At 37.4% G+C, this 144,179-nt stretch overlaps 1 protein-coding gene and 1 non-coding gene across 2 annotated transcripts; both read right to left on the reverse strand.

Moving 5' to 3' along the window:
* Nucleotides 1-4,225: 4,225 nt before the first annotated feature.
* On the reverse strand, nt 4,226-44,941 carry GC (GC vitamin D binding protein). The gene is made up of 12 exons (XM_036254901.1): nt 44,854-44,941; nt 30,034-30,103; nt 28,803-28,935; nt 26,071-26,282; nt 24,773-24,905; nt 24,101-24,195; nt 19,790-19,919; nt 18,487-18,689; nt 17,149-17,278; nt 16,964-17,061; nt 14,458-14,590; nt 4,226-4,267 (listed from the first exon to the last, which is right to left on the reverse strand). The coding sequence occupies exons 1-12, from the start codon at nt 44,939-44,941 to the stop codon at nt 4,226-4,228; spliced, it is 1,467 nt and encodes a 488-aa protein (XP_036110794.1).
* Nucleotides 44,942-103,093: 58,152 nt separating this feature from the next.
* Nucleotides 103,094-103,216, reverse strand: LOC118622592. The gene has a single exon (XR_004958091.1). It is a non-coding gene; the product is annotated as a small nucleolar RNA SNORA40 (small nucleolar RNA).
* Nucleotides 103,217-144,179: the final 40,963 nt, after the last annotated feature.

Consider the following 144,179-nt stretch of genomic DNA (forward strand, 5'->3'; position numbering starts at 1 on the left):
AAAATGTCTAATTGACTATCTAACCTCACAACTTAAAAAACTAGAAAGCAAACAAAAAGAAAACCCCAGAGCAAGTAGAAGGGAAAAACTAGTAAAGATCAGAGCAGAAATAAACAACATAGAGACCAAAAAAACAATTCAAAAGATCAATGAAACAAAGAGCTGGTTCTTTGAAAAGATAAACAAGATTGATGGACCCTTACAGGACTCACCAAGAAATAAAGAGAGAGGACCCAAATAAACAAAATCAGAAATGAAAGAGAAGAAATAACAACTGATACCACAGAAATACACAGGATTGTTAACAAATACTATGAACAAATACAATGACATATTGGCCAATCTAAGCAAAATGGAAAATTTTCTAGAAACACATAGTCTCCCAAACCTGAACCGGTAAGAGATAGAAAACTTGAACAGACCAATAACAACAAGGAAATTGAAGATATAATTAAGACTCTCCCAACAAACAAAAGCCCAAGCCTGGATGGCTTCACGGGGGAGTTTTACCAATTCTTCAAAGAAGAACTAATATCCATTATCCTCAAATTATTCCAAGAAATTCAAGAATAAGGAAGACTTCCAAACTTGCTTTATGAGGTCAGCATAAATCTAATTCCAAAACCAGATAAAGACACTATAAAGAAAGACAACCACAGGCCAATATCCCTGATGAACATAGATGCCAAAATCATCAACAAAGTATTAGCAAATCGGATCCAGCAACACATTTAAAAAATTATTCACTATGACCAAGTGGGATTCATAGAGGGATGCAAGGCTGGTTCAAAACTCACAAATCAATAAATGTGATATACCACATAAACAAAATAACAGATAAAACCATATGATCTTATCAATAGACGCTGAAAAAGCATTCGACAAAATCCAGCACCCATTTCTGATAAAAACGCTCAGCAATGTGGGAATAAAGGGATCATATTTCAATATAATAAAGGCCATATATGAAAAACCTACAGCCAACATCATACTCAATGGGCAAAAACTAAAAACATTTCCCTTAAGAACAGGAACAAGACAAGGATGCCCACTTTCACCACTCTAATTTAACACAGTACTGAAAGTCTTAGCCACAGAAATTAGACATTAAGAAAAAATAAAAGATGTCCAAATTGGAAAAGAGGAAGTGAAACTGTCATTTGAAGATAACATGATATTGTACATAGAAAATTCTAAAGACTCCATAAAGAATCTACTAGATTTAATAAACAAATTTGGCAAGGTAGCAGGATACAAAATTAACATCAAGAAATCGATGACATTCTTAGACACCAATAATTAATTCACGGAAAGAGAAACTAAAAAAAAAAAAAAATCCCATTTACCATTGTGGCAAAAAATTAAGATACTTAGGAATAAACTTAACCAAAGAAGTAAAGGACCTATTTGCAGAAAACTGCAGGACATTGGAAAAAGAAATAGAGGAAGATATGAAGAAGTGGAAGCACATACCTTGTTTATGGATTGGAAGAATTAACATTGTTAAAATGTCCATACTACCCAAAGCAATCTATAAATTCAATACAATCCCCATAAAAATACCAATGACATACTTCACAGAACTAGAATAAATACTTCAAAAGTTTACATGGGACCATAAAAGACCCTGAATAGCCACAGCAATCTTGAAAAAGAAGAACAAAGTAGGAGAGAGCACAATACCGGATAACAGATCATACTACAAAGTCACTGTAATCAAAATAGCCTGGTACTGGCACAAGAACAGGCATATTGATCAATGGAACAGAACAGAAAACCCAGAAATGGACCCAAGACATTATGCTCAATTAATATTTGACAAAGGTGGCAAGAGCATAAAGTGGAGTAAAGACAGCCTCTTCAATAAATGGTGTTGGGAAAATTGGACAGCTACATGCAAAATTATGAAGCTAGACCACCAACCTACACCATACACAAGAATAAACTCAAAATGGATAGAAGACTTGAATGTGACGTGTGAATTCAAAAAATCCTAGAAGAAAATGTAGGCAGCAAAATTTTAGACATCATACACAGCAGAATTTTCAGTGATACAATGCCAAAGGCAAGAGAAACAAAGGAAAAAATGAACACATGGGACTACATAAAACTAAAAGTCTTCTGCACAGCAAAAGAAACAACATCAAAATGGAAAGAGAACCCACTGTATGGGAGAGCATAATTGCCAATGATATATCAGATAAGGGGTTAATTTCCAATATATATATAGAGTGCTCATACAACTCAGCAAAATGAAGACAAAGAACCTAATTAAAAAATGAGCAGAGGACCTAAATAGATACCTCTCTGAAAAGGACATACAAATGGCCAAGAGACGTATGAAAAAATGCTCAAAGTTACTAATCATCAGAAAGATGCAAATTAAAACAACAATGAGGTATCACCTCACACCTGTCAGAATGGCTGCCATCAACAAATCATCAAATAACAAGTGCTGGCGAGGGCCTGGAGAAAAGGGGACTCTTGTACACTGCTGGTGGGAATGCAGACTGGTGCAGCCACTATGGAAAACAATATGGTGTTTCCTCAAAAAATTAAAAATTGATCTGCCATTTGACCCAGTGATCCCACTTCTAGGAACATATCCTAAGAAGCCTGAAACACCGGTCAGAAAGAATATATGTACCCCTATGTTCATAGCAGCACTATTTACAATTGCTAAGATCTGGAGCAGCCCAAGTATCCAACAGTAGATGAGTGGATAAAAAAGCTGTGGTACATATACACAATGGAGTACTATGTAGCTGTAAGAAAGAAAGATCTCTTATCCTTTGAGATGACATGGAGGGAACTGGAGAGTATTATGCTAAGCGAAATAAGCCAGTTAGAGAAAGACAGATACCACATGATCTCTTTTATTTGTGGAATATAATGAACAAAATAAGCTGATGAATAAAACAGACCCGGAGACATAGAAAAAAGTAGGGTTCAGACTGACAGACCTCAGAGAAGAGGGGTTGGGGGGATAGATGAGATGAACCAAAGAACTACATGCTTGTACGTGTAACCAATGGACATAGACAACAATTTGGGGGCAGTAGGGGTGGGGGCAGGATGGGGAGGAGGGTGTCTATGGAGGGAAAAGGAGAAACATCTGTAACAAAAATAAATCGATAAAAATTGAAAAAAAAAAAAAAATGCTGCCTAAATATGGAGTGGATAATTTGTTGCTTTTGTTACTTCACGGTCTGATGAACTCTATGTTTGAGGTTAATTTCCCATTTTGAAATCTTTGTGGGAGGCAGGACTATACCTTCTATAGAAGTTGCAAGGAGTAGGCATTTCTCAGGTCCTGCAGCTTATATCTTGGGTGCCTGGCCTTGGCTTTGTTCATGAACTGCTCCCTACTGAGACTTAGAATCTTGAGGAGTGACCAGGGATGACTTTGGTTAATGTGACTCCAGTTATATTTGCTAAAACATATGTTTCATCTCTACATATAACTCTACATCTACCATTAGATGACCTCAAGTTTCTTGAGGCAATTAACTATAAATAATTATGTTTTCCTTGGCTTGTATTGGTTTCAGAGAGGCATTTATTCTGAAAATATGATCTTTCTTTCAAATATGTTGTTAGAACACCTTCATTTTCTCTGGGCAAAAAAAGTTCATAGAATATAATTTATAGTGTGTATACATGTATATATAATAGTTAATTAAATCGTGCTGAAATCAAGATGATTGTAGAACTATGACTCAATAAATTGCTCTTAGGAATCATTTTTAGCAAAACTTTATTAATGCCATACAATTTGCAGCTGGGAGCAAGAAGGTAGTCTCAGGAGCTTTTTTGTTTTGTTTTGTGTTTAGAAGTGAGCTATCTTAGGCTATTTATGGTGGAAGGCTGGCCAACTTTTCCTTAATAGTACCTAAGTCTGAAAAGCAATCAAGGTATTGAGCTTAGTGGGCTGAGAACTGTAAAGTGGATTCTTAAAGTTGTGAATCTTTTGGAGAGAGACAACAGAGATCTCGAAGAAAGCAGGGGCATGTGAGATACTGTCTAACTGCAGTATCTTCGTGAAACACAGAGCAATGCTGAAGGTCAACATTGTAACATAATCCTCAGAAGCATTTATGGTTTGCACTATATTTCAATTTATTTTGATAGCAATCATCATATTTATCATTGTACAAAGATATTGTAGCTGATAAAAATCAGGGAGTACCTAGCTGTCTCCCCAGGACCTCTGGTTTGGCCGAGGTTAGGTCTCAGATGGTATCTCCAGGATGGTTTCAACGCTAGTCTATGAAAATAATGGAAATAAATGTTAAAAAAAACAGAGCTAGTGGGCAACATTCATAACACTGCTCAACAGTCAAGTTATTTTATGTTTAAAGAAAAACCTGTCTACCATGACCATATATCTACCATGGCCCACCTAATGAGTCCAGAAACACCAATCAGAAAGAATATATCTACCCCTATGTTCATTGCAGTGTTATTTACATTAGTCAAGATTTGGAAGCAGCCTAAGTGTCCAATAGTAGATGAGTAAATAAAACAGCTGTGGTACATATATACAATGGAATACTACTCAGTCGTAAAAAGGAAGAAAATGTTACCCTTTGTGACAGTATGGAGAGACCTGGAGAGCATTATGCTAAGTGAAATAAGCCAGTCAGAGAAAGAAAAGTATCATATGATTTCGCTCATAAGTGGAATTTAATGAACTAACTGAACAAGCAAAATAGAGACAGGCTCATAGAAAGCAGGCAGACAGCTTTGGTGGAGGGGTGTCGGGGATGACCATGGAGGGGTTGAGCAAAAAAAAGAAAAAAAAAGAAAAGAACTCATGGACACCAGCAACAGTGTGGTGATTCCAGGGAGTGTGTGTGGGTGGAGGTGGAAGAGGGTATGGGGGGATAAATGGTGATAGAAAAAAATTACATTACATTTTGAAAAGTGTAGGAAATTCCCAAAACATGCACATAAAACCATCACTAATGCTTAGGTTCATTATATACTTAAAAAAAAAATGATGTGCATAACTTACTGCTTTATGAGAGTGAATACTCACTGTCAGAGCAAAAAAAGCAGTGACCAATGGCACATGAGCAGCCCCTCCCCCCTCCCAGTCATGGGATTGAGATAATATTCAGTGTGTATTTTAGTAAAACACAGAATGGGAGTTGTTATCAAATCATCTACTTTGTAATGAGGTACATGTATTTTCCCCTTGATTTTCCCCTTTTCTAAGACAGTAGAGCAGAGTTACATCATACTTCTATTTGCAGAGTGCAAGTAACTCCATCTTTCATTGTTCTCAATGAGTTTATGCTTCAGAGTGAGGTTTCACCCACAGTTTAAGCACCTGGCTGTGCTGAGTGTGATTCTGACATTTAAAGTATTTTCCATTCAACCTGGTTCTCCAGGGAAAGCCAACTTCTTTATTCATTGGCAACCGGGGGAACACTAATTGTTTCTAGAGCTGCAGGGGGAAAAAAAGATAACTGGCTTTGTGGGCCTTATTAAGAGATCGTGATTCTCTGTCCAGTGGGCCTGCAAATGTGGCCACAATCAATTTGGGGGCTTGAAAAAAATAAGAGGACCAGTAACTGTCAGGATGACGACTCAGGCTTATACTAAGACTTTAGCTAAGAATGAAATAGCATGAAGCTGTTGACTGGAAGATGGGAAGTGGAGGTGTCCGGGAACACGGGCAGCAGAGGCTTGGGCTTCTACAAGCGTGTGAGTCCCTGAGGAGGGGCCGGCTTTCATTGAAAAAAAATACCTGGCCAGCCAGGGTTGGTTTAGTAGTTGTAGAAGCCGAGGAGAAGCTTTTCTCCTAGAATTGGGTGAGGTTATAGAGTTCATACAAGCCACAGTTTTCTCCCGAGAGTGGGATGCATACAGAGGGCTTACAGTGGCAGAATGCAGCAAACGAACCTCCTTCTATATGTGGATTGTATTTTTTAGCTTCTGGTCTTTCTGACTAGTGGTCTGGAGAGAAATTCTGTGTCCAGAAAATTTTATGTAACTTTTTTTTTTTTTTAAAGAACTTATTGTGTATATTTGTCAAATAGAAACCTGGGCTTTAGCTTCCCTATAAATAGTTTTAGGAATTGCTTCACAAGAAACAACATGTGCCGTTTCTGCCACTGGGGAGCTCACCTGTTACAATAAGAGCAGAATCAAAGAAGCAGCAGCCACAGGGAGAACAACGTTGCTAGTATTACTGCTACTGTTTGCTAGGCATTTTGTATACATCACTTCAATCATTACAACAATGCTGACAGGCAGATATTTCCAAGCTTTAGGAAATTTAAATAACTTGCTCAAATTCACAAAGACAGACAGTTGGAGTGGGGATTCTAATCCAGATTGGGTAATTCCAAAAATGAGTTTCCTTGACCACCCCCGTTATACTGCCTCTCAGAGTGTTAATTTCCTTTTTGTACTGTTTCAGATCATTTGAATAGTTGAGAGTTGAAAACCTGAATATGAATGAATGATTTAATTTCATTAGTCAATAGTTTTTGCTTCTGTATCATTTTGGAGAAAGTTTCAGTAAATCAAAATAAAAATTTTACATCACTGAAAAGCCTCAGCCCATTTAAGATCTGAGATAAACCCAAGCCATTACTTTTATAATTTTTTTAAGTCTCAGAAGTAATATCTTTGCAATATCTTTTAAATGAATATGATTAAATCTGGAAAGGAAATATTTTTGTTGAAATATGCAAAGTTGAGGTCATTTTCAATGTAAGGTATGGAATTCTGTCTAAACTACTTTACACACTTAGTATCTCCAGATACTTTTAAATATCTGTAGGCATTTTTAAATGGGTCAAAATGTAATATCTGAAAGAAGCAAGTGATAATATTTCAATAGTATTGCTTTAATTTGAAGAACGCTTCTTCCTTCCTAAGAACACAACTGTGCTACTTTTAAGACATGATGGACTCTGTCTTTAAACACATATATATTTTTTTCTACTGAATGCATCAAAATCTCTGAAAAGATCTCCGTGAAGTCATTATCTTAGACGTGAGGTAATGATGGATATAGCACCAGGCTGCTGACCCAGATTCTAGTCCTAAGTGTGCCAGAAGTTGATGCCTGTGTAAGCTCCTTAACTTTTCCAGGTACTTCATATTCTCATCTGTATAATGAATTTGAATAGATAATAGTATTAATGGGAAGAAGACTTTCAAATGATTTATTCTATGATTTTTTAAATAAATTGTAGAGATGGGTTGTTTTTTTGTTTTTTGTTGTTGTTTTTTGCTGCCTTTAAAAACAATACTTACCTAAGTATAAACAATACTTACACATGCATCAGGACTACAGGTTATTTTTCATTTCAGCATCAATGCTGAAATGAAAAAAAGAGTTATTTAATTATTCATGAATCATTTTATTTGTAGACTACTAGATCATGAAGATAAACAAAATTGGAACCTTGATTAGAGAAAAGGATTCTTGTTAAAATGTGGTTTTATATTGAACTTTTTATTGGTCATCCTTCATAGTCATTTAGCTTTACTATCCTGCCCTTGAAAAATGTAGTGTTCTCTGAAAACCAGACAAGGAAAAAACAAGTGCTGATTATTGAGAGTACACAGAGTGTTAAGGGGCAACAGAGAGCTTCAGTGCCAGGCAAGGATTCCCAGAGGAGAGGTCTAAATTGAATCCTGAATCTGGGTGAAAGATAGCCAGGTTAGAGAATGAAGATGGGGCAAGCCAGGGTGAGTCTTCATGTGCAAAAGCCTTAGGGTTAGAGCAAGTTTAATGTATTGAAAACAGCAAGCAGTATGGGGGAACCCAAGCAGGAAGAATAAAGAGCAGTGCTCCTCAAGGCTGGAGAGGGAAACGAGGGTTCAAACTCTCTTGATTAAAAAAAAAAATTGGACCCCAATTTAGAAGCACTGTAGAGCAATTAGAGGAACATATGAACCATTTTGTGCTTTACAAAGGTTATTCTGACATCAGTATAGAGAAGGGATTGGGTGTGAGGCATTGTGGGAAACTGGAGATGAGTGACCAGTTGGGAGGATGCAATCCAGGTAAAAAAATTGCCTAAATGTGCTTGGCGGGTGTGGCTCAGTGGATTGAGCATCATCCCATGGACTGAGAGGTCCTGGTTTGATTCCTGGTCAGGGCACGTGCCCGGGTTACAGGCTTGATCCCCAGTGGGGGTAGTGCAGGAGGCAGCTCATGGCAGTTTCTCACATCGATGTTTCTCTCTCTCTCTTTCCTTTGTCTCTAAGAAATAAAAAACATTTAAAAAACGATTGCCTAAATTTAAGTATCAATGATGTAGAAGAGCTCAGAAGGAGGAGATTGAGAAATATTGAGGATTGATAGGATTTGGAATATGTTTGGATGTATATGAAAAAAGGAGAAATTAAGGATCACTATTTTTATCTTGGATAATGAATGAATGAATGGTAATGATAGTAATAAATTTAGGCAATGCCAGAGGAGGTTTTAAGGGGACTATTTGGGGCATATTGAGTTTGAATTTCTTGTGGAACAATAGAGTCATTAATTATTTGAATTAACAACTTGGTACTATGGGGAGAGATCCTGACTGGAGGTAGAGATCTGGAGATTAAAGGCATATTTGTGGATGAGAACAGTTGGGGGAAAAGTAATGTCATTTAAAGTGAAGAAGAACATGAAAAAAATCTCTGGAAAACATAGAAAGTTAGGTGTGGCTAGAAGACACACCTTATGACACAGAATAAAAAGCAAATAATCATAGAAGGATAAAAGATAGAAATGATAATGGAATCCAATGATACTACTGACCTGGTGTCCTTTTTGCTATTTTAAGAATAATTTTGGACTTTCAATCAATAGTTAATAGTTTTTGGATATGAATGTTTTGCTTTTGTTATTTGTTAAATTAGAGCCAAGGTCTGACAATGACATGGAGAATGACAGACTTGTGTGAAACAAATATCATTTTCCTAACATCATGTAGTCTCGTATGTCTCATTCAACCCTTCTGTAAAAGGGGAATTAAAATGCTACCTAATATTTAGAATTGTTTTAGATTATTCTATAAACACTTACATACAAGGCGGTCAATATTCTGCTTAACAAATAGCATTGACTTAATAAATGCTAGCTATGACACTGAGTATCACAAAATCTAGTTCTACCGAGAGAGAGAAACTCTAGTAGATATGCCAGTTTTCCTGAAATACGAGAGAGGAAGAGAGAGGGAGAGGTAGGAGGGGATGAGAGAGGAGAAGACAGTCAATCTCCTCTTTGCCCAGTGTCCACTTGGCTATTTACATTTGTCTCTATGTTGTCAAGATTTTAGTGATCAACTCCAGCATGTTAACAGTGGCTTTCTGAATACTTAGGGGCATCGCAGTTGATGCCCACTGGCATCCTTTGGGACATCTCAGTGGAAGAATCATGGTGATGACTTCTCAGAAGAGTGCACTGGGGATGCCCTGCCTGAATGATAGCGAGGAGGGAAAAAAATAATTCCAAGTCTAATTGTGCAGCAGTACATTTTCTGCAGTCAGTGGACCTCAGTGGCATAATAACGAGTGCCATGATGATGCCAACAGAAGATTACACTGGCTGCTCTGTTTCTTGGTTGTTTCAAGATCAGGGTGAGGGTAAGGCTAGATTATCACATAAGAAACACATGTATGGTTCACTTTGCCACTCCAAGTGACAATGCCAGGTCTAGAGTGGCAGATAGAGATAGATCCCTGGGTATGTCCTGGAGTGAATGGGCTTTACTTTTTTTTTTTTTAAATCTTCACCCAAGGATACTTTTTTCCATTTATTGTCAGATAGAGTGGGAGAAAGGGAGGGAGGAAGGAGAGGGGTGGGGAGAGAGAGAGAGGGAGAGAGAAACATCAACGTGAGAGAGACACATCCACTGGTTGCCTCCCACAAGACCCAGACCAGGGCCAGAGGCCGAAATGCAACTGAGGTACATGCCCTTGATCAGAATCAAACCAGCAACTCCTTGGTCCTTGGGCCAACCCTCTAACCGCTAAGCCAAACCAGCCAGGGCAATGGGCTTTACTTTTAAGGAAAAAATTTGTCAATCAAATATAGGACAAGGAGATTTAATGATAAATTATAATCTGAATGTTATAGGATAAGTGAGCCAAACCTTCATACTAAGGATTGAGAATTTTAAAGCAAATGCTGTTTTACCAGATTTTGCCCCAACATGAAGACAGGAAGCAGAGGTGATCTTGCCTACCTAGCTATCAGATCAATGGAGAAAGACAAGCAAACAAGGTTGATAGAAACACTGGAGGGTCTAATCTCTGGGTGCTCTAAGTAACCCAACATGCACAAGTGTCTCAACTCCATTCATCTCCCTCTTCTCTAGCAATTACTGAGATTGGCTACTCGGCCACACCACTGCCATTCATTTGCTGGTTAATCAAGCAAGAAAATAGAAAGTTAAAAAGTTGCCTTCTCATCATTGCAGTTGAAAATAGTTTTTAAATGGCAATATGTTATAATGAAAAATACACTGTGGCTGAGCGGTTGAGCATCGAGCCATGCACCAAGAGGTCGCCGGTTCAATTCCCGGTCAGAGCGCATGCCCAGGTTGTGAGCCCGATCCCCAGTGTGGGGCATGCAGGAGGTGGGCAATCGATGTTCTCTCTCATCGATATTTCTGTCTCTCTCTCCCTTTCCCTTCCTCTCTCTCTCTCAAATCAATAAAGGAAAAAAAAATAGAAAAAAAAATACACTGAAAGGCAACTCAAAGAAACAAAAGCGCAGGGCTTGGAGGAAGGAAGCATGCATTTTGTGCATAAAGCTGTTTGTCTTGTGTGATGTCAGAAAAGGAAACTGTATTTAGACAGAGATAACAAGGCCTGGGGAAGAGTCACAAAAGTGATATATTTGACAAAATGTAAAAAAAATACATTTAGAGTTTCCTCCCTTTTTACAATAACTGAATTAGTCCCTCAGAGCAACTTCTGCTGGTAAGACGATTTTGTTTTTCTGGGATAAGGCAACCTAAATTTACCTGTTACAGTATCAAAAGCAAACTGGCAGAAAAGGAAGGAACTGCTCAATTTAATTGTTTAATGCTAAATGTTTTAATGTCTATGATGACTAAAACATCCCAACACTCTAGCTTTCAGTTTTTGTTGTTGTTGTTAATCCTCATCTGAGGATATTTTTTCATTGATTTTTCTTTTTTCAGATAGAGTGGAAGGGAGAGAGGGAGAGAGACATCCATCCATGTGAGAGAGACACATGAAATGGTTGCCTCACACAGGACCAGACCAGGGCCAGGGATGAACCTACAACCCAGGAATATGCCTTGACCAGGTATCGAACCCTTTGGTCTGATGACTGATGCTCTAACTGCTGTGCCAAACTGACCAGGGCTCTTTCAGGATTTTTGTTTGTTTAGAAATTTGGTTAAAAATTTTTTTTTTTTAGCAAGATGGGGAGAGGAAGGAAGAGAAAGAGAGAAACATTGATGTGAGAGAGACATTTCACATCCCACACAACCCCAACCAGGGCTGGGGACAAACTGCAACAGGGGTACATGTCCTTAGCAGGAACCGAACCCAGGTCTCTCTGGACTGCAGGCCAACGTTCTAACTGCTGAGCCAAACCAGCCAGCGCATGGTTTGAATTTTAATAAAAGTTAAATATATATTTCTCAGCTGAATTTAAAGAAGGGGCATGTATTCTATTTTACTCATTTCATCTGGCATTCTGACTTTATAAATTGTTACAAACAAGATTAGCAATTAAGTTTGGAACTAGAGAATACATAGAGAAATTAGAAGAAAAATCACAATCTCTAAAAGTAGAAAGAAAAATAAGATGATGTAGCTCAATTTGTCAAACTGATTAAGACTGTTAGACACTGTTCAGTGAAAAACAAAACCAAACCTCACTGAAATATTAAGAGAACTGGTATGCAAAGCGCAAGCCTTTAAAAAATACTTTACACAGCCTAATTTTTAAAATATCACTTCAAGTATAAAAACGCTGCTGTTGAGAACAGGGAATACACTTTTTCTGAGTGATTAAGAAAACCAGAAATTATAAGGGAGAATATAATGGCTTATTTGTAGAATAATATTCTCATAAGTGAAGCTGTCTGCCAGTAAAATGGGCCACCTTTAGGAGAAAATTGAGTGTAAGTACTGAAATGGAGGCTGAATCATTTCTGGAAGGAATTCCTGAGTGAAAAATTATACTGGATGATCTTAATAGTCTTCTTCCCACAGTTAAACTTTTGTGATGTTAAAAATTAGGTTCCTGGATATTTTCAATGTGCTCTAAATAGAACAGTAAATAGAGAAAAAGAATTAAAAAATAATAGAACAATAAAGTAAAACCAGGCTTCACTGCTTTCACATTTTAATAAATGAATAAAAATTCATATGACTTCTTGGGGGGAAACATTCTTTAATGTATAGTGAAAGCTTCTAATTGGCATTAAATCATTAGCCTAAGTGGTATTTGCTTTTACATGACAGGTAAATTATTTTATGTGCAAAAAAATGAGTAAAAATGTATAAAAAATAAAAATGCTTCTTCTCTAATGCATGGCAAGCAATAATAAAACCCACTCAAAAACTCTCAGCCACCAGAGTAGGGGAAGGATGCAATTTAACATCATGACCTTCAGAAAGCAGTAGACAAAGGACACACTTTGATATGGCATCAAGTTGGTCTCCCCCTTGGATCTATACTCCAGAAATGGAATGGGTAAGACCACAGCATTCGTGGAATTGCCACCAATATCTCCAAGATAGCAGTATAGTGAAATAAAGTACTTATCTTTTGACTCTTCTAAACAATTGAATTGACTACTGGAGAGTTACAGGCCAAATGGATGATGTGAACAAATGGGCTGAATGTATATGGGAAAAGCTATCAAAGATGTCCCGGTGGAACAGGATAGAAACTGACTTGGTGGAGGAAATCCTAGGGTAAGACATGTAACAACATGTTAGAGACAGCACAGATCAGGTCTGCTAACCATGGATCCACACAGCCGGAACGGAGCTCACCTCCCTTCCTTCACATTCAGTCTACATAAAGATAGAATCCCAAGTGGAGCCTCACATTAGTTTTATAGGAAAAAAATAATTAGCTCAGATGAGGTGAAAGGGGTACAGTAATTCACCCACTATTAGAGAAAACAAAAGGTCTGGCTGGAACTTCACAGGGTAAAAAAGCAATGATCTGGCAACTATGCAACTACATTTAAAGGAGAAAGAGAAATGGAGAGAGGATATGGGGAGGAAGGAGACAGGAATGGGAGGTATTTAGGGGGCAAAAGGGGGTGGAAATCATATTTAGAGAAAGATGAACCCAAGAACTAACAAATTAGTAGTGGGGAGGGAAACTAAAATATATGCATTCAAATTTCTTTATCTTTCAGAGTTGGAAACCAATTGGTAGTATCTAAAAGAAAAACATGTAATAAAAAATGACTCCAACATTTTAATATTAATATAATTTTTTAATTTTTAGAAAATAACTTTTTTTTTTTTAATCCTTACCAGAGAATCTTTTTTCATTTATCTTCAGATAGAGCGTCAGGGAGAGAGGAAGAGTGGGAGGGAGGGGGAGAGGGAGAGGGAGACACAACGAATAGTTGCCTCCCGCACAATCCCGACCAGGGCTGCGGTATGAACCACGACTGAGGTATAAGCCTTTGGCTGGAATGAAGCTCCAACTCTTTGATTTGAGGGCCAATGCTCTAATGGCTGAGCCAAATGGCCAGGGCAAAAATAACTCTTACAGTAAAGAAATATTTGTGTGACCTTTAGAAATTAAGTTGCATTTCTTTTTCTGGTGTAACATTAAAACAAAATTAAAGGGTAAAGGGAATCAACTATATGGTGATGGAAGATGATTTGACTGAGTGGTGGGCATACAAAGCAATATACAGGGTCCCTCATGTACCATAGAAATGTACACTTGAAACCTATGTGATCTTATTAACCAGTGTCACCCCAATAAATTCAATTTAAAAATTAAATTAAATACTTTTTTCCCTAAAAGCATCTTTTTAAAATCAGTCTACCTACTGCTACCTATATACATACATATGCATATACATATATATGAAATAAAATTTGCTTGAACTATTTAACCACACTCTGTTAGATGTACTAATATTTCTACTGTCTTCTTCTTTTCTCTTCTTTCTTTTAAAAAGGTTGTGAATAGGTTATAACCTACAGTTTGAAAAACACTGCACTGTCTTTTGCTGCCTGTATTCACATTCTTTTTCTTTAAAAGTGTAACATTTCCTAAGTCTTGATTTGCTTTTAAATGAGCATAACATGAATATAGTCTTCCTTTTTTTAAACTTTCATTGTAAAGAAATCAAAGTTATCTTAGCACCAGGAAAAGACATAATGGCATTTCAATAACAAAAAGAAATGAGTGCATCTGAGTGCAGGAGTCTTTAAAATACTGTGGGGTGGTGATGGATGATGGAATCTTCTTACCTCGGAGTCACAGTAGAGGGGAGGGGAGTTGACGGAACAGCACTTGGAGGCGAAGTCGGAGCGCTTGTCCACCAGCTCCTCCAGCTCCGATTCCGGGGCGTCCGGCAGTGCCGCTCTCAGGCGCTCTGCCAGTCTGAAAGACGATTTTAAAGAAGTTTTATTATTTTATTTTTTATCTTTATTGTTGTAAGTATTATAGACACCCTCCCCCCATTGACACCCTCCCCCTGCTCCCATCCCCTCACCTCACTTCTCTGTGTCCATGGGTTATGCACATATGCATACACTGTCTTTGGTTTCTCTCCTGCCCCCCTCATCCCCCCTCCCTCCCTCAGGTTTGTCAGTCTGATCCCTACTTCAATGGCTCTGGATCTGTTTTGTTTGTCCGCTTATTTTGTTCATTATATTCCACAAATAAGTGAGATCATGTGGTATTTGTCTTTCTCTGATTGGCTTATTTTATTTATCATAATGCTCTCCAGGTCCCTCCATGTCATCTCAAAGGGTAAGAGATTTTCTTCCTACAGCTGCATAGTACTCCATTGTGTACATGTACCACAGCTTTTTTATCCACTCATCTACAGATGGACACTTGGGCTATTTTCTAAGACCATTTTTTGGTAAGGTTTTACTAGATGTATTCTATAAACATTTCTAGTGGAAAACATAGCCATTTCACATCTGATACAATAAACAATGAAAATAGAAATGCTTGCCCTTCTCAAGAAAATTATATATTTATCTGGGGAACTATTTTTAGTGACTTGATTTGAGGTTAGAATGTGAAATCTGCATCTCTTTTAAGATCATGAAAGTAAACACACAAATTGCTGCTGAATTTGAATTCCAGCCTTTCCCCTTTCATCTGCTTAATTATACCAACTTGGATAACTTCCTCCTCTAGTTTCTTTAACCTTTTATCATCTCTCTAGTTCTAAGTTTCAAGCGCCTTAAAGGATATTTCCCTATTAGAAATTCATGCCACTGCAATGCTTTTTTCCTCTCAGATTTTGTACAATTTTCCTCTGTTTGCCTACTCAACTCTGCTGGGAAATGCTGAAACAAGGTCAGAGACCTTTGGCTCTTGTTTTTAACTCCACTATTAACCAGCTCTCCATCTCATTGTCAAGGTGGTGCTAGGACTTGACTTCTCTCGATTCTTTCCCAGTTTGAACTGTCTTCGGTCTTGGTGACTCTCTACCCTCATGGTGGACAGCTCAGCCTGGTTTTATGACTTTCTCTAAAAATACTTGCCAGCCCAGTAATAGACAGTGGGAAATGGAAGAGACCCAAATTTATCTAGAGTTGGGGCTGGCAAGGTGGATGCTGGGAAGGGATAAGTGCGTCAGGGGGACTAGTTTGCTCCTAAAAGTATTATTGAAACGAGTCGGTTCCAGCTGGAAGGAGAGGCAAGTGAGACCAGAAGGCACGCAGAGGATGGGAGAGAAAAGCAGGGGGTGGGGTTTCAAATAATCAGACTGAACAGCCTCATTCTTCTCTAATTTTATAACCTTAAATGACAATTCTACTACTTGTTCATCTGCAATACAGATTATATAAATTATCAGTCAATTTCCCTAGGCAAACCTAGAGTTCAAAACTATTGAAAAAGGACTTAATCTTTCATTGTGTGTTTAACGTTGTTCTATGCTACCTTCATCCTATTCTATTAATTGTATAATTTTCTGGCAACTGTTAAACAATTTTGAACCTAAGGCTTTCACGGTTTTTCATTTTCTTTTACAACTTTGCTCAGGTTGATTCCATGGGGTCATTGAAGGAGGTGTCCAACTTTGGGAATTCTTTAGGAAGGTCTTTTGGTGGAGGTTTATTTGTGCTTACTTGAGGCCTGTGTTGTTCAAGATTATTTGAAATAGATCTAAGAAATCTACTTAATGAAACTGAGAATAACATGGTCTTCTCAACAGAGACATTTTACAGGAACCCAGTGAAGAGACTTTCATTATTATGGCTCCTTATTTTAACGTTAACACCCATTTGTAAAAATATGCCATCTCTTAATCGAGAAAAAGGACTATTGTACAGCATTATGGATGATCAGTTAACATTTGTATTTATAATTTATAGAACTTGCATATTTAATTGAAAGTTTATGTCCTCTTGTCAGCCAATATGCTCTTAAATTGTATAACATTTTCCAGCCATTTTATAGTTTCTTAATTACACATAGCAACATCTACCAATTAATTTAGGGCAAAAACATTGGTAAACTACAGACTAATTTTGTTTTCTTAATCAAGTCACTACAGATCTTGTAATTTATATATTTTTGGGCTGTGTTCTAACCTGATATACATAACTTTCTCCTCCCAGAAAATAACTGTTTCTTACGCAGATAATAGATTCTACTTTTTAAAACTCTTTTAATTGAACCTCCTCTTTTTACTGCTCATGTAGCCCATCTTGTCTTCAACTGTGCTTTCAAAGCACAATGGCAAGCGAATACTGACAACTTTGGAGGACAGAGCTGGAACTGGTCCCTTACTTTTTCTTGTACTCAGTAAATGTGTTTTCTGAATAATCTGCACATAGTTCATGTCCCTTGTCGATGAACGAAGAGAGCTCCTTCTTCAGTTGAGGGACCTGTAAGAAAATAATAATCACATACAACTATTTATCTTGACACTATTCTGGGAGGCGTTGTTGATGAAGCAACCTAGCGAATTGTACCTTCGCATGAAAACAGGCAGTAGGATCTTCAGAATCACAGCATTCTTTAAGGCTTTTCAGGGTTGGATCAAGTATTTTACTGAGAAATACTTCTGGAACATGGGTCCTCCTACTTAGTTCAAATATATACCTGGCATGAGAGGAAAAGAAGATAAGGTTCTTTAACATCCAGGGGTGCACTTGTGGATATGTGTCACGTTTTGAAATTTGATGTCTATAACAAAGGCAGAGCACCTGATTTCTGTATCTTAATTAAAAATAAAAGATTTTAGCTAAAACTGAATCCAGATGGAGAGGTTTAGGATTAAAAACAATATTCTCATTGAAATAGAAGTTATTAATGGATGATTTGAAATTATTGTGACTAGTTAATACTGAATTATATATAGATATGTACTTCTAATGCATACGTCCTTTGTGTAGCTATAACACAATTCTATATAAAGCATCAAGTAGGTACTTTATTTATTTATTTATTTACTTTTATCTCACTCGAGGACATTTTTTCATTTTTTGTTCGGGTAGAGTGGGAGGGAGAGAGAGGAACAGAGAGAGAGAGAGAGAGAGAGAGAGAGAGAGAGAGAGAGAGAGAGAGAAACATCGATGTGAAAGGGCCACATTGAGTGGCTGCCACCCGCACGACCAACCAGGGCCAGGGACAAACCACAACCGAGGTACGCGCCCTGAGCGGGAACCAAACCCGGGTCTCTCAGGACCGCAGTCTGATGCTCTAACCGCTGGGCCAAACCAGCCAGGGCTCAAGTAGGTACTTTAAATGGCTCTTCTGTGGAAATAGATTTGCATACATTTTTTGATTATCTTATCCTATTGTTATCTATGTATTTATAAAAACAGTGAGCATTTAGACAAATATGGTTTCAGAGCCGTCTAAATTCTGCTCTCTGATGTTGATAAATGATTTCCTAACCTGTAAATTCACCCTACTTGTGAAATTAATTTATGCCATGAATATGCATATAGTCGTCCCTCGCCAGTTCACGCTTCGACTTTCGCTATGCTATATTTGAAAAAAACCACGATAGAGTGAAGCCGTGAAAGTCAAAGCGCGAATTGGGAGGGACCACAGTGTATAAATAAAGAATCCTACTGCTCGGCAAATTAGTTATCGCAGTAGAGTCTGGAACTGATTAACCGCGATAAACAAGGGCCGACTGTATACTATTCATAGTGTATGCAATTCATGGTGTCTTTGTCTTAATTCTTTTCTTAGTGAAGCCAGGTAAGAGTTTACCATTTCTTCCCCATCTAGCTTCTTTGTCACTTCATGCTAGTGAATATCAGTACTGTCAAGAAACTAATCAGATCAGCTCTACTTACCTGTCCGTGGCTTTGGTGTTTCCTTTGCCACACACATCTTTACTTGTGGGCAGCTCAACTTCTGGCAGCCCTGGTGACTGAGCAGCTGGTGTGAAGTAAGCACACATAAAAATGTCCATGGGGGTTTTTTCTTGACAACAATCCTTAAACTTATCATTCTTTGTGGATAAGTTGTCACAGATTTTTACTGTGTGTTCAGGCAGCTACAAAAGCAATTGTGATTTTATGCATCGTTAGTTTTCTTGTAGGTCCACTTGAAAATAAGGAAGGTTTATATAGGCTTACTAGCCCTGGCATGGTGTATAAAAAAGTCAGTGGGAATGCTCCTAGAAAGTAAATTGGTATAAATTTTATACTGTCATTATGTACTAAAAGCCTTAAAATGTATACAATTTGACTTCTAATAATTTCTCCATATGAAGAGAAGATTTAGCTATAAGTCTCTTAAGGACAGCATTACTTAAAATACAAAAACTGAAACACCTAAAATCAATAATAGGGACTGGTTAAATAAAATAAGGTATATCTAGGAGATCAATGTAATTTAGATAGATAGATAGATAGATATAGATAGAGACATACTAGCCATTACAAGTCAGGTATAGAAAAACACCTATTAACACAGACATGTATTCTTAATGGAAAGAGACCAGGCAGCACAATATTATTGTTCCTAAAGAGGGCAACAGACATGGAGAGTGACATTTCTCTAAAGCAACTGTTCAAATTTGTACCTACTTGAAAGTATTGTGTAAATAAAAATGGTGGAAAAACTGAAAAGACCATCAAATTATGACAGGTATAATAAGGTCAATTATGATTTCTAATAGTATAATGGTTACAGATTGTGTAACTTTGTGGTGATGAAAATTATCTGTATCTGTACTGTCTAACACTAATGAGCATTTGAAATGGGGCTAGTGTAACTGAAGAACTGAAGTTTAGATTTTATTAGTTTAATTATAAACTTAAATTACCATGTATAGCCAGTGGATACTGTACTGGGCTCTGCAGGTGCACTAAATTCTTGGGAATCAGATAATCTTGTCTTTATGTGTGAACTTTGCTACTTACTAGTTGTGTGACTTTAAATATTGATGCTTGATAATATTCAGTTTCCTCATCTTTAAAGTAGAATTAAGGTATTTGTTTCATAGGGTACGTGTGAGGATCATTGAGATGATGCATGTAAAAAGCAGCTTAGATGAGTGCTTGCCACTTAGTGTGTGGCACAAGATGGTGACAGTGATGGTGATGATGATGATGGTGATGGTCATGATGCTGATGGTGGGGATTCCCTTACCTCCTTGGCCATGCAGTCTTCAGAGGTAGACTCACAGCACTTGGAGAGGATGGCAGTAACATCCTCAGCTAGTGGCAAAACATTCTCCAGATCAGCCGTAGGTGCTTTTTGGGCTAATTTTATTAGATGACTAAACAGTTAAAAAAGAATTTGTTATCTTACTCCAAATCACAGTTTCTTTGGTTTCATTATGAACACACACACTAGAGAAATAATATAGTTTCAACTCTTTTTCTGCAACAGCTGCATGGAGCACATCTGCTCTGCAAGGGATCCTATGTGTTGAAGCTACTACTCAACAGTCATTCCCAATGAGTCCTTCTAAATTTTCAGTATTGACATGCAGTTTCTCTTTTGACCAGATCTACATAGTTGAAGGATGCCTTTAAAATGGCAATAAAGCCCTGGTGGGGTGTCTCAGTTGGTTGGAACGGCTTCCTATATACCAAAAGTTTGTGGGTTCAATCCCAGTTGATTCGGGTGCATATGGGAAGCAATCAACTGATGTTCTCTTTCACATTGATGTTTCTCTCTCTTCCTTCCTCTGTCTCTAAAATCAATGAAAACATATCATATCCTTGGGTGAGGATTAAAAAAACCCCCAATAAAATGGCAATAAAAAAAGCACTAACTTCTCTTTATTCATAAGGCCAATGTGGTGTTTTGGGAGCCTCGAACAGTCTTCTTAAATGTTTTTATTAATTCACTGATAAACTACAGTACAAATAAAGTAAGTAATGAAGATCTTTAGCCCTAAACCAAAGAGTTAATACATGTTGATGTTTTGGCGTGAAACCCTTAAGTATTTTATAAGGTTTGCAGGATATTAAGTATTTTCTGAGGGACTATGCTATACTATTGATAAATTTATCCTTTCACTCAATGTATCAGGAATATGTTTTATATCATTAAACATTTTTTTTTCTTTATCGATTTTTAGAAAGAGAGGAAGGGAGAGGGAGAGCTAGAAAAATCGATGAGAGAGAACATTGATTGGCCGCCTCCTGCATGTCCTTCACTGGGGATCGGGCCCACAACCTGGGCATGTGCCCTCACCAGAAATTGAACCGGTGACCTCTTGGTGCATAGGTCAATGCTCAAGTACTGAGCCACACCAGCCTGGCTAAATAAACATTCTTTATGTGGTAAAGAGCACATGCCACTGAGTTTACCATCTTAATCGTTTTTAAGTGTACAGTTCAGTAATGTTAAGTAAGTTCACATTGTTATAACTTTTTGTGTCTTGTAAAACTGAAACTCTATATCCATTCAATACTGATTCCAGACCCCTTCCTTGGCAACCATGTTTTTACTTTCTGTTTTTATGATTTTGACTAATTTAGGTACTCCATATGACTAGAATCATATAGTATTTGTCCTTTTGTGACTGCTTATTTTGCTTCCCATAATGTCCTCAAGGTTTATCCATATTGTAGCATGTAACAGGATTTTTAAGGCAGCATAATATTCCACTATATGTATATACCACATTCTTTATCCATTCACCTGTCAATGGACAGGGGGTTGCTTTCATCTCTTGGCAGTGTGAATAATGCTGCAATGACTATGGATGTGCAATATCTCTTAAGAGTCTGCTTAGAATTGCTAGGAATATATACAGGGTGGGGAAAAAGTAGGTATATAGTTGTGAGTACACAAAACAGTTTATTCTGTATTATTATTTTTTAATTATTGTATTATTTTCCATATAAACAGCTGTAAACCTATTTTTGCCCCATCCTGTATGCAGAATTGGGATGCTGGATCATATGGTATTTCTATTAATTTTTTGAGAAAACTGTACTGTTTTCCATAATGATTATACCATTTTGCATTTCTACCAACAGTGCACAAGCATTTAAATGTCTCCACATTCTCAGAGACACTTGCTATTTTCTGTTCTTTTGGTAGTGACGATCCTAATGAGTATGAAGTGGCATTGTGACTTTGCTTTGTGTTCCTCCTATGATTAGTGATGTTGAGCATCTTACCATATGTTAGTTGGCCATTTTTTATATTTCCTTTGGAGAATTCTCTATTTGATTTTTTAAAATCAGGTTATTTGGTGTTTTTGTTGCTGAGTTGTAGCAGTTTCTTATGCATGCTGAATATTAAACCCTTATTAAATATATGATATGCAAATATTTTCTCCCATTCCATAGATTGCCTTTTTACTATGCTGATTGTTCTCATTAGTGCTAAGAAGTTTAAGTTTGATGTAATCTCATTGGTTTGTTATTGCTTTTGTTGTCTTTGCTTTGGAGTTAATTCCAAGAAATCATTGTCTAATCCAATGTCCTGAAGATTCCCCCTATGCTTTCTTCTAGGAGTTTTATAGTTTAGGGTCTTATGTTTAGGTTTTTAATCCATTTTAAATTGAGTTTAATATATGGTATAAGGTAAGGGTTCAACTTCATTTTTTGCAAGTAATATACCCAATTTTCCCAGCACTCTTTGAAGAGACTGTCCTTTTTTCATGTGTAGTCTTGATTCCCTTGTCAAAAATCATTTGTCTAAATATATAAAGGTTTGTTTCTGAGCTCTCCATTCTGTTCCATTGGTTTATATATCTTTTTATACTAGTACCACTGCATCTTGATTATTGTTTCTTTGTAGTATGTTTTGAAATCAGTATTAGGCCTCCAACTTTGTTTTACATTTTCAAGATTGTTTTGGCTATATTGAGTCCCTTGAGATTCCATTTTAATTTAGGATGTCTTTTTTTTTTTTTTTTTTTCTATTTCTGCCCGCTAAGAAAGTGCAGTTGGGATATTGATAGGAATTGTACTGAATCTGCAGATTGCTTTGGATAGTATAAACATTTTTAACAATATTAATTCTTCAAATCTCTGATCATGGAATGTCTTCCTATTTATTTTGTTTCTTCAATTTCTTTTAGTAACAAGTTATAATTTTCATCAATCCTTTCACATTATAACTACAACAACTGTTTGGCCTTCTCTTAGATGGATATATCATAACTGATTTAAGTATGCTCCCTAGTCTAGGGACGTTTAGAAAGTCTCTGTTTTTTTTTTTTTTTTTTTTTTTTCGCATAAAAGAAAAAGGGATAGCAATATTTGTAGCTAAATCTTTGTTCACATTCAATACTATTGTCTTCGGGTAATTTTCTAGACTTTAATGCAAGTATAAATTAATGATTCCGATAGATATATCTTATAGGTGCTTTTATATTATAAATTCCTATGATCTATTTGCCAATTACACTATTTTAATGCAAAGGAAAACTAAATTGAAGGTCTAGAGAAAATGCCATTTAGTATTTGAGTAGTCCTAATGGAAAATTATTTTTAAAGGACTAATGAAAGTAGTTTTTATTCCCACTGGGGAAGCTTAGAGTTTCAGGCCAACACAGAATAAAGTATTTTATTCCCAATGATGGAAAAACGTTTGTGGATTAGAGTAGAAGGAATAAAAGAGACTGTAAATGCTGCAAAGATAAGATAAAGATGGCAAATCTAGATGTTTGAGCAGATATGAGAGAAGCACAAACATAGAAAATGTCAAAATTAAAATATGGAGTTAATAGCAACTATACAAAAATCAAAGTGAAAGTTAAAAATAAAGTAGCTAAGTAATTAGCATAAATTCACAAAGCTTAAGAGATAACTTATTATATAGCACAAAGCTTCATATAACAAGTAAGAATCTAAGACATCTTATCCTAAGACAAAAATGGGCAAAGCAAAGAGTAGATGATAAAGAAAACTGTTTGTTTTTGCTTTTGTATTTGTGAGATATGCTAATATGAATGGTGAGGAAATAATTTCTAGTGGTCTCCCAGTTTTCCCTTATGAGTATATAAAAAATATTGATTAAGAACAAATCTTTTATTTCACAACATAACCTTGTTTCTTTTTAAAATGTTTTTAATCCTCACCCAAGGATATTTTTCCATTTATCTTCAGGTAGAATGGGGAGGAGGGGAGAGAGAGAGAGAGAGAGAAACATCGATGCGAGAGAGAGACATTGATTGGTTGCCTTCCGCATGACCCCAACCAGGGCAGGGATCTGAACCACAACCAAGGTACGTCCCCTTGACTGGAATTGAACCCAAACTCTTTGGTCTGAGGGCCGATGCTCAAACTGCTGAGCCAAACAGGTCAGGGCTATAACCTTGTTTCTTGTTCATATTCTGTGTAGAAAAAGGAACTGGGCATACTTTTGAGGATTATTGGATTGTAAGGCTAGAGTTTGTATCTCCTAACACAAACACTCTTAGAAAATCCTAATATTGTGGATAGATAGTGCAGAATTGAACAGCTAAACATACTGATGCTTAATATTTACCTGACCCTTGATTTCTCTTTCCCATAAGCGGCGTATTGTGAACAGATTCTATTTGACATAGTGGTGAGAAGCGATAAATGTTTAATCTGGAGTCTCTAGAAAATAAATGAGAGAATCTCATTAGGTGGTTAAGAGCCATTGAAAATAGTGTACAGGAGTGAAAAAAAGAGACTATGAATATCATGATCCTTTTTAAAAAAATTTATATTTTATGACTACAAAACTGAATTCTGACCAAAGAAACTTACTGATATTTCTTTCCCAGAGGTGATGGCATGTTTGTTTTTCCAATTAACAAAATGCAAAAGAGAACTGTTAGAAACTTTTACTGATTCCAGAATCGGAACTTCTACCATTTTATTTTATTTATATATTTTAATTTTTTTTCTTTATTGATTATAGAGAGAGAGAGTAAGGGACAGGGAGAGAGAGAGATTGAAACATGAATGAGAGAGAACATCGACTGGCCACCTCCTACATGCCCTGCACTGGGGATTTGGCTCACAACCTGGGCATGTGCCCTAATGAGGAATCAAACAGGAGACTTTCTAGTGCATGGGTTGATGCTTGACCACTGAGCCACACTGACCAGGCACTTCTACCACTTTATAAAAGAAACATCACTAATAGAGGAATAAAAAAGAACATAACTATGTAATAAATGACACCTACCTCTTTCAAGAAGCACACAGTGGGGCTTGATGAGGTACAGCAGGACCCTACCATGGAGAGATAACTCTTGGTATAACTGACTAAAAGTGGCAGAGGAGCTTGTCCATAATTAGTGGTATATTCATACATAAATCTGTGGGGGGAAGAGAACATTGGTCAAAACATTTGTGGGAAACAAACTCTTTTTTTCATAAGTATTTTCATGGAGAGGAGACATATGTTAAGTTATAGTTTTAATATCTAAAAAGCACTAAGAATTTATAGAACGGGTTATAATACCAGTCACTTTCAATCAATAGTTTCATTAAACAAAAATAGGTTCTTTCCTAAATTTCCATGTGGATTGCTTGTTCGTTTATTCAGTGTCTACAGGTGCATGGCCCATAATAGATGCTTATTAAAGTTAATTGGATGAATTAAAACAAAGGTAATTATGGATTTACCTTTCATTATGTATCTCTGTTTTCTATTCTAGACAACTGCCCTGTGTAGGTTTACATATTTATTGAAATCTTTTTTAACTTTTAGGAGCATAAGCCCCTGTGGACCTAAAAGTGACTCTGAAATCTTGGGCAAAATCCTCTCTGAAAATTTACAGGGATGGACAAGCCAACCAATTTTTATAAAATTGTGATCTTAATTTCATACTTTTAAAGCATATTTGAATGCCATTGCTTTTGAATTTATATACACACACATATATATTTTTTTTCTATTATAATCGATTTTCCACATTTTTGTTCATTTTTATGATTTTCCAATACTAATGTAAAGAACCTCTATATAATATGGCTTCTAATGAATGTCAAACAATGAGAGAGTGAAAGTAATATGTTCACTTATGTAGTGCAACATGCATCCTATTCACAACTGTTTCTTGGAATGTGAAAAAAAAAGCTGTTAATTTCTTCGAAAGCATAAGAAATAAAGTATTAAGAAAATGCATAGCAATGAAAGTATATCAGATGGCGTATGCAAAGGTCACTAGCTTTTGGGGAAATACTATCGCTGCTGTAAATATTTGGAAATCTGTCATGAAGACTGTGGATGCAAGTAATCCTGCTGCGAGTACTAGATAGGACCAACTGGGTGGGAGTTGAGGAAAGCTGATTTTTATTTTTGTCTGAGAAGAGCATTTACAATAGTTGACAGTGACAGAGATGGACTGTCTTGGATGAAAGTCAAGTTCTTGTTGTCCAGGTTGCTGTAGAAGAGATGTTTGTATAGAGTAGAGTTAGATGAGATACATTTCTGATATTTTATGCCTTGAAGTTCTACTTCTGATGAAAGCAACTTACTGGTTAGCAAATTCCTTGGGATCTTTCCTGAAGGCTTCACAGATTTCATCGTTACTTGGCTCTACGTAGGTAGGAAATTCTTGGGGCTGGTGCTTCAGGGTGGCCATACAGAGTTTCCTTTCCAGGCCCTCATGGGTACAGCACTCGGCAGTGCCTGGGTGTGCTGGGAACGGAGAGTCGCTTTCACAGGACTTACTCGACAGTGCTGACGTCTAGAAAGAGAGAAGGAAAACAAGCAGACTCATATCCAGGCTTGCTCCATTCAGTGTAACATCTTTAGCCTTCAATTTAAAAAGTCTCATTAATAACAAGCTGTCCATGCCAAAGGCTCCACGAGATGATTTGTCAACATGGCAAGTTGCATAATCATAGTTACAAGCAAGTACAGGGTCTTATTTATATTAGTAAATGACTTTCTTCAGAGTAGGAGAAAAATCGAACCTTCATTAATAAATGGACTGTGTTTTATTGCAGCCACTAAAAGCTTTATCCTCCAGTCCCGTGTTTCTTCACAGGGATATTAACATCTCTGAGGATAAGGGAGGTCATTTCAAATAGTTCTCGTATGATCTCCTACCTGATTTCTTGCTGCAAATACCCCATAGAGAATGCAGACCTCCCCCTGCCCTTCTCCCCTCCCTTTATTACAAAAGCAAACTCTTCATTGTTAACTGCATTAGTCTTCTACATTGATTTGCATTCTCTTACTCAGCTCGCTTTTGCATTGAAATCTCTCATGAAATATATAAAAATAAGAAATGCCTGGGCTGCACAACACAGAAATTTTGAACCAGTAGGTCAAAGATCAAACCTTAGGATCTGTTTTTTGCCCTGAGGCTTATTCTCTTGTGTAGCATGGGTTGAAAACCACTGGTACAACGTCATCTACTGCCTCAACACTGATACACTTACAGTCGGGCAGACTGGTACAACGTCATCTACTGCTTCAACACTGATACACTTACAGCCGGGCAGACTGGTACAACGTCATCTACTGCCTCAACACTGATACACTTACAGTCGGGCAGACTAAGCCCATGGTAAGAGGACCACCAAAGCAATTGTAGCCACAAAATGTTCTTTTTGGAGAGAATTAGGAATGAAAATGTAGAGCAGAAATAGTCATCATGGAAAAAATTATTTTGGGATTTACATGGGAAAAAGTACTTTGAAATTCTTACACTTATTTTACCTATTAGTCATCTTTTCAAGGGAAAACTTCAAAGGATGTTTCCTATCAGTGAAGGAAAACAATATGATGAATGAATTATATAAAAGTAAACATCTCCCATCCTCTCCCATATTGAACTTCTATTGGACTCTCAGAACTTAGGAAATCTTAGGAGCTCTCTTTTATCCTCTGTCTCTTTTCAGTGACTCTCTTCTTCTATTCCATTTCTCCCTCCGTCAACTTGCCTGTTGTTTTTTTTTTTTTATAACCCCCTTTCAAATAAAAAATTTAAAAAGAAAAAGCATCAACACATTTTTAAAAAAATGCTCTGAAGAAGCAGGGGAAACAGAAAGGCTGTGTGCAAACGATGTCAGTGCTAACTCTGTTCTTCTGATCTGTCTCTGCAATCCGTCAGCTTCTCTCTAATCAAGGCATGGGTAAGCATTATATAAAATAAAAGTGTGTTTTGTTATCCTGATCATGGTTGGTAGTTTGATGCTTGTTTATTTATTTATTTATTTTAATCCTCACCTGAGGATATTTTTCTATTTGTCTTCAGATTGAGTAGGAAAGAGGGAGAGAGAGAGAGAAACATCAATGGACCGGGGATGAAACGCAACCGAGGTACGTGCCCTTGGCTGGAATCAAACCCATGCTCATTGGTCCACGGGCGGACACTCTAACTGCTGAGCCAAACCGGCCAGGGCGATGCTTGTTTATTTTAAGGTGGTTCAGAAGGTCAGGTTGAAATGACGGTTGTTTATGAATTTAGTGATGGAAGAAATAAACTATAACATTCTTAGAAAGTAGATAAGGGCCAGATAAAACAATAACCGTAAGAATAATCGTTGTACACGTTATGGTCTAATGGTCTCTGGAGCGCTGTTTCTGCAGACTAGCTGCTGCAGGCTTGGACAGGGAGCCTTTGCCAGTGGAGGCCTTTATCAAGATGCATGTAAATGCCGTTTGCATCAGGCCTGGTGACTGCGTTAGCAAATTGTTAGAAACACATGTGGTTTCATCTTTGTTCAGCTACTGTCTGTATTTTGAACCCTGTCATTTCAGCATTTTAATTTCTGCATATATACTTTAGGGAAGAAAACCCCAAACTTTGTGGTTTATGTATATAGGGCAATTAATTTGAGGCCAACAGTAAATTGCTCTGGGTCAGTCACTACCAGGCTTGGCATGATAAAGGTATGTGTACTTTATTTTTTCTTCAGGTTGCAATACGTTCACTTTATTGATTGAAGTTTATCTTCATTGTTGAAGTATTACAGACGTCTTCCCATGCTTCCCCCCAGTGACCATAGACTTTTAAGATACACGGAATCTATCAGAATTGTTTCCTAAGTCAGTATATGCCTCAGTTTTCTCATTTGAACCTGTAGGACTAGTGGGCAAGGTTGCTTCAGTGTGCTAGAATAACCCAGGGCTCTAGGATAATAGGCTTCGTACTTCTCCCCAAACTGGAGTTGCTGACTAGGACTTCCCTAAGATGGCATAAAAGCTTCAAGCTTCTGTAGGCCACTGTAGACATGGCCAGGCCCCGGAAACCTACCCTGTTGTCATAGCAGTCAGGGTCGGCCCCTTCCGCACAGCAGGCTTCTGTCAGGGAGACAACCTCCTTCACAAGATGACTGATCTGTTCAAATGTTCCACTGGGAAATTTTCTGCTGTATAGGACCATTGATCTGAACGGACAAATAAAACCAGTACACTAATTAGAATTAATTTTGTGTCACATTTGCACATGTTAAAATATAAAATCTGTCCAGTTTGTTTTTGTTGTTGTTGTTAATCCTTACCTGGAGGATATCCCTCCACTAATTTTTAGAGTGGATGGGAGGGGGGGAGAGAGAGAGAGAGAGAGAGAGAGAGAGAGAGAGAGAGAGAAAGAAAGAGAGAGAGAAAGAGAAAGTGAGAGAGAGGAAGAGAGAAAGAAAGAAAGAGAGAGAGAAAGAAAGAGAAAGAAAGAAGAAAGAAAGAAAGAAAGAAAGAAAGAAAGAAAGGAAGGAAAGAAAGAAAGAAAGAAAGAAAGGAAGAAAGAAAGAAAGAAAGAAAGAGCAAGAAAGGAAGCAAGCAAGAAAGAAAGAGCAAGAAAGGAAGCAAGAAAGGAAGAAAGAAAGAAAGCGAGAGAAAGAAAGATTGGTGTGAGAGAGACACATCGATTGGTTGTCTCCCACACTACCCCAACGTGGGGCAGGGGATCAAACCTACAACCCAAGTACACACCCTTGACTGAGAATGGAACCTGGGTCCATGGACAGATGCTCTAACTGCTGAGCCAAACTGGCCGGGGCTGTCCAGTTTTTTTTTAAAGGAATAGTGCACGCATTTCTTGACGAATGAAGTTGCCTTTTAGTTTTTGTTTTAGGTAAATCGATCTTGTAGGGTAGAAGTTGGACTTGAGAGTTCTATCAGATGATACTCACGTTCTTTCGTTTCTCAGGCCTCCCCAGATGAACCTGTTCTGTACTTTATTGCCTTTGTTTGCCAGTCTAGCACGTACTGTTTTCATTTTTATTTACCTTAGAAAACTGCTTACTTATTCTCTTTTAACTCATTAAGAAACATACCAGTAACAAATTCTTTGACCATAGTAATGGTACTTCAACTGGAATCTTTGATGTTCTCCATTTGCCTGACTTCCTTGCCTATGTTGACCCTGGACTCCATCCTGTTTATCTTAGCAGAAATCAGGTCAGCCCTTTATACTGAATTTAAAGGACCTATGTGCAGTTTCATTCCAGGTCAAGTAACAAGAAGGTGAATGACTACTTCATACTTACAAAGATGCAAAGTCATCTTTTCCGAGATTGTTGATTTCCTTGCAGACTTTTTCCTTCTCATAATTTCGGCCTAAGAATGAAAAAACAGAAATTTTGTATATATTCTCTCTTTTTTTTTTTTTTTTTTGTACAGATAGAATGGGAGGTAGAGAGAGGAAGGGAGAGAGAAAGAGAAACATCGACGTGAAGGGACACATCGAGTGGCTGCCACCCGTACGACCAACCAGGGCCGGGGACAAACTGCAACCTAAGTACATGCCCTTAGCGGGAACCGAACCCGGGTCTCTCCGGACCGCAGGCCGACACTCTAACCGCTGAACCAAACTGGCCAGGGCTGTATATATTCTCTTTTAATGGATGTTGCATTAAATGCATATATATAAAGGGGTTCTTCACATGACTTATCTATGGTGAGACCAGCATTTTCTATATGCAATTCCATATTTTAGAGCCTTTCTAGTTGTTTTATAAAAATGTATCAGGCCCTGGCCGGTTTGGCTCAGCGGTTGGAGCATCGGCTTGCGGTCCAGAGAGACCCGGGTTTGGTTCCCACTACGGGTACGTACCTTGGTTGCAGTTTGTCCCCGGCCCTGGATGGGTCATGTGGGTGGCAACCACTCGACGTGTCCCTTTCACGTCAATGTTTCTCTCTCTCTCTTTCTCCCTCCCACTCTATCTGAACAAAATATCGAAAAATGTCCTCAGGTGAGGATAAAAAATAAAAAAGTAAAAAAAAAGTATCAGAATTGTATGGCATACTATAAATTTTGATGAACAGTAGGAAAAAAAGTGAACTAATACTGAAAAGAAATAAGTCAAATGATCTATGACAACTAGTGAGTCAGAACCTATTGATATGACAATCATTTTTTTTAGGTCCCATCTTTTTATTAATGCTAAAATGGGACATTTTGTCCCTTCCTTATTTATCTTGAATTCACCTAAGGCCTCAAAAGAAACAAGACCAAAAAACAAGTGGAGAGTACTTCTACATCCCAGAGTGAAGAGCTAGCCCCGCTAATGCAGGGCCTGAGAGGGAATGTGGGAGAGTATCTCTATCACCAACCTCCAGACTCTAAGGGAGGCTAGGAATTCAGCTGTGGAAAAAGATGAAAGTTAGGCAAAAAATAAATAAATAAATAAATAAATAAATAAATAAATAAATATATTTAAAGCTGGTGGTATGGTGGGTTTGGGTGAGTAGTAGGGAGTGCTTCTCCTCATTTCAAGTGTAGTCAAAGGGACTTCAAAGAAAACACTCAGGGACCTTGATAGGTGACCCTGGGGGTGTGGAGTTCAGTGGACAGGTGTCTGATTCAGACCAGAGAAAGCTAAAGGGTTAGGGGGCTGATTCGGTGGCCTGGGGCAACAAAGCAGAGGGCTGTGAGTGGGAAGCTGTGCTCTGGCTTGTGCACCTGATATAGATCAAACGGGAGCACACGGGCCTGGAGTGGTCTTAAATGCACCCCCACCAAAGGGCTACCTAGCGGGCGGTGGGCCTCCAACAGTGGGATGCCTCTGTGCAGAGGCAGGTGGTTTGAAAACCAGAGGGCCAAAGGGAAGTTTTAAAGTGCCAGCTGGATGTAAGAGGTCCCCAGGGACGATGAGAAAGAGATCTCCACCAACTCCAAAGAAGCCACAAAGACAATGTCAACGTTGGACATCTCCCATAAGCAGAGGAAACACCGCTAGGTCACTAAGCTGCCCACTGTGTTAGTTTTTCCTGCTGCTTACCTCTCCTGTATTTGAGGGGAAAAAAAAAAAAAAAACCAAAACAGCCCAAAGAATCAGAGGAAGGGGAAGAGGAGGGCAGCAGAGAAAAAGAGAGGAAGGTAGACCTGTCTCCCTTTCACACCATGGGCAACAGAACTGACACAGGCCTGATCTTGGGGAATAGCTTCACCTTTAAGCGAATTTACAAAATTTTGACTGTTGAGCATAAGAAGATATTCCCATGACTATTATGAGGTAGTTATTTTGAGGTTCAAGGGGACCAGAGGATCTTTTATTTGAGAGTGAGAAGAAAAATTGAAGAACCCATTCTTCAGTCTACTCAAGAGATTGGGAAGAGCTAGTTTGCTCAGGAGGAGATGAGCTTTCTATTGTTCGTGAGACCCACTTGTTCAACACGCCTTTTACATGCGCAGTGGGGTGGACACATGGAAGGTAGCCAGTGTTCTTCTTCCCCGATATCTCATTTATGCAAATAAGTCTAGAAAATTTTCCGACATTTTATGATGCTCTATCTTTCAAAAAAATGTAAAAAGTATACAAATGGCTCAGTTTCCATTCTGAGCTAAGTGGTTTTAACTTCTAGTGACTTATCATCCTGGCTTTAAATATTAGGAGATCCATCCCAGGCGATGACAATGGCTGTCAGTGCCCTTACTCCCCTAACAGTTACAGTTCTGTGGCTGCACATAGACGAGCGTAGAAATGTTTGTTTCATAGTGTGGAGTGAAGGATGGTGGTGGTTGGATACAGGCTAGAGAATTTTTTTTTCCTTCTTTTATAAAAGCTTCTCTGTCAGATTCGTTGGATTTACTGGTGACAACTCCCCGCAGAGGAAGCTGCTGTACCTTGTGTCTTTCAGATGGACACCTCAAAGTATACTGCTGAGATGAGACGAGGCAGAATTAAGGACAAAGACATTCCTAAGCAGCCCTTTGTAATAAGGGACCAACTCAAATACCATCCAACTCACGCAGAAGAGCCCCTATGTTGGAATTGCATGTTACCTTGGAAAGCAGGACAAACGCAGTAGGACTGATGAAGCTAACGGTCAGTGAGGAGCAAAAGTCACTTGCAGCCAAGCTCTGCTCTAGCTGAGAACCTGCAAATCTAGCACACTTCCTGGAATTTATTGACTAGTTCGCAAAGTTGGATATCGTCACAGTTTCAAAAGGTCAAAATAAGGCAGAAAATTTCCACTAATCATTAATGGTATTCTGTGGGACTGGGGGTTAGGGTACAGAGGGGAAGAATTTAAGGTAGAACTGTCCTCCCGTAATGAAGAGCTGTAACCTCAGGATGTCTACAGGGTGGGTTTCTGTTGCTCTGAAGGTAGAACCAGAAAAAGTGGCTGGCAGGAGATTTTGGTTCAATGGGAGAAATTGATGTCACCATGACTAAATGCTAACTGAAATGGTGAACAGCTTCTTGGAGAAGTGAGTTTGTTTTGTCAGTGGAAATATTCAAATGGAGCTTAAGTAACCATGTATATGAAAGATTTCCAACCTTAGTACAAGCTTGTATCCTCTTGATGTTTAAGATTACTTCTGAGGGGTTACAAAATGATCCCTTTTAGAAGTAGTAAGAAATTATATAGAAGCCTTTTGGCCCCCAAATCTTACTGTTTACAAAACAATAGCTCTCTCTCTTTATAATGCATAGGAGAAAACTGCAGAGATTGTTTCTGTTAATACTTTTTATTGTGACTACTCAATAACATCCAAAGGGAGAGCCTATATTCAAATGTCACCTCTGATGAACATTTTCGGAAATAATTTGTTTCTAGTCTTTCAGATTCAGATTTCTGACTACAGATAAGAGTAGTTTTTGTTCAGCGTGTTTCAGGAATGTGTGAGTACATGTGAATATGGTGTAAATGGCCACTACAGATTATCCCTTGTTAAAGAGCTTTAATGAAATCAACCACTTGTGTTTGCACCGAAGTCCATTAGAACCCACAGACGTTATGAAGTGCGTTAGCTAGACTGCAAAATTCTTAGGGAAACATGGAGAACTGGATTGATTACAGAAGACTTTTAAACCATATATTTTTTTTTTTGCTGGAACATTCAGCCTTGGGCATGACAGAAGCAAGGAGGAAGCCCAAAAGGGAGGCATTGAGAAATAAAATAAAAAGGGTGAAACTGCTCTTACAAGACCAGCCTGCAGAGGCCGCTGTCGCACCATGCATCTTCCAGGTGGACGAAGGGAAATAGGTTTCTGATTTTACAAATCGCCTTCATTCATTTATCCAAAGTGAATATACACAACTTAAGGCTAGGCAAATACGTTAATCATTTTATCATCTTCTGAAAAACAACAAATACATACTGAAGTTAATTTGCAGTGTGATTATTACAAACTGATTTCTGTATTGCTTAATAAATACATATTTTTTTCATTCCTGTTGAGTCTACTTTGATTCATATAATTAAATGACATACTCTGTTCTTTAAATGCCACATGGTTATAAAGAGGGCCGTCTGGACTTAGACATGGCCCCAGCAAATATTGGCATGATCTTTGTGACACTGGTGACATCTTTTTCACACAGTTACCTCTCAGCACTGTTTACAGATTATATTAACAGAAATTTTACTTTTTGCAACAGCATGTCTCTTTCTATCTGTATTGTGAAACTCTCTGGTAAGTTGTATCTAATTCTGGATTTAAAAAAATAAATTAGATTTGCTTAGGGAAAGTCTCTAGTGCTCCATGTAACTCACCTCTCAACACAGCTGACAATATACATTGATGCATGTGACGCACATGCCTAAAAGATTTCCTCTGTGCCGGGCACTGGCTTCAGTATTGAATATACAAACAGAGAGGAAAATAGACATATCCTTGCCCTCATGGAACTTCTGATCTGTTGGGGATAGATAATAAGATACTCACTATCCTGGTACAAACTTTACTTTAAAAAGGTATTTTGAATGCCTTAACTATTATTGTTTTAATCTGTCTCTAATACCAGCTTGCTCCCCTAGAGAAACTGTTTGTCCACCAGGAGCAGTGGATGGACCCTAAATAACACTGACTTGAATACATGCTTATGCAGAGAGCTAGGAATTGTCTTAGGTTGCTGTTTTACAATTTTGTTCTGAAGAATCATGGGGTTTCGGAGCTTGTTGGACATTTTTATATTTTTGCAGTTTCATTTCTTTGACCTTTTTATTTCTCTTATACACTGACAGGCTCATCTGTGCCAGAAAAACTCAGTATATTTGTTTTTACTTTTTGGGGAAAAGCTTTATTCTAAGAATGTGGTTTGCAGTGCTTATTCAGTCAGACTAGATATTGGTGATTTCAGAGTAATGGTTTTATTTGAAAAATTAAACATTTCTAGGCTGGTTTGGGAAGCTGACCTGATTATTGGAGCTAAAAAAAAAAGTGTAAATATCATTAGGGACACTGTCAATGAAGAAGTAGCAATCAAATGAACATTTATTCTATTTTCAGGTTTTTTTTTTCTTTTGGTTTCATCTCCATTGATGTTTTAAATCATTATATGAAGCATTAATCCAGTTTTCATATTGATGTTGATGTTTGCAGGCAGGTGTGCAATTTTCTGAGTTTGAATCAATGGGAAGAAATTCAATTCTTTTAATACTAAATCTAGAGAGCTACATAACATCTACAGATGAACTGCTCTAGAAGAAATTAAATGTACCTCTTAGTATGCCATCCGTGTAACAAATGGGGACTTTTTTTTTTCAGATTTTGAAAATTAAAAAACAGTAGAAGATATAGAATAAGTGAGTCAGTTGCCTAGAAACTACAGTTGCAATAGTGGCCTGATAGTCACTGAAATGAAAGTGTTTGGGTTCACCACGGCGGTAGCCCGTGTGGATGACACTCGAAGTCCCAGAGCGGGCATTCTTCCTCCACGCATCTCATTCCACCTCCCGCTCCTTTCATGAGTTGGGTACTTTGTCAACAATAACAAATTAAGTTTCCCTCTCCCACCTTTGAGATCGGTGAGGATGACGTCCCCTGCATCCTGACTTGGAAACTTAGAATGCATTGCAGGGCTTCGTTTTTAAAGCAATGTAAGAATAAATAATATCATGATAATAGTTCACATTTGAGTACCAACAATTAGGCAGGCGCCTAATATGTAAGTATTTTGCATATTAATCTCAATCACAAAAATCCTGTAAGACTTGTGGTTATCACAGTCCACTTCCAATATTAACTACATATTTCTGTGTATCACTTTAAGAACTCCATCTCTGTGTATAAATTGTTTATAGGGAAAATTGTGTTAACATCTAAATAATTGAACAACATTCACTTTTTGGATTTAAAAGTAAAACATTGATTGGCTGCCTCCTGTACGACCCCTACCGGGGATCGAACCTCCAACTTTTTGGTGCACGGAAAGATGCCCAAACACTGAGTCACACTGGCTTGGGCAGTAGTCTCTTTTTGAAAACAAACTTGCAAAGATTGATAAACCTTGCAAATAGAAAGGTAAGCACATTGACTGAAATTCTCAGTCCAGTGCTTTGGTCTTTGTGGAGACAGGGACATATAGTAATACTCACTAGGTATTTGCTAATAGATCTTAGAAAGGGGGCCAATACTAATTGTTTTCTTTAAGTAACATCAACTTATTTTCTATAAAAATTTCTTTAGTGCAAAGATCATATTTGTAGGTCATGTGTACCTGGCACAATTCTAGAACACATGAGTAATCAAAAAGCCAATTCATTAAGCATTTATTATGAAATCTGAAGAAATTAGTGGCAAAGTCATATTGTACACATTTGAACTGATATAAACAGGAAGTAGTGATGATTCTGCTTCATTGGTTAGTTATGCACTTTATCTCTCAGGGAGGGAGGGGGAAGAGAGAGAGAGAAATATTGATTTGTTGTTCCACTTATTTATGCATTCATTGGTTGATTCTTGTATGTGCCCTGACCAGGGATCAAACCTGCAACCTTGGTGTATGGAATGATGCTCTAACCAACTGAGCTATCCAGCCAGGGCCTGCACTCTATCTCTTGATTAAAAAAATTTAGAAACTATTTGACACTGATTTTCCTTTTTTATCAATCCACATATCTCAGAGGCTATTAAAACTGTATGATTTCCATTTATACAGTTAATCCAATGGCAAGGCTTTATCATATATATATATATATTTACATTTATATTTATATTTATATATATATTACTTTCTTTTTTTTTATTTTTTATTTATCCTCACCCGAGGACATTTTTCGATATTTTATTTAGATAGAGTGGGAGGGAGAGAGAGAGAGAGAGAAACATCGAGTGGTTGCCACCCGCACAACCCAACCAAGGCCGGGGACAAACTGCAACCGAGGTACATGCCCTTTGCGGGAACCGAACCTGGGTCTCTCCAGACCGCAGGCCAACGCTCTAACCGCTGAGCCAAACCGGCCAGGGCAGTACTTTCTTTTTTATCAAGAAGATATCTTGAACCATTGAAATGCATTTTTAAGTCCAACAGGTTACCATAAATGGCATCATTTTATAAATGGAAAATTTTAAATGTTAGTGATCATTCTCTTCTATTATTAATAAAGCTATTTGTATAAACTTTTTACAAGGACAAAACATTGTTATGCTGAATTGTTATGTAATTGTTATGCTGAAGTGCTAACAAACTTTTTTTCCTTAATGGAATACAATTTTGTAATGACTAAATTCCAGTGGAAAATTAGACTCATCATCAGACACTATCCAAGACACCAAGGATGACAAACTCAAGCACCCTTAGGATCTAGGGACTGTGTAACTTAACGTTGATCTCAGTGAAGAAAGCAAGATGCCCAATGTTGTTTCCATGCTCTGGTTGAAAAAGGGCAGTCATAATTCAGCTCCACATCATCGCTGCCATGTGAACATTTTACCCAGTTGCCACGTCTTTTCTGGAGAAGCTAGAAATCTGGACTTTAATGTGAAATCTCAGATTTGAAATGTTGATAACAAGTGAAGTTAAAGTTTAAAGACACTTGAGGCTCAAAGTATGAAGGCCAAAGAAAACATACCCATGGGAGGCTCTATTTTGTCCTGATGTAGGAATGAAATCCTCGATCCAGGTCTCTGCTAATGGTGAGACCAGGGGCAAGTTGCTTATCCTCTCTGTTCCTCCTTGGTCTTCTCATATGTAAAATGGAGACAGTTATATCTCATAGGATTGTTGTGAGGATTAAATTGGTTAATATATGTAAAGTGCTTAGAACAGTGCCTGCCCCTCCACAGTAAACAGCAAATATTTGTCAGTTATTATTATTAGCCAAATTGAGTTGTTTGTGATTACTATTGTACATATGCATGAGACAAATTTATATTGACCATATATGAGAACGAGGTACCATGCAAAAGAAAACGTGGTAGCCATTGTACTTAAGGAAAGGAAGTCTGAGAGTGGAGAGACATACACAGCATCAGTGGAGATCACTGTCATGGAAGAGATTGAAACAAAGCACTACGATATTTTTGGAATAGAAGAGGGCTTTCATAAAAGGAGCTATTACTTGAAGTGGGCCATGCGTGATGGGTAGGATTTCAACAAGAGTAAATGAATTAGAAAAGAAATTTTAAGTGGAAGGACAACATGAAGAAATCTACCTGAAGTTGGAAAATCACAAGTCATGTCTAGAGAATAGTGAGTAGTCCAATAAAGAAACTGGGGTATGGCACTTAAACTCACAAAGACTTGACGGTCAAAGTTTCACTTATTTTTTAAGGTAAATATACCCATGGAGGAGAAGTGTAACATTGGACTTAGGATAAGTAGTACCTTCATAAGACTGTTCTATGAAACGTGTTAATCTATATAAAAATGATTAATACACTCCTGCATAAGGTATAGTAAGCCCTCAATAAAAATTAGCAACTCTTTTTTTTAATCCTCACTCGAGGACATTTTTGCATGTTTTTTCAGATAGAACCGGAGTGAGAGAGGGGGGAAGAGGGAGTGAGAAACATCGAGTGGTTGCCACCCACACGATTCCAGCCAGAGCTGGGGACAAACCGCAACCAAGGTACGTGCCCTGAATGGAAACCCAAGCTGGGACTCTCTGGTCCAGGGGCCGACGCTCCAACCGCTGAGCCAAACTGGCCAAGGCAGCAATTCTTCTTATAGTAAAGTCCAGTGATAATATATAGTATCAGATTTTATATATTCCTGTGATATAGATATGTGATTTCCTCCAGTCCTTCTCTCTGGTGGTGGGATAAATTATCTCTGTTCAGAGAAATATGCAAGAGAAGGTAAAGATAGAAAACTTCCAGGAAGCAGGGAAATTAGTTAATATGTACCCTGAACATTTCCTGGCCAACTCTTCCTGGATCTGGCCAATAAAATGGTGAGCTGCCTTGCCTCAATGTTCCTTTCCCTCAGGAATTCCCCGCCAGTCACAGGACCTAGAAACATACTGTATTATATTTCTATTGCTACTGCAACAAACGATCACATGGTTAGAGGCTTAAATAACACAGATTTTAGTACCTTACAGTTCTATTGGGTAGTCGGACACAGGTCTCAGGGTGCTAAAATCAACGTGTCAGCTGGTTTGTGCTTCTCCTGAAGGCTTTAGGGGAGAATCAATTTTCTTGCCTTTCCCAGCTTCTACAGGTGGCCTACATTTCCTGGCTCCTGGCCCCTTCTTCCATCTTCCAAGCTAGCAACTTTGCATTTCTGTGACTTTATCTTCAGTCACATCCTTCTCTAACTGACCCTCTTCTGTTTTCCTCTTTCACCTTCAGGACCCTTGCAATTATATTGGTCCCATCCAGATAATCCCGATTATTTTTCTATTTTAAGGTCAGTTTATTAGCAACCATTATTCCATCTGCAATCTTAATTCACTTTTGCAATGTAACTTAACCTAGTCACAGTTTCTGGGCATTAGGATGTGGACGTTTTTGGAGGACTGTCATTCGGCCTAACACACACTCATTAATTTTTCAGCCAGAGGTCACACCCAGCATCAGGTGACTCTGAAGAGAGACCGGAATTGGGGTGGATTTGTATCAGACAGCCTGACCCCTGGAATCCCACCAGCCAGCTGCCCATGCCAAACCCCATCATTTCATTAATCTCACATTAGTAATCCTAATTTTAAAAAATATAATCAATTTATTTATGGACTTCATTTAACATATCATGTTAAGTTTTTATTGTATTTTAATAAATTGAATTGGTTGTACAAGGGATGGGAGGTAGGGATTCAGTTGGGAAGCTATTACAGTAGCCAGGTAAAGGGGAACAAGGGCCTGGATAAGGACAGTATGTGGACATGCAAAGGAAACACAGGTTTGAGAGGTGATTTTCACAGGCCTGGAGAACCAAGCATATGTAGGAGGTCAAGGGGAAAGACAAAAGAGAAGCTGGGGAGATTTCTACAGTAGAATGCTTTGTACAAGGCTGATCCATTCAAGGTTGAAATTTACAGAATGTGGAAATGATTGAATATGGATAATAAAAATGAATTTAAAAAAACAGAGAAGGCTCTCCAGGACTGAACATAAATGATTCAGATATGTTGGTGTCAGGAAAACGGAGTTAGGGGACAGAGTCAGTTTTATGGGATAGTGATGAACAGGTGTTTGGATCAGTTGGGTGATTCCCAGTAAGCAGCATAAGTTTCACTCAGTGCCACCTACAACAGTGCTAGTGACTGGCATTTCTCTTATTCTTTGTCTTTAATGAAAGATTTTATTCGAGGTATCTCAAATAAGGCAGCAAAATAGTGATGTCTTTGTAAACCCAACTAGCATAAAATTCTGGCTCTATCAAAATTCTACATTTTAATTTGTTACAGTAAACAAGAGAACAGCTAGTAAGATCCAAGTGCTACAAAATAAGAATGAAGCGTGGTAAGGGGATAGAGGAGAGCACAGAGGGGCGGTGATATGTGAGATAAATTAGTCACGGGAGCCTTCTCGGTACCTGGACTTGGAACAGACACCTGAAGGAGTTGCGGAAGGGAGCCGTGTGGATATCCGGGATCGAGGGGTCCAAGAGGAGGAAGGAGCTGCTGCAGAGCCCTGAAGCCAGAGTACGTAGATTTGGGATAGTGTGGAGGCCAGTGTGGCTGGAGCAGAGTGAACTGGGGGGAAATTGGAGAGAGAGAGAGGGATAGCAGTGGGCAGAATAAAGAAGTCAGGTGACTGTAGATACTGAGGGAGAGTGTAATCAAGTCTTTTGAAGAATTTCATCATTTCCTTTCTCTAGAGATTAACCCTAAAGAGGGTGGCCTTTTAAAGAGTGTGCCCACGGAAGCCTATTCCACACACATGATGGTGAGTGCAGGCTTGGCACCGCACCTCACGAGAATGGCCTGGCATCGGTATTGCTCTCCAGGGAGGTTAACGTTGCCTTTGATGGTGAAGTTTATGACTTCTCTGGCTTCAGCTCTTTTTCCTGCCTCTCTTGGCTAAAGCCTCTTTCATGCTTTTACTCCGGCTTCTCTGTGAACTTGGATCAGGCCATGCTTGTTCTAAGCCCAGAACTTTTGCACCCGAGTTTTTTCTGCTTGAAACTCACCTGTAGATCTTCACATGGTTGTGTGTTTTTGTCATGTAGTTCTCACATTCTACATCTCCTCCTCAATACCGATTATGTAGGTTTTGCAGAAAGTGTATAAAGATATTTGGGAAAATAGAGAGGATGTCTACTTATCTGAAATTACTTCTCCCTGGCATTCTGTGCAGCTATGTTCCTAAATCAAAGTCAAGGCAACTTTATTTCTCAAGTGGTGACTGATGCAGGGGCAGGCAACTTGTATAAAAGAGAACCTGGGTGACTCAGTGGTGGCTTGGGAGGTTGGGATAACCCACACTATCTAGGCTGTTTTGATGGGCAAATGGAAGAAGGAAACATATAGTTTACCCACAAACCCAAAGGAGACTTTCTTGCTGGTTGGTGTTATGTTTAGGAAAAATATATATGTTAAGAATGAAGTGCTTGAGGCAAAAATGAAAATATTCACAGAAATATTCATAGAAAACAGCTCTTATAAAATGCAGTAATTGATTTCCTGTTAGCATTGTTTCCTTGGTAACTATATGGCTGTGTCAGCACCCTTTGTTGATTGTTTTTTTGGGGGGAAGAGGGAAAGAAACATTGTAGATTAGCCTACATTCATCTCAGTCCTGGAGACAGAAACCAAGTGGAGGCAATCGGAAAACACTGTCTTTGTGTCTTTCAAGGTATAGATAAAGTGGGTGTTTTCTTATGGCATCATCCAGATTTGTCGTATTTGGTAAATCCTTCTCTCCCTAGATGTGCTGAAGGGTTTGTGAACTCTGTATCCCCAATGATGCTTGATAGGAGAGGGCTGGCCTAACTGCAGCTGATGTCCATGTTGAGCTATAGCAGTATCCACTGTAGAAGTGAAATTTTCTGAAGAATGCTTTCATGGGATATAGGCAATTAGGGCAAAGCCAATATGTTTGGGAAACTCTGGGTTAACTAAGGTTTCTTTCTTGTAGGACTTGTCAGAACATTTAGGAAAACAAAGGCATTGATTGTGAACCAACCAAGAAGAAGTAATGTATGACTTATTTTTTCAGTGTGTTTGGCCATAGAAACTTTTTTCCAAGATGAGTCTTAAAAATAAACTTTAGAAAAGGTGTTCGAGACAAATGCTATGGTGGTCAGTTAGCTGTCTAGAACCATAACAAGCAAGAGAGAACTGCAGCTGTATCCAATCCCCCACCACCCAAGGTTCTCTCAACCCCTTTAACCCATATATTTTGCAACTTCCTGCCAAGAGGGCACACAGCTAGCTTCCAGGCCCATCACTGACTTGGTATTTGGGTCCTACTCAGCTATTATTGAATAGAGGACTGACGGGTCCGGACCACTATCCCAAAATACTGAACATTTATTATTTACAAATGTATTTTATGTCTCAGGGAATATATTAAGATCTATGATGCCTGGGTGATTTGAAGTTCATCGTGAAGTTTAAATCTTCAAGCCAGCTGACTTCAGGCTTTTAGCATCCAATTCATCACAGCCAGAGAATGCTGAAGGATGTCGAAATAGAAGTTGCAGAATACTTTGTTATTCTTCAAAAGACACTGACACTCTTTCAGGTGAAGGCAATGTGCACATACTGGGTCAGCAGTCCAACATGGTGACTCATGTCCCACCTTATAATGTGCACATATAATTCCAGGACCTAGCTATTACTGGAAATTCTTGTTTTTTGAACATCTTAATTGAACCCTTTTTCAGTAGGAGTTTTCAGGTTCAGATCTAGTCCAGGGAAACCCTAGGGAAAATAATGAGTTTTCAGGGTTTCTTGGGTCTTGGCCTATTCAGAGGTTTTGTAAGGGACATGATTTATTTTACTTATTTATACCCCAGTATATGTCAGACTTTGTAGTCTTATATAAAGAGTCATAGCTTACTCAGAATCTATTGGTGAATGAGACAAAATTTTAAATAATTTGAATGACAAAAGTAAAACCAAGAAGAAGTGAATATAAACAAAATGACTCATGTCACACTTAATACCAATAATTTCTGGGTTATACACCTTTTATTCCACAGGTTAAATACATTACTAGTATGAAAATCTATTTTTCAAAGAGGGATGAATGAAGATTCCCTTAGAAGCATTAAAAGATCATGCAGAAAAATAAATTAAAACTGACTATAAATTTTTCAGCTTGGGAACTTTCCATAAGTTTTATACTTCACATAATTTTAGCTTGTATCATTTAACGAGATTTTTAAACATTGCTAAAATATGACACTACTTGAAGAATAATCTTAATAAAATATAGCTCAATTATCTGTTAAACATGTTTTATAGCTACTAAAATCTTTTATGTGAGATATTTTAGAAACTACAACGTATTTTCAAATATTACTTGTCCAGGATTCCTTTAACCTCACCCGAGGACATTTTTCAATATCTTGTTCAGATAGAGTGGGAGAGAGAGAGAGAAACATCGATGTGAAAGGGACACATGAGTGGTTGCCACCCGCACGACCCAACCAGGGCCGGGGACGAACTGCAACTGAGGTACATGCCCTTAGCGGGAACCGAACCCCGGTCTCTCTGGACCACAGGCCGACACCCCAACCGCTGAGCCAAACTGGCCAGGGCCAGGATTCCTTTAAGAGAGTCAAATCTGTTGACCTCATGCCTCATTGATATGGTATATTATATTCTCAGTGGCAGTATATATGTGTAGTCGAAAAAAAAATGCTCAGTCAGTGATGCATTGCAGCCTCCATCTGCATTATCTTCTAACAGTTTAAAGATTCTAATTCCGGAAAAAAAAATGCTCAGTCAGTGATGCATTTCAGCCTCCATCTGCATTATCTTCTAACAGTTTAAAGATTCTAATTCCACCCTCGCTGGGTAGTTCAGCTGGTTTGAGTGTCGTCCTGATACACCAAGGTTTTGGGTTCAATCTCTGGCCAGGGCATATACAAGAATCAACCAATGAATGCATAAATAAATAATAAATAAGTAGAATAACAAATTGATCTCTCTCTCTCTCAAATCAATTTTTTAAAAAAAAGATTGCAATTTCAAAACATTGTCCCTAAGTCTTGGTTATCAAAAAAGCAGGGAAGAATAATTGACAAATTTTATAATTCTTCTTTCTTTCCAGCGATTATCTTGATTTCCTGGCTCTTCCGGTTGGAAGTGCCATGCCACATGCTCAGATTAACCCCTCTTTGATTCTTTCTTCTCTCCCCAACATAGTCACCAGTTATTCTGTTTTTTACCTTTTGTATTATTATTATTATTATTATTATTATTTTATTATTATTTATCCTCACCCAAGGACATTTTTCCATCTTTTGTTCAGATAGAGTGGGAGGGAGGGAGAGGAAGAGAGAGAGAGAGAGAAACATCGACGCGAAAGAGACACATTGAGTGGCTGCCACCCGCACGACCAACCAGGGCCGAGGACAAACTGCAACCGAGGCACAAGCCCCCAGCGGGAACCAAACCCGGGTCTCTCTGCACCGCAGGCCAACACTCTAACCGCTGAGCCAAACCGGCCAGGGCTGTATTATTTTTTTAAAGGGGTAACAGTTCTGGTAAGCGGTCACAGCGCTGGACGTCTTACCTCTCTCTAGAGCATGCACAAACACCACAGCAAGCAGGAGAACCAGGGCCCTCTTCATTGTCCTGCCAGCAAGCTCTGCAGCACCCATTCCCTGTGGGTACCCAGAAAAAATGGCAGCCAAAGGTAACCAATCCTCTTTTACTTAGATTCCCACTGTGAACTAATCAATCATTAATCTCTATACCGAAGCCAGGGCATTCATCCTTGGCCCACAGAGATAAAATAATATCAATATCAAGGTAAATAGACACCCTGGTGAAAATGTGACAAATCGAGGAGATTTTAATCATTAACTTTTGTCAAACTGCCAAAGAGTCCGTGTATACATGGGTTATTTTCTACTGCTGCTTTTTACTGCAATGTATTTAATGTATGAGTAGATACATTTCCTCCCTCATTATAGCATTACGTGTCTTTCTGGAAGTTCCCTACCCTTCTCATGTGTAAATGGAAACTTGGAGCTTATTTCTCTCTTTCTCTCCCTCTTCTTCTCCCTCTCTTCATCCCTCCCTCTCTGTTTAAATCTACTAGAAATAAAGATTACCTACAATTATTACACACTAGGTATTTTAAATAATGAGGAAAAAAGAGTAAGAAGCCCATTTATCATAATTGTTCAAATCTATAATTTTAATGCTCTAAAATATATTGAAGACGATGGGCTAGTACTTTATATTTTTGTGCTATATTATACTTTTTGAAGCTACCAACATATAAAATAACAACAGCCTTGAAGTGAGGCAAATATTAACTGGAGAGGTTAAATGACTTGCCCCAAATCATAAAAGTGAATAGTGAATTTTGGACTTTTATAGTTAATATAAACTTCTTTCTGCTAATACTCTACAACTGCTATATTTCAGTATACTGTAACCTGAGCACACACACGTGTAGAAGGTAGAATTCAGTATCTTCACTTTACAAGAGAGGGAACAAAGCCCCAGGTAGATTCTGATCATTCATTGGAATTAGGACAGCTCCTGGTCCTTGAGGACCCTCCTTTCAGGAAACAGGGTCAGGTAGGGGTTGGCTATCCAGGTTCTAGAATCAAATTTCTGCACTGCTCTATTGGTTGTATAGCCTTGGGAAGTTATTTTCTCTCTCTCAGACTCATTTCTCTCACATACAGAGTGGTGATAACTCTTACTGCCTTTGTCATAAGATTGTTGTGAGTTTAATTAAGATAATCCATGGGCAGATTTACCATAACATCAAACACATGATAATATGCATAGATGTTATCTAGTAGTCTTATTGTAGTTATCACCACTTTCTTCACTGGCTTCCCAGATTTATATCTGAGAAGATCATTGGAACTGATGAGGCTTAGAAACATCACAGAGAAGTGATCTAGAAATCCATGATCAACTTAGTAGCCAAGGATTAACTGTATAGGCAGATTCCATCAAAATCTCAATAAACGACACCACAGTTACAGTTGTAGTCAGAGCCTCCATCTATCTTGAAGATATTTGGGTGTTAGGTTCAGAAAATAGAGTTTGTTTAGTTGGAAAAAGATAGCTAAGCAAAGCAAAGCAATCTCTCTCAGTCAATGGAACCCCGTCTGGTGAAGGAGATCTGGCTGGAGGAAATAATGGCAGATACTTTTACTGCTCAAAGATCAACGTCTTGCCTACTAGAGATCTCCTCAACTTTTCCTTTTGCTACACGCCTATTTTACTTTGCAAGTTACTGAAAAAGTGTGTTAGTCTTAGTGTAAATGATTTGGAAACCAAGGAATTCTAAACAAGTGTCAGAATTTAAAAAAATAATTGAGAAACCCGCAACTCAGAGAATAACACATTATAGTTTTCATTTTCATTTAAGATAATACAACTTATGCACTTTTGTAGGTTTGTATTTAACAGTTGACATTTCAGTCATCTTCTGGTGATTAATTTATTCAAACATACAACTAATTGTTTCCAATGATTTTGCTATACAGTTTAAGTCCAGCCTGTTTTTTAATTTAAAAAAATTTATAACTTTATCTCTGCTTTTGCAACAACATTGACCTCTTTTGTTTAATGATAAACTACATGTAGCAAGAATTGCAACATCTCATTTAGGTGTCCTCTTGAGAAATCTCTACACTCTCTGCAAATGTATTCTCTTGGCTGAATTTAACTGAAAATTGGCACCCACATACTAGTAGCTAACTACATGAACCTTTTCTCAGTCTTATTTATGTAATTCTCCTTAGTCTTTCAAATACTGATTGCTTACATTGATTAAAACTGGAAAGAGCCCTGGCCAGTTTCGCTCAGTGGTTAGAGCGTCAGCCCCAGGGCCAGAGAGTCCCAGGTTCGGTTTCCACTAAGGACATGTACTTCGGTTGCAGTTTGTCCCCAGTCGTGTAGGTGGCAACCATTGATGTTTCTCTCTCTTCCTTCTCTCTCCCTCCCATTCTATCTGAAGATAAATGCAAAAAAAAAAAAAAAAAATGTCCTCAAGTGAGGATAAAAAAAAAAACAACTGGAAAGAAAAATTATAATTGGCCTAAGAATAGTCTCATGTTGCAAAGTCTACTCTAATAAGTCAGATGATGGGGATAAAAAACAAAAACAAAAAAACGAGTGGAAAAGACCAAGTCAAATCGTCTGACACGCTGTTATAGCCATCGTTGCAGCAACTCAAACATTTAGTACAGAAATATATTTTTAAAGAATTATTAAATATTTCAGCTGCAAAATTTTACAGGAATTGTTTTGCCCCCGAAAAACTGATTTGAAGTAGTCTCCCTCTTCTTTCTCTGTCTTGCCGTTGGCTTCAGAAGAAATTTAGGCTTTCTTCCTAAACAAGGAGAGCTCTAAGCAAAATAATGAAACAAAGCCCATCTTTAGTTATTCTCCTATTACATTTTTCTCTTCCTGCCATGGCTGCTTAGAAACTCTTGCATTACGGCATTGCTATCTTGTATGTGGTGTGTCTTTTCTCTCTGGTTTTATCCAAGATTGTAACTTCATTTTTGGTTTTCAATAGTTATCCTCTGTATATAGTGTTTTTGTATCTGCCTTGATGAGTGTCCATTAAACATGTGTCTATAAGTCAGTGTTCTTCACCAAATTTGTAGAATGTTCAACTGTTATTTCTGAAGAACTTTTCTGCCCCGTCCTCACTCTTCCCTTTCGGGTGTTGATTACTCATGCTCCCAGTGTGAGACTATCTGACATTATCCCATGTGTCTCTGAGTTCTACTCAGTTTCTTTAACCTTTGTTCTCTTAGTTATTCAGTTTGGATAATTCCTGTCCATTAATCTGAAGTTTCTTCTTCTTCTATTTACAATCTCATCTTTCAGTTTTAGCATTTCTACTCGATATGTGTCATAGTTCAGTTTTGCACCTGAGATTCTATTTATTCATTAAGAACATGTTTGCTTTGAAATTTTCAAACATATTATTCTTTAAACCTTCCCATATTAACAAAAGCTTCTGTGTAGTCTTTGTCTACTACATACTATGTTTGAGCCACCTCAGAATTTGTTTTTATTGACTTTTTAACTGCATTACGGGAGACATTTTTGTTTCTTTTCATATTTAGTAATTTTTTTCACTACACTGGATAAGCAATGTAAAAACAACCTGACAGTGTTATATGTTTTAATTTTTAAAATTCCCTATAACATACAAGTTGTTTTTACATTGTTTTTCTCATTCTTTTTTTTTTTTTTTTTTTTATCCTCACCCGAGGACATTTTTTGTTCAGATAGAGCAGGAGGGAGAGAGAGGAAGAGAGAGAGAGAGAGAAACATCGATGTGAAGGGACACATCGAGTGGCTGCCACCCGCACGACCAACCAGGGCCGGGGACAAACTGCAACCGAGGTACATGCCCTTAGTGGGAACCGAACCCGGGTCTCTCTGTACCACAGGCCGACGCTCCAACCACTGAGCCAAACCGGCCAGAGCTGTTTTTCTCATTCTTGATATCCCAGAGTTTAACTAGTACTATTCAGACACCCTCTTGACTCAATTGATTGGATAACAGTCAAATTGCTACCCAGTTCAGTCAAACCATTAGGAATACTCAAATATGTGACTAAGAGTGGGATCTGATGAACTCTGGTTTATGTCAGACCTCAAATCTAATTTGGTTGGGGATAACAAGAACTAGAAAAATTATTTTTAGTAACAGAGAAATTTTTATTCTCATTCTATTTCTAACCTAATTTCTTTTAAAAATTTGAATCTGTGATTATTTATTAGAAAGTTCATTCCTGCCCAGCTGGTGTGGCTCAGTGGTTGAGCGTCGACCCAAGCACCAAGAGATCGCTGGTTCGATTTTCAGTCAGGGCACATGCCTAGGTTGTGGGCCACCAGTGGAGGGCATGCAGGAGGCAGCCAATCTATGTTCTCTCTCGTTGATGTTTCTCTCCCTCTCCCTCTCCCTTCTTCTCTCTCTAGAATCAATAGAGAAAAAAAATTTTTTAAGAAAGTTCATTTCTGATTTTTACTTCAAATGTGGAGATTTTAAACAGGAAGTTAATGCATAATCAATGACACCAGATAACTTTACATATTTCTCCCTTTTCTGCTTTATTCAAATTACTGTCATGTAAATTCTATATGAGGTTGCACTCTGAAAGAGGAGCCCAGTTAAATATAAAAGAATATAGTACAATACAAATATATATAGTAATTTTACTTCATGTATCTGGGACTCTATTGCATTCCCACAAAGAAAATTTGGTGTAAATTTATTTACAGCTCTTGGAGAAAAAGTCTTTTTGACAATAAGAATGGTTAGAAGTGAATACTAATACCACCTACAATATCATATACTATAATATAGCTTTCCAGTTTATATTCACTTTCCTATACTTAGAATTTGCTCTGGACAGCAATGTTTGCATTGGTAGGCAGAACATTATACATTTACAAGTAAGGAAGCCGAGGCTCAGAGGGCACGGGTGGTGCTTGAAGTTCTTCAATAGTAGAATACAGAACCTGACTCCAAGACCAGAGTGCTTCCCACTAACTGGATTCATCCAGATCATTACTGTCAGTAGATAGGGTAGATGACTTTCTTCTGGTGGAATAAGCAATCTCATAGAACAGTAAAAAAGTGCATGAACTTTGGTTATAGGTAAATCTTTGTATGCGAGCTTTACTAATAAATTTTGATGAATACAATAACAATGAGGTTAATAATAAGTTTAAATGGAAAAATTTACTTAAAGCATCTTGCCAAACACAAACATTCAATTCAAACCACACATACACACAGTGTAACTTTCTTTCTTTTTTTAAAGAATAAACTGTTTTTCTCAATCATAGCAAATTCATGTGTAATGTGCTAAGTTTTTTAATTCGGCAAATGTTGACTGACATAACAAGTTAGAAGAAATAAAATAAAACTACCTTGTAAAAAATATAACTCTGCCTACTCTATAGTCATGTGGCATAGTATAGTAACACATTGTTCTTTCATATTCTTTGTCATGGTGTCAATCATTGTTTTTATTTTTAATTTAATTTTATTGTTGACAGTATTACATATGTCCCCCATTCCTCCCCTTCACCCAGCTCTCACCCCATCTCAGGCTTTCACCTGTCTGTTGTCTGTGTCCATAGGTTGTGCATATATGCCTGGAAGTTCTTTGGTTTATCTCTTCCCACCCTCCTTCCCACCTCCCCTCTGAGAGCCATCAAACTGTTCCGTGTTTCCGTGTGTGTGGATCTATTTTGTTCATCAGTTTATTTTGTTCCCTAGATTCCACATATAAGTGAGATTATGTGATGTTTATCTTTCTCTATTTTATCTCACTTAGCATAATAATCTCCAGGTCCATCCATGCTGTCTCAAAGTACAGTCATTTGACTAGCGTCAATCACATAATATTTATTCATTCAAACATTTTTATTGATCTAGCCACTGTTCTAAGTTTGGGGGCTAAAGTAATGAAAACACAGGCAAAAAGATTTGTCCTCATGGACTGTAATTCCAGTGAGATAGAATAGATGATAATTATGTTTTCATAAATAGTTATATGTTAAGTAGTGATACTTGCTTTCTGGTGCAGACATTGTTAGTGGGCCTTTCTTGTGGATAATTTATGCCATGTGCGCTGGGAGAAGCTGACGTACCCACGTGCTTCTGGACGGTGCAGGGCCTGTCTGGGGGGCTACTCACAGTCCTCGAGTTGATACGAGGATATGATTTTTATTTTTAGGGATCATTAATAACTGTTTACCCAAGGAAAATAGTTTCATAATGAGCAGTCTATCCCAATACAATTTGTTTTTTAAACTTTTGCTCCTGTTTTAATTAAAAAAAGTCACTGAGTACCAAAGAGAATTAGACTTGTGATTCTGCTGTACATATTTTTACTCTTCTTGTCAATAAAAATATTTCTAAATCACAAAAGTAAAAAGTAGAACATCTGTGGGGAACACAAAGAATAAAAACACATGGATTTAGCAGCATATAGAAAAGGAATAGCCACATGAAAAGTGTATACACATTAGATGATACAACTCATTTTTTGGTGGTGGGGGGGGGGGTGGCTAACAATAAGAAAAGGAGAACAATTGCTATTTTTCCTTGTTGTCACCTTCAACTCTTGTATTACTTTCATGATATATTAGCTAATGCATAAGAATTTAAATTAATTTTTCCAAGGTTATCTAAAAGAAGGGTTACTGTTGTTCTTTTTTTATTTTATTTATTTTTTTATTCCTCACCTGAGGATATTTTTCTACTTATTATCAGATAGAGTAGGAGGGAGGGAGAGAGAGGTACAGAGAAAAACATTGATATAATAGAGCCACATTGACTGGTTGCCTCCTGCATGACCTGACCTGGACCGGGGACAAACCACAACCGAGGCACATGCCCTTGATTGGAATCGAACCCGCGACTCATCGGTCCATGGGCTGAGGCTCTAACTGCTGAGCCAAACCGGCCAGGGCTGTTCTTATATATGCATTACAAAGTTTACAAATCAGAATCTAGAATCCCCATTAAGAAGATTCCTGATTTATAGTATAACCAGAGAAGTGGTGAAGATTATTTTCAAAGAGAATTTTTCTTTAATTATAGACTCATGTTTTGAGTTATTCTTACATGTACTCCAAGATTGTCAAATTCTAATAAAATCAATTGGCTTTTAACAATAATTATTAATGAACTAGCCAAAAAATGTCCGATACTGCATAGACACATATGTAATATCTCTATTTCTACTCTACAGCTATGGTGGTCAAAATACTCTTTGCTCAGCAACCTGGACTGTATAGATTAATGAATACCAAGGAGTGAGAGCTTCACATTTGCCACGTACTATGCTGAACACTTTACATAGATTGCCTCATTTAATCTATATAACAGCATGTGAAGTATGTGATATCATCATCCTCTTTTTTATAGGTGAGAAAACAAGCCTCCGAGTTTTCTAATAAGTAGAGTCTAAATTTTAAAATCAAGCATTTTGAGGCAAATGCTCTATCAGCAAGTAAGCAATGACTGTAAATGAAACCCATGTTTTCTGTAAGACTATTTCAATTAGATTTAACGCTCTTCTGGTTATTGAAATGCAAGTTCATTGAAAAGAACTGAATTAAGAGGAACTATCAAGGATGGGAGATGCTGATAAAAATTTTAATAGTAAAAAAGGGGTTGCATCCTTGAAAAAGTTGGGAGCTATAAAATTAGGAGTTGGCAATATTGATCTCGGGGTCATTGGCTTAAAGTTAAGCCAATTAGCGATATTCTCATAAAAACAAACAAAAAAACACTGTATGGCTATAGTTTCAGCATAACTAGCTATCTTAGATATGAAAGCTTCTTGTCTTAAAAGGGACACAAAAATTAGAGCACTTTTGCTGAGTACACAGTGTGTGGCTCGCCTTCTCTATGGCGAATTGGGCTGGTGACTTGGGACATGTGGCCACTCATTATCTCAGTTCCCAGTCTCTTCCGCCTCCTTCTGGAAACCTGCTTCTCTTTCCATCACCTGTGTGACTGACCCCAACTTCATTCTGACTTGGCTTTTCCTAACGCACCCCCAGCACACAGGTTTACACATGGACTTCAAAGTCACTCGCCAGCCACCTAAGTCAATAGCAGAGAATATTTCTTTAAGCCTTTGATCTATTCTGTGAACTGCAACTATTGACCAGGCTGGTCTCCAGTTACACTGAGAGGGAAGGTGTTCCCTGCAGTGGATTTCTTTTATCCATGTTCCTGTCTTCTTTACATGCCATTCACCAGCACTTCTAAGATTGCTTTACAAAATAATGACTTACAGGCATTTGCAAATGATGAGTCAATTCTGAAGTTTTTTCATGCGATAGAGGCAACTATAATTGGTTGAGAGTAAGCTGAAACCTTATTTTCTTATTTTGTTGTTGCCTTCATTCTGTCAGCCTGTCATTCTCTCTTTCAATATATACACAAAATACATAAAAATATACATTAGGTAGGGGGTTTGGAGAAGCTATGTAGCTTTGTGCTTATGCTATACTTGTGCATTGCTTTGCTTTTAAATTGGGCAGAACAAAACAGAACATTTTCCAAAATCAAACTGACTACATCTGCAAAGGTTTCTGAGCTACCTTAAACTCTACTTCATTTCAGATTAACTTGTGTTAAAGAACAATCCCTGAGTCATTATTTAAATTTCCCCTGTTTGTTCTGTAAATACAGGTCAGTTGACCCTATATTTGAATCTGCCTTTTTGTCTCTATTGTCTGTCTGCTATTGAGATATCATAGAGATTGACCCTGGGTAATGTGTGTTTCATAAAGTGGGGTAAAATGTTTCACTGTTACTTGATAGTGAGGGGTCCTATATCTATGTATTTAGTAGGTAAGGTACATACTTTAAAATTATATTCCATTCAGAATTCAACTGTGAGCAGCATTGCTCACTTATTAATTTGTTCCTTTACTCATTTATTAACAGATATTTGCTGAGCACCTACTATGATTAAGCACATCCTCTCCACAGCCTCATGAAGTGTACAGACTGTGACCCTGTTATGTATTTAACGGACTGTGTGGTACACCCAACCAGTGTTTACCAGGATCTGCAGACTTCCTTTCCTTTCAGGAACATGGCCTGCACTGGATACTGCTTGTGCCTTATGTCATCCTCTCAGCCCCCAGTCCCCCAAAAAAACACTGCTGTAGAAACTTGGTGTGAACAGGTGTAATCTGACAGCACCTTACTTCGGCTGCATTGTGGCTCTCTCCTTTTCTACTTTAGGGCTTCTCTGCCAAGCCTGCATGGGACACCCATCACTCTGATGAACGTTCAAAGCTGGAAGGATGAGAGAGTTATCAGCCCATGAGATAAGCCTGGACAATGGGAATAGGAGTCGGTAGATAAAGACTACTCTTTTCCCTCCATAGGCAGAGAATTTTGAGGTTCTAAATGGTTTCTCTGTGGGAACCATTTTCGTGGGTGAGCACATCTCACTGTAAAAACAGGTATACGAGCCCAATTAATCTCTGCTTTCTGGGAAACCCAGGCTGGAATAACTGGTGCAGCAGTATTTTTCTGACAGAAATCATGGTGGGATTCTGGAGTGGTGTTTCACTGGCCACACAGTGATGGGACACCGCTGCTGGTGGTAGGGCAGTCTAAGTTTTGGCATGCAGTAGCAACAGTATAATTAAGAGTTTGATGATGGGTTGAGAAGAAGTAGAGATAAGCCATTGGCTTATACCATCAATTTTCAACCAGTGTGCCACAAAAATTTTTAAAACATGCAATACCACACTGACCTAGCCAGTGTTAGGGTCTGAGCAGTGGTTAGTGTTAGCCTGTGCACTGAAGGGTCAAGAGTTTGATTCCCAGTCAAGAACATGTACCTGGGTTGCAACTTCAATCCCCAGCCCTGGTAGGGGCATGTGCAGGAGGCAACCAATCAATGTGTCTGTCTCACAATGATATTTCTCTTTCTCTCTCTCCCTCTTCTTCCCTCCCTCCCTTCCACTCTCTCTAAAAAATCGATGGAAAAAATATCCTCAGATGAGTGATGAGAATTAACAACCCCCCACCACCAAACACAAAAACATATAATACCTGAGATAGATAGAGAGAGAGAGATAGAAACATTGATGTGAAAGAGAAACATCAATCAGCTACTTCCTGCATGCCCTCTATTGGGGATCGGGCCTGCAACCCAGGCATGTAGGCCCTGACTGGGAATCAAACCAGGACCTCTCAGTCCATGGGATGACTCGCAATCCACTGAGCCACACTGGCTGGGCAAGTTGATTGGTTTTTAACTGCTTTAGAAACTTTGATGAAGACAATGAGTGGCTCAGCTTTTCCAACCATGCTGTGCAATTCAGAAAGCGTCTGTGCAGTGTGGAGAGAGCTGTGTCTCCCGTCGTCACTGCACAATCACTCTCCCATCCCAGACTTACATTAACTCTCCTGTTCTTGGTAACATTGTAGTCTGAAGACTGTGGGCTTCTTGACACTGTGCATAATATCATGCTGCTTCACTCTATTATTGGCATCAGGCTAATGGGACCTGTTGAGTAGGAATCAGGATATTCTCAGATGTATGTAGGATGTAGGAGGGGTAGTGTATGGAGGATAAACTCCAGGAAGATCCAGGGGCCTATCATATATGTCAAATATTTAGAAGTCTATAAAATGGAGACCCTGCACTGGGTCTCTTTGGATTTTGGAGGTGGCATGTATTGCACTTGAGAATGCGTCTCTGACCCATTTATTAGTGATGTTATAGTTGGCTAGATATGAATGGGGTTAAGAGCAAGTGATATCTTTGACAAGAAGCCAGCTTACCAGCACACAGCTGATTTGGGGGTTGTCCTTGGGGATGCAGTACATAGACTGAAACAATGGTTTGTAGACTGTGATATAGGGTGCTGTGTCCTCAATCATAGATCATATGGGAAGGGAACCAACGGGAGTGTTGGCTCTGCTCATCAATATTCCAAGTGACCTCTTAGAATTTGTGCTTCCCAGTTCTTGGCTCTGCTGGAACAGAGGTCCTGGATCCTCTCAGGGAAACACTTCTACTAGCGTAATGATTCAGATGGCCTGAAGCCCTACTACTACTTTATTATTTTAACTCTTAATGCTGCTGACTCATCAGACAAATTAAAGAGTTACTGAATGACTACTTATGACAGCAATAGTACACAATGGGGACAAGAGGGATATATCTGGCATCCAGGAGAATATCTAGGTGCTTCTATGCCTGGTCCTCTATAGGTAGGTCTTTGAAGAAACCAAGGTTAAACCACAGTGGAGTAACTGAAGGCCTTGACTTCTCATGGAGGTCTAATTATCCCCCTAGGCAAGGAATCTGGTGCTACTGAATTGTTGCCCAAGGATTTGGGAAGTCTAAATGTGTGGTGGAGAGAAATAATAAATACCAGCGGTAGCTCTGGGAGGAGTTTCAGCAGGGACTGTAGCTCGTTTTTCTGTGATGTGCTGGACGTAATGTAGGCACAAGTGGATCTGAGCAGTACAAGTGATCGGTACTGAGAGACTCCTGTGCTCCATTTCCCAGTCTCTCTGCCCACCTGTCTAGTCCAGCTACTGCAGTGACAATCCACTGAGAGGTGTGACTCGACAGCAACTTGCCTCAGCTGCATTGCTTATCTCTTGCTTTTTGCCCTGGTGTTTTTCTGTGAACCAGTGTAGAACATCGGCTAGAATCAGCTTAGCCATTCTGATGCATACACCGAGCAGGAAGTGTGGGAGTTATTACCATGGGGGCAATTCTTAGCTGATGAGGTTGGAGGCAGGTGGATAAACAGTTCTTTTTAACACTCACAGGGGCAATTCTGAGATACATTTTATATGGCTCCTGTGTGGCTTCCCAATATGACCGAGCCTCCCAGAGACAATCAGCTTGCTAACAAACCCCAGCCTTTCCCTCCCTCCCCGCTGTGGTATTCACCCCAGTCTCCTCCTGCTTCTAGGATTACTGTACAAACTGATGACTTTCAGGCATGAACTCGACTCAGTTCTGCTTTTTCGAGGGAGGGTAATGCAGGCTTAGACGGGACTTCTCGGAGTGAGGGATGACCAGGTGACGTGTTTGGCATGCTGGGGAGCGCTGGAGACCCCTTGTGCACTTCATTATGCCCGCTCTTTGTTCCTCATGGTAACTGCACAAACTTGTGTTGATAGGAAGCCAGATGGAATGTGGAGGCACCACAAGGAAGCCGGCTGCTCTGCAGGAGTAAAACCAAACTTTAGTTATGCCATGAGCAATTTGGGGTTGGTTAGTGAAGCGGAATCTAGTCCATCCTGGCTAGTTTAAATAACATGAGTGAAACAGGTTAGAAGGAGGTAATAGCACTACTGTCTCCTCTCCCCACCCTCATTCTCAGCTCCAGGAAAGAGAAGTCTAAATTCTGTTTAATTTTCCCTGTATTATGAGTTATTCCAAACACGTTGTGAGATACAGGAAATCATCTAATTAAAATTTATGTACCTGTCACATAAAATATGTGAAGCACTTTTTCCCTGATCACGTTCTCCTAACCTCTGAGGTCACCAGCATCACTTTTTTTTTTTCCACTCCAGTGACTGTTTTCATATTTTACTCTAAATGAATGATTCATTAAACAAGAACACTGTTGCGCATGCTTCTGTACTTAAATGATGTCAACACCATAGGCTACGTTTTGCAACATGCCTTTTCTTCCCTCAAAAACGATGATTCTGAGATTTACTTAGGTCAATGCTAGTAACTCTGCTTCATTCATTTTCCCAGCGATGGAACAATTACATGGATATGCCACCTTTTATTTATCCATTTTCCTGTCAAAGGGCATGGAGGTTGTTTACAGAATTGACCTGAAGGCCTGAGCTCTTCTCCTGTTCCCCAGAGAAAGTAAAGAGCTTTGTGGTTTATGCCCATTCAGGAGGATTAAATCATTTACCTCTGTGAGAGCTGCATCTGTGAATTGTTGGGGCAGAGGCCAAACACAGTAGAGTATGAGTGACAAGAGGTGAAGAAGAGAAGGGTCTGACAGAACCATTAAGTTTCTGAGTTAACTGGTCTGTGGGGTTTAAAAAAGGAGTGTATGGTTTAGAACAGTGCTTGGCCAAATATCAGAGATGATCCATTCTACTTATTTTCATAAGGCACAGACTATATTTTTTATTTTATTTTATTTTTATTTTTTTAATTAATTTATTTTTGTTACAGATGTTTCTCCTTTTTTCCCCATTGACACCCTCCTCCCATCCCCCCCACCCCATCCCCAGCTTTGGTGTCCACATCCATCTGATATGCATAGGTGCATATAAGTTCTGTGGTTTATCTCTTCCTTCCCCCCACCCCCACTCCTGAGGGTTGTCATTCTGCACACTACTTCCACGTCTCTGGGTCTTTCCTGTTCCTCAGACTGTTATGTTCATTATATTCCACAAATAAGTGAGATTATATGATATTTGTCTTTCTCTGCTTGGCTTGTTTCGCTTAGGATAATACTCTCCAGGTCCCTCTATGTCGTCTCAAAGGATAAGAGATCTTTCTTTCTTACAGCTGCATAGTACTCCATTGTGTATAGGTACCATTGCTTTTTTATCCATTTGTCTACTAATGGACACTTGGGCTGTTTCCAGATCTTAGCTATTGTAAATAGTGCTGCTATAAACATGAGGGTACATATATTCTTTCTGATTGGTGTTTCAGGCTTCTTAGGGTACATTCCTAAAAGTGGGATCAAATGGCAATTCAATTTGTAATTTTTTGAGGTAACACCATAGTGTTTTCCATTGTGACTGCACCAGTCTGCATTCCCACCAGCAGTTTACTAAAGTCCCCTTTTCTCCACACCCTTGCCAACACTTGTTGTTTGACAATTTGTTGATGGTGGCCATTCTGACAGGTGTGAGGTGATACCGCATTGTTGTTTTAATCTGAATCTCTCTGATGATTAGTGATGTTGAGCATTTCTTCATACGTCTCTTAGCCTTTTGTATGTCCTGTTTGGAGAGGTGTCTATTTAGCTCCTCTGCCCATTTTTTTTATTGGATTCTTTGTCTTTCTTTTGTGGAGTTGTATGAGCACTACGTATATTTTGGAAATTAACACCTTATCTGATGTATCATTGGCAATTATGCTCTCCCATACAGTGGGTTCCCATTCCATTTTGATAGTTGTTTCTTTTGCTGTTCCAAAACTTTTGAGTTTGATGTAGTCCCATGTGTTCATTTTTTTTCTTTGTTTCTGTTGCCTTAGGTGATATATCAGTGAAAATTCTGCTGCACACGATGTCTGAAATTTTGTTGCCTACGTTATCTTCTTTTATGGATTCACAAGTCACATTTAAGTCTTTTATCCATTTTGAGTTTATTCTTGTGTATGGTATAAGTTGATGGTTTGGCTTCATTTTTTTGCATGTAGCTGTCCAATTTTCCCAACACCATTTATTAAAGAGGCTGTCTTGCCCTGGCTGGTTTGGTTCAGCAGTTAGAGTGTTGGCCTATGGTCCAGAGAGACACAGGTTGAGTTCCCGCTAAGAGGCACATACCTCAGTTACAGTTTGTCCCCAGCCCTGGTTGGGTTGTGAGGGTGGCAACCACTCGATGTGTCCCTTTCACGTCGATGTTTTTTTCTCTCTCTCTCTCCCTCCCACTCTCGTTGAACAAAATATGGAAAAATGTCCTTGGATGAGGATAAAATTTTAAAAAATGAAAAATAAAATAAAGAGGCCTTCTTTACTCCATTGTATGCTCTTGCCACCTTTGTGAAATATTAATTGAGCATAATGTCTTGGGTCAATTTCTGGGTTCTCTGTTCTGTTTCACTGGTATATATGCCTGTTCTAGTGCCAGTACCAGGCTGTTTTGATTACAGTGGCTTTGTAGTATAACCTGATATCTGGTAATGTGATCCCACCTACTTTGTCCTTCTTTTTCAAGATTGCTGTGGCTATTCAGGATGTTTTTGAATCCATATGAACTTTTGAAGTATTTGTTCTACTTTTGTGAAATATGTCGTTGGTATTTTGATGGAAATGGCATTGAATCTATAGATTGCTTTGGGTAGTATGGACATTTTAATGATATTAATTCCTCCAATCCATGAACAAGGTATGTGCTTCCACTTTTTTACATCGTCCTCTATTTCTTTTTTCAATGACCTATAGTTTTCTGTGAAGAGGTCCTTTACTTTTTTGCTTAAATTTATTCCCAGGTATCTTAATTTTTTTGCTGAAATGGCAAATGGGATTGTTTCTTTAGTTTCTTTTTCTGTGAGTACATCATTGGTGTATAAAAATGCCATCAATTTCTTGACGTTAATTTTGTATCCTGCTACTTTGCCAAATTCATTTATTAAGTCTAATAGATTTTTGATGGAGTCTTTAGGGTTTTCTATATATACTATCATGTCATCTGCGAATAATGACAGTTTCACTTTCTTCTTTCCAATTTGGATCCCTTTTATTTTTTCTTTCTGTCTGATTGCTATGGCTAAGACTTCCAGTACTATGTTAAAATAAGAGTGGTGAAAATGGGCATCCCTGTCTTGTTCCTGTTCTTAAGGGAAATGCTTTTAATTTTTTCCCATTGAGTATGATGTTGGCTGTAGGTCTTTCATATATGGCCTTTATTATGTCAAGATATGATGTTTCTGTTTCCAAATTGCTGAGCATTTTTATCAGAAATGGGTGCTGAATTTTTTTGAATGCTTTTTCAGCATCTATTGATATGATCATGTGGTTTTTATCTTTCATTTGGTTTATGTGGTGTATCACGTTTATTGATTTGCAAATATTGTACCGGTCTTGCATCCCTGGGATGAATCCCACTTGGTCATGGTGAATAATTTTTTTGACCTATTGCTGAATCCAATTTGCTAGTATTTTGTTAAGGCTTTTGGCATCTATGTTCATCAAGGATATTGGCCTGTAGTTTTCTTTCTTTGTAGTGTCTTTTTCTGGTGTTGGATTTAGAATTATGCTGGCCTCATAAAATGAGTTTGGAAGTCTTCCTTCTTCTTGAAATTTTTTGGAATAGTTTGAGGAGAATAAGTTTTAGTTTTTCTTTGAATGTTTGGTAAAACTCCCCCATGAAGACATCTGGGCCTGGGCTTTTGTTTGCTAGGAGAGTCTTGATTACATCTTCAATTTCCTTAGTTGTTATTGGTCTGTTCAAGATTTTTATCTCTTCACGGTCCAGTTTTGGGAGACTATGCATTTCTAGAAATTTTCAAATTTTTTGCCATATAATTGTTCATAGTATTTGTTAGTGATCCTTTGTATTTCTGTGGTGTCAGTTGTTACTTCTCCTGCTTTATTTCTGATATTGTGTATTTGGATTCTCTCTCTTTGTTTCTTGGTGAGTCTAGCTAAGGTCCATCAATCTTGTTTATCTTTTTGAAAAACCAACTCTTTGTTTCATTGACCCTATTTCCTTCCTTGTACTTGCTCTAGGGTTTTCTTTTTGTTTGCTTTGTAGTTCTTTAAGTTGTGAAGTTAGTCTATTAGAAATTTTTCTTGTTTCTTGAGGTAGGCCTGTAGTGCTATGAACTTCCCTCTCAGAGCTGCTTTTGCTGCATCCCATAGATTTTGTGTTGTTGTGTGTTCATTTTCATTGGTTTCCAGGAAGTTTTTAATTTCTTCCTTGATCTCCATGGTAACCCATTCATTGTTCAATAACATGCTATTTAGACTCCATTTCTTAAAATGTCTTTGCATGTTCTTATTACAATTGATTTTTAGTCTCATGCCATTGTGACCTGAGAAGATACTTGATATGATTTCAATCTTCTTGAACTTGTAGAGACTTCATTTGTGTCCTAACATGTGGTCTATCTTTGAGAATGTCCTATGCGCACTTCAGAAGAATGTGCGTTCTCTAGTTTTGGGGTGTAATTCTCTGTAGATATCTATTAAATCCATTTGGTCTAGTGCTTCATTTAGAGTCTGTGTTTTTCTGTTAATTTTTTGTCTAGAGGATCTATCCAGTGAGGTCACCGGGGTGTTGAAGTCCCCTGCTATGATTGTATTGCTCTCTATTTCTTTTTTGAAGTCCTCCAGAAGATTTTTTAATATATTTTGGTGCCCCTATATTGGGTGCATATATGTTTATCAAAGTTATATCTTCCTGTTAGATAGATCCTTTCAATATTATGTAGTGGCCTTCTTTGTCTCTAGTTATGGTCTTCACTTTGAAATCTATTTTATCAGATCTGAGTATTGCTACCCCAGCTTTTTTTTCCCCTTTCTGTTTGCTTGAAAGACTTTTTTCCATCTCACTTTCAGCCTATATGAGTCTTTTGTTGTGAGGTGGGCCTCTTGTAAATAATATATAGATGAGTCATGCTTTCTTATTCAATCAGCTACTCTGTATCTTTTTATCTGAGCATTCAAACCATTTACATTTAAGGTGGTTATATTTTTCTTCCTATTTCTTATGCTAAATACTGCAGTCCTGTTAACATTTCTTGCAGTGCTGGTTTGGTGCTAATGTATTCTCTTAGCCTTTTTTTTTGTCTGGGAAGCTCTTTATTTGACCTTCTATTTTGAACAATAGCCTTGCTGGATAGAGTAGTCTTGGGTTCAGATCCTTGTTTTTCATGGCCTTGATTACTTCATGTCATTCTTTTCTGGCCTGTATTGTTTCTGTTGAGAAGTCAGCTGAGAGCCTTATGGGCGTTCCTTTGTATGTAACCTGTTGCTTATCTCTTGCTGCCTTTAGGATTCTCTCTTTGATTTAAATTTTTGGCATTTTAATTACTATGTGTCTTGGTATGGGCCTGTTTGGGTTCTTCTTACTTGGGGATCTCTGTGCTTCTTGAACTTGAATGCCTTCTTCCCTCACCAAATTAGGTAAGTTTTCTGTCCCTATTTCTTTAATATATTCTCTAACCCTTGCTCATTTTCTTCTTCTTTGAGGACTCCTATGATGAGAATGTCATTATATTTCCAGTTGCCCCACAGTTCTCTTAAGCTGTCTTCCTTTTTTTTAATCGTTTTTTCTTTTTCGTTTTCTGATTGGTTGATTTTTTTCTACCCTGTCTTCTAATTCACTGATCTGGTCCTCAGCTTCTTCTACTCTTCTGTTTAGTCCTTCCAATGTGTTCTTTATTTCTGCTATGTCATTCTTCATTTCTTCTTGGTAGTTTTTCATTTCAAATTGGTTGATTTTCAATGCTTCTATATCTTTACTCATGGTGTTGATGTCCTTACTCATGCTATTGAGTTTCCTCAAGATCATGGCTCTGAACTCTACCTCTGATAACTTGCCTAACTACATTTCATTTATCTCATCTTTGGTAGAGGTTTCTTGTTCTTTCATTTGGGATTTGTTTCTTTGTTTCACCATTTTGGCTATCTCAGTGGGTTTTGGAGCCTGCCAAATTTTCCCTGTGGGTGTTGGTGTTCTGTTGTTTGTGCCTCCCTCTACTGGGTTTGGATGAGTGTGGGAGGACCCACATGAAACACCAGTGTCAAGTCTTACTTTCCTGGGTAGATTTGCAAGTCCAGGAATGATTCAGTTATCCTCTAACTTTTTGACTGGAGGCTAGTGGTGTCGGTTACTTGAAGAGCCTTGGGTTCTCAGTTGAATGAAAAACTCCTGCAGGTGTTCATCATAAGAGGATTTCCCGAGTGTGGGGCAGAAGCTGATTGTTAATGAGTGTCAATTTGCATTTCTATGGTTCACCTGGGTGAGGTTGAGTCTCTGAGGGATGGGCTGCCACTTCTCCCCAGAAACCTGGAAAGGAGTAAGATGGTCACCGTCCTGTGTGGCTGCAACTCAGCAAAAGCTCTGAGCACCCTCCAAATCCCTAGTGTCCCCACACAATTCCAGTCCAGTCCTCCTTCCCTCTGCCGAAGCCCAAGGTGAGTGCCTCTAGCCAATCTAATGCTCTGTCCCAGCCCTCTGCCCTGTGGAGCTGGAAGGGATTTTAACCCTGTGGGTGCTGCTCACAGCTAAGACTTGCTGTCTGTGGGCTCCCAACTTCCCTCTCGTGCTTCTGCAATCCTACCAGGATCGATTTAGTGTTTCTGGTTATATGGTCCTCGCAAGCTGCTTTTCTGTTGCTTTTTCCTGACAATTTGTCTTTATTTTAGTTGTAATTCCAGTTTGGTCCTGGGAGATGGTCTGTGTAGCTTCCATTCACTCTGCCGCCATTTTGGAATCTTCAACTATACATTTTTTAAAACCTGAGGTTCTGGGAGTCCTTGTGGGCTACAAGGGCAAAGTTTGTCTGAGGCTGGAGCCAAATCAGAGGAAGCTGAGCCGAGATGTGGTATAATCACACCCTTGTAGGTCGACATAAAGTCAAGCTTTCAATGTCTTTATCAGAGAAATCACCTGCTTCCACATGTCCCCTCTCCACAGCACCTTGACTTTGGGTGGTTTATGGAGGCCAACTCCTTTCTTGCCACCGCTCTTTGGTCTGAGTTTCCAGGGGCCACAGACCTCACCCACCAGGGCCCTAGGCAACCCAAGCTGGCCTTGGAGGCTAAGGCAGAAGGCCCTCCATGGTTCCAGACTGCCCCTGAGGCCTGAGCCCACCCAGACCTCCACACCAACCCTGCGCAGCCTCATCTGCTGCTCCATGGAAACTCTGGTGCCATCCCACCCCCCACCCAATGTCCTGGAAATTAAGGTTCGAGGACCCATGCAGCAATGGTGCAGCCTGAACTAGACTATATTTTTTAAAAGTTTCAGAACTCTAAGAGCCAGCTGTTAGAGGTGCTTGTAACAGTTTTCTATCTTCCATTCAAGATAGCATGAAATAATCATCTAATATCATGTCTATTGGGTTCTCAGGGCTCTGTTGTAAGGTCTCATTGTTTGAATTGTTTCAATGATTTGAGCATAAATGGACATTCCTATACCCCTCCCCTTGTCTTAGGATGAAAGAATAGAAATAAATAAAGAAGTTTGTATTTCATCAAACTCTGTGGACATAGCCAAGTCAGTGCTTCTCGATGAGACATCTCATGTTTTATGTACACCTTGGTAGCAATGACTTCTGTTACAACTTTTCTGTTTCTTACCTGGGAAAAAGAAAAGGTGAACTTAATTTGTTTGATGATACATCTGAAAACGAAGCAAGCATGGCGATATTTTCATGATATAGGGCAAGCTATGAAGACTGGAGACTATTTCACATGTTTCCCCCTTTCTTACTGATAATCTCACATAAATGACCTCCTGGGAGTGAAAGAACCTAAGACTTGTTAGACCAGCACTCTATTTAGCAGCACCATACGTTCATAGGTGAAGCCACTGGTCACATAGCACATAGCCAAGAAACCCCCACTCCCTGCCCCCACAGAATTGTTCTGAGTCCCTGGACTCTTATGAATTGATTACTCTTTTTTATGTCCAAGCTAAAGATGAGTAAAACAGAATAGTAACACCTTTTGAACAGTAAGGAGGAGGAGGGTGAGGAAGTAGATTGTGGTGCTTGTAACAGGAGCTAGAAAGGGTTGTCAGATATTTTCCTCTCAAAAACTGAGAAATATTCTCAGATTATATGAAACACTTGACTTGTGGGATTCAGCAATCTGTTTCCTTGCAGCACCCCAGGGAGGTAGCAGAACTTCAGGTGGAATCAAAAGGTCCTTAACGAGGACCTGACTCCCCTCATCAGCAGGATCCCGGGGCTCAAGATGCCCAGCTTTCCAATGAAAGAGCAGTGTCCCTGCTTTGTTTTGAGCATGGGACTTTCAAGCGTGGACTATGAAAGGTCCTTGTTGAATGTTTTGGAACAAATAAGACCTTGAAGCACTTATATAACCTTACAGAAGGTCCCTCCAAGCTATGAGATTGAATTTCTTGCTGGTCAAGAGTGTGGAGATTCAGAATCTATTTAACTAGATTTAGAAAAATAAAGAAATATGTCATCCCTTTATCTCTGAGAGTTGAGTAATACATTTCATAGCTGCTATAGTGGAAAAGAATAAATGTAATAAACATGTCAATAAAAAGCTGAATATGTGCTTCGAAACTAATGCACGTTATTCCACTAGACTCAATCCAATCCATTAGGTTGGCACAACCTGATTACAGTGCCCAGCACATTGTAGATCAGATATTTTAAAAAAGTTTATCACCAAGTCCTGTCATTTATACTTCCAAGATGATTATTATATAGTGATGGCAATAGAGAAGCTTTATTAAGGTCTTTCTCTGTGCCAAGAATGCATCTAATTACTCTATGTGTATTATTATCTTATTTAATCCTAACAGAAGTGTTAGGAGGAGGAGTGTATCAATATCACAGTCTTCCAGAAGAGAACACTGAGGCTCTGGGAGAAACTTGACTATCTCTCATTCATTCATTCCCTCTTTTTTCTTTGCTGCCAAGTAATTTCTTTCTTTGATTACGGCAACAACCTCCTAATGGCTTCCTACTCTCTTCTCTGCCTTCTCTTCATTTCCCACAGGACAACCCTAGTGAATTTCTAGAAAGTACATTGGATTCTACCTGTTTCCTTATCTTTCAGGGACTTCTCATTGCTTTCCAGTTACTATGGTGGCCTGGACTCAGTTTATATCCCCAGTGTCTATCATCCTATAGTGTATAGCCATCCTATAGTATTTCTTCCCTTTCGTATTAATTTTTAGTCAAACTAGTCTTTGATTCTGTTAACACTTTCTCAGAAACTTTGCACACACTCTTGCTTCAGTTTATTTTCCTATTCTGGTTAATATTAGATTCAGCAACAATTGACAGAAAATTCCAACTAACAGTAGCTTAAACTGGATAGGATTCTACTCATCTCGTGAAGTTTCTGTGGAGGGCTGATGTCTCCACAGTGTCGGGGTCAAGTTCCTTCTGTCATTACTCTGCTAACTGTGGCCTTCCTTCATGACCCAAGTTGGCATCAGCCATGTTCTTGGTATTAAGGTGAAAGAAGGGCCAGCCCAGAAAATCTCTCCACAGAGGCAGAAGAGGAAAAAAAAAAATTATTAAATAAGTATTTATAAATAAATAAATAAATAAATAAATAAATATGCATTAAACCAGAATGTGATGCCATCATGGGCAATCTGCTGAAGACTTTGCAAACACAGGAAGGAATTGCACACCCTTATGTAGCCAACCAAATATAACCCATTACATAAACATTTTCAGGATAAAGAATTAGCTCTCAAGTAAGAGGACAACACCATTTATCACACGTAGTTCATTCTAAATTCACTGGTTTTGGGTCTCTTCCAAGACTTTCTCTTTCTTTCTCATTAAAATTCCCCAGCTGAGTTGATAGACATTTAGCTATAGTGGGAAACAGAAAACTGGTATTTGTGTAGAGTAAATATGAAGGAAGAAGAAGAATAAACAGTGTCTGAGAATAGACACTGGAAATGTTGCTGTTCGAAAATATTCATGAAACTTCATAACTTGAAGAATTTAAAAAAGAGAGAGTAATAAAATTATTGGCTGTATCAGGGAACAGTTAATGAAAAATATTTTTCAATCTTTAAAGCCTCAGGGACTTTCGAGAGGACTTATTAAAAATGGGTGGAACTAGGAAGCAGGAGCAGAACATAGCAGAAGTAGTATATGAAGGACTGAATGAGAGTGTGCCTTTGTAGTCAATGCAGAGATTGTACCTATTTCAACTCTGGCTTGATCGCTTATATTCTGTTTCTTATAGACTCTTGAAATAATAACTTATAGGAGCTAACACATTCTGCTTAGAACAAAAACTGAATTGAGGACTCAGGGAATCTAATTATTGAGTTTATGAGGGAATAAAATCTCACCAAACATGTACTTACTGTCTGCACTGTGTTACTTTTTCTGGGCAAATTTCAAATAGCAAATACAAACTCTGGTTCTTAATAATACTATTGGTGATGCTTCCTCCAGCCATGAACCAATTTAGTTGTGATAACTCCTGCTAGACAAAATTGCTGCTTCTCTGCTTTATCAACCTCTAGTTGCCCCAGTAAATTGAGAACATTATTTCTTTTTTTTCAATTTGTCCCAAAGGGAGAAATGAGGAGGAAAAGCAAGAAGTTTAATGATGTGCCACTGTATCCAGACACCATTAGTTGATTCCATCCTGATAGTTCATTACACCTTGTGTAACAAGTCCTTCCAGTTTCCCACAGCTTCTGTTCCAGCCTTCATTTGTTACACGGCAACTATTGTGTTTAGGTGAGATTGGTCTCGTGTCTGGTAAACCTTGTCAGGAAACAGCCTATGAGCATAATTAATCCCCTGTTTGCCACATTTAGAAATAATCTCCTGCCCATAGGGATTATTTCAGGAAAAGGTATGTAACCTAACTTAAACTAGTCAGAGTAAGGCCTTAATGAGGTGTTCCTCAGACGTGGTTTATGGATGACAGATATGGAAGTATTTCAGTCTTTGTTATCATAAAGCTTATATCCAGTGATGAGCAGAGTAAAGAAAATGAGAGAAAGTTGAGTTGGAACCCCCCTGATGAAAAACATGCTTAAGCCTGGTAACTCTATTTTTAGCTACATGTGCAAATAAATTACTCTTGTTTAAACCAGTTTGAGTTGAGATTTTGGATAGTTGCAACCAAAAGAATTCTCTCTGATAAAAGGCTATCATCTTTACTGTATAAAAGATAACCATTCAGTAAGGCTAGGCATGGTGTAATATATCACTTGATGTCATTTAATTCACTTTGTAAAGGCTCATCTCCTTACTTGGATCCTATCTCTTTCCACTTATGCAGAATTTTCACAGAGTTTACATGTATCCGTTCTTATAGATTCAATCTCACCCCAACTATGTTTATCCTAATGGCATTGTGTGTCTTATTAAAAATAAAACACAACTTCAGTCAACATCTTATTGTTCATCAATTTTTGTTACCTTCTCTCTTTTTCCTTACAGTTGTATTAAGATATAAGTGACATATGACATTGTATTTGTTTTAGGTATACAACATGATTTGACAGAGAAGCATTATTGTAGAATGATCAACTATGCTTTTCATGGTGAAACCAAGTATAATCCAAAAAGTATGTATTTTTAAATGTTGAGATTTGTGAATCTACCACATACTTAATTTATATATACTAGAGATATGCCTCTCCAGTCCTTGTAATTAGATGAAATTAAGCAAATGGGTTTTCTTTAGGGACTGCTGAAAAGAAGGTCATTATGGTTATTATGTATGCATTATATGTCATGTAAAAGAAATCCATTTGCTGAAAGTACAGTTGCAAATATAGCTTCTAATTTGATGTGAAACGCTAGTTAATTCACCACCCAAAAGCCAGCAACCCAGCTGCCTTTTATCATGAGCCTATCTTTATTTTTGTTTATGTAGAGATAACCAAAGCAAGTGTTTCTTAAAAATTGCTTCATTTCAAACAAAAAGGCATTTCTCTTCAAAAGAAAAGTTCAATAACAGATTTTCAAGATGACTGGTTATAAGTTTATAAGTATGGAGATTTTATTTTTTTCTTTGAATTGCTTTTATTCATTCATTTATTTATTATTATTGAAAGTACTACAGATGTCCCCCTTTTTCCCCCATTGACCCCCTCCTTCCCACTCCACCCTCTTCTTGCCTTCTCCAGCCCAGTGTCCCTGTGGATTCATTGTGCATAGGTGCATATATTTTCTTTGATTTATCTCTTCCCACCCCTTCCAGCCCCCATCCCTCTGAGGTTTGTTGGTCTCTTCCCTATTTTCTTTTGGTTGACAGCTTATTTTGTACATTATGTTCCATAAATAAGTGAGATCATGTGGTACTTGTCTTTCTCTGCCTGACTTGTTTCTCTAGCATAATACTCTCCAGGTCCCTGCATATTGTCTCAAAGGGTAAGAGATCTCTCTTTCTTATAGCTGCATAGTACTCCATTTGTGCAAATGTACCACAGCTTTTTTTTATGCACTCATCTTAGTAATGTGCACTTGTGCTATTTCCAGATCTTAACGATTGTAAATAGCACTGCTATAAATATAGGGGTGCATATAATTTTTCTGACTGGTGTTTCAAGCTTCTTAGGATATATCTCAAGAAGTGGCATCACTGGGTCAAATGGCAGTCCCATTTTTAATTTTTTGAGGAAACACCATGTTGTTTTCCATAATGGCTGCACCAGTCTGCATTCCCACCAAAAAGATAGTCTCTTCAATAAATGGTTCTGGGAAATTGGACAACTCTATGCAAAAAAAATGAAAATAGACCAACAACTTACACCATATACAATAATAAACTCAAAATAGATAGAAGACTTAAATGTAACCCATGAAACCATAGAAATTCTAGAAGAAAATGTAGGCAGAAAAATCTCAGACATCATAAGTAGCAAAATTTTCACTGATAACATCACCTAGGGCAAGAGAAACAAAAGAAAAAAATTAATAAATGGGACTACATCAGACTTAAAAGCTTCTGCACAGCAAAAGAAACTAGCATCAAAATGAAAAGGGAACCCACTCTCTGGGAGAACATATTTGCCAATGATACATTGGATAAGGGGTCAATATCCAAAATACATAGAGTACTCATCCAACTCTACAAAAGGAAGACAAACAATTCAATTAAAAATGGGCAGAGAACCTGAATAGACGCTTTTCCAAACAGGACGTAGAAATGGCCAAGAGACATATGAAAAAATGCTCAACATCTCTAGTCATCAGAGAGATGCAAATTAAAAACACGATGAGATATCACCTCATACCTGTCAGAATGGCTGCCATCAACAAATCATCAAACAACAAGTGCTGGTGAGGGTGTGGAGAAAGGGGACTCTAGTGCACTGCTGGTGGGAATGCAGACTGGTGCAGCCACTGTGGAAAACAATATGGTGTTTCCTAAAGATGGAGATTTTAATAAAATTAAAATGAGAGAAAACTGTTGGGATAAAATATTATTCACATCTCAGGAATGGGTCATTTGATTCTGAGGACATGTTTTTGTTGTGAAGGTGGGAGGTATAGAGTACTTGATCACATTCAGATAGTTAATTTTTTTACCCTCTGAATAACCTTTTACAACATAGGAAGGTGAGTCAGAAAGATAAGGCACATAAAATAAGTTAAAATCTTTGGAAAAAAATTGAAACAGGGTCAGTTAGGAAAGCCTGAGGTCGAAGAGTTGGCTTTTAAGATACCCTTTCTGAAGATTAACTTTTCACCTAGATAAGAAATGTCGGAATGGTAGAAGGGAAGTTTGCAAAAAGGAAATTAAAAACTTGAGACAAGGATAGCTAAGTAGAAAGGTGATGTTGAGTTGCCAGTATTCTGAACAGTTATCTGATTAAACTAGCATAAAACTAATTCATCTTATTAATTGCTACAGTATGTTGCTGTTTCCAGTTAATGGCAAATGTTGCAAATGTCTAATAGATGACACCTAAAAAGTTATTTTTTTCTCAAGTGGCTTTCAAGTGGCTAGTAAACTAAGATGATAGAAAGAAGATGTCCAACAGTCATTTCATTGAATATTCAGTTATTAATATGCTAATGAGGAACCTGTTAACCTTTTTTTTTTTTAATGTTTTTATTGATTCTTTAGAGAGAGGAAGGGAGAAAGAGAAAGAGAGAGAGAGAGAGAGAGAGAGACTTTGATGAAAGAAGCATCAACATTGATTGGCTGCCTCCTGCATGCCCCGAACTAAGGATGGAGCCTGCAACCCAGGCATGTGCCCTGACCAGTGAAAGGGTTAGTAATGTTTTAATGGGTAAAGGTAAAAGTTTTTGTGATGCTTGCATGACCTTTGCTCAGCCTATTGTTGAGTATGGATAAGAATTCTCTGGATTATCAGCAAGACAATGAATAACCCAGCAGATGCCAGAGGACATACCAGACCAGCCCAACTTGCAAGGTGGACAATGGGCCATGCAGAGTACTCAGCAGGAACTGCCTGAAGCTAAAATTAGCCCTGGCTGGTTTCGCTCAGCGGTTGGAGCATTGGTCTGCGGACCAGAGGGTCCTGGGTTTGGTTCCCGATAGGGGCATATACCAAAAAAAAAAAAAAAAAAAAGAAATTAATAATTAGGGTATATATCTGACACCCCAACCCTAATTTGACACTGATTCTTTCTCGGCTCAGCCTGCCTGCACCCAGGCGTATGCAATAAAGCCATTTTGCTCTACATTGGCTTTGTGTTGGGATGTGATCTCCCCCCAGCTCAGATCTTTTAATCGGGAATTGAACCAGTGACCTCTTGGTGCATAGGTCAATGCTCAAATGACTGAGCCACACCAGCCAGGTGAAACCTGTTAACCTTTTAACAGACAGTGCACTGAAGGTTTCATGTTAATTAAGTTTGGCTAAGAGGAAGCCAAATTAATCCATTTAAGTATTAACAGAAAACACTTTTTTTTTTTTTTTTCCCAGAGAAAACAGTGTGGGTTTAATTTGTTTGCATTTATTTCACACATTTCATGGAACACTTCCTTAGTTTCATTTCTAAAGAGGCATTGTAAATAATTCAAGGGGTCTCTGATATGTGAGCAGGAAATGTGATCTAGCAAATGGAGCTCTTACATTTTTAGCATTCGTTGCAAATTTTGTCATCCAAACAACTAGAAAGGGAGATTTCTACTCTCACTACTTGCCCTGGAGTGCTAAAGACTGAGTAAAGTTCAGCAAAACTTGGTAATAGAAGGGATGTTGAAAAGCCTCACAGAAGGAAAGTACTCAGCATCAAGTGGAAGGAGCAGCTATCAGGACAAAATAATGGTCTAGGTCAGCAGTTCTCAACCTGTGGGTCGCGACCCCTTTGGGGACCTAATGACCCTTTCACAGGGGTCACCTAAGACATAACAGTAGCAAAATTACAGTTATGAAGTAGCAACGAAAATAATTTTATGGTTGGGGGGTCACCACAACATGAGGAGCTATATTAAAGGGTTGTGGCATTAGGAAGGTTGAGAACCACTGGTCTAAATTTTCTTTTTTTAAGCCACATTTAAAATCTATTGTTGCAGCCTTGGCTGGTGTGGCTCAATTGGTTGGAGTGTCCTCCCATGCAACGGAGGGTCAAGGGTTTGAGTTCTGGTCAGGGCATATTACTAAGTTGCAGGTTTGATCTGTGGTCAGGATGCTTCCTCCCTCTCTAAAATCTAAAATAAAATAAATTTAATTTAATTTAATTTAATTTAAAAGTACATACTCCCAGTGCTGGGGTCACACCCCAGACCAATTAAACTACAACATCTGCAGATGCAGCCAGGCATCAGTACTTAAAAAAAAAAATAAAAGATTTATTGTTGCATAAGTTTAGATTTGCTTCTATTTCTTATACCTTCCCTAATCTATACCTTCCCTAATCTAATCTAATTATAAAAATTCTTTTCATAATGATAATCATACAGACAAAACACACTGTATATTATAGCCCAGCTGCTGTGGCTCGGTGGTGGAGCATCAACCATGCAACAAGAGGTAGCCTATTTGATTCCTGGTCAGGGCACATGCCCAGGTTGTGGGCTCGATCCCCAGTGTGGGGCATGCAGGAGGCAGCCAATCGTTGTTCTCTCTCATTGATGTCTCTATCTCTTTCCCTCTCCCTTCCTCTCTCTCTAAAACCAATAAAGAAAATTTTTTTTAAAAGCCTACACTGTATAGTTAAGCATATAATTTTATTCAAGCAATTGCAATAAAGAGTATATTCATTAATGAGTAATGTTAAGGAGAAACTATACCAGAGAGAATAAAACAGGCCAGGAACACTTTGTTAGGACTATTGCAATAGGAGAGAGAGAGACTGTTGCAATGGGGCAGAGAGATTGAACTCAAGTTCACTAAAACATCAGGTGGGACTTTGAAGTGCTGGAAAGAGCTAGTGGAGGACCTGCAGGTGAGTTGGTCAGTGTGGTTAGACCAGTTCTGCTTGCAAACTGGCACTTATAAAAGGCTGTACCCTCCCACAGAGACTGGGACGTTGGGGTGCTCTCTTGATGATTACATTTCAAACGATGGCCCCAGGTACTTGAGAAAGACATCTTAGGTTATAAAACTAGCAAGAGTCTGGGAAAAGATTTGCATCTCAAAGGAGCACAGAAAGATTTTATAATTGCAAGTTTTCTAAAGTAAGTTCTCTAAGAAAAAGGACCTCAGGGGCCTGTCCTCAGGAGAAAACCTGTCTTGATTTAGTCAAGTTGAAGGGAAGGTTAAGGCCATTTTGATCAGGAAAGGCTCAAAGAAGCAGAAAACTTGGGGGTTTATAAAACGAGACCCATTGAGGGAGAATGATGGTGGGTCCTCACTAACTGAGACCTGTCTCAGATATGTAAGGACCATTTCTCAGAACACAAACGGATGGAGGGATTTTCTAATCCTTGATTTCTAAACCATCCCATTCCTGGAGCACAGGGTCAAGTTCAACACTGTCAAACCGATAAAATATCCCCTTTCATCAAAGAATGATACAGTCACTTTTTCTTTATTGTGCTTTCTAGGTAGGAACCTTTCAGCAGAATTTCCATCATAGTGATAACCACATTGATTAGCATGTAACAGAGTCAACCTAATCTAGGCACAATATTCTGTTGTGAAAGCATTCTATTAATCAAAGTAGCAGTTTTTTAATTTTTTTATCCTCACCCAAGACATTTTTCCATTTTTTGTTCAGATAGAGTGGGAGGGAGGGAGAGAGAGAAACATCGACGTGAAAGGGACACATCGAATGGTTGCCACCTGCACGACCCAACCAGGGCCGGGGACAAACTGCAACCGAGGTATGTGACCTTAGTGGGAGCCGAACCCGGGTCTCTCTGGACCACAGGCCTCGACGCTCTCACCCCTGAGCCAGACTGGCCAGGGCTCAAAATAGCAGTTTTACTGATAGGCACAAAGAATTCTTCTGTTTATGGTATTTTCTTTGCTTTTAAAATGTTTTCTTCCTTTTGTTTTTAGTGGCTTGTTTTTGTTTATGATTCCTTGATTATTCTTTAGAATATTAACCCCTCAAATTTGTATTGTGCTCTATATATTGCAAAGCTTTGATTTATATTATCTCATTTCATAATTATGTCAACACCATGTGAGGTGATCAAGAGCAGGGATCTGTAAACCTTTCCTGTAAAGGAACAGATAGTAACTATTTTAGGCTTTATATGCAAAAGGTCTCTGTGATAATTACTCAATTCTGATTTTGTAGCATGGAAACAGCCATAGGAAAATACGTAAATGAATAAACATGAGTGCATTTCAATAATATGTTATTCACTGACACTGAAATTTGAATTTTATATTTTCCCTGAGTCATTAGTCTTAAGATTTTTTCCCCAACTATCCTTAGTTTGTGGGCCATAGATAAACAGGCCGCAGGCCAGATTTGGCCTCTGGGTTGTAGTTTGCTGACCACTGGCTTGGAGGGTGATAAAATGTGAAGATTTGGTTCTCATCTCTGCTAATGGCTAACACAGAAGTCTTGGTTACATACTTTAATTTGATCTGCCATTTTACACATTTTCACAGTTAGAAATAATAATGTCTACTTCAGAGTTTAGCTAGGAGGATAGAATGAAATGAGAATAAATGAGATGAAATAGAAAGTTTCTGTCATCAGTAAGTTCTCAAGTACTTTTGTCTTATGTATATGTTATGGGCGAGGCATCTAAGTCTTAGAAGTTAAGTGCTCTGTCCAGAACCAGAGAGTTGTCAGTGGGAAGGCGGAGACCTTCAGTTCAGCTCTTCGAGAAGTTTGGCGGACGCCACCCTAGCGGCCTTCTCGAAGGGGCATTGCGCCCAGTGGATCCCTTTCCCAGCCTCGGCCGTTCTCAGACGCTTCTGCAGCTCACTTGCTTCCACTTCCTGTCTTCATCACTCAGTGGTCTAATTCACTCACTATCCTAAAGCAAATGGTTATTTATTTGTTTGTTTGTTCATAACCCAAACCACTAACCACAAAATCGAGAAATAGAGCTTGCTAATTGAGCTAGATTACCCTAGGCGGCTACCCCTGGAGACCACTGGGTTTCTTAGCGCGAAAAGGCTCGATTGTGTCACCTGTTATTATGCTTTCTGTTTCAGATTATGAGAAGAGTCTCTTCTGGATTTTATAATAGACACCTGGCCATGGAAAATTTGAGAGGATTAAGACAATAGAGTATAAAATGCCATACTGTGTTTGAAAATGCTGGCTCAACCTTTCAGCAACCTTTTGCATTTTCACTAAAATGTGAAAAATAGTTGGTTACATCTACAAGGCAACTAGCTGTCAAATGGGGCTAAAATGTGTAGTCTAATGTTGAATATATTCTAGTTCCCGCATGTTCAAATCAGATGATTTTAAATAGTATTATTGCTGAAATACCTTTCTGATAAATAAATGTTCAGAGCTGAATAACATTTGGTAACTCTAGCAAGAAACTGAACCTGAGTGCAATCAAACTAGTCTTACAAACATGAAATGTTAGTAAAAATTCCTTTGGTTTATTTTCTAAAACAGCCTCCTTTTCCCCTCTCTTTGGTCCAAATTGTGCTTCTCTAAGAGATAGGATAACACTGGCTAATGGATCAGGATCTAGCTCGTTCTAGAGGTAAGAAATGATACCCTTCTAACTACAACCAATCCAAATTCGGGTAGTAATTCCAAAGCCCTCTTTCCCAAGGTGTGAAGACTAATTTAGCCAACTATTACTATGTGTTCCCTGAAAAATGTGCTCTAGGGTCCAATGTTTGGGGAATTCTGCTTTCAACAACATTAAATGTATATTCAAAATGTTTAATATTTTAATATCATTTGTGAATCTCTAAGACGGAGGTGTCTTAGGTAGTATTTGTCTTTATACGGGAATCAATACTTACAAGAGTCATCCTTGGGATGATGTAGTGCTCAAGACAATTTTTAGAAGGTGGTAGGAGCATTCACATCCCACTTTCTAGAATTTTTCTATAGAAAAAATTAAATGAATTTTTATTTACTCAAGTATATATGCACACACTGTGTATGTGAGAACAAGAGAGAGGCAGCCCCGCTAGCTCTCACCGGGCTTATGGGATGATCTGGGGTCCTTTGTGCCACCAGTGAGGTAGGCTTTTCTTTGGCTGTTGCTTTGAGCCACAGATCATTTACATTGTACTAGCACAGATTCTTGAAGTCCTAGAACTGACAGTAATTTTCAGATTCACCGTATTTTAGGATAGTGGGTTCCAAATGTCAATCCAAATGTGTGTTACTTTTCTCAGTTTCCAATATATATATATTTAATATGTTTTTATTGATATTTTAGAGAGAAAGAAAGGGAGAGATAGAAACATTGATGTGAGAAACATCTATCAGTTGCCTCCTGCATGCCCCCTACTGGGGATTGAGCCCACAACCTAGGCACGTGCCCTGACTGGGAATTGAGCCAGGACCTCTCAATCCATGGGACGATGCTCAGTCCACTGAGCCACACAGTCTCGGTTTTTTCCAGTTATATTTTGTTGTGATTTTTACTTGTAGATAAGATGTGGTCAGTATTTCAAATATTTGAAATCATTGAAACTGTAATGCAAAGAAATGTTCAGTTTTCATAAGTGTTTCATGTCTGTTTTTAAAGGATATATGTTCTCCAATGATTGCTATGTTCTGTGTAGGAGCATTTGATCAAAATTCAGGTGGATTGTTCAAATCTTTTATCTTTATTGTCTTCTTTATTTTTGTTTTATCATGAGAGAAATGGATTAAAATCACCCACTATTCTGGTTTATTTGATTATTTCTTTTTGCAGTCTTATTAATTTTTCTATAATCTGAAGCTCTATACAGTATATACCTTATTTTGACCACATATGGGAGGTGCGGGGGTGTAGGGGTGGAGGAGTGTGCATTTAAGGAATGGATATTCTTAACTCTATTGGGTCTTGTAATCCATAAACATAAAATATCTCTTGATTTCTTTAGCTCTTCTTTAATAATTTTAATAATGTCATTTTTCTGTGTACATATCTTTTATTAGATTTATCCTTAAGTATTTAATTAAAAAAAATTTTTTTTTCTTTATTGACTTTAGAGAAAGAGGAAGGGAGAGAACGAGAGAGATAGAACCATCAATGAGAGAGAACATTGATTGACTGCCTCCTGCATGCCCTACCCCCTGGGGATTTGGCCCACAACCTGGGCATGTGCCCTTACCAGGAATCAAGCCGGTGACTCTTGGTGCATGGGTCAATTCTCAACCACTGAGCCACACGGGCCGGGCAGTCGATGGTACTGTTAAAGGTATTGTTATTTTAATTTCAATATCTGATTATTTGTTAATACAGAAAATTCAAATGAATTTTAAAATTATTGATCTTATATAGCCTGAAAATTTGCCTAATTCCCTTAATAGTTCTAGTAACAATTTCAAAAATTGTATGGAATTTTCTACATAGATAATCACATTGCCTACAAATACAGTTTTATTTCACCCTTTCTAGTCTGAAAGCCTTTTATTTCTTTTTATTACCTTTTGCATTGGCCAAAATCTCCAGTACGAAACTGAATAGAAATGATGAAGGTAATATTCTGGCATTGTTTCAGATCACAAAGAAAACACTATCTTTTATCATGGAGCAAGTTTCTTTCTTTCTTTTCTTGTAGATGCTTTTTATCAGATGGAGCAATTTAAATTCTATTTCATGCTTCTGAGGGTTTTTTCGGGGGGGGGGGCACAGATATTGATGTTGAATTTGTCCAATGTTCTTCTGAATCTATTGAGATGATCATATGTTTTCCTTTTGTAGTTTGTTAACATGAATACACTGACTGAAATACAAATGTCAAGCTAACCTTGTATTTCTGAGATAAACCCCACTTGGTCATGATATATTATTCTTTTTACAGATTTTGGATTCTATTTGTAAAATTGTGTTAAGTGTTTTTGCCTCTCTATTCATGAGGGACATATTTCTGTTGTTTTCCTGTAATGTATTTTTCTGGTCTTTGTGTCAGTGTAATTCTGGCTTATAAAAAAGAGTTGATAAGTCTTCCCTTGTTTGTTTTCTAGAAGTGTCCGTGTAGGGTTGGTAATAGTTCTTCCTTCAGTTTTTGGTAGTGGGCCCAGTGAAGATCTGCAGATTTAAGAGCTTGTTCTCTCTGAGTTGCTTTCTTTCTGGCCCTCTTTACTGCGAAGCCTGGCTGCTTTCATCTCCCCAGGTTGAGTTCAGATGTCTGTCGGATGGCTCCTGGAGTTCAAGTTGAGTGACTGGATTGAAATACAAAGGTGTTGTATGTATGTATAGCATGGGACAGCATGATATTACTAAAGGAATGAATGTTGACAAGGAAGAGAAAACTAAGATGTTGAGCCCTGCGGGACTCCAACATGAGGAGGCTGGGAAATAAAGAGAAGCTAGAAGACAGAGCAATGCTATTATTCTGGCTTAATGTTTTCTGTACTTTACTGTCATCTTATATATATTCACACACACACACACACACACACACACACACACACCTTCTGTTATCTAGAAATTTTAGATAACCTATAATATAGGGTGTTTCTTACCATGCAGGGCATCACATTGCCAACAGTATGTCTTCTTTCACATTAATTTTTATTTACTCTTTTTTAGACTGAGAATTGTCTCTACAATAAATGGTAAGTTAATGGCATGTCCTATTTGGATCTATTTTTTAAATTTCAGTCTTGCATTAGACTGCTTCTAAGGAAAGATATTCCTGGTATTATCTAAGGATTACATCTACCTGTATCAGAATTACTTATGGTTGCTTGTTAAGAATGTTGATTTCTGGGACCTATCTCAGATTTAGAAGAGAACCATTAAATGCTCATTTTTATCAAGATTATCAACTGATTATTAGGTACTTCTTACTAGAGAACCTGTGCCTCATCCCGTCAGGGGTTTTGAACCCTCATTGCATACTACAATCATCTGGAGGCTTTCAAGAGTTTCGATACCTGGGCCTTACATATAAACATTTTGATTTAATCAATTTGGTTTGGGGCTTGATTTGTATTTTTAGGCCTTTCAAGTAATTCTGATATGCAGCTAGATCAAGAACCATTGTTAAGGTGGAATATGAGGACATGTAAATGGGTCTTTAAGTATATAGCAGAAATATGAAATTTTCTTTTAAACAGGCACTGTAACTGAGTGCAAAGAAAATGAAGGAGAGAGAACCTAGGTATTGTCATAGATCAGGCAGGTTACAGGTAGAATACAGAAATCAAACTAAAGTTAAGAATGAACCTCAGGAAGAAATGTGTTCATCATATAGTCACAAAGGATTTTACATGTGAGCTTGGAATCTGGAGTGTAAGAGAGTCAGAGTATCTTAAGTGAATAGAAAACTATAACTTTATTGCTGATCTTAAGGTAGGGTTTTAAAAATCCTGTATTGCAATACTTTCTGTGTGTATGGCTTAGGGCTCAGAGACTTGTCTTTATACCAGATAATGTGCACCCTAATTAAGACAGTGGCACATGTGTATAGATTTATGTCAATGAACACAGTTTTTAAATTTTTCTAATTTTGTCTTTTCTCTCTCTCTTTTTAACACTTTTCTTGACTTTGATTATATTCCCTTCATGAAGTTTTTAAAGCTGCTTTCAGAAAAGAATTTGACCCAGAAGAAGGCTTGCTTCTTTGAGGTTATTTTCACTCTAATGGGAGACTTTTTAATCAAATATCTCTCTAATAGCCAAGCAATTGAGTATTTTAAGAGCATTAAATTTTTTTCTTGGTGTCCCTGAAATCATACCCCACAGCATCTGCCCTAACTAGTGTTTAAATCCTTCTAAATTTCATGGGGCCATGGTGGTGATCAGGTCAATGGGGTGGAGCCCTCATGAATGGGATGAATCTCCTTAAAGGATAATGAGAAAGTCTAATTCTCCTGTCTCTATTCTTTGCCCTGTGAGGATACAGGGAGATGTTGGCAGTATGTAACCTAGAAAAGAGCTCTCATCAGAACCTGACCATGTCGGCCTCCTGATCTTGAACTTCAGCCTTCAGATCTATGAGAAAATAAATTTCCATTGTTTGTAAGATATGTAGTCTGTGGTAATTTGTTATAGCAGTCCAAACAGACTAAGAAAGCAAACATCTACTTTAATTACATGCATGACCATCTCTTTATCCACATACTGTGCACAAACACATGGTATATTTAGCTTTGTGGGAGTGTGAATTAGAGGGACACACAGATAATGTCCACCTTTCTCTCAGTCTCCGTAAAGCTTGCCACTCCCATAGTTTCACTGCTTGCTCTGAGCTCCACAGTCCAAAGCGTAGCTGGCTTCAGTACAGAGCTTTCATGCCTGACAGCACTGGCCATCATCAACCTGTGGTTTGATTATGCTGTATGTTCTGAATTGCTTTTGAGATGTCTGGATCTAAGTAAGCAAAAAAAAAGTTCAATTTCATTTTCATCTTGAAGCCATCAGTTCTTGTACATAAATCAGCCCAGTTGAGTTTAATCTTGCTGTATAATGATGACTTCATTGACTTTGGAGTAATTGCACTTGAGAAACTGATTCCAGATTATGTGGGTCTACCAGCTGGAAGGAATGTAACAAGTAGGCAGATTTGATTAAATGCTTTCACGAAAAGAAATGCATTGTATAAAAACTGTAAGCGTTCCATGTGTACTTCATTTATGCAAGGACAGTTTGAAAAAGACACCCATATGTAGAAGACCACTTTGTTTTCCAGGAAATAAAATGTAGCAACATCTCAGGTAAAGATATTATGGACAAGTTCATGTTGATTGTAAACATAATCAATATGAATTTCAAAGATGAATCTGGCACTCAAGTATATTGTAGGCACAAGATTAGACTTTTACCTAATTGCTTCAAAGAGATATAGGTAAACTGTTTTATTTCCATAAACTTCATTTTATTTTACTATTTCTTTTATAATTTACATTTTACATAATCTTCAAATTTTATTATTTTTGTATTAGATAATACTACCAACCTAAATATTTTTTGAAAAAAAAAAAAAAACGGAAAAGATATTACCTACAATTAATATTTTACTGTATTCTTTTAATTTATTCTCCTATACAAATTAGTTTCTTTTTAAATATTGCTATACACCTCTGCAGATTTGGTCACATCTCTGTATTTGTAAAAATTAAAGAAATGCTATTTTAAGAGTAGGTATGCCAGTTTGATGAGTAGGAAGTCTGTTTCCCTCTCGTTTAGTCCCTTCAAGTTTGGGGTTTACTCAGTTTATAAGAAAGTGTGTATGAAAGTATACCCAAGGAGACAGTGCCCTGATTCCTTTTTTAAAATTTTTTAATTTTTATTTTGTTTTAGAGAGAGAAAGGGAAAGAGAGATAGAAACATCAGTGTAAGAGAGAAATATTGACTGGTTGCTTCTTGCCCGCTCCTCACTTTGGATCAAGACTGCAACCTGGGCATGTGCCCTGACTGGGGAATCGAACTGGGACCTCTCAGTCCATCTGCTGAGCCACAATTCCTAATCCATTTACCATTACCTATGGTACTATTGCCTCTTTATGTTATATAGGGTGTTTCTTTTGATTAATGGTGATTTCTAGTATGAAAATCTTGCTACTTGTGTCTTGCTGACCCAGCTCCCAGTACAAACCAATGTGGTCTTTTGAGGCATGTGACTCCCAGAAGTAGTTTCTTTTTTCAGTGTTAGACATAGCTGAGCTGCCCCATACATTCCTTATGAAAGAAAAGTCATATAAATGGAATCAAGCACCATATAGCCTTTTGGGATTTTTTTTCACTGAGCACAATTGTCTGGAGATTCATTTAGTTTGTTTTATGTATTGATAGTTCTTCTTTATGGCTGGGTAGTATTCTGTGGTATGGCTGTACCACAATCTGTTTAACCATTGACGATATCAATGAGAGGTTGTGAAATTTTTTCCCATAAAGTTGGTTTGATAATTTTCTTTCTTTTGTTTTCTATGTTCTTTTTGAATTCTTATTAGGTACTTATTTATTGATTTTTCTAACTTCTGACTTTTCTCCTGCAATTCTTGTTAACTTCACCTTTCTTTTTTAATTTTTTCAAACTTGTCTACTGATTTAAAAATAAATTTTTTCTTTATTGACTTTAGAGAGAGAGGGGAAGGAAGAGGAAGAGAGAGGTAGAAACATTGATGAGGGATAACATTGACTGGCTGCCTCCTGCATGCCCCCCAATGGGGATTGGGCCCACAACCTGGGCATGTGTCCTGACCAGGAATCAAACCAGTGACTTCTTGGTGCATGAGTCAATGCTCATCCACTGAGCCATGCTGGTCAGGCTAAACTTGTCTACTGATTTTTAAAATTGCTATAATCTTTTCAGTTTTTCACAGAATTTTATAGTTCCTCAAATTCTTCAGTTCTTGTGCCATGTATACAATGTATTCTGACTTTTCTATATATATTAATTATAATGTTTATTTGTGATGGTTAATTTTATGTTCAACTTGACTAGGCTAAGAGATGCCCAGATATCTGGTAAAACATTTTTCGGTGTATCTATGGAAGACTCCCTGGAAGAGATTAGCATTTGATTTAGCAAACTGAGCAAAGATCCATTCCACCGAGGTGGGGTGGATCATCCCATCTGCTGAGGGCCCAAATGGAACAAAGGGGCAAAGGAAGGGTGAATTCTCTGTTCCTGAGCTGGGATGTCCATTTTTCCTGCCCTCAAACATTGAACCTCCTGACACTTGGGCCATCAGACATATACTGAATTATACTACTGATACCATTATAATTAACCCAGTCATTAATAACCTGAAAGGAGCAAAGGGAAGGCCAAATATTCTAGGCATGTCATTTGGGCAGCTTTGCTAGGATGCTGCAGCTTTACACTCCCCAGGAACCACCGGTCTACTCTCCACAGATCACTGGGAGAAGGGACTGGACAGGGGGAAGACAGACGCATGCCCAGAGAAGTTGGGGGACGAGCAAAGATGCTTGCTGTCAGTCCCACCTGGGAACAAGTCATTGGCCAGAGTAGGGGTGGCCACTGCAAGCATAGGAAGATTCCATATAGTTAATCCTCTAAACAAAGGGGTTCGTGCTCTTGGCTCTTGGCATATTGTGCTTGACTCCTGGCTTGTGGGCTCTCTCGCTCCTGCTTCCTGTATTTGCCCACATGACCATGTGGATCCCATACACAATGGACTGCAACTAGCCTGATGCTGAACTGGACCCGGTTACAACATGGAATGGAAACTCTGGACACTGGCTTTACTTTTAGCTCTACTGAATCCCCAGCTACACTTCTTCCAGGACTGGATTAGGGAAATGGGACTTTGGAAACCCAGGGATGTAATTCCACACAAATAAATATCACTCATCCTCCTGTGAGAGTCTCAGAAAATGCTTTTTCTCAAGGTATCATGAGGACTCCACCCCCCCATACTCAGTGGGGAAGATGATACCCCAACTTCCTTGATAACACTACCGCCAGCTTTCTCCAGCTTGCAGATGGCAGCTTGTGAGACTTCTCAGAGTCTATAGCTGTGTGAACCAATTCATGCTTTATTTATGTGTTTCCATATACATCACACATATATACAGTTACATATACATACACACACATACATTCATGTGCATATATAAACACAGATATACATATATTTTTACTCCTATAAGTTCTGTTTCTCTGGAGTACTTTGACTAATATATTACTAAGAGTATTCTTTTATTTTCCCTATATTGTCTCTGTTTACTCCACAATTTTTTTCCTTATTTTGTGTGTTTCTCTAAATCATATTGGAGTTTTCTAATGTCTCATGATCCATGGCTATTTATTTATATTTAAGTATCAGGAACTAAAAAGCTGTGTGGATTTTCTGGGCATATGTGCAAGTTTAGTTGACTCATGGGCTTCAATATTCATAAAAACTGCAAAGTACAGTCGTCCCTCATTTATCGCGATTAATCGGTTCCAGAGGTCGCACCTGGCATTGAAGGATTCTTGGGGTGCTTGAATACATAGGCCTACAGTCCATACATACAGTAATTAATTTTAATTTTAATTGTAATACAGGGGTGTATAATTGACTCAGGCAACCGAGCATGCACTGTATCATTTTCACTGTCTTGATCAACTTTTTAATGAATGTATTTGAAAAAACCGTGATAGTGTGAAGCAACGAAAGTCAAAGTGCAAAGTGGTGAGGGACGACTATATCTCTAGGTTATCTCTCGTGGGAGAATCAGTTTCTGCAGGGAGAAGTTGTCCACTTTCTTGTCTGGGTGGTATAAGCCTGGCTACCAGTATTTTAATTGCTGTGAGGGAAAAGCATTGAAATGCTTAGTATCTTCTTAATCTTCCTGTTTTGACTGGCAGCTGACTTCTGCCCTCTGCAGGGTCTGCTGGCCCTGATTCCAGGACCTCACTGTTGCTGGGAAGGGAAGTTTAGTTGCCTGTCTGCACAGGCTGGGGAGGGGATCCAAAGGTCCATCTGCTCCTTATACCAATATTCAGACAACTCTATTTTCAGCCAATTTAGTATCCTGTTTCCAGATACATGTGATGCTTTCAATTCCCGAGTCTCCAGAGATCTGCCTGCTGCTGCTGGTTTCCTCTCCTCAGGAAGGGAGATCCAACTTTTTCCGCCTTGCAAAGTGAGGTTGGAAGTCACCCATCTACTTTCCCATCTTGCAGAAATGATTGCCATCTTTATCTCAAGTTACCTTCTCTCCTAAGTTATTTATTCATTGGCATTTAAAACTTTTATCTCTTTATTTGTGATTAAAGGGTGAATCACTCCCATTAGTGGTGATTCATGAGGTCAGTCTATGTGTTCAATCTCTCATATAACTGGAAAATATTGTTGCTTAAACAGACCAGTGTTCCACAGCAACTAGTGCTATTCGAAAAAATAAGAGGATAGCTTCATCAAGCAGCAACCTATTCTAGGGTAATTTCATAAAATATTTAAGGCTATCATTAGACTTGCTTAAGTTCCATAATATAAGCTGCCAGTAATGAAGCCCAAGTTTTTTTTTTAACTTCCCTTGCAATAACCCAAAACAGTACAGTCTTATCCAGTCTTATGGGTTTTTGTCTTAATACAGAAGAGATGTGAAATTTTGTCTAATTATCTGAAATTGTAACATAGTTAAAAAAATTAGTGGACAGAAAACTACAAGTCACTGAAAAAAGAAATAGTGGAGATATAAGAAAGTAGAAGCATATATTTTGTTCATGGATTGGAAGAATTAACATCATTAAAGTGTCCACACTACCCAGAGCAATCTATAAATTCAATGCGATCTCCATCAAAATACCAACAACATATTTCACAGAACTAGAACAAATACTCCAAAAGATTATATGGAACCAAAAAAAACCCTGAATACCAACCTTGAAAAAGAAGAACAAAGTAGGAGGGATCACAATACTGGATATCATGTTATACTACAAAGCCATAGTAATCAAAACAGCCTGGTACTGGCACAAGAACAGGCATATAGATCAATGGAACAAAACAGAGAACCCAGAAATTGACCAAAAAGACATTATGCTCAATTAATATTTGACAAAGGTGGCAAGAGCGTATAGTGCAGTAAAGACAGCCTTTTCAATAAATGGTGTCGGAAAAATTGGACAGCTACATGTAAAAAAATGAAGCTAGACCACCAACTTACACCATATGGAAGAATAAACTCAAAATGTATAAAAGACTTAAATGTGACTCATGAACCCATAAAAATCCTAGAAGAAAATGTAGGTAACGAAATTTCAGACATCACATACAGCAGAATTTTCACTGATACAATGCCTAAGGCAATAGAAACAAAGGAAAAAATGAACAAATGTGACTACATCAAACTATAAAACTTCTGCACAGCAAAAGAAAGAACCATCAAAATGGAATGATGGGAGAGCATAACTGGCAACGATATATCAGATAAGGGGCTAATTTCCAAAACATATAGAGAACTCATACAACTCAACAAAAGGAAGACAAAGAACCCAAACACTAAAAGGGCAGAGGACCTAAATAGACACCTCTCCAAACAGGACAAACAAATGGCTAAGAGACATATGAAAAAATGCTCAATGACAATAATCATCAGAGAGATGCAAAGTAAAACAACAATGAGGTATCTCACACCTGTCAGAATGGCCGCCATCAACAAATCATCAAACAGCAAGTGTTGGCGAGGGTGTGGAGAAAAGGGGACTCTAGGACACTGCTGGTGGGAATGCAGACTGGTGCATTAGAGAAAACAATATAGTGTTTTCTCAAAAAATAAAAAATTGAACTGCCATTTGATCTAGCGATCCCGCTTCTAAGAATATACCCTAAGAAGCCTGAAACACCACTCAGAAAGAATATATGTACCCCTATGTTTATAGCAGCACTATTTACAATAGCTAAGATCTGGAAACAGTCCAAGTGTCCATCAATAGATGAGTGGATAACAAAGCTGTGGTACATATACACAATGGAATTCTATGCAGCTATAAGAAAGAAAGACCTCTTATTCTTTGAGACAACATGGAAGGAGCTGGAGAGTATTATCCTAAGCGAAACAAGCCAATCAGAGAAAGACAAAAATCACATGATTTCATTTATTTGTGGAATATAATGAACAAAACAAACTGAGGAACAAAATAGACCCAGAGACATGGAAGTGAAGTGCAAACTGACAAACCTCAGAAGAGGTGGATGTGGGGAGAGGGAAGAGATAAACCACAGAATTTATACGCATGTTTGCATACACAAGTACATAGTCAATAACTCTGGAGGCAGTGGGGGTGGGGCGGGATTGGGAGGAGGGTGTTAATGGGGGAAAAAAGAGAAACATCTGTAACAACGACAACAACAAAAAATTAGTTGGCATTTTATAAGGTATACAATTGTCTAATTGCTATGCTGTATACCTGAAATGAATACAAAATAATATCGACTATAATTGGAAATTTAAATTTTTTTCTAAAGCAGATAAATAAATACATAAATGTTTTGAAAAATATCAACCAACAAGACACCTCTCCAAACAGGACATACAAATGGCCAAGAGACATATGAAGAAATGCTCAACATCACTAATCATCCGAGAGATGCAAATTAAAACAACAATGAGGTATCACCTCACACCTGTCAGAATGGCCGCCATCAACAAATCATCAAACAACAAGTGTTGGCGAGGGTGTGGAGAAAAGGGGACTCTAATACACTGCTGGTGGGAATGCAGACTGGTGCAGCCGCTATGGAAAACAATATGGTGCTACCTCAAAAAATTAAAAATTGAACTTCCATTTGACCCAGTGATCCCACTGCTGGGAATATACCCTAAGAAGCCTGAAACACCAATCAGGAAGAATATATGTACCCCCATGTTCATAGCAGCACTATTTACAATAGCTAAGATCTGGAAACAGCCCAAGTGTCCACCAGTAGACGAATGGATCAAAAAGCTGTGGTACATATACACAATGGAGTACTATGCAGCGGTAAGAAAGAAAGATCTCTCATCCTTTGAGACGACATGGAGGGACCTGGAAAGTATTATCCTAAGTGAAAGAAGCCAAGCAGAAAAAGACAAATACCACATGATCTCACTTATATACGGAATATAATGAACATAACAGTCTGAGGAATACAGTAGACCCAGACACATGGAAGTAGGGCACAGACTGACATCCCTCAGAAGAGGGGATGGGGGGTGGGGGGGTGGGAAGAGATAAACCACAGAACTTATATGCATGTATGCATGACCAATGGACATGGACAACTAAGCCGGGGACAGGGTGGAGGGGGTGGGGTGGGGGGTGCCAATGGGGTAAAAAGGTAAAATATCTGTAACAAAAAAATAAATAAAAATTCATAAAAAAAAAAAAAAAAAAAAAAATATCAACCAACAAATGCATAAATAAGTGGAAAATAATTAATGAGCAAAACATGAAAAATAATTAACAGTTGCCAGGTACTTTGTGTTTATTAACTGATATATATCTTCAAGGTAGGTACAGTCATTATCCTTATTTTACAGATAATGAGTCTGTATCAGTCAATTTGGTCTGCCTTAACAAAATACCACAAACTAGTTATTAAACAGCAATTTATTTTCTAAATTCTGGAGGCCAGATGTTGCAGATTGAGGTGCTGGCAGATTTGGTTTCTGGAAAGACTCTTTTGCTGGCTTGCAGTGGGCCACATCCTCGCTGTGTCCCCACATGGCTTTTCCTCAGTTCGCACGTGGGGAGAGGGAGGTCTGGTGTGTTTTCTTCTTATAGGGAAACAGTCCTATGAGATTAGGGCCCCATCTGTTATGACTTCATTTAAACTCGAGTTACCTCCCTAAAGACCTAGTTTCCAAATACAAACACACAGGGGGTCAGGATTTCAATATATGAATTTTAGGAGGATACAGTTTAGTTCATAAAAGAGACTGAAGCAAATAGGAGGGTTTCACAGAGTGTAAGTGGCAGAGGACAGTTTGGCTCCAAAGTTTGTTTAAATATTAGGCTTTAGTGCCTCAATAAAGAGTTGATTGTGTGGAGAAGGCCTGGGTGGGGTACGGGCTGTGTGGAAGGGGCAAAGGAGGGGAAAATGGGGGACATCTGTGACACTGTCAACAATAAATTTAAAAAGAGTTGATTGGCTAAAGTTTTAAAAAATCGTTTATTGAAGTAATGATGAAATCATTACTACGGTATTTTCCTGTCTCGTGTGCAGGCTGTGGAGGAAGTATCTTCACCAACCAGCACTATCGTTCCCTCCTCGGGTCAATAAGAATAGTCAGCTCATATGAGGCCTTTTTCATAGCGATGTGAAAACATGTGTTGGCTTGGGTAACAAGCTTTATTAAGCAGAAAGACTCAGGCATATGAAAAATCTCTCCAGTGTTATATATATCTGTTGGAAAATAAAGTATTTGAGTGAATACGGTTAATATTTGGGGAGAATAGAATATTTTTTATTTTCTTACAGTATTGTGCATATTAAAAGGATTGCTTATATCAGAGAGAGACATGTTCTGTTTTCAAGTTGAATTTTTAAAATTATTTTTTAAATAAAATTACCCTATTTTGAAAAGGTGTTATAGGTCCATGAGGAAAAAATTGAAGAAGTTAAAAGCGTAGAGTGAAAAACAAGATTGTTTCTGATCCTCATTCCCCATTTAGCAAGTTTTCCTCTCCAGAAGCAGTCAAGGTTATAGTTTCTTATTCATTGGTATGATTTTTAATTGTATAATAGGTCAAGCACTTATAGCACAGTTCTAATTTTCAAAATATGAATTTAGCCAAATGGAATGCAAAAAGAACATAATCACTCCATCTCTGTTAGGAAATGCTTGGTAGAAGTACTGATGATTATTAAACTAAAAATGCGTAAACCATTCATACGTAGTGGTAAGCCCTCATTGCAAGATTGGTTATAGTTGTTAGTCATGTTTCCTTGGTAAGATTATCTCTTGGACTATATAAAGATATTGCTAGTTAATGTGTTAGAATTATGCTTTTTTTTAATATGTAAAAAGACAAGAGCTTCAGCCTTGTTACTTTCACAATGAATTATTTATATGTTTCTAATAAGAAAAGGTATCTGATTCCCTCAATTCTTTTTTTAAAAAGTTTTATTTATTGATTTTAGAGGGAGAGAGAGAAAGAAATGTTGATTTGTTATTCCACTTAGTTGTGCATTCATTGGTTGCTTCTTGTATGTGCCCTGACCTTAAACCCACATCCTTGGTATATTGGGATAACACTCCAACTTAGCCACACAGCCAGGGCCTTATTCCCTTGATTCTTTTAATTTTTTTTTATTTTTGTTTTATCCTCACCCGAGGACATTTTTTTCATTTTCTGTTCAGGTAGACTGGGAGGAAGAGAGAGAGAGAGAGAGAGAGAGAGAGAGAGAGAGAGAGAGAGAGAGAGAAACATCGACGTGAAAGGGACACATCGAATGGCTGCCACCCGCACGACCCAACCAGGGCTGGGGACAAACTGCAACCGAGGCACGCGCCCCCAGCGGGAACTGAAACCGAGTCTCCCTGGACCACAGGCTGATGCTCCAACCGCTGAGCCAAACTGGCCGGGGCTATTCCCTTGATTCTTAATGCAAATGAACACTGAAGAGAATACTTCATCTGCTTTGTTCATATGATTCTGTTTTATTTAGCAATCTTTGGTGGCAAAACTGATTTATGCAGATATTTAACTGAAAAGCTCATTAGATAAGACATCACACTATAGCTCAACAAGGTTTCCAAAACCTATTGGTTCTTCTTTTTTTTTTGTAATCTTCACCTGAGGATAATTTTTTGTTGTTGATTTAAGAGAGAGAGAGGAAGGGGGAGAGAGAGAGAGAGAGAAAGAAAGAAAGAAAGAAAGAAAGAAAGAAAGAAAGAAAGAAAGAAAGAAAGAGAGAGAGAGAGAGAGAGAAAGAAAGAAAGAAAGAAAGGAGAAGGAAACATGGATCAGTTGCCTCCTGTATGTGCCCTGACTGGAAATCAAACCCACAGCCTTGTGGTGCACAAGACGACACTCGAACCAACTGAGCCACCCAAACAAGGCAAAGACTTATTGGTTCTTGAAAGATATCTGAAGTATTGTCACTGTGATTTAAAGGAAATCAATGCTGTATATTAAACAATATATGCTTATGACAGGTTTATGTGGGATTTTAAACAGTTTTCATGTTTAGCCTTGAGTGGGCTAGACTGAGTATAATATGATATAGCAATATAGAACTACTTTGGATAGGAGACTTGTGGGTTCAAAGCTACTAAGATTCTTTACTTTCCCCCCATTTTATAGGAATGATCTGCATCCCAGTTTTAGTAGTTATTGTCTAAATCTTTTTATGCATGCAGTGAATTTTAACAATTTCCTATTGTTGGTGTGATATTAAATGAGACACTAGATGGAAAATTCTTAACACAAAATATGAATTACATTAAACTCTCATAACAACTACTAATATTGTTATTATTATCCAAACAGTTATTTTACTTTCGTGGAATGCTGCAGGACCTTTTGGTCAAAACTCTTCTTGTCATGGACTCATTCTCTAGGTGATCTGCTTAATGAAGTCCAAGTTTGTATCTTCTACTTAGAACTCCCTCCCATGTGCTAAACTTGCTTTCTTAGGCTCAAAACCTTGCAATTTTCCTTGACTGTTTTTTTTTTTTTTTCCTGTTACACCCAATTCCAACTCATTGGCAAATCTTGTTGGTTCTTCCTTCAAAATATATCCAGAACGTACATGGCTTCTCATGCCTCCACTGCCGTCACCGTGCACAAGCCACCATCATCTGTGCCATCTTGGCTGCCATAGGTTTCTCCTTCTCACCTGTGTCCCCCTTCACATGTGCACCTCTATAGGTCATTCTCCACGCCTCTGCTGAAAACCCGCCAATAGCTTTCCATTTCACTCACAGTCCTGGTGGTATACGAGCCAACATCACCCCTGAAGTCATCTTTTATTCTCCTTATGACTCTTTTCACTCCGCTCAACAACATCAGTCTCCCCTCTGTAATTAACACTCAGCTCGTAGAACGTCACTTTGGGGTTTTTAGGCTTACTTTTTTGCCGGGGACACAGTTTTTCTGGCTTACATTCCCACTTCATATAGTTCTCTGCTATAACAGAGTGGCCTTCATGTCTCCTTTCCTAAAATAACCCCTTTCATTCATTGCTATTTATGATCCTGCTTTTGCCTGATTTCTTCATAACACTTACCATCATTGGATAGATTGTGCATTCATGTGTCTATTTGTTATAACTTGTTTCCCCACTACATGTAAGCTGTGTGAGAGAAAGGAATATTTTTTTGCCTGTTGTTGTTTAATGAATATTTAGAATTGGGCCTTCTACATAGCAGATGTTCACAAAATGCACGTATATGAATATTTGGGGCCTATGCCTATCTCTGGCCTTTGGTTTGTAGAGAGAGCTCAATGGGCTCTGCAAGAAGACTCATGTCCTTCTATTTCCACCCACAGCCATTTGATTAAAATGAGCATTTAGAATTCTATTCAAGGACGCTAGTGTTGAAAGCACAGAAGCTGTTTGTCTCCTACAAAAGGGAGCTGGAAAGGGTGTGATGTTTTACAGCACAGGAAGACTAACAAAGCCCAAAAGACCTCCTGGAATTACATTTCCCTTTATTTTTAGGATTCCTCTCTTGTCAGGATGTCAAGATTTAGTTTTAACCTTTTCTTGAGAATGCTAATAAAATGCATATTTCAAAACAACTTGAAAATGTTTGTATAGGACCAGGCTGTGCAGAAGTGGCTCATCTATTCTGGAACTGCTTACAGAGAGAAACCTTGCTTTCCTTTTTCCCAAAGTCATACATGCTGAAAAGTGTATGTAATGACTGTTGTTATGGTTTGAATGATTTTGTCTCCCCCAAATTCATATGTTGAAATCCTAACCTCTGATATGAGGCCTTTGGGGAGGTGATGAGGTTGGTGCGACCCCATGAATCTTCCTTACCAGTTAAAATAGGTCATATAGCTCAATATCAATGAAAACAGGGTCTTCAGGGGTTAAATCCCTTATATAAGAACTATTGAGAAAAAGGGTGATTATCTCCAGTGCTTGTCTATTTAATCGTCCGATTTGGCCATACGTCTAAAAGCAGTGAATTGTGCCTCCCAGTAGGTTATCACAGTCTTCATGTTGTGGTTTCACCTATTTGGGCCTGCATAGCCAATATTATTGAAATGACTGATTGATCCAGTGAGTAACTGCTAAGTAAGTACCTTGCAGTCATCACTGTTGGCTAATATGACCTGTTCAGTCTCTATTACAGGAGCCTCCCCACTGCAGCTCACCTTTACCTTCAAAGGAACACAGTATATTTTACCTGGCTATCCACGAGGTATCTCAGCAGCTCACCATCGCACACAATCTTTGCAGGCACGATTTTAACCTGTCCAGCTTTCTCGGAGCACAGGTGTGGTATCACACTGTTAACATCCTCTTCCAAGGACATTCATTTGACATACTCATTCAGGACACACACACATTCAGAAAAGAGTTGACAAGAAGGAATGGGCCACTGCCACGCGTAAAGTACAAGGTCACCAGGGCCACTTCAGTAAAATGTCTTGGCATTATTTGATTAGTCAGGGGGTACTGTGTTCCTGAGGCTGTCAAAAAGCAACCATTGACTCTCTCAGCACCGTTAACACTAAAATAGCTCAGCCTTTTGGATTCTGGAGTTTATACATTTCACTTAAGCCCGTTATGTTGTAACTTGTGAGTTGACCAACCTTGAATGGGGGTCCCTACAGCAAAAAATCTGGAATCTGACCAAATTATAATGTAATTATAATAAATTATAATACAACAGTGCCTGCCAGAGACTCCTGCATTACAGAGGTTTTGACAACATCCTCTTATGCCTCCTGGAACCTCTGGACCACCCACCACGGCCAAGAGTTGCTCCTGAGCTTCCAGTACAAGAAACATTCCTCCTCAACATTAAGAGCTGAAATTGTTGCCTGCACACTGGGTTTTCCTGGACACAACTCCCACAGGCCCCGAGTCCACGACTCACTGTACCCAGTTGCCCATTATGCCTCGGGACATGGAACCAGCATCTTGCAAGCTCAGAATAGCCACTGAGGCCTCTAAGCTAAAAAAGAGCTATTACCTGTAGGGTAGAGCTAAACTGGGGCCCTCAGTTTATCACACCTACAAGAGGGGTGATCTCTTTCGTCCTTAGTCCCTTGCCAGATGCCAGTGTTGGAGGAGATCACCCCTTTCCCAGATCACTTGGCTACACGGGGAACCTCTTAGAATAAGCTGAGTGAACTGCAACAGAATTTATACATTTTACAGGTGGAATAGCCCCCAACACATGGGACGGAGTTTGCTGGAGTGCTGCTGCTTTTGTCCCTTCCCTGGGATGTCCCTGACAGAATGGGCCCCACGGGTTAGCACAGTTGGCTGAACTTCATGCCCTCATCTTGGCATTGGATGACGGGGCTGTTGTCTAAAAGTTCATAGCAATCACAGGATATTTCATTTATGGAGAGGTATACTGGCTGATTCTTGTACATTTTTTTCTTGAAAATCGCCGATTGTGGTTTAAAATGTCTCAGTGATTTACTTCATCTTTTATGGATGCAGCATGTTCTCACACAAATAAGGCAACTACAGGTGTTATGAAAAAAGAATATCCATGACAGATGAAATATAGGTTAGGTAAAAATATAGGTTAGGAAAATGTGATTTAAAAAAATGTTTACACTTAAAATCAATCATGGCATTGACAGTTTTATGTGGGAAAGGTCATTTTGTATACTTACAATTAGAGCAATTAAGAGTAAATACAATGTTTACTTAGGTGATTTTCTTGGAGTATAGTCTTATTGGAAAATTACTATCTTCCAAATTTCAGGTATCCATTAACCACTGAAAAGCAGTGAAAATGAGACTTTCTGACTGTTTTTATTATTCAGTATTTGCTTTTTGCCAAATTAAAATAAATATGAACTATAAAATGAAGTAACTGCTTTATTCCGTGGGTTTTATATAGTATAGTATTGAAGGCATTGATTGGCCCCCGTTCTTTAGGCCCTAGCAGAGTCCAGATGAAAATTTAGTGAGACTGTCTGAACTATGTCTGGCCAGAGGTACTTTGGCTACTGTGGTATCAAACTTAAGGGAAGCTATCCATGGCACCATGTAAGCCACGAAGAGAAAAAATGTCTGCCCCACAGTAGCAAATCTTTTTTTTTTTTTCTGTCTTATGTAGAAAGTTGGAAAGAATGGATTCATTCATTGCTTAATGTGCTTTTACATGTTCAAATCCATATGAATATATTAGAGTAAAAAAGAGAAACTGAAACAGAAATCCTTAACCTCCCCCACCTTTGAAATAATTTCTTTTACATTTAAATAGTTTTTCCTGTAACTTCTACAGAAACTTCTCTATTGATTTGCCTGGTTCTCAGATCAGACTTCTCTGTTTCACTTGAGATTACTCCCCATTCTGGGGGTCGTGCTTGTTTTACATCAAAATGCAGCCATTGACATGAGTCATCTTTCTTAGATTTATGTACCTTCGTATTTTCTAAAGAACTCTAGGAATTTCCATTTGCTATTGATTCTTTTGTGACTGATAAACTATTTTAAATTCCTAGAATAAGCAGACAGGTGATCTTTCTCTTCCGGATTCATTATAACATAATGGTGTGTGTGTGTGTTTGTGTATATATGTGTATACATACACACACACATTTATATATATTTACACACACACACGTGTATATATGTGGTTTTTTATTTTTTGCCAAAACACTCTTTTTTCTACCTTGAGGCTTATGTAACTTTTGGTTGAATATTTTTACATTTCTTTTTCTTAGCTAAATTGATTTCCTGTGGTGACTCCCTATAATAGCCTTATGTTTTGCAATCTTGAAGCAAGGTTTAAATGAAAAAAGAAAATTATGGCATTTCAGGCATCACTGATTTCTATTCTCCTAAGCAATTATAATTTTCAAACATAAGGTAGTTCTCATAACCAACTTAATTTTTTTTAATTTCAAAATAAGTTGCTTTAAGATATGGATTTTTAAAAACATACTTAAAATAACGTGGTATAGACACTGGGAATAGCAAAAAAAAATGTAACTTTGAAATGAAAATCAATGGTACAATCTTTTTTTTTTTTTATCCTCACTTGAGGACATTCTTCCATTTTTTTTGTCCAGATAGAGTGGGAAGAAGAGAGAGAGAGAGAGAAACATCGATGTGAAAGGGACACATCGAGTGGTTGCCACCCATACGACCCAACCAGGGCCGGGGACACACCGCAACTGAAGTACGTGCCTTTAGCGGGAACCAATCCCGGGTCCCTCTGGACCACAGGCCAACACTCTAACCACTGAGTCAAACCAGCCAGGGCAATTGTATAATCTTTTGATGATACATAGAACTTTATATTTGAAATCTTTTATATTCTAGTTGAGTAAATGTATGACTTGAGAATTTCTCTGAAATCTTATTTTATTTAAAATCTCTCATACCCTATCCAATAATTTAATACATTAACATGTCTGTCAAGCCAATTTACTTATACACAACTCAATGTAATTTCTATGTGTTCAATTCTTTGTAAATAAAATATTTGAAATTGTTGGGTATCAAGAATGTTTGATAGCTTTCAGATATGAAGTTGACAATATAAAAAATCCTACTTACATGTTCAAATAAGCCACAGAATGAAGCTAAAATCTACAATTGCAACCTTTCTGATCTGCATAGTATTTGTAATTGTGATGAATGTGAAATCAGCTCTGTCTCCAGGACACAGTCACTGACAAATCAATGTAAATATATTAGGGATTAAAGATTATAGTCCTTAAATCTCAGAGGCATTTCTGGGTTTGGTTTATGAGTTTTCAAGTCTGAGGTTATTGATCAATTTTTAGTGCTCCCTCTTGTTTTTAATTCAGAACACATTCGTCTTTTCCTTTGGCACATATTCTGTCTTTGAAATGCTCATTGTCTTTAACCCTGTGTCAGGTGGCACATGAGGAGTATAGCTTACTGGTCACCCTTGGGAATTTTCCCACATAAGTAGAAAAAGAGACATGATGAGATTGTGTACCAATAGGCACTGTACAAATGTATATTGATTATAGAGGTAGAGATGAACTTAGTTTATAAAGGAAAACTGCTTCATAAGTGCTCTATTTTTTCTCTGAACTTTTCTACCTATAGTTTTATTTTGTTTTCTTTGTATATCTGAATGATGACTGTGACTTTCTAGGCTTTACTTCTAGGTTATAGTGTGTGTGTGTGTGTGTGTGTGTGTGTGTGTGTGTACACATACATACACATTTCAGGAAACTGAATATTAATGGATCAAGGTTATTTATTGATACTATACTAAATTCAGAGATTTTATTAAAAATAAGTAGTTGGAATTTATTTTTTCTATAAGGAACTAATTTATTTTTGCAATATTGTCAAATCTATAGAAAATGGCACATATCAACTTTCCTTCAAGTAACAATCATCAAACAGTCACTTTTAAATCACAGAGGGTACTTGTTACAATGCATATTCCTGGGATCCCACCAAGAGTCCAATTGAGAAAATCAGAGGTTGGAGAGAGTGTTAGAAATATGTCTTATTCAGAAAGATTGCAGGAAGTCTGAATTGGTAGTATGTAGGCTCTGAAAACACATTAGCTTCCCAAACCTTAAAGTAAATACTAATCAATTAAATTGCAGACTTTGTTGAGTGGATCTAGAATGGAGCTTGAGATTCTGTATTTGATTCTTGTCCAAAGCCTTTTGGGTAGCAGGCTCCAGGAGAAGCAGATTCAAAGGGTCATTCATTTTGAATGACAGAAGTTCTAATAACCTTATTCTAAAGAGGTTAAAGAAAATGGCTTTACACATAGTTCTCTTTCATAAGATCCCTTTGTATTTATCACACACATTCACTCATTCTAAAATCATTTAATTCATATATCAGCATCTACTAAGTATATACTGTGGGGTAGGCATCAAGTATGGGGTGAAGGTCATGCCTAGCCCTTCATGACAGTAGGAAGTTACACAGACCACTGTTATTGTATTAATTGTATTTTTAAATTCTGAGATAAATCTTGGTTCCTTGAAGAGAGGTGTAAAACACATTGGAAATGCTAAAGGCTCTGTTAATCTGGGTCCTGTTGAGAATGTGATGAGAAGAAAGGACAGGCTTCTTAAAGGGTTCAGAGGAGCTGAAGAAAGATGCTGGTGAGAGCCTGAAGCATTGCATTTATGTGCTTAGTGGGCAGTCCTGCCTCAGATACAGTGACTCCACCAGTTGTTGCAATACCAGTGGTCCATGAATACCTTAGAGGTCAGAAAAGATTCTGACCTTCTATTCCTTGTGATCCCATTTGTATTACTCCAAGTTATTTCGATTGTTTTTTTTCTTCTAGCATTTCTGACAGTTAGACCAACTAGTAGTAAGAGTTTATTGTGACATTATTCACTTGCTATAGTTTATTTCAGCTTAGGTCTCCACATTATATTACAATTATGGATAAGATGTCCTCTCACAGTATTGGTGGCCTTGTTTCCAGAGAGGACAAAGGACCCGAGCAGACTTGTAAAAGGGGAGATTTGTATTTGGGTCTCAATGCCCATTTCTCATTAGCATTCTCTTCTCCTCTCCTTTGTACATCTTCTCTAACCTGTGACCTGGATCCCTCGCATGTGCCCTCAGTGATTTCTGGTTCAGTGGAAAATACCAGACTTTAGCTTGAGCTCCCCACCCACAAACTGTGCTGCATTGGGTCACCTCTCTTCTACCTTAAAAACTCATTGTCAATGGACAAATTTCTAGAAACACACAGTTTCCCAGAACTGAACTGAAAAGAAATAGAAAACTTGAACAGACCAATAACAACTGAGGGAATTGAAGATGTAATCAAGAAACTCCCAGTAAACAAAAGCCCATGCCCAGGTGGCTTCATGGGAGAGTTTAATTGAATATTCAAAGAAGACCTAATACCCATTATCCTCAAAATATTTCAAAAAATCCAAGAAAATGGAAGACTTCCAAACTCATGTTATGAGGCCAACATAATTTGAATTCCAAAACCAGGTAAAGACACTACAAAGAAAGAAGACCACAGGCCAATATCCCTGATGAACAGAGATGCCAAAATCCTTAATGAAATATTAGCAAATTGGATCTAGCAATACATCAAAAAAATTATTCATCATGACCAAGTGGGATTCATGCCTGAGATGCAAGGATGGTACAATATCTGCAAATCAATAAATGTGATACACCATATGAACAAAATGAAAGATAAAAACTATATGATCAGCCCTGGCCGGTTTGGCTCAGCGGTTAGAGCGTCGGCCTGCGGTCCTGAGAGACCCGGGTTCGGTTCCCGCTAAGGGCATGTACCTCGGTTGCAGTTTGTCCCCAGCCCTGGTCGGTTGTGAGGGTGGCAGCCACTCGATGTGTTCCTTTCACATCGATGTTTCTCTCTCTCTCTCTCTGTTCCTCTCTCTCCCTCCCACTCTACCTGAACAAAAAATGGAAAAATGTCCTCGGGTGAGGATTAAAAAAAAAAAAACAAACAAACAAAAAAAACTATATGATCACATCAATCGATGCTGAAAAAGCATTCAACAAAATCCAGCACCCATTTCTGATAAAAATGCTCAGCAATCTGGGAATAGAGGGATCATATCTTAACACAATAAAGGCCATATATGAAAAACCTAGAGTCAACATTATACTCGATTAGCAACAACAACAAGCATTTCCCTTAAGAACAGGAACCAGACAGGGGTGCCCACTCTCGCCACTCTTATTTAACATAATACTGGAAGTCTTAGCCACAGCAATCAGAAATGAAGAAAACATAAAAGGAATCCAAATTGGAAAGGAGGAAGTGAAACTGTCATTATTTGCAGATGACATGATACTGTACATAGAAAACCCTAAAGACTCCATAAAAAAATCTACTCAATTTAATAAGTGAATTTGGCAAAGTAGCAGGATACAAAATTAATGTCAAGAAATCAATGGCATTCTTATACAACAACAACAAACTCACTGAAAGAGAAACTAAAAGAGCAATCCTATTTATATTGTGGCAAAAAAAAATTAAGATACCTGGGAATAAACTTAACCAAAGAAGTAAAGGACCTATTCACAGAAAACTACAATTCACTGACAACAAAAATAGAGGAAGATATAAAAAGTGGAAGCTTATACTTTGTTCATGGGTTGGAAGAATTACATCATTAAAATATCCATACTACCTAAAGCAATCTATAGATTCAATGCAATCCCCATCAAAATACCAACAACATATTTCACAGAACTAAAACAAATACTTCAAAAGTTTATATGGAACCCCAAAAGACCCCAAATAGCTATAGCAATCTTGAAAAAGAACAAAGTAGGGGGGATCACAATACCGTATATCAAGTTATACTACAAAGCCACTGTAATAAAAACAGCCCGGTACTGGCACAAGAACAGGCATATAGATCAGTGGAACAGAACAGAGAACCCAGAAATTGACCAAAGACATTATGCTCAATTAATATTTTACGAAGGTGCCAAGAGCATACAGTGGAGTAAAGACAGCCTCTTCAATAAATGGTGTTGGAAAAATTGGACAGCTACATGCAAAAAAATGAAAATAGATTATCAACTTACACCATACACAAAAATAAACTCAAAATGGATAAAAGACTTAAATGTGAGTCATGAATCCATAAAAATCCTAGATGAAAATGCAGGCAACAAAATTTCAGAAATCAAACGCAGCAAAATTTTTACGGATACAATGCCTAAGGCAATAGAAACAGGAAAAAATGAACACATGGGACTACATCAAACTAAAAAGTTTCTGCACAGCAAAAATACAACCATCATAATGGAAAGGGAACCCACTATATGGGAGAAAATAATTGCCAATGATACACCAGACAAGGAGCTAGTTTACAAAATATATAGAGTACTCATACAACTCAACAAGAGAAGACAAAGAACCCAATTAAAAAATGGGAAGAGGACCTAAACAGACACCTCTCCAAACAGGACATACAAATGGCCAAGAGACATATGAAAAAATGCTCAATGTCACTAATCATCAAAGAGATGCAAATTAAAATGACCTTGATGTATCACCTCACACCTGCTGTTATCAACAAATCTTCAAACAACAAGTGTTGGCGAGGGTGTGGAGAAAAGGGGACTCTAGTGTACTGCTGGTGGGAATGCAGGCTGGTGTAGCCACTATGGAAAACACTATGGTGTTCCCTCAAAAAATTAAAAAGTGAACTGCCATTTGACCCAGTGATCCCACTTCTAGGAATATACCTTAAGAAACCTGAAACACCAATCAGAAAGAATGTAGTACCCCTATGTTCATATCAACACTATTTACAATTGCTAAGATCTGGAAACAGCCCAAGTGTCCAATAGTAGATGAGTGGATAAAAAAGCTGTGGTACATTTACACAATGAAATTCTATGCAGATGTAAAAAATAAAGATCTCTTATCCTTTGAGATGACATGGAGAGTATTATCGTAAGTGAAACAGGCCAATCAGAGAAAGACAAATGTCACATGATGTCACTTATTTGTGGAATATAATGAACAAAACAAGCTGAGGAACAAAATAGACTCAGAGACATGGAAGTGGAGTGCAGACTGACAAACATCAGAAGAGGTGGATGTGGGGACAGGGAAGACATAAACCAGAACTTATGTTCATGTATGAGTACACAAGGACATGGACAATATGGCCGCGGGGGCTGGGGGATTGGGAGGAGTGTATCAATTGGGTAATAAAGGAGGAACATCTGTAATAAAAATAAATAAACACGACAAAAAGAACCATATCAGAATTCATTCAGTTAACTGGGTAAATGCTTTAGAGAAATACAGAGTGTAATTAGAAAATATATGAGTGATGGTTGTGGCAGAATAGTCAGAATGCTTTTCTGAGGTGTGAACTTGAAGCCAAAATCATGGGAGTTAAGGTGGAATTAACGAGCTGAAGAAGTGGTAGTGAAGGTTCTGAGTCATTAAGGATCCTATATTGTTAAATTGGGTGTGTGTATGTGTGTTGTCTGTATCCATCCATCTGTCCATTCATCCATCCATCCATACCGGTATCAGAGAAAGAGAAGGGTAAATATGCAGACTATGAATTTGCGCTGCTACTTCTGTACCACAATTTCACTTGGTATTTATGTGTCATTAAAATCTCCAGGGGGATGCCCAGTCTCACTTAAATTCATAATCAGAAATATCAGTTAGGTCTTGAGGAAAGCCAGCAGTGCTGTGACTGTTCCCTTGTAAGAATCTTCTCCTTCCATGCTACACATCTGTCTTCAATCTCTCCTCTCCCCCAAACTAGAAATATCATATCGGCAAATGAACATATTTTCTTTTGCCAAAATAAAAAAAGGAAAAATGCAAAGAGAAAGTCCATATGCTCCTACCACAAAAATCTAGCAATCTGTGGCATCTGTACTTAGATGCTTTGTTTTCTTCCTGTTAACAGGGGTGGGGAACTTCTGGACCATAGGTCATATAAGGCCACAAAATCAATACCAGCTAACATCGCATGCCTCACCAAATATACCAGGCTAATTTTTTAGTTGATAATTTTGTGTGGCCCATGAGTGACATTATAACTATCCAAATGGCTCTTGGCAAAAAAAAAAGAAAGGTTCCCCATTCCTGAGTTAAGGCCTGTAGTCCCACCCAAGGTCAACTGCTCCATCTGTGCTCCAATTCCTAGCCCCTTCAAAGGTACTGCCCCTGCCTTTTCCACCCCTTCCTTCTACATTTTCAGAATTTCTGTCTCCACTATATTGTGTCCATTGCATGCAAAAATTATGTAATTATTCCCATCTTAAAAAATAAAGTCTCTCCTGATACATGTTTCAGCTAACATTTTTTTTATATTTCTTTTTTTAAATCATGTTCCTTCTTATATGTATCAAAACTCATACTGAATGATGAGCTCTGGGTTGCAAAAGAGGATTTCTTTTTCACACCTGTATGTCGTCTTTGACCACAAATTAAAAACAAACACAAATGCTCTAAATTTTAAAAAGTGTGTGTGTGTGTATTGTCTGTGTCCATTCATTTCTCTTCTCCCCATTTCAGCAAAACTCATCCCACCTTCTTGTACATCCACCTCAATCAGACTTTTATGTTCTCCTTTCATCTGAAGGCTCTGATCAAGGGCATTACTAATTTAAACAAGACAAAGATTCTCAGGTCTTTTTTTAAATTTAAAAGTTTTATTCAATTACAATTTATATTTGTTATTACTTTGTATTAGTTTCTGGTGTACAGCATAGTGGTTAGATAATCATATACTTTATGAAGTGTTCCCGCTGATGTTTTCAGTACCCAAATGGCACCATACATGGTTATTACAATGATATTGACGATACTGTATTTCCTATGCTTTACCTTATATCCCCGTGACTGTTTTGTAACTACCAAACTGTACTTCTTAATCCCTTAATCTTTTTCACCCAGTCCCAAACCCCTCTCCCCTGTGGCAACCATCAGTCTGTTCTCTATATCTATGAGTCTGTTTCTATGTCATTTGTTTATATTGTTCTTTAGATTCCATGCATAAGGAAATCATACAGTATTTATCTTTCTCTGACCAACTTATTTCACTGAACAAAATACCCTCTAGGTCCATCCAGGCTATTGCAAATGGTAAAATTTCTTCTTTTTTATGGCCAAGTAAATTCCATTGTACATACATACCACCACTTTTTTACCCACTTGTTTATTGATGGGCACTTGGGTTGCTTCCATAATCTTAGCTATTGTAAATAAGGCTGCAGTGAATATAGGGGTGCATATATTCTTTCAAATAAATGTTTTGGGTTTCTTTGTATAAATCCCCAGAAGTGGAAATGCTGGGTCATAAAGAAGTTTCATTTTTAATTTTTTGAGGAAGCTCCATACTGCTTTCCACAGTGGCTGCACCAATCTGCATTCCCACCAATAGTGCACGAGGGTTCCCTTTTCTCTACATCCTCTCCAGCACTTGTTCTTTGTTGTTGGATTGATGATAGCCTTTCTGACAGGTGTGCTGTGATAGCTCATGGTGGTTTTAGTTTAAATTTCTCTGACAATAAAGATGCTCAGTTCTTTGGTGAAGGAATCTAGCAGGATCATAAGATGTAGCAAATCTTTACTGAGAAAGGGAGAAGAAGAAAATCTTGTAGCTCTTTTGGCTTAAAAAAAGAGCCCATTTTTATTTAAGTCTCTGGGGAATAGAAATATTATTTTAATATCATTACCATAGGAAAACTAAAGCAACAATAAAGAACTGTAAAGTTTTAGGTATTAAAGGTAATATTTCTCAGGACATTAGGAATAATCTTTTTAGCAATATCTTGATATACTATATGCTTTGTGTCAATAATACTTCAAGAAAAATGGAACAGAATTATATATTCATACAAGACTTCACATAGGACAGGCAAGTGAGATAAATTCTTTTGTGCCATTTTCAAGTTATTACCTTATAACTGGTTTTACGATGTAGAATGCAGTCTGCTTTCCTGCTGCTTTAGGGGGAGATAAAACGTTCTCTCCTTATGTTTTTTGAGATTCTTTTTGCCGTTATTGAGAAGGACTGCAGTTTCAAGGACAAGCATTGCAATTAACATTGTAGGAACTAAATAAAAAAGCAGACCCAGGAATCTTTAAATGTACAATATTGAAGTGTAAAGGGCAAAAGAGAAATTTAACAAATGAAACCAGAAGGCGTGTACTGTAGTGATTTGCTTTTGCAGTCACTGGTAAGCTTTAAATGTCAGCCTGCAGTCAATGGTCAGTCCTCGGCTAGCTGTCTGCAGCACTGGGCGCGTTTCATCACGCTTTCCTTCTTGAAGCCTGCTAACTTCAGGACACGCTCTCTTCCTTCCTCTTCCACTCCACTGGCCATTCCTCCTTCCTCTCCTTGGTGGCTGGGTGTAATTTTTAAAGGTTGAAGTGCCTTGAAGCCAGCTGTGTGCTAGACCAGGACCTTCTTCCCAGTCAATCTACCTGTGCTCCACAGGTGACCTCACTCGGTTCCATGGCTTCAACACCAACTGTGCTTATTTTCATCAGATATCTATTATCCATCTATTAACCCATCTTTTTAATATATATATTTCAGTGCAAACTAATGACCTCTGTACACTTCCCTTTAATTCAGCATGAAATTTATTCATGTTTAATATATAAATTTACAGTTGTTTTTGTTTTGTTGTAATATTTCTGTATAATTAAATGTACACATCTAAAGTATGCATTCCCTCAATTTTGACCCGTGTGACCCAAACTCCTGTTAAGATACAGAATGTTATCATCATTTTAGGAAGTCCTTTCAATGCCTTTCCAGCTGATTTCCCATTCTCCACCCTGTGGTGACCATTGTTTGGATGATTTTTCCCACCATTACTTTTAGAATTTTAAGTAAAATGAATCACACAGCTATAGTCTTTTCTGTAAGACTCTTTTTCAGTCAGCATAATGCTTTTGAGCTCATCATGTTGTATGTATCAATAATGATTACTTTTTATTGCCAGTCATGTGAACACATTAATATGTTTACTCATCCTAATACTGATGAAACCAGGGTGTGTACACACACACATCTTATATATATATATTTGGGCTATTACAAATAAAGCTGCTATGCATACTATATTATTCAAGTAGTTTTGTGATAAGTACGTAGAAATGGAATTGCTTGATCCTGTGATAGGCTAATATCATTTTATAAGAAAATTACAAATAACTTTCCCAACTGGTTGTATTATGTTACACTCCCATAAATAAGGTACAAGCATTTTATTGTTCCATATCCTTGTCCCCATATAGTATTTTCTTTATCCTCATCCGAGGACATTTTTGCATTTATTCACAGATAGAGTGGGAAGGAGAAGAAGGGAAGAGAGAGAGAGAAACATTGATGTGAGAGAGACACATCGACTGGTTGCCACCCACACGACCTACACCGGGTCTGGGGACAAACTGCAACTGAAGTACGTGCCCTTAGCAGGAACTGAACCTGGGACTCTTTGGTCTGTGGGTGGGCTAGTGCTCTAACCACTGAGCAATCAGCCAGGGCTCCATATGGTATTTCTAAATCTTTTAAATTTTAGCCATTGTGGTGGAATAGTGATGTATCAACTATGGTTTTAATTTGTTTCCCTGAAAATTAATGATGTTGAATACTTTATTCATGCATATATTTGTAATTTATATATCTTTTATGTCAAGTGTCTTTTTTTTAGATCTTTTGCCCATTTTGTATTGAGTTGTCTTTTTATTACAACCCATGTATCAGCCATTTAATCTCTCTTGCCAAGAAGAAAAACTTTTTTTTTCTTTCTCAGAAAGTTCATGAAAAGACAGTTTCTCATTCTCCTGAAACAAATGTATACTTCTTAGAATAGAGGCATCTTTTTTCCTATAAAAACAAAACAAAGGAGGATGGTTACTAAAAATTTGTATGTTTTATGATAGGTGACTTCCTGAGAGCATATCTATCAGTGTTTGTAAAATCGTATGGAATATAAGAAAAACATGTAAGTAAGAAATGGAGATCTGTGAAAATGATGCAGGGCTACTTTGCATAAATACATGTACGTGTTGGGTTTTTTAGGCTAGAGTGAGTTTAGTCAGACAGGGCTGCCTGGGGCTGGATGATGGCCATTAGCGGCCCTAAGTGCCAGACCAAGGCTGCATTTCTCCACCCCACTGTTTAAAAAAAAAAAAAAAAAGGCATAGAATCATAATAACAGTGAAACAAAACGAACAAAAACACTTGTTGATGACTGCAAACATTTTTGAAAATATCAAATGTTAACTTCTTTAAAAAAATAATTTTATATTTTGGGAAATCCCTGTTTTGCTGGCAACTTAGGCACATGCTTAATTTACCTGATGCATATTTAATACTGGCACTGCCTGATTCCAGAACTATTCAGGAAGATGCGAGACAAACCTAAGAGGAGGTGTTTTAAAATTTATTTTAAAAATGTTTAAATCGGCCTGGCCAGTGTGGCTCAGTGGTTGAGCATTGACCCATGCACCAAGAAGTCGCTGGTTTGATTCCTAGTCAGGGCACATGCCCAGGTTGTGGGCCTGATCCCCAGTGGGGGGCATGCAGGAGACGGCCAGTCGATGTTCTCTCTCATCAATATTTCTATCTCTTTCTCTCTTTCTAAAATCAATAAAAAAAAAAATTATGTTTAAATCGATGGAAAAATATTCTTGGGTGAGGAATGAAAAAAAAATGTCAATAGTAATAGTATGGCATAAGTTCTAGTTTATACCCTGGAAGATGTCACCTTCTCTAATAGAGGATTCATATTCAATAGGTGGTGAGCTAGCATTTAGTCTAAAGAGCACACTTGAGTAGATTATTACAAATGTTTCAGCTACCTCTATCCCCAATTTACATCAAGCTTTTTGTTATTAGCTTAGCAGTTGGTAGAAGTGTCTTTTGATAGGTGGAATTCATAATATTCATGATATATAGGTTGGCCAGAAATAATGTAGAAGACACTACCATAGATGGGATGTAAGAATCCTGTGATCTTGATGATTGATTCATAAATAATGCTGATCTCAGCTACTAATACAGTCTTCTTGGACTCCTGCCTCTGCCTAGGTGACTTATCAGAGTTTGTGTCTAGAGTATTGCCATAATAACCATGCATTTACCATTTAGGCAATATTCTGCTGGAACAACTACAAGGACAGACAAAGAGCTGGGCTTCGCCATGTGGTATCTATTGGTAATAAATGTCTGTACATGTACATTTGTCTGAGACTTGCCTTCATTGTATCCTTGTAGGAAGGCTATAAAAAAGTGACCTATAACTATCATTTACCCCTAAATATAGACATTTACCAAAAATATCTGAGAGATATATGACTAAATTGACTTAGGTCAATTTTGCTACACTAATTCTTTGATGCTGACTTTCATAATATAATCCTTGATGTCTCTATCAAATAGAATATTTTCGTGTAGAGGTTAACAGCACAGAAGGCCTGGATTCAAATCTCAGCGTGATCATTTACTAATTGTTTATCCTTTGACAAGTTATTTGACTTCTATTTGTTTCATTTTTTTCTCAATGGTAAAATAAAGGACACTGGTGGTACCTACTAGAGTTGATAGTGGAGGTTAAATAAGTTAATGTTTGAAAGCACTTCAAACAGTTCTATGTAAGAATTTGTTCGATGAAAATATCTGCTATGATTTTGGAGAGTTGCAGTGAGAAATTATTTGTTCTAATGTATTCATTTTGAGATTTGAATAGATTATATAGAATTTATTAAGATTAAAATAGATTATGTAGGATTTCTTTCGTCAAGCTTTCATGGCATGGAATAGAAATATGTTACTTGACCTTTACTGGTAGTAGAAGATGTACATATCTGAAGTCATTGAAAGGGCTCAACATTTTATGGCCACACGCTAAGAGAGTGAAACAAAAGTCTACAATAGCCTCAGGAAGCAGATTTCTTCTACTTCCCTGACATTTAAAAGCTGTTTTCATCTCTGCTTGCAAGCAGAGAGAGACAGCAATTGGAGAGCCTGGAAGCAAATGTTTCTAGCTGGTTAATTATCAACTGAAAGAAATATATTGAATCTGAAAATTACATGAAACCAAAATGAAATGTGAACTCCAGCTAATATATGAGAAAATATTTCATCATACATACAATTTACGAAGGGACTAAAATGAATATTTTTAAGGTTAAAATAACTGTAATAGCTAACAGAATTTCATATAACAGTTTGGGACACATAACAGAATGATAAAGTCCGTTTCCCTCTATCTTTCCTGGGACTGAAATATGAATTTTTTGGGGAGAAAATTACAGTATAACTGTTGGTTAGGCTTATTTATATTGGTGAGAGCTCATATATCTATTCCTCGACTTAGAACTTAAAAATATTTTACGTTCAAAACTTAACGTGGATGATGAGGCTGTAATATGATGAAGATGTTGTATGGCTGTGTAAAATCTTTAATTTGACATAGCACACACTCAGTTTTATTTATTTATTTTTTCTAATCATTTTGGGTGATAATTGTTACAGGTTTTATGACCCATTTTACAGATGAGGAAAATGAGGTTCATGGACATTTCATAGCTTATATAGTATCATATGACTTCCAAGTAGTGAAATGGGTAGACTATTTCTTTTTTTTTTTTTTTAAATCCTCACCTGAGGACCTGCTTATTGATTTGAGAGAGAGAGAGGAAGGTAGAGAGAGAGAGAGGGAGGGAGAAAAAGTGGGAAAGAGAGAAACATTGATGTGAGAGAAACATTGATCTGTTGCCTCCCAGATACGCCCCAACTTGGGATAGAACCCACAACTTTTTTGGTGTATGTACTGACACCCAACCAACTGAGCCACACCAGCCAGGCCTGAGTATATTATTTCTGTTATTGGATATGTATCCTGAGTTTTCAATGATATTTCTGTGGCACTGAGAAATTATGAAGAATAACATTACATTCCTTTCCGGTTTGATCACATGAAGGCTGACTCGTTGTCCAGGGCTTTATAACAGTTTAGGGAATAAGTTAAGCAGATGTCTGCATAGTGAGCCCATATTCTTGAGTGAGAGGACAAAATCCACACACAACCACGAAAGTCACCCTTTAAAATCAGGTCATGGCCAGGGTACCCTGGCTGGGTCACTCAGTTGGTTAGAGATCATCCCAATACACCAAGGTTGCAGGTTCAATCCCCTGGTCAGGGCACATTCAAGAATCAACTAATGTGCAGCAGCATTATAATAGCCTGAATGAGTTGGCCCTGCTTCTTTGTTACCCTATCCTGTACTTTTCTTTTCGCTTCATTGCCCTTCAGCCATTTCCCTCTAACAGCTTGGAATGGGCCAAGCTTGTTCCTGATTTAGACCCTTTGCAGCAGCTGTTTCCTTTACCAGGGGCATTCTCTCCAGAGGCTTTGTGTGGTGGGCTCCCTTCTGTCATGCAGGTTTCATTCTGAATATAACCCCTTTCGAAAGGCCTTCACTTTCCAACCTCAGAAGTGATCTCCTGCTACAACTCAGCCCCACTGTTTCCCCTGGAGGCTACCATATTAGAGAATACAACCAAAGGAATCAGGCTTTGATATGTTAAATGCATTGTTTTGTTCCTTTTTTAAAGAAATTGATTTGAAGGAGAGAAGGGAAAAAACACATCAATTTGTTGTTCTATATATTTATGCATTCATTGGTTGATTCTTGTATGTGCCCTGACTGGGAATTGAACCCACAACCTTGGTGTATTGGGACAATGCTCTAACCAACTGAGCTACTCAGCCAGAGCCTGTTTTATTCTTTAGTAATAGGCAAAAGGACAGCAGTGACCAAAATAAAACAATCCTTTCTATATTCACTTGGTCAAGGTTTTGAGTGGAACTTCAGTTTTATGGTCAAACTGCTTGATTGCCAGCTCCAGCGATCAGAAGTGGAATGTGATGTTCAGGTCTGATTATTTCTGATTAACATACCAAGCCATAGCTTCTTTCCAGCAGGTTACCAACTTGTAGACAAATTTCTCTTTTGTCATTCTTGATTTTTCACTGTTTCTCATTTTTCTTGGTCTCTCCATGAAGAATTAGATGGCCAATCGCTCTCCAAGGGGCAATTATTAATGTCAAATTGGTCCTGGGTTTTAGACCCTCGAGAATGTGAGGACAATCATTTAGCATATTGCTTGACAAAGGGTCTCTTACATTATGTATTATTGTACTCTGGAGAATTCACAATATGGTATCTATTTCCTATCAAAAATGTAAAAATTAGTTTGATATGTTGCCTTTAAAGTATTTGATAAAATGACTGTGTAAGGTAAGAATTTTAACTATTATCTATTGTCTAGTTTTACTGATTTAGGAAAAAGTTGGTGTGTAAGACTTCAGCTCTTTTTTCCCACATGTAGGAATGAATCAATTACTTCAGGATAAAAGGCTTAATATTATTTTGAATAAATTAGTATATAGACTACTTTAAAAGAACAACTTGCTAAAACCAGAAACAAAAAAAGGAATGGCCTGAAAATAGAAACATAATAGATTTGTACCTTTAATATTCTAGAAGTTCTTTATCTATTTTTGATATTAACCCTTTATCAGATATATGGTTTGCAAATATTTTGTCCCATTCTATAGGTTACCTTTTCATTTTGTTTATTGTTTCTTTTGCTGGGCAGAAGCCTTTTAGTTTAATGTACTACAGGTTGTTGATTTTTACTTTTGTGGCTTATGTTTTTAGTGCCACAGCCAAAAATTCATTGCCAAGACCAATGTCAAGGAGCTTTCCCCCCTGTTTCCTCTTAGTAGTTTCAAGTCTCAGGTCATATGTTCAAGGCTTTAACTCATTTCAAGTTAATTTTTGTGAGTGATAATGAGACAGGGTTCAAGTTTGCTTTTCTGCATGTGGTTATCCAGTTTTCCCAGCACCATTAATTGAAGAGACTATTCTTTCTCCATTGAATATTCTTGGCTCTCTTGTCAAATATTAGTTTACTGTATATAGGGGATACTTGTTTCTGGCCTCTCTTCTCTGTTCATTGTTCTATGTGTCTGTTTTTATTCTTGTACCACATTGTTTTGATTACTATAACTTTGTAGTATAGTTTGAAATCAGAATGTGTGATGCCTCCAGCTTTGTTCTTTTTCATGACTGCTTTGGCTATTCAGAGTCTTTTGTGATTCACTACAAAGTTTAGGATTTTTTTCTATCTCTGTGAAAACTGTCATTCAAATTTTGATAGGGATTGCATGAGATCTGTAGATTGCTTTGGGTAGTGTGGACATTTTAACAATGTTAATTTTTTTCCAGTCCATGGACATGAGATATCTTTGCATTTGTGTCTTCTTCAATTTCTTTTATCAAAGTCTGGTGGCATTCACTGTACAAATCTTTCCTTCCTTGGTTAAATGTATTCCTAAGTATTTTATTGATTTTGATGTTATTATAAATAGGACTGTTTTTCTTATTTCTTTTCCAGGTAATTCATTGTTATTGTATAGAAATGCAACTGGTTTCTATACCTAGATTTTATATGTATTACCATCGCAATTAGATATTTTGTTTTTCATAGATTGAATTCTTACAGATGTTTTATTACCTTTGGCATTAAGGTAGATTTTGTTTACTACATTTTAGATGAGCAATGATGTACAAATAAAACATAATTCCCTTGACTGAATCTTTTGCATGAGGTCCTGTCCAACCATTGTGTTAATTTAACTTCATTCCCTTTCTCAAGTACAGGGACTAAATAAAATGAATGGTGGTGAGGATTAGAGAAGGGGTTATCTTACACTTTCCAATTAGGATATTTTGTCTGCTGATTTTAGAGTTTACTTTGAAACATTGTCCTTTTGGTACTTCTGTCATTTTTTGAGTAAATTCTGAATTTTTCAGATTTTTCTACTTCTTCCCCCAAGATGTCAGTACATTTATATCACATCCTTACAATGAGAAAGATTTCTCAGATTTAGGACTGAGCCTTCCCTAGGGAGTCTGGTGTGTTGCAGTACTTGGCTGCTGTCTGGTGGCCCCATAATTGTGGTTATCACTTCCTGCTTTCAGTTTTAAATTTCATTGAACAACAGCAACATTGTGTTTATTATTGTCATTGTTATTATTCTTTTTGATGATAAACAAAGTACTCCCTCACTGAATCCCAAACACAATATTTAAGTAAATTAAATCCATTATTTTGTATAGCTTTAAAATGTTATTTTTTCATATCTCATTACCTACAGAAATATTTATGGCATAGAAAGAAGTTCATGAAGAAGAAAATAGTTTTTTTTTATAATTTATTGATAAACCTTCTTAAAATGGCGCCTAGGGAATCTATTTGACGACAAATGACTTAAAGGCTTACAGAAGTATATACTCATAGAAAATGTATTTTGAAGACAAATTATGAATAAAATAGTTGATGAATCAATGTCACATATAAAATTAATACAACATAAAATGATTTATTTCTTATTCTTATTATTAAATTCTGCAGTTGTAGAAAACAGTAAAGCTGGCAGATTGATCATTTAAAGTGACAAGATAATTATTGACGTTAAGTGACCTTTGGGAGTGGGTAAATGTTGATTTTCTACAGTCTATTTGCTATGAAGTCTCTCAAAACCTCTCCACAGAGGCTCATTCTGAGGCTGGAAGGGAAAAAATATTATGTACACCAGCAGGCAGATGAGTACTACTGAAAAAGACCCTTAACACTCAGTAATGTTGCACCTCTAAAGAGACCTTCAGCAAACAATCAGCAAGGCTTGTATGCAGTTTTTGGACATTACAAATAAAGCTGCTATGCATATTTGCATATAGCTTTTTGTATGAACCCAAGTTTGCACCATATCTGGGTTGTATGTGATTGCATGTTTAATTTTATAAGAAACTGCTGACCTGTTTTCCAGAGTGGCCGTACGATTTCACATTTCTACCAGAAATATGTAAATGAGTGAAATTCTTTTGATCTTTGGCAGCATGTGGTGGTGTCCCCATTTTAAGTGTTAGTCTGATGTGTATAGAAATGTCTCACTGTTTTAATTTGAAATTCCCTATTGGTTAATGATATGCAACATCTTTTGATGTGCTTATTTGCCTTCTATATATCCTCTTTGGTGAAATTTCTGTTCATTCTTTTTCCAATTTTCTAATTAGGTTGTTTTTTAATGTTGAATTTTGAGGGTTTTTATATATACTTTAGATACTAGTTTTTGATCAGATATGTGGTTTGTAAAAATTTTCTCCTAGTCTGTAGCTTGTTTTTTACATATTCATGTGAACTTTCACAGAGAAAGTTTTTAATTTTGATGAGGTTCAATTTATCAATTTTTCTTTCTTTTATTATTTGATGTGGTTTTATTTTATTTTTTTATTGTTGAAAGTATTACAGATGTCCTCCCCTTTTTCCCCCACTTGACCCCCTCCTCCTTGCTCCCAACCCCCTCCTGCTTTCCCCAAACTATTGTCTGTGTCCATTGCTTGTGCATATGTGCATATAAATTCTTTGGTTTATCTCTTCCCACCCCGGAGTATTCTGTTGGTGTCAGAACTAAGGACTCTTTGTCTAGCACTCAATTCTGGAGGTTTTCTCTTGTGTTGTTTTCTAAGATGTATAGTTTGTGTTTTACATTTAAGTCTGTATCATTTTGAATTAATTGTTGTATAAGTTGTGACACTTAGGTCAAGGTTGGTTTTATATTTTGCGTGGGGCTCTCCAATTGTTCAGCACCATTTGTTCAAACAGAAAACTACATTAAAAAAGTAATTGTTTTATAAATCTGACTGTATTACTTTAGCTTCAATAAAGGCCTTTCTTTGCCATCTTCAGAGCAATGCCGTGTGTGGACCTATATGACAGGGACCAGTCCCACTGGTCAGAGTGACCGGGTCATGACCTGTAATGTTCACATACTGCATATTTTATTTCTGGTCAAAAGTAACAAAGATATATCTTTCCCTGTGTTCATTTATCTAGTATTTATTTTTTATTCTTTTGGTAAATCTCTTCCCAAATACCTGTCAGGATGTGATTTATCTGTGTTTGCCCTTAGATTGGAGAACACTCTACACAGCAGCCATTTTACTTTAATTATAGCATGTGGTTTTGTCTGTTTTAAAGTGTTGTGCTTCTCTTTAGACAGAAGTTATTTTGGATACTATTTCTATGATCATCAAGCTTCATAGTAGCAGAGAATAAAGGGGAGGATCTATTTTATAAGCTTTAAATAAGACAATAACTCCCTGAATCTTATTTATGAATTCCCTACATGATTGCTTGGCTAACAAAAGCCTTCCCTATAAATGTGTTGGTTGAATTTTTTTAGTAAATGGATCAGTTAATTTTGAACCTCATTTGAAAGCATAAATGATCCAATTCATGCAAATTAGAGTGTAAAATTCTCCTGGCAATCTAGCAAATTACAGTGACAGGAACTCTCTAATGCATGAGCCCTTTGCCTGTCGAACTATCAACATCATTAGTTGCTAATGTCTTTGAATCACATTGTGAACTTGCCTCCTTTAGAATGGGCTTTAATTAAAAGCACATTTGTCTTACTCATGTCTCCTGCCCAGATTACTAACAATCAGATTCACTCATTAGTTGTTCTTTTTATCTTTGACTTGTCTTGGTAAAATGCAGTCTCTGAAGCAGAGACAGCCAAAAATTAAAGGCCAACCATTGGAATCAGTGACTTGTCCCTTGGGCCCTGCAACGGCCCAGGCAATATACTTCAGGTCACTGTACCATTCTCTGAATCGAATCAGCCTCGATTATCACCAATTATTTCTCTACCTGACAGACTGGGGTTCTTTGTCCAGAAAGATGAGCCTGCGTGTGGTTGTGCAGCTCTCTTCCAAGCTAGCCTTGGTAGTGACGGTTTCTATAAGACCCTTTCATATTCTCAGTCAGAAAGAAAACGCTTGTCTCCAGGAAACATGAAGGTCACTTTGTGACAAGAGAAATTCACTGCTTACTCCAGGGATCTGTGACTCAGTCCCCTTTGCTTTGAATCAACCGGGGATGTTTGTTCAGTAGTCTGGTCAAGGTAGTCTCAATTCCACTTACTGTTGAACTCTCTGTCTCATCTTACGTTTCTCTCTGCCTTAAAGATTCAGTTCTGTACTTGTAAGGATGTCTTGACAAGAATGTGTTGAGATGCTTTTCCTATTTATCATAATGTAAGTTTCTGATTCCGCTTTTTATTCTAGGTTTCATTATAGACCATAGTTGAAAACCTCCAATTACATCCTCTTTAGTTTTTAAAGGGTATCTTCCAACCTGTAATCAATTAATAGGATGTAATGTCAGCTATAATAAGCTATAAAATAATTTGTTGTAAGAAACTGAGTTTTGCCCTGGCCAGTCTGGCTCAGCGGTTAGAGTGTCGGCCTGTGGTCCAGAGAGACCCAGGTTCGGTTCCTGCTAAGGGCACATACCTCGGTTGTAGTTTGTCCCCTGCCCTTGTTGGGTCGTGTGGGAGGCAGCCGCTCAATGTGTCCCTTTCATGTCGATGTTTCTCTCTCTCTCTCTCTTTCCCTCTCTCTCTTCCTCTCTCTCCCTCCCACTCTGTCTGAACAAAAAATGGAAAAATGTCCTTGGGTGAGGATTAAAAAAACACATAAAACACAGGGTAAACTTCCAGAAAAAAATTTATGTATAAATTCCTGAATCTGAATTTGTATATACCCAACAACCTAAACAAAAAATTAGGTCTTTCTGACTTTTAAAAGCTCTTAACATGGTAATAAATCTACAAATGAGTTATAAGGTCTATACAAAAATAAGAAAAATAGAGGTCTCTTTTTGTTTAGGATTTGTGCTGATTGCTTTATTGTGTTTGGATTTTTTTTTTGCTTATATTCAGAGATTTTTATTTCTAACACATTTTGTAAGATTTCACTCTCAAAGTGAAGCCTCAGCAAAAATGGCCAACTTGTCAGCATTTGAAATTGAAAAACATAAATATCTCAGGATCATACTGAATGTGAATGCCAACTAGTTTATTAAATCTCCTGAACAACTTGAGGATAGTTACATAAAGTATCTTTTTGCAGAACAATGGCACAACATAACTTTCATGTTTATCTCGGGAAGTGAGCTCTGTAACTAAGTTTGGAAAGGCTGTGAAGTTAAATGGGTGACCTTAGCAAGTAGTTTAACTTGTTTAAACTGTGGTTTCTTGAACCTAAAGTAAAATGATTTTTAGTTGGGAATAACATCTTTGAAAGCAGGTTCTAAATTGTATTAGCTAGAAATAGTCAGAATTTGAAATTAGAATTCCTGGGGTCAGGTCCGGGCATCTCTATTTCTCTACTTGTATAGAAAATTGGACTCTCTGAACTTCTCTTTCCTAATTTTACTTATTTTTACTTATGATAAACTGCACAGGATTGCTCATGTCAAGTAACTGCCAGTTTATTCTATTAAGTACTGAAGCTTATAAACACTACACACACAAAAATAGATCTCGTGTTATATAACCTACTCACCGTAAAGTATACTTATATACTTGAGCTCTTATTCAATTGCTCAGAATGCCCATGATGTTCTTTGAATAGAATTTACAGCCACTGTGCAAGTCAAACAAGAAAATTAATCTTATAACCATATAATTATACTTTAAAAGAGGACATTAAACACTGACAAGCTAAGATCAAAATATTAGATTCCTCCCACATGAGCTTTCCAAAGCTCATTCTGGAAATGAAGCTATAAGAATATAATTATGTATGACTTGGAGTGATTCATTTATTGTCATTTAGTCTCAAGGTCCATTGAAGAAGGAACACAATTAATTTTAATAAAAATATGTTTCTGATTGAGGCAGGGAGGTAGAACAGGGCAATGGGAGTGATTTACAAATGGATAAATAAATATACCGGCATCACAAATGAAATTGTACTCCGCCTGTCTGACACTGATTCTAGAAAAGAGGTTGAATTCGAGAGTTAATTCAGGAATGCTATGATTGCTACCTTATATTTTATAGATTAGGTACCTTGTCCTCTGAGAGCTTAAGATAATCACCTGAAATTTCACAGCAAGCAGGTGCCCATGCCAGGATTCAAATCAGTGCCTTCTCACCCCAACCTCCCTGCTGTAGACTCATGGACCTTAGATACATTGCGTGGATTTGCTTAAAAATAAAATAGTCTAAACAGAAAATGTATTGTTGAGTCGATTTTCCGTCTTCCAGTTTGGAAATATATCCAGCAATGCCCTGACAGAGATGTAAAGGAAACACGCCTCCCATTTATATGCCAGTTTTCAAACATGTCTAGCTTTATTCCTGAGCTTGACTAGAGAAGAAACCAAAACTCCTACTAGGATCTTGTAGGGTCAATAGCCTTATTTCTTCATAAGGTTAAGAAAATTCTTGTAAAGATCTTAGTTTCCTCTTTTCTCCCTAGTTCATTATGACCACATGCATTTTTGAGAGACAATTTTATAATGGACTAAGAGCATAAAGAAAGAGATGCTTGCTTTTTTCAAAATATGGATTGCTATGTTAGAAAGACCAACAATTCCTCCTGGATGAAGAGGTAGGTTTGCATATTTAAGCAACTGATTATTTTATTGTGTTCTCCTTTGCTCTCACAGTGGGAACTTTTTAGATACACCCACTTTCTTATAAAAAGTACCACTGAGTTTTTAAATTTAAGTATCAAATCAGGCTCTCCTGTAGAAGTATGATATTAAAACAATAAGTATACATGTTATATTTGAACAGTAAATGTAGTTCTTCCAGGAGTCAGGCGAAAGAAAAACTGTAATACATTTTTAAGATTCTCATCATAGAGAAGAAATACTAACATACATACCAACTCATCTCCTCTTTGGAATAAATACAGTGCACTGATCATTCATAGTAAAATCTCAGATGCATGTGACTTTTCTACTCCCCATTCCCACATTTATTTTGTTTACTGTTATTTCTTTTTTATTTGAGCAATGAAAAATAGGGGCAATGAAAGGTGACTAGCATGACTGCCAAGTGACTTCATGACCACTAGTATGTATGCCTGCAAATCCCAGCTTTATGTTTTCTCTTCCAAGTATGTTCCTCTTGTTATATTCTTTAGTTCAATGAATGAAACTGTCATCTCTAGATGTTTAAAACAGAAACCTTGACATAATCCTTAACTCCTTTTCTGACACTGCTCTATCTTCCTGTGGTCAGTCATTAGGATATGTTGATGGTATGGCTTTAACATCTTTCCAGTTTTCTCTGTATACCTCTTAGCACACATGTCAATGTTTTAGTTCAGATCATCACCCTCTCTTGCTATGACACTCCGGTAATGTCTAGATGATTTTCTTCCCATTAGTTTTGCCTTACTTCATTCAATTCTGTTTCTTAGCATTTATTATTGGCTTTTTCTCTTGTTGACAGGAAATATTTACTTTCTTCTCTGTATCAATAATACTAACCATTTCTTTACTAATGATAACTACTACTTCAACTATATCCCATTTTTTGCTTGAAGTCTTAGTTGGAGACCACTGAATATCTGTTCTAATTTGCACATAGCTTTTTAGAACTGCTGCAAAACTCCTATTCTGGTACATAATTTTTTAAATGGGAATTCCTGGTTTCATGCCACTGTTTCTTGTAGCCTACATAATTTATTCTTTTTATATATCGTTAGAGAAGTCTGCTTTTATGAAAATTCTTCAGAAGGGTGAAACTGTCAGTAAAATTTGATTCTTCATATATATATATATATTTGCTTTTACATGTACAATTTTATGTTCAAAATAGTTTCCCTTCAGAATTATAAAGACATTGTTCCCTTGTCTTCCACCATACAGTGTTGGGATGAGAAGAATGTAGTGTCCTCAAATTTAAAGAATTCAGTAGGAATTATATCATATCCCTGATGAAATTTAGCAAGTTTTCATTCATCAGAACTTTTATTCTAGGTAAACCCATGTCCTTGAATGTTAAGGATGTTTAATGAGAATCTCATTGAGAAAAAAGTGTTGGAGCTAGAGTTTATCATCCCAAAGCCTCAAATGTCATGAGAAACCCAGATCTAAAATCTCTGTAGAGATTAAGATGAATTTCTAAAATTGTATGTAACTAGAATCTCACAGTAAGTATTCTTCTTGTTTGTTTGGCTTTTTTCTCTCAGCATAATTATTTTGAGATTTACCTATGAGGATGCCAATATCAGTAGTTTGTTATGTTTTAGTGCTGAATAGTAATTGTGTGGAAATAGCACAAAATTGTTCATCCATTTACCTGTTGATGCATAGTTGGGTTGTTTCCAGTATTGGATACTTTAATTATTTGTATATAAGTTTTTGTGTAGACACATGTTTTATTTCTTTTGGATTATATGGCAGGCATATGTTTAAGCAATTGCCAAGTTGTTTTCAATAGTTGCGTCATATTACCTGACACCACCTATGTATGAGAATTCTATTTGCCCCACATCATCACCAACATTTGGTATGGTCTGTTCTAATATTAGTAGGTGTGTAATGCTATCTCAGTGTGGTTTTTGTAATTTCTTAATGACTAATGATGTTGAACATTTTTTCATGAACTTATTTGTCATCTGTGTGTCCTTATTTTTGGTGAGTGCGTTTAAAGCTTACCCACTTTTAAATTAGCTTGTCGTCTTTTTATTGAGTTGTAAATGTTCTTTATTTATTCTTGATATAAGTCCTTGATCAGATTTTTATTTTGCAACTACTTTCTCCTAGTGTGAATTAAATTTTAATTTTCTTAAAAGCATTCTGTGAAGAGCAACAGCTTTCAATTTCAATGAAACTCAACTTGTTGTTTCCACTTACAGCCTGTAGTTTTTATTGTTTTTATTCTCACCCTAGGATTTTTTCTATTGATTTTTAGAGAGAGTGGAAGAGAGGAAGGGAGAGAGGGAGAAAGAAAGAGAGAAACATTGATGTGAGAGAGACACATTGACTGGTTGCCTCCTGCATCACCCTGATGGTGCTGGGGATTGAACCTGCAACTCAGGTACGTACCCTTGATTGAAAATTGAGCCCACAACCTTTTTGGAGCACAGGATGATACTCCAACCAACTGAGCCACCTGGCTGGGGCTTGAGTTCTTGACTTACAACCAAATCAGGGCTTGGGACTAGACACATACATCAGTATACCTAGGCCTTCTGTGATGTAGACCTATCATCATTAGGATGGGATATTGCCTACTTTTGTATGTTGTTGCATCAGTCACAGCACTATTCTTTGTCATATATAAAATCATGGTTCTAAAGAATCATTTAGTTCACATAGGCCAACCAAACATGTTTTGTTAGAATTTATAGCTGGTTGTACCGTGTAAACCTACACACCTCTACTGACAAGTTACTCAGTACTTTTTAAGGGAGTTTCTCCATGTTTCTAATGTAAAAAGTTTCGGGGAGCTCTTATTTTTGGAGTCAGACAGTCATGGCTTGGTTTATGGTTTTGACACTCACTGTGTATATTAATATGAGCAAAGTAAAATTCTACTTGAATGTCAGTTTCTATATCAGTACATTTTCTAAATATGTCACCTTTAAGCTATATATATATATATATATATATATCCTCACCCGAGGATATTTTTGCATTTATCTTCAGACAGAGTGGGAGAGAGAGATGGAGGAAGAGAGAGAGAGAAACATCAGTGTGAGAAAGACACATCAATTGGTTGCCACCCACACAACCCCAACCAGGGCCAGGGACGAACTGCCACCAAGGTACGTGCCCTTAGCAGAAACCAAACTCTCAGGACTCCCTGGTCCATGGGCCGACACTCTAACCACTGAGCCAAACCAGCCAGGGCTATTTTAAAAATTTTTTAAAGTCTTCTTTATATTGTTATTCCTCTATTTTTTAAAATAAAGTATTTTTATTTTTTTCTTTATTGATTTTAGAGAGAGAGGAGGGTGAGAGAGAGATGGAAACATCAATGAGAGAGAACATCAATCAGCTGCCTCCTGCATGTCCCCCACTGGGGATCAGGCCTACAACCTGGGCATGTGCCCTGACTGGGAATCAAACTGGCAACCTCTTGGTGGATGGGTCGATACTCAGTCACTGAGCCACACAGGCCAGACTTCTCTATTTTTTTAATACATGAATCTCAATTCAACCACTTAGAACAACCCTTTTTTACATTCTGCTAACTCGTTCCCACAGGCTTTAAAAAGTTTGATTTTCCTCAGAGATCACTGAGAGATTTAATTTACTAAATCTTTCATGTCTTAAATTTTTAATGTTAGGATTAAATTTATAATTCATATGCTACTTAATTCTTAATAAGTATATCAATATATTCATCTACTCATAGACAAGTTTGCCTTTTGCAGGAAAATTCCTTTTGATAAGAAAATGTCTTTTCATAATCTTAATGTTTTGATGAAATGTCACTTAAGATACCCTCTCTTTTATAAAATAAAAATAAAGATTTTCTTTTATTGCCTGGCTGGTGTGGCTCAGTAGATTGAATGTCATCCCATGTAACAAGAGGTTGCTGGCTCGAGTCCCAGTCAGGGCATATGCCCAGGTTGTGGGCTTGATCCCTGGAGCAGGGGCTGTGCAGGAGGCAGCCAATCCATGTTTCTCCCTCATCAATGTTTCTATCTCTCTCTCCTTCTCTATCTAAAAATCAATAAAAACATATTCTTAGAAAAATATTTTTCTGCCCTGGCTGGTTTGGATCTGTGGCTAGAGTGTCGGCCCACAGGCCAAAGAATCGTGGGTTCAATTCCGGTCAAAGGCACATAACTCAGTTGTGGTTCCGTCCCCAGCCCTGGTGGGGGTGTGTGGGAGGCAGCCAATCGATGTGTCTCTCTCACATCAATGTTTTTCTCTCTCTCTTTCTCCCTCCCACTCTATCTGAAGATGAATGAAAAAAATATCTTCAGCCGAGAATTAAAAAAAAAAAAGATTTTTCTTTGTTATCCCAAGAAAAATGTGTATATTAAAATCAGAAATATCTTCTGACAACAGAAATTCAAAAAGCATTGGTAAATATTGCCTAGAAAAACAATGGAAAATGGAATGTTTTAAAAATTTATACAAATGTGGTTTTTAAAAAATTTTTATTTACTTATTTGTTTTTGTTACAGATATTTCTTATTTTTCCCCCTTTGATACCCTCCTCCCCTTCCCTTCTGCCCCCATCCCCAGGTTTGTTGTCTATGTTCATTGGTCATGCATACATGCATGTAAGTTCTGTGGTTTATCTCTCCTCCTCCCAACCCCCCTCCTCTGAAGTTTGTCAGTCTGTACCCCACCTTTATGTCTCTGGGTTAATTTTGTTCAGCAGTTTGTTTAGTTTATTATGTTCCACAAATAAGTGAGATCACGTGATATTTGTCTTTCTCTGCTTGGCTTGTTTCGCTTAGCATAATACTCTCTAGCTCCTTCCACACCATCTCAAAGGATAAGAGATCTTTCTTTCTTACAGCTGCATAGTACTCCATTGTGTACATGTACCACACCTTTTTAATCCATTCATTTACTGATGGACACTTGGGTTGTTTCCAGATCTTAGCTATTGTAAATAGTGCTGCTATGAGCATAGGGGGTACATGTATTCTTTCTGATTGGTGTTTCAGGTTTCTTAGGGTATATTCCTAGAAGTGGGATCACTGGTTCAAATGGCAGTTCAATATTTAATTTTTTGAGGGAACACCATATTGTTTTCCATAGTGGCTGCACCAGTCTGCATTCCCACCAGCAGTGCACTAGAGTCCCCTTTTCTCCACATCCTCGCCAACACTTGTTGTTTGATGATTTGTTGATGGCGGCCATTCTGACAGGTGTGAGGTGATACCTCATAGTTGTTTTATACAAATGTGTTTTTGATATTTCTTTTCTTTGTTTACATGAAGTCAGGGGATGTGACTGAAGAATCTTTTGTAGTCACTTTGAATATACAGTCTGTTGGAACCTACAGTCCTCCCCCATCCATTCTTCCTCACTCCTACCTTGTTCTCATTTCCTTACTTAGCTCAAATTCCATAGCCAAATATTGAAACCACTCCACTGTGTGTACCTTCAACTTATCTTCCATTTTCTTTTTTGCCCTGTGTTTTTTAAAAAAATCTTTATCGTTAAGAATATTATAGATAGCCTCCCCTTTTCTTCTCCCATTGCCCCATTCCTCCTGGTTCCCACCCCACCCGAGACCTTCACCACCCTCACCGTGTCCATGAGTAATGCTTATATGCAAGTAAGTTCTTTGGTAAACCTCTTCTCACCCGACCAACCCCCACAGACACCCACCTTCCCTCTAATGTTCCTCAGATTGTTCCGTGCCTCTGTTTCTATTTTATTAATCAGTTTATTTTGTTCATTAGATTCCACAGATAAGTGAGATTACGTGATACTTGCCTTTCTCTGACTGGCTTATTTTGCTTAACATAATTCTCTCCAGGTCCTGTTCTCAAAATTTATTTTCAAGACCTCAGATTTGGTTTTATCTCCTTCTGTTTCATGACTGCACCCTTAGAGAGGAAGTTGTCTGAAGAAAAATACCAAGCCCTATTTTCTTCTCAGTTCACATTCATGGCAGAAAATATTAACAGCAAGTTAATATTAATGCTTCCTTACATGAACACTGTTTTCCTAATCATTTTATCTTTCTGTCCCTCAAGAGTAACTTTTCCTCATTTTCCCAAATCCAACCCTTTCTCCCTCATCTTTCCTCTTGATCAGTGACCTTATCGCCTCTTTTATGGGGAGTATATGGTCATCAAAAGATAATTTCCACTCCCACATTCCCCACTCCCAGCCCTGCCTTTCCCTCTGCTACCGGGAATGAACTGTCCCTGCACCTCAGGCTGGTGCCTCCACTCACCCATCAGATCCAACCTCCGCTTGGCCACTCAAGGGCATTGCTCCAGTAATGTATCTTCTCTTTCCTGCATCACGATTATTTTTGTATTTTTACTGGCTATTATCCATCAGTGCACAAACATGCATGCTATCTTTCCCTTTTATTTATTTTTTTTAAATCCTCACCAGAGGATATTTTTCCATTGATTTTCAGATAGAGTAGGAGGGAGGGAGGGAGGGGTAGGGGGGAGAGAGAGAGAGAGAGAGAGACAGAGAGAGAGAGAGAGAGAGAGAGAGAGAGAGAGAAACATTAATGCGAGACAGACACATCGATTAGTTGCCTCCCCCCACACGACCTTGACTAGGGCCAGGGACCAAATCCTAACCAAAGAATATGCCCTTGATTGGAATTGAACCCACAACTCTGATCTGCAGGCTGATGCTCTAACCATTGAGTGAAACTGGCCAGGGTTATTTTTCCCTTCTTAAAAATATGTATTATATAATTTTACCTGCTTACTTCTCCAGTTATTATCACATTTCTCTGCTTTTCTTTATGATAGATTTCTACAAAAGGCAGGTGATATGTTTATATTTTTATTCCAACTCCTCTCCTTCCAGCAGAATGTTGACTCTGCCACTTCTCCAAAATTATTCTTTCCAATTTCACTTGTGATTTCCTTTTTGTTATAACCAATAGGTATCAATGATATTAAGGCATTATAGTCAACTTCTTTATCTAATTGCTGTTTTTTGTCTAAAAGTGTGTTAACCAGATGTAGACAGTAGTGGATATCTCTGTCTTATTCTTGACTTCAATGGGAAAGCTCTTACTAGTTCCCTATTAAGTTAACTGCTAAAGTTTTTTCTGAAAACGAGACATTTCATAATACAGTTTTAGTGCTTTGTCAAATGCCTTTTTTGCTTCTGTAAGATAATTATGTAATTTTTCTGTAGCTCCATATTACAATGGAGTATATAAATTATTTCCTTACATTCTACCATCCTTGCATTCTGAGATAAACATTGTGCTAAAATGTGACATAGAAAATTTTTGCTAGTATTTTTGTTAATATTTTTATTGATATTTTTATATGAGATTGGGCTCATTTTCTTTGGTCTGGTACTTTTAGTATGTCATTCCTATCTTCCCAAATAGCCATTGAAATTTTTGTTGTCTTCAAATGGAGGGTTATTTTATATCACCTAGACCACCATTACTAGAAGCAGATGTACTCTTATTCATATAATTTTTTGTTTTTATATTTTAAAAATTAAATTAATTAAGGTTGTAAGTCACACATACTGAAGTACACAAATCTTAAGTGTACAGTTTGCTTGATGTTTAGCATGTGATCACAACCGTGACCATGGTCAACATTTCCATCACTAAGAGGCTCACTTGCTCATGTCCCTTTGCACTCATAGGCTTTTAATACTACTATGTTATACAGCTCTTTTGAACTTCTAACTAAATTAAGCAGCTCATGAATAAAAGAAAAAAAATTAATATGAGACAAATACTATTTGTGACTAACCTAGTACATAATAGCTGCTAAAAATATAGTTAATTAGTCTTTATCTTTTATGTTTAATAGTATTCTTATATCTGTTTGTTTATAAATCTACGTTATGTTTGATATGATTGGAAGCACATACTGTGAGATCTGGAATTGGTCAATTGGTCATCTAGATCATCATGGTCATACAGTCCATTCTCTGCATTTTACAGATGAAGCAGCTAACAATAGTCGTTGCCTAGTGCAAATGGATGGGGTTAGACAGTGAAAAGACAGAGCAGAAGCAGATCTTCTGTTTCTGATCTAAGCTTGTTACACTTCACTATATTAATATTTTTTCTAACTCTGACAGCTAATAGCAGGTAGTCAATTAATTAATTGTTCAACTAATTACTTCAGGCTATATATATATATATATATATATATACTAGGAATGTGCACCATTCTGTATATTCCTTTCAAATTTTGAGATCCAGTTTCTGCAAGCTGGTTGAGATAGTAAGTTGGAAACTAAGACTTTTTTTTTTAATTAAGAGAACTTACCATATATGTTGTCTATGGTTATTGTGGTTTAGAATTTTTAGGGTGTCTATGGTTTTTAAAGTACCTCTAATTTCCTCAGCATGTATTTCTCCCCATATTCTCTTATAATCACTGAGAAGGAATGATTTGGCATTTCCGTCTTTTGGGGGCTGTGTTTAAAGGTTTCAATTTTGTTTTCACTTCTACAGATTGAGAATATAATTAATGTACTTTATATTATTGTATTCATGTAGAAAATATTCCATTACAAAGCATCATTTTGAACACATTTTGCACTAATAAGATATTTGCTGGTAATCTTTGGTACTCAGATGTTAACTCCTAAAGGTAAAAGAAGGCATGAATTTTTTTTACTAAAAGTATATATAATTTTCCACTAAGTCTTGTTGCTTCTATATATATTCACACAAAATTGTCTCATCAATTTTAACTAGTACATTTCATATGCATATATGTGTGTGTGTGTATGTGTGTGTGTGTGTGTGTGTGTATGTGTGTGTGTGTTTTGAGGAACTGGGAGATAAAGACAAGTATAGCAAAAAGAAACTAGCCTGACAGGATTTAGAGAATGAAGTAGGGTAAAATTGAGGAAGGGAGGAAAGAAGAAAGGGCTATACAACAAATGACACAATAGAAGAAAACACAGAAAACAAAGTTGGGAATAAACTAGATGACCAGGGACATCATCTCTGGTTTGCTGTAGGCATAGGCTGCAATGAGACAAGGTCAAGCATGGACAGAGAGCTCTGTGGTCCATTCATTCAGTCAAGGATAGATTTAGATAGAGGCATCTAGGGTCCTGTATATGTATGTGCCTGTAGGAAAGATGCTTTAAGGTACTTAGTTTTTTATCTTTGGAACTAAAAAACTCCTGGGCTGACTCTAAATCTGAATAAAGCTCTGATTTAAATGAAAATTCTCCAGTCCATGGTATGGGAGAATATCTTTAGGTACAATATGAAATAACATGGATGAGTCTATATTTATTCTTAAGGGACTTCCAAAGCTGGATCACAACTTTTGTTGTCATGAGCTAGATGGCATTTGATGTCATGAGACAAATGGAAGACTGGAATCTTGTGCATGTCCTAGTAAGACTCATAGCCTGAAAAAAGGAAACAGGGAAGAGGCAAGGGGGAGAAAGGAAGGTGCCTTCTGTTGGACATGGTGTGAGTTTTGTTTTTTGTTTTTCTGTAAAATCAGTGTGAGTTTCCCCCTTCTCACTTTTTAAAAAGTGGTAAAGTATACAAAGTGTGGTAAATACACGTAATATAAAATTTACCATCTTAAACATTTTTATGTGTGTAGTTCAATGACATGAAATAATTCACACTGTTGTGCATTCATCACCACCATCCATCCTATAACTCTTTTCATCTAATAGAATTAAAACTCTATGCCCATTAAGCAATAAATCCAATTTTTCTTCTCCCCTCTGTCCCTGGCAGACACCATTGTACTTTCTTTCTGATTTTGATTATACAGTATTTGCCTTTTTGTAACTGGCTTATTTTGCTTATCATAATGTTTTCAAGGTTCATCCATGTCGTAGCATATAGCAAAATTTCCTACTGTTTTAAGAATAAATAATATTCCATTTTAGGTATATAGCATATTTTGCTTATCTGTTTATCCATTGATAGACACTTAGGTGGCTTCCCAATTTTAGCTATTGTGAATAATGCTGCAATAAACATGGGTGTACATGTACCATTTTAAGACCCTGCTTTCAATTATTGTTGGTACATACCCAGAAGTGGAACTGCTGGATCACATGGTAATTCTATGTATAATTTTTTGAGTAATCACCATACTGTGTTGCATAGCAGCTGTACCATTTTGCATTCCTACCAAGTGTGCACAAGGGCTTCAGTTATTACACATCCTTACCAAGACTCATCTTCTGTTCTTTGGTAGTGGCCATTCTAATGGCTGTGAAGTGACATCTCATTGTGGCTTTTGTTTACATTTCTCTTACGATTAGTGATGCTGAGCATCATTTCATGTGTTTATTGGCTATTTATATGTCTTTTTTGGAGAAAGCTTATTAAGGTCCTTTGCTTATTTTAATTTTTTAAAAATTGAATTTAGAGTGAGGAGTGAGTGGGGAGAGAGAGACATCATTAAGTTGCCTCCCGTATATACCCTTTTGGTGTACGGGATGATGCTTCAACTAACTGAGCCACACTGGCCAGGGTGGTCCTTTGCCTACTTTAAAATCAGGTTGTTTTTAGTTGTTGTTGAGTTTTAGGAGTTCTATATAGTATATTCTGAATATTGATCTATTATCAGATATATAATTTGCAATTTTTTGTGTGTGGGCTGCCCCTTTACTCTGTTAATAATGATGTTTGATGCACAAAATTTCAAAATTTTCATGAAATTCAGTTTTTCTATTTTTTTAATTTTGCTACCTGTGCCTTTGGTGTCATATCCAAGAAATCATTACCATATTTAATGTTGTGAAGCTTTTGTTCTATGTTTTCTTTTAATAATTTTATTGTTTTAGGTCTTACGTTTAGGTCTTTGATTCATTTAGACTTCATTTTTGTATAAGGTGTTAATAAGGGTTTAACTTATGTTTTTGCATGTGGATATTCTGTTTTTATAACACCACTTGTTTAAAATCTTGTTCTTTCCCTGTAGAATGATCTCGGCACCCTTGTAAAAAATCATTTGGCCATAAATGTGAGGATTTATTTCTGGGCTCTCTGTTTCAGTCAGTTGGTCTGTATGCCTTTCATATATATATATATATATATATATATATATATATATATATACACACACACACACACACACACACATATATATGTGTATATATACATACACGCACACCAATACCACACGATTTTGATCATTGTAGTAGTATGATTTGAAATCAGGAAGTTTCATTTCTCCAGTTTTGTTCTTCATTTTCAAGTTGTTTTGGCTATTCAGGATCCCCTGAGGTTCCATATACATTTTAAGATGGGTTTTTCTACTCTGTAGTAATAATAATAATAATAATAATGTCATTGGGATTCTGATAGGGAGTGTGTTGAATCTGTAGATCACTTTGGGTAGTAGTGACATTTTTAATAATATTATATATTATATTATAAATAAAATCATTTATGTAATTTCTTTTTCAGATTGTTCATTGTTTGTGTATAGGAATGCGACTGATTTTTGTGTGATGACTTTGTATCCTGCTACTTTGCTGAATTCATTTATAGTTCTAGTAGGTTTTTTGTGGAATCTTTAGGGTTTTCTACATATATTATTTGCAGACAGAGATAATTGTACCTCCTTCCTTTCTAATTTGAATGCCTTTTATTAATTTTTTTCTTGCCTAATTGCTCTGGCTAGAACTTGAACAGATGTGGTCAAAGCAGGCATTTTCACCTTGTTCCTCATTTCAGGGAAAAGCTTTCTGTCCTTCACCACTGAGTATGATGTCTGCTGTGGTTTTTACATATATGTTGAGGTAGTTTATGATGTTGGGGTAGTTTTCTGCTATTCCTACTCTGCTGAATGTTGTTGTTGTTTTTTAATCGTGAAAGGCACAGAATTTTGCCAAACGCTTTTTCTCTCAGTTTTTGTTTGTCTAAAAGTGTCTTTTTTACCACTATTTTGGAAGAATATTTTCTATAGTTTTAGAATTCAAGTTGGCAGTTATTTTCTTTCAACACTTTAATAATGTCATTCCATTGTCTCTGTCTTTGATTATTTATTTTGACAGTTTAACTATCAAACTTACTGATACCTTTTTGAAGGTATCTTGTTTTCTCTATTTTTTTAAGTTAATAGAAGAAATAGAAAAGTATAAAAGTAATAGTAAATTCAAGAAGGAGCTTGACATACGTAAGAAACAGAGAACAGGGTCGATATGTGAAGTGAGTGAGAAGAAAGTGGCCAAGAGGGATGAGGAGAGCTAGGCAGGGACTACAGTGTGCACATGGTAAGGAGCTTGAGTTTTATTAAAGCTCCTTGATGGAAATAATATGACTATATATATATATATATATATATATATATATTCGTTATATATATAACGAATATCATAGTTGCTATTGCATGTAAAAACAATTTAAGAATCTGAGAAATTTGTTGTCCCAATCTCAGAGAGTGTCTATGGAGATAGAAATGTGGAAAAATTGGGCTACATTTTAATATTAGAATTGACAGACCTTAGTGATGTACTTGGATATGGGAGTGTAAGAAAGAGATGGATTACATTTGGCTTCTGGGTTTTGACTTGAGCAACCAGTGAATGATATTGCAATCTACTGGGATATGGAAGATGGGAGGAAGCAGGGTTATGGGCAAGGTGAAGATCAATAGTTCCTCTGTAGCATAGTAAGATTTACATGATTCTTCAGAAGTCAAGTGGAGATATTAAGAATAATTAATCTTGTGCTTAGGGTGGAAATCAAGGCCAGAGTGAAAAATAATCTGAAATAGAGCATGCCTACTTCTATGCCTAGTGAAAGAAAGAGAAAGAATATCCTTCCTTACTCAGTGGGGAGCCAGTTTCCATTTTTTAATGTTACATAAATAAATTCTTTTAAAGGATATCGTACAAGTAAAATAGGTGAAGAAGATTAAGAGGTGCAAACTTCCAGTTATAGCATTAGTAATGGGTATGTAAAGTACAGCACAGGAATATAGTCAATACTATTGTAATCACTTTGTGTGGCAATAGATGTTAACTCGATTTATGGTGATCATTTCATGATGTATAAAAAGATCAAATCACCATGTTTCACTTAAAATTAATATTTATATCTATGATTCAATAAGAACAATATTTTTATTAGACATTTTTATTTTCTGAGTACTGGGTAGGCATTAAAGATTCAGCAAGTATTACCAGGTAACTAAAAAATCTGAGAAGACTTTTAAACTGCTGTTTTATGAACTTATTCCCACCTTTATTCAATTTCCACTTGTTTCTGAAATGGTACATAGATAATGAGTTTTCTTTTCTCCAGATATTGAGGTAAATAAATGAGTAAATATATTTTGAGGTAGAGGATTAATTTTTAGTGGCAGAGGAGAAAAAAATACATTTGAGAGACTTATATTATCTAGGAAGTTATATTAATCTAATGAATAATTTAGAATATTTGTCTATGAAAATTATAGATCTAATTTTATGAAGGGAAAAAAAGTTTATATATTGTATATATTTGGTGGAAAATAGCCATAAGTGTGATGATGAGGGTAAGTTTAGAGATGACCTCCCCATAAATTCAACATCTGCTTTGTGACAGATTGGTTTTGTCACTTAATCAGCTACTTGACAGATTTAATTCAATAATTATGTTTTAGTAAAGACTTAGTGAAGGCCTCCTGGTTTGGTTAACTCCTTATTTGTCTTTAAAATATTATAGTACATTTAAAAAAACAAACCAGAGTTTTAAAATCTTGTTTGGATATTTAAGTCATTCGTTGTGATTCTGTCCTACAGAAAGTTTTGCATGGTTGATGTTTTTATGAGTCAGAGGACAGAATTTGTTATCTCTTTAAATGTGATGCTTGGTTTAGTTATAGGCATGGCAAGTTATATGCTTCAGTCAGCGTCTTAGACTACGTAGTATTTGCAATTGGACAGCAGAAGGTTAGGATTCTAAAGAGAGACATATAGGCAAAATTGCATACTGATGTTATTAGTGAAAGATAAAATAAAATGATTAATATTTCTCAAGTGATTTACTTTGTTTTATATGCCCTGTATTAATAAAAATCAAATAATTTATTGGTAAAATCAAAATAGTTTCTTATAAAATAATTTACAATATGTTAGGTAAAACATGTAGAAGTACCCTGGGTTCTGGAACATAGCCTAGGATAGTATTTCTTTCCAATAAAGATTTTAAATTTCAGTGCACTGTGCTGTGTTTGAATTCTTACCTAGCTTTTTCCCAACTATGCAAACCTGAGAAAGTTAATTAACTTCTCTTAGGTTAAAACAAGGATAATAATAAATTCTCCCCAGATTGTTGCATTAGAAGCAAAATATGTATCAGGTACTATGGCAGACATACCCATTAAAGGCATATAACATTATTTCAAATGGATATTTTAGAATGAAGTTAATATTTAGAATTCATTTTTATTAAGCATTTTATTTTATGAGTAACAATCACTCAGTAAATATTGAATTTTAGTATGGGCTTCCCACTGTGCTACATAAGAGTTAGGGCAAAAAAAATAAATTATTTGAATAATCTCTTAAGAAATGCCTCTTCAATTATTAATAAACATATTGATTTATCCCATAGCACCAGTTCTGCCAAAAGGGGCCTACTAGGCACTCATACCTTATTCTATATTCATGTCCTTCTACATTCATATTTTTGCAAAACTATATTTATTAATTCCATGCCAAATCACCTCAAATCACTTGTAGAAATATTTGTTTTTTTCTTATAAAATATTTTTATCAAAATAAATATGCCTGTAGGAATGTGTTGAGCCTGTAAATGCCATCTGTTATGAGTGCTTTTGTGTAAATAAAGTGTAAGAATCTCAGATATAATACATAAATGCAAGGTTTTCTCCAGTACCAGCTATCACATATAAATCTAAAAAAGGAAATGTGTTAACATAAATAACCATTTACTACTATAACTCTTATTTTAAGGATAAAGAAATTTTTGTACATAAGACTCCTTCACAATTGAAGGTGACAATAATCTTGACAATCAGAACTCATCTATAATCCTTTTAGGGAAAACAAAACAATGACACCGAAAGAAATACTGGATTGATTTAAATGAAATTCTAAGTCCATTATCATGCTATGTTAGTAATGAGAGAAATTGTTGTATTTTTGTTTCTCTTTGGATACATTGTAATCAAGTCGAAATAATTATTTGTAGAAGGGGTGCCCCATAATCATATATCATTAATAATGGTTACTATTGAATTTATTTAAAAAAATTTTTTTTTCTTTATTGATTTTAGAAAGAGAGGAAGTGAGAGGGAGAGAGAGATAGAAACATCAGTGAGAGAGAACATCAATTGGCTACCTCCTGCATGCCCCCCACTGGGGATTTGGCCCACAACCTGGGCATATGTCCTGACTTGGAATCGAACCGGTTACCTCTTGGTGCATGGGTCAATGCTCAACCACTGAGTCACAGTGGCCAGATGGTTACTATTTAATTTAAATATAGAAATGTGTCTTAGAATACCAACATAGTTAAACTGCAAAATGACCAGGGACAAAGCAAAATTAATCTTTCTTAGGAAGTGTGCTACATTGTTTGGAAGCAGTTAGCCCGAGCAGGAAGCATTAGTTATTTTTTGTAATGTAGGAGGAATTATCAATTTGCAGCATGTGTAGGACTTTCGGAAATGTCAGTTATGATCTCATGGTAGCAAATGCTACCAGTTAATCTCCTGCATTGTCAAGATGACACGGAGGGATGATTTTGTAGGTTACTTATCTCTTCCTGATTTGGTTTATAGCCATCCTTTCCGGCTTTCAGACATGTGTGTTAGACATACCATGTATTTAGTTTGCTGGAATGGTTTCTTTATATTTTATTTAAAATTAAGAGTTTAGACCCTGGCCAGTTTGGTTCAGCGGTTGGAGCATCGGCCTGCGGACTGAAGAGTCAGGGGTTCAGTTTGGTCAAAGGCACGTACCTTGGTTACGGTTAGGTCTGGCCCTGGTTGGGGCCCTGCAGGAAGTAGACAATCCATATGTCCCAATCACGTCGATGTCTCTCTCTCTCCCCTTCCCACTCTATCTGAAGATGAATGGAAAAATATCCTCATGTGAGGATTTATAAATAAATTTTAAAAAATAAATAAAATTAAAAGTTTAGTTAAATATTACTGATACTACTTACTTATAGCCCCATAACTACATGATGACGTATTTCTTTAGAAGTTTAAAAATGTATTGATTGGTGTTCTTTAAAATAAACTTAAGCTGGGCTACAAGTTGAATTTTTAAAAATGTAATGATAGATGTAAATGATTATATTTTTATAATTAACTGAAATTAAAGTAAATTATTTAAATTAAAATCAAGATGGTTTGGATATGGTTCTAAATAAATACAAGTTAGAACAAATTTCGACAAAATTTCCAGGTGAGTTTTAGTTGACTCTATGATTTCATACTTGAATATTTCTCATGAGTCTCTGCATAGAACTGTGTCAGGTAGATAATAATGTAAATATCATTATTAAAAGCATATTACGTACCAGATATGCATTCAGTGCTTTGCACGTGACATTTTATTTGGAAGTTGATCCAACAACTATTACTGTTGAACTTCATAATAACAATGTTTGGGGCCTGAGATCTATACATTTCCTCCCCATGTTCTTAATTTCCTTTTGTGAGGAAAAACCTTGCCCAGAATTAGCTGCAAGTTTTGGTTTTCTTACTGGAAAGTTTTGTTTTTCTTTCTATTATATATCACCACAGATGATTTTTACTATTCTGTACATTAGTTGCTGATAGATATATAAGTCATTTCAGCTTGAAGAATACTTGATAAGCGAGAATATGCTTTACATTGGCTCTCAGACTTCGGCGTGCCTCAGAGTCACCTGGTGGGCTTGCTTGAACACTTACATTTGAGGCTTTCTGATTTGGCAGGTGTGAGGCAAAAATTTCAATTTCTCAGGCGATGCTGATGCTGTTGGTCTGGATTCCATAGTTTGAGAACCTCTGCTCTTTGAATATGTAAATGAGGGAAGGTTATGACATCTTTTAGCACTGTTAATTTTATTGTAATTATAACATAAAGTTATAATTAGGTATAATTAAAAACAAATAGGGACTTAAATGCTACAAGCGCTCTGTATGTATCAGCTCATCGATTCCTCATTATAACACGGAGGTGGGTACCCTTGTGAGTACATATAAGTAAAGCAGGGCACATAGAGTCTCAGTAACCTGTCCAAAGTCACACTGATAATCCAGTCAAGAATCAAACTCAGGCAGTCTGACTCCAGCAACTATGTTCTTAACCACATCCCTCCATGTTATATAGGCATTGCCACAGCATATGAGGCAGCAGAAGACTGAGAACCTGTATTATGCTTCTTTATACCTGATCTTAGCGCAGTGACTGGCAAAGAGTGGGTCCTGCCTGAGCCTTCTCCTCCTGAATGGAGCATTGGTATCACATATTCTAATAAATTCACATTGCAGAGCTAACTAGAAAAACGTCTCAAGGCCCTTTCTACTCTTTATGGGGAAAGATCCTGCTTTTAATCATTGGTTAGTCATTTAGAGTTGCCACATCAAAGATTTCCATATTTATGACTCTGAAAACCAGCAGCTGTGACCCATCACTAATTAAAATGCTAACCTTGAAGAACCTGTGTACTGTGTAGTATAACTCTTGGTCTGTTTCTGCTTTTTTGAGACAGTGCCTGAAACATGATAAATAGATAGGATTTTCTGAATTAATTTTAACAGATATTTTGACATTCACATTCATATACTATGTATAGAATAAATGCTAGAATGCTTTCTTCATATTCCACACTAAGATTCTTTGAAAAATATTAAGAAGAGCCATGAATTAAAAAATTGATATTTTGTTCTTGACAAAAGTATAAATTGGAATAAAAGTGGGCTTTATGATGAAATTCATGGACATTTAATAGTAAAGGGAAACCTCTTCCTTAAATTACTAAGGTTAATGTAAAACTGAAAACCTTAAGAATGAGAAGGGAAATAAAGACTAATATGTGGACAAAATTTAAGAAAAATCTTTGGGGATCCAAAAATAACAGCAGAATAATGTAGGCTCTATTAGCTAATTTCTATATATTTGCAAATGTAAATTTTTATAGCTTAATGAAAAAAATTTAAATATATGAACTACAGGAAAGGAAATACTTGCGACTGTTAATTCTGGGGGATGAGAATGAAGATACAATGTTAAATGAATGTGGAAAATTTGTATCTTTTAATGTTTAGTTCCTCCCTATTCAATGTAATTATTTGTTCACCTGTTTCTCTTTCCTAAATGGGGGCAACTCTGAAATGTGATGAGCAATGTTTTCAGAGACTCCTGTGGGGTTTGACCCAAAGCTACCGTCTGTGAGACTGATTGCCAAGTCTTTCTTTTCCCTGTGTACCTCCTCACTTCCTTACCAATATTTCCTGGTAATACCTAATGTATTCCAATACATGATATTCACAAAAATCCTGTGCTAAGGGTCGATCCTTACACCAACTTTGGCCATAAGCAATTAAATTATATTGGTCTTTGCAAAGTAGTACATATACAAAATCCTTATGGATATTAATCTGTGGTCTGGTCAAAAGAACAAGCAAAAAGGAACATACTCTAGATGAGATTAAGCAAAACTAAGAAAAATGCCAAGTCTTCATCTCAGAAATTGGCCTCTGTCTGCAAGTATATGCTTTAAAATTAGAAATGAAAAACCCTCTATGTTAGAACTAAAATAGTGGTTAGTAGTTTGGCTACCAACCAGGTGAATTTCATGCTTAAACTACAAGAAGGAAAGCAAGAATAACAAATGATAACAGTCAAAAACAAAGCAACCAGGAATACAATGTAATACACAATATAGAAAAAATAAATGCCAAAATGACCAACAAACCAAAAATCAAATTTAATGAAGAGTGGTAGTACTTTAAGTACTATTTGGACATACCAGATTCTCTCTGAAGGGGTCTATGTTTTCTGAATAATTAAAGGTAGTCTAAAATAAAATGAAATCAGCCCTGGCCAGTTTGGCTCAGCGGTTAGAGCGTCGGCCTGCGGTCCAGAGAGACCCGGGTTCGGTTCCCGCTAAGGGCACGTACTTCGGTTGCAGTTTGTCCCCGGCCCTGGTTGGTCGTGCGGGTGGCAGCCACTCGATGTGTCCCTTCACGTCGATGTTTCTGTCTGTCTCTCCCTTCCTCTCTCTCCCTCCCACTCTATCTGTACAAAAAATGGAAAAATATCCTCGGGTGAGGATTAAAAAAATAAATAAATAAAATAAAATAAAATGAAATCAGATTTAAATTCATCTTTTGTAAAAATTATTTAATTAATTTATTTTTGTTACAGATGATTCTCTTTTTTCCCCCACTGACACCCCCCTCCTGTTCCTGTGCCCCACCCCTTAACAGCATTGTTGTCTGTGTCCATTGGTTATGCTTATATGCATAAGTTTTTTGGTTTTCTCTTTCTCCCCCCTAACCCCCTCCTATGAAATCTGTCAGCCTGAACCCTACTTCTATGTCTTTGGGTCTATTTTGTTCATCACCTTATTTTGTTCATTATATTCCACAAATAAGTGAGATCATGTGATACTTGTCCTTTCTCTGACTGGCTTATTTCACTTAGCATAATACTCTCAAGGTCCCTCCATGTCGTCTCAAAGGATAAGAGATCTTTCTTTCTTACAGCTGCTTAGTATTCCATTGTGTACATGTACCACAGCTTTTTTATCCACTCATCTACTGATGGACATTTGGGCTGTTTCAAGATCTTAGCTATTGTAAATAGTGCTGCTATGAACATAGGGGTACATATATTCTTTCTGATTGGTGTTTCAGGCTTCCAAGGATTTGCTACTCTTCCTGGCAGGCTGAAGCAGAAAATACTAAACATGTCTGTGGATAACATTTTGAAAAAGCTACAGTCTCTCAAAAAAATTATTAAGATCTTGGCCAATTTGGCTCAGCAGTTAGAGCGTTAGCCTGCGGTCCAGAGAGACCCGGGTTCAGTTCCTGCTAAGGGCACATACCTCGGTTGTAGTTTGTCCCTGGCCCTGGTTGGATGGTGCAGGAGGCAGCCACTCTATGTGTCCCTTTCATGTCGCTGTTTCTCTCTCTCTCCCTCCCACTGTTTCTGAACAAAAAAAGAGAAAATGTACTCCAGTGAGGATAAAAAAGAAAAAAATTATTAAGACAACTTCTTCAGGAGACATTTTTTCCCCCCAGAAACCGAACCAGGGACTCTCTGGTCTGCAGGCCCACGCTCAACTGCTGAGCCAAAATGGCCAGCCCCCCCCACCCCCCACCAGATTTGTTGAAATAGTATTAACATATAACCCATGTAAGTTTAAAATGTACTGCAATGAACATAGGGATGCACATCGTCTTTAGAATTCATGTTTTGCCTTTCCACAGATATATACCCAGAGTAAATTCTTAAACACAATCTCCTTAATGCTATTTATCTCTTGTTTAAAGAAATCCATAGCATATTTACATAAACACATAAAAGTTCTTCCTAATTTCTCACTTAGAAAATCATATAATAGAGTTGCTTCATCTAGGGGAATACTAGAAAGCTTAAGAAGATGAGAGAGCTGCAATTTAGAAATAATGAGAAGTAAAACAGAATTTTACAGATCATTTTGATGTTCGCTATTTTATTTCTATCAACTTAGAGTTTCAATTATAGATGTTAGTTGAATTTTATGCAATGCCTTCTGGTACCTCTATCATTATACAAATCTTGTTTTCCTTCTTTAACATGATGATATAAACAAATTACAGTTGTTCCTTTCCAAGCTTTAGTAATTTGATTTTGTTTTCTTATTATTTAGTTAATAACTGCTAATAAGATGTTTATAGCAGTTGTAACCTTCTATCATATTACATAATTTATTTTTTATTTTAAAAGTTTAAAATAAAACTTGAGTAGAGCTTTGAGCAGAGTTTTTGTTGTTGTTTTTGTTTATAGCTGTATTCCTAGGCCCCAAAATAATGCTTGACACACGTTAGGTACATATGATGCATTTGAAACATAAGAAATCTTACTTTTCAAGAAATTAACTTAGAATAACCATTTCATTATTTTTCTGAGATAGGAAGCTAAAGTACATCTTTAAATTTGTATATCCTTAGGCTTTTGACATTGATACATTTGCAGTCAAATTTAGATCTTGTTTTGGTATAGTAATTTATGGAGGTACTTCAAGAAAGTTTTAAAGGATATTATTTTAGGTAATAGGTATAATTAAAACATCATCTGTGAAATCTAAAGTCTTTGGCATCACATATTTATTGCAAATAACTTTCTCTAGAACAGGGATGGGGAACCATTTTCTGCCAAGGGCTGTTTGGATATTTATATCATCATTCACGGGCCATACAAAATTATCCTCTTAAAAATTAGCCTGCTATCTCTGGTCAGGCTACTTTGGTGAAGTGTGTGATGTTAGCTGGTATTGACTTCGCAGGCCATAGGCTGGCCGGTCATTCACCACCCCTGCTCTAGCAGAGCATGTGCCCTGGTTTGCCAGGGACTTCCCACTGCCTGCCTCTTTTCCTATTCTACTTAGTAATATAAGTTCCTTCAACTCTCAACATCATCCTTGATCAGAGGACAACTTATATAGTCGCTCTAATTCCCTGTCACTTGAGGAATAATTCAAAAGCGCCCCAAATTCAAGTTCTAAAATCAATATCCATTTAGATCTTCTTGCTACTATTTCTTGTCGTAAGAGTGGTGGGTGTGCGCTTCTGCATCCTTTTCTCTTCTCCATGTGGCAAGAGAATTAAACCAGTCAGGAGGGTTTGGCTTCATACTCTGTTGGTGAACCAACCCGAGTCTTCATAAAATACTCCACATTCTGACCAACCCAAACCCTGTAATGTACATTTCCTACTGCGGCTGTCACTTGTTTATGCATATATGTTTTTATTTTAATGCAAGCTGTTTCTGGAGTTGGGTGTTGTCCACCACGGACCACTGAGTGTCTGGAGAGGGATGTTTCAAACTGAAGCCAGACTATTAAAACTGTTTTTTAAAAAATCAACCAGATGACTTGTCTATTTTAATGTCAGTTAAATGGTTTGAATACTTTCTCACTGACCTGGTAACCTTTTTATTTTGTTTCCCATTATCCTCCACACATCTCTTCTCTTAGCTGATCTATAACTATACGCTTAGGTCCCTGTTTAAATATGATTTCCTCTGGGAAACATTTTGTGACTTAACAACCTGTCAGTGCCTCCGTGGTCTGTGGTGCTAGTGCCAAGGACAGGGTCTCGGACACAGCAGTGTATTGAGCGGAGAGGGGAATGTATAGTCCGGTGTCAGGATTTATAGTGCAGTTTTGGCCTCTGCAGAGGGAAGTCTTAGGAGACTCACTTTGGATGGCCAGGGCAGGTTCTCCTGTGAGAGAATAACAGAGACTGGCAGGAACAGTGGCTCGTCTGTTAGTTGATGCACCAGTGGAATAATTCTGCACACGGCTTGGAGAAGTAGCCTCTAAACCAGCACACACGTGTGTGGCCTGGGTGTCTCCATTTTTCCCTCCCTGTGCCAGTCAGGGAGGTTACAGCCGCATCTCGGTAGCTTTCTTTTGCACAAATCTTTTCTATTAAAGCTCAGGATGTGAGGAGGGAAATACCTGTGTCTATAGATGAGGAATGGATAAGGCCTGCTCCCAGAGGAGGCTACCTGCTCAGAATGGTACACAGTCGCATCTTTTATGTCTCATGTGCATCCTGATCCTTTTGCCTTTACCCAATTTTGCTACCTGTTATACTCCTACTCATCCTCCAAGACCCAGGTGAGTTTTTTTCTTTTGGAGACTCCCAAAGTCCTCCATGAAGTTTGGAACTCTCATTTCTGTTTTCCTCTAGCTCTTTTATTCACATACCTTATAGTATTCACTGTAGTGCAAGTCTTTGTTTTTTCTTTTTTTCACTTCTATAACCACATGATGAACTTATTTACGGCAGAAGAATGTCTTTTTCTTGCTCTATCATAGAAATAGCTCAATAAAATATTCATGAATATATTAATACATTCAAAATCACCAGTGGGGATAACAAAAAAAAATGTAGAACTATAGGGAATTTTAGAGACATCTATTTAAATTCCATATTAAAACCCTGGCTATGAGAACCTCTTCTTAGAGATTTGGATATAATTACTTTTATAATCCAAAAGGCACTGGGAAGAACTGAGAATGAAAAAATATACTGTTTCTCATTTAATCAATAAAAATTTAAAGCTTTCACACCAGATTTTGAAAATAGTGAACTTTTGAGGGAATTTGTAGCATAGTGACAGTGCATTTAATAAATATAAAGTTAAACACATGAATGTGATTCTTGTCACATTTCAGCAACATCCATTCCACTTCCTTTTGCTGGGGAACTTGGAACTGCTTTAGTAGAATAGCAACGTGACCCCAGAATTGACCTTCTGAAACTGGCATCACTTACCTTCAAGTGGTTGTTTTGAAATATCTATAGATAGTCCTTATCTAGGACAAATGCTTAATTGTTTCACATATTACTCAGTAGCTGTTAACTGAGCAGAATTCAAGGCAATGCAACACAAAGATAAGCATGACCGTGCCTATGATATAGTGAAAACGAGAAATAGACTAGAAAGTTACCATTCAGTGATACAGGTGCTTGTACAGAGAGGAAGGGGTTGACTCCTGTGTTGGGGGAACAGATGGTGGCTTATTTCCACTCCTCCTAGTCCCCATGTACAGCTGCAGAAGTTGTAACCTAGTTTCTTCTCCCGTTATTACACCGCCTTCAGTTCAAAGTCACAATCTGTCACTTTCTATCACGATGTTGGGCAGCGACTTAACCCTCTGAGTCTTCGTTTCCTCATTTATTCTATTTAAAAGTTTACTTAGTAAAGGAGCATGATGGTATTTTTCTTGCAATGTGACCACCAGTATTAATTGAAATATTGTGTTTTAAACACTTAGCATAGTTCTTAAGAAGCATATAACAATTCTCAACAATTTTTATTTTTTCTAATCCTCTTTACTCTTTATTTTTTCACCGCTGGAAGTTAAGAGGAAATATTAGACCACGTATATGCTTACTACATGGTTTGCATCAGCAAACACTCTGTGATCACTTTTCCCTTTTCTACAATCCACTCTGTGATGCTGTGAGTAACTCCAGGGCAGGGATTGTGGCTTTGCAGTCACAGAGCCTAGTTCTGTGTCCAACACAAGTGCTCAGTAATTTGTTCAGGGATTAGGGGACCCGTGAATTCTATTTATTTTTAAAATAGGCATGAAAACTGAACAAATTTGTAGATTATATCATAATCTAAGCACTATAAAATCTGTGTAATTTCAAATTCTGATTCTTCCAATTATAGTTTACTGACAAATTTTTGCAGAAAATGGCCCTCATGTCAGTGTCAGTATACAGTGGCAAGATAGGCTCTCATTTGATTTGGTTTAATCAAGAGCAAAACGACCTGAGAGGTTCTGATCCTTGGAGCTTTCAAGTGATGCAGTGATGTAAAGCGAAATCAATTTCATTTCCAGAAATTAGGTCCAGGAGAAGAAAAACATGTTTCAGATTGACAAGTGCAACAAGAGAGACAGTGATAATGGATTTATGATCAAAATCGACAATGTGACACGTCTTCAGAAGCTCTAAATCACTTCTAAACGTTCTATATTTAAGATCTCATCCTCCCTGGTCAGTAGTGAATTTTAAGTTCTTTCTATATGCAACCAAAGTGGCAGCCATACTCACAAATTTCCTTGAGTGTGCCTTGAAGGTGTTTGCATGAGCCATCTGTGCAGCCACTTAATAAATGTGGTTTGAAATAGGAAACTGTTTGTGGACATCCTGATTCACCAGAGAGGGGCTGAAAAAAAGGCAATCAAAACTTAATGTTGTTACCACCCCTCCGCCCACATTCCTAACAAAAAGCGAATCCGTACACTTATTTTCTCTGAAAAAGAAATGGGAACTTCTAAGTTTTGCTTTTAAGTAATTATTATCAGACTGGAAAAAAAAAAAGTATATCTTCTTTAACAAAAGCCACCCAGAATATTTTTCAGCCTATTAATAAAAATGATTATTTTTGATAGTAATGTGTAGATAAAATTTGAGTACTTAGTCTATTCTAGGTACCATTATAACTGTTATATAATTTATCTTAATATTTTCAAATCAATAAAACAGATTAGCTATTTTCCCCCTTATAGGACTTCAAGAAATTAAGTAACTTTTTCTAGTTTATAAGTTATACATTCATTTGTTTGATATAGTTATGAAGGCTGGAGGTGGGGAAATCTATGCACCTCCAAATAGCTATAAAAATTCCAGGCTCATCAGTAAACTCAAATTCTCTCATTTCATACACAGACATGCATACACACTCCACAAAATGAAAATGACAGAAACTTAGAGAGTAAGATCTGTCTTGTTGACTGATTTAACTGGCTTTAACTCCAACTGGTTTTGCCAGAAGGTTAGATCAATATCCGTAAATCTTTGTCAGGGTTGCAGAATTCAATGTCAAGACAAAGTTGAATAAAACTAGATGAGTGTGGGAGGGACACACTTATATTTTCCTTGAAATTAAAAAGATACATTATTTTATATGAAATTAATGCTTAGTGTTGTATTTGAGAGTAAGACTATTCTCGGGGCTCAGAGATGGGAGTTGTGGCAGTCTCCAGAGTCGTGTTTCTGAATGTGCATTTCAATCAGTGAAAATCCCTGCTATTCATAGCTCAGTCAGTAATTAAAGGACCAATCTGTAAATCTGAATTTTATTGTCTATGACTACTCATTAAGCAGCAGTTAGAAGATAACATTCAATTTACATTCAAATGTAAAAACATTATCTCAATATATTTTTAGTTGTTATTC

This window comes from Molossus molossus, unplaced genomic scaffold, assembly GCF_014108415.1.
Source record: "Molossus molossus isolate mMolMol1 unplaced genomic scaffold, mMolMol1.p scaffold_m16_p_1, whole genome shotgun sequence".
NCBI classification, from domain to species: Eukaryota; Metazoa; Chordata; class Mammalia; order Chiroptera; family Molossidae; genus Molossus; species Molossus molossus.

Bases quoted from the DNA above. Each gene is read 5' to 3' on its own strand.
- GC (XM_036254901.1), bottom strand. From the start codon at position 44,941: ATGGGTGCTGCAGAGCTTGCTGGCAGGACAATGAAGAGGGCCCTGGTT. The intron at 28,936-30,033 runs GTAAGTATGAAG...TTGTCCGTTCAG, and splicing joins AAAGATGACTTTGCATCTTT to ATCAATGGTCCTATACAGCA. The intron at 19,920-24,100 runs GTAAATATTAAG...TTAACTGTTTAG, and splicing joins AAAGAGAAATCAAGGGTCAG to TCATCTAATAAAATTAGCCC.